Raw genomic sequence first — 144,179 nt, 5'->3', positions numbered from 1 at the left:
TAGAACAGAATTCAGTTGGTGACCGACATCTGATCACAAAAGCTACGCGTGACCACAGGAAATTTTTTTTATTGTCCATTGCCTAGACATTTTGACAAAATTTTTGATAAAATTTGCAATTAGCATTATATATATACATGAATACCGCAACTGGTGTAAATTTTGGTTGGTTTTAGATTTAGTTTAGCCTACATTCTGCAACAAGAAAAAGGCTTTTGAAGAGAATATAACCAGTAAAAATGTTATTTAATCCTCTTGATTCACAAGATGTAATTGAAATTACTACCAGACCATGACTCACTACGATGCAACAATCAGACGCTTTTACAATACGCGATATGTAATGCTTCATTCAGTAGCATGCAAGTACACTCACTTCCATTACTGTGATACAGCTCATCATCCGGCCCTCTGATCCTGAACAAATCATAGTCAGGAGCAATGATCCTGGAAATGTTCAAGTGTGAACGACAAAAACGAAGCGTATTTAAATCTTGGGGAACCAGCTCTTGAAAACTCAGTTCCTATTCATAAGCAAGTCCTGAGCTCTTCGAAGTTTAACCGCAATGTTTCCTTTGAGTGACATGTTTACTTCCAAATACTGTCAATGATTAAACTTCACTTTACGCGGAGACAGACAACGCAGTTGTCCATTATCATTCGATCTCACCCAGAAGTAGTAAGTCACTGCCTTCCTCAAAGCAGACCGCAAACCAGTAGTCAACCTGCCATGCGACTCAGTCTTGATACTGCAAACTCTTGGTTCATTAAGGGCGAAACATTCAGCCACACACAATACGAACTGAAGGGGGGACCGATAACACGCTTGAAAGCCGCTTTGCTTTAAAACTCAGCTATGTTGGTTGGTAGAATGCGTCGATCACCTTTGAAAAGTATTTTGACACGAATATTCTCAGATCGTTCTTGAAATACCCGTAACAGAGGAACGAAATAAAAACACTAGGGTGTTGGGGAGGGGGGGGGGGGTGCCGGCACGACTAAGCTTATGACAAATTTTTCATTCATGATCTAAAAATAATGACAAAGGCTGCTAACTAACTAACACACAGGTAACCATGCAGATAACTATTCAGGAACCTGCCGGTAAGAAATACAGACTGGCGCCCACTTCCTCGGAACCGAAGCCACTGGTGATACACGATCTGTGTCACAATATCACGTGACACAAAAGTTCTAATTGAGAAAGTGCTTCATTCGTTTGTTCCAGCTTAAAATATAATACTACTAATATAATATTGATATTTAAACTAAATCGATCATTTTCATTGCCATCTTCTCTAACTTCCTGTGTTCTATCACCACCTCTTGGCGCAAACTTTATATTCTTATTTTGTGTCCGTTAAGATTTCTTCACATCTTGCATATGGATCTAAGGCTTTGTAGTAACGAGGCTATCCAAAAGCGCGGAGAATTCGACAAGTTAGGAGGGCATTGTGGCTATTACGATTACATACATATCTGGTAAAAAGTTACTTTTTACCAGATACGCATGTAATTGCAGTAGCGCACCTTCGGGTGGGCTTGTCACTACAATATATATATATATATATATATTATATATATATATATATATATATATATGTATGTATGTATGTAGTATGTATGATATATATATATATATATATATAATATATATATATATATATATATATATATATATGTATATATATATATTATATATAATAATATATAGTGTGTGTGTGTGTGTGTGTACGAGAGACAGAGACAGAGAGACCATAACAATCTCGACCTTGTCCTTGATAGCATTAGTTTTAACTTCCGGCTCATGATCTTAAAAACAAAGATTACATTGAAAAAGCGTAGGCATTGAACGCCCTTAGGGAGCGTCAAGATCCCACTTTCCACTTAAGGAAACTGAGTAAATTACCGAGGCGTAATAGTCTTGCGCTCGTTTAGTGACGGTATTATCTCCACCGTCTAAATGAAGACTGACTTTCACCTCTGATACTGATCAGTATCCTTGACTGTAAGCGCTTTTCCATCCAATTACCTTCTCCCTTGCGATGAACTTAATGACTTTCGTGACTGGTGATCAGTCCCCCAGTGATTGGATAGAAACAGTTCTATCAGCAGTTTCGACGGACATCTCAGAGAGAGAAAAAAAGGCGTGGACTCGTATTGCAAAAGAAGCATATGTCTTGAAAATGATAAGTTGTATTGACAATGAAACCTATGATGAGGGAACAAATAGCCTTCAGACGTAACTGTTGCCTCTCTCATTTTTCATGTCTGTTGCTGCTCTTCGTGGGTTACTGATACCTCACTTATTATTGTTATCAATATAAGCAGTGTAGTAGCAGCAGAATGTTGTTATAATATAATATGAAAATGAGTTCTATCATTCTTCTAAAAAATAATTTGATGCTCACTGTAGAGAGTTTAAAAGGCGTCATAGTTGTCAAATTTCTGAGTCCAAATAGTATGTAGCTGTTAGTGGTAGACGTCATACCCTGTGTGCTTTCATTCGTTCATTGACTTTTTTTTTTTTTTTTTTTTTTTTTTTTTTTTTTTTTTTTTTGTTTTTTTTTTGTTTTGTGGTGATTGATGCTGTTCTAAAAATAATCATATTACCAAATATGGAACCCTATTTGAACAAAAATTTGGATTTCGAGCAGAATCCATACAAAACTAAATGACATGTTACCTTGCCTCAACTAAATTATAGTTATCTTCATTCCTAGGATGTCTAGCGAAACCTCCCGTGTCCCCCCCCCCCCCCCCCCCCGCCCCCCCCCCCCCCCAAAACCAAAATCTTCTCTCCCTCTCTTTCTGTGTGTGTGTGTGTGTGTGTGTGTGTGTCAGCATGTGTGTTCAAGCGTAAGTAAGATATTATCGTGAATGAACCCATTTACTTTTCGAATTATCCACATTATGTCGCTGGATCATGGACCGGTCGAAAGAAGAAATTTGGCTTTGTGCTGCGTTCGTGAGAAAATGACTTTCCAGATTAAGATAGATCATTGTGAGAAAGTTCTTAAAGGAAATCAAAAGGAAGGCAGAGAGCTCCAACATTCTATGGGCCGACGGTAGGAAGGAACAATCAGGCCGGCGGTGTCTGGAACACAAAACAACTATGTAGTGTTTTCGGCGCCGGTCCCCTTGTCTGGCAGATTCATTCCCACATACTATGAAACATTATGACGAGATGAAGTAAGGCAATGCAAAAATACGGAGTATTTTGATTCCCAGTCGAAGTGAGGAACAAAGTTACCGAATGTTTTATATTATATGCAAATAAGTAAATACGCAGTACTTTGAAAAGGCATATAATTTTTTTTTTCATTTAACAGAAAATTTAGCTCTTGTATCGTTTAAATTTATGGAAACTATGAGTGGAATAAGTAGAATCTGATAAGCAAAAACAAAAAATGAATAAATAAATAAATAAAGCGTACAGCTGTAAAGGATGGTGAACAGTTTCACAAAAACACGAATTCCTACATCACCCGTGACCCATTGACATGGATTAAGACTCGTTCAACAATCTTTTCCTCACAATTTGCAATTACTGACCACACGCCTCGGCACTTGCTGAATACAGATGGTTGGTTTTACATCCGCTTCGGAAATACTGTTCGAGGTGTCATCCTGGGTTAAAAGAGTCGTCTTCTGACGAACAAAAAATCATTGTGACCACAGGTAACCACGGCTTGCCTCTAAGATATTTAAAGAATACGGCAGTTTTTGCACACACACACACACACACAGAGAGAGAGAGAGAGAGAGAGAGAGAGAGAGAGAGAGAGAGAGAGAGAGAGAGACGTAATAAGCCTAATTTAGTTAGTTCTCTAGCCGAGGCGATAAGGCCGGTTTTTAGCAACATTGGGGTGACAGGAAAGCGATTTATCAAATTGAAAGTTGTAAAGCAATAAGAGATAATTGAAAATTAGTTTAAGACTTTATTTTGAACTGGTAACTTTAGCTTCCCCATCAATTGATGATGATGATAATTATTATTTTTATTATTATTCATTATTATTACTATTATCATTATTATTATTATTATTATTTTATTATATTATTATTATTATTAATGAACATCACAAAGTTATAAAATTTGGAGAGCGGTGTCATTTTTACTGACCCGTTCAACACTGATTATTTCCTGTTCGATCTCTCTCTCTCTCTCTCTCTCTCTCTCTCTCTCTCTCTCTCTCTCTCTCTCCTCCCTCTCTCATACAACAGAAGCGCAATACCATGCTTAATATGCAGCTTGTGAGTCATGTATAAATTGAAGGCTATATACAATGAATGAGAGAGGTTCATTTATATGCATAAAAGCTTCCGTATTGACAAAGCGACTTGTGATCTGATTAGGAACGGGACTGACGATTAGATAAAGCGTCACTGACATGGTTCAGGAATGTAGTTACATTCGTTACAGAACGGAAAACTGACGCCTTTATCTGTTTATCTTTGCTTTATCTGATTGGCTCTGACGGAGGTGGAAAAGTCCACACGACGAAAGTATTCGAAGACCTTATTGCTACTAGATATTTTCACAAAGCCAGAATCGTATTTAACTGATCAACGTCATAGTAAAGAAAATCATCCATCATCAGATCATCATAACCAGTGTTATTCTTATACTATTTGCGAATATCGTCAAAAAATCAGCACAGTGAGAACGATCATCAGAATGTTAAACTGGACGCAGCAAAAACTTCAGACTGGTTTGACGTTTCATCTTGTGTCTTTACAGCTGCTGTGAAGGGAGCCCCCAAGGATGAGGAGGAAGAACAGCAACAGCTGGAAACGGAGACAAAAGATCCTGAAGGTCGAGCCATTCTCATACCGCCATCTCTAGAGCTCCTGACACGTCAAGAGGGGTGAGTAATGGAAATTCAGTATCATAATCTTACACACACACACACACACACACACACGCTCGCGTCCAACACATACACGACCACTCCTCTAGCTATAAGAAATCGAATTTGGCCTTGCCATGTAGTACCGGAATCAATCTGCCACTTAAATCAACCTGTATCGTGCATCATCAGAGTACCAGAAAAAAAAAAAAAAAAAAAAAAAAAAAGCTTCATTATATCATTCCACCGCTGGTTTTTCGGTGTCGTTAGCGTGAAACCAACTGGAACCAGCGCTGAGTGGTTGATGTTTGTTGTCGAAAATATCTTTGTATGAAGCAAATACGCGGAAATGACAAAATACTCTAGTGAAAAGTATTCAATCATTCTCATTTGAACGAGAAACTTAGCGGCGAGGTAACGACGATAAGCATATGGATAATAGATACAGCAAAATTAGTGATAAAAGAGAAGAGCCATGTTTTAGAAGAGGAATGAGCCCTAGATGATCATCGGGTAGATCCGTTCGGAGTCCACAGGAACCTTGACTGTCATCCACACAAGGTCGTGGAGAAAGTTTTGTTATGTGGTTAAGAAGGGAGGGGGTATGTATATGGCAAGGGTCCCTTTGCGGCCTCTCATATCTCGTTTTTTCTCATTTCAACAGCCGAAGTGGCTTATATTCCCGCCCTACTACCCCCAAACCCCACCCGGATCAACCGCAACATGTTCAGCCCCAAAAGGAAGGAGCGATCGAAAGTCTCCTTCTTGTATCGTGGGATAATACAACAATCCCACACAGGGGGATGTGTGCCAAATGTAGGGCATGCCCTGATCTACTGGTTTAGATTAAGCTCGCCTTATCCCAGCATGGACCCATTCTCATGGGTGCATGTCCACGTGGCAGGTGTGATATGATGTGAAATGAACTATGAAGCTTGGTATGGGGACCCCCGGAGGCTCCCAAACCAACAGAGGCGAAGACCCGATACTTTCTGTCGAAATTTGAGACTTCCTGCTGAGGAAAGATAAGATTAAAATCTTTTTCATTCGCGGCTCTCGGTTTGAAACATCGTTTCTAGGTGTAGAAAGTTTAGGCTCATCTTTCGCTTCGTTAGTCGCGCTTATGATCTCGCCTCGACTCTTCCAATTGGTTCCTCAACGAAATACATATTTACTATAGTAGGTTCACATCAACTGTGCATCCGAGGTCTAGGCCAGTCGATAAGCCAATCACATGGCTGTCTTTCAGGAGAGGTGGAACATACATCCTGCCTATGTGAACTCTCTCGAGAGACTGAGAGTTTCCAACCCTGTGACTGGCTTAACAGCCAATCAGGAGCGTCGTAAGGGACTGGCCTAGAGGTCAAATGCACGGTTGATGTGAATCTACTATACAGACACCCACGTTTATATAGTAACACGATATTTATTCCATTTATTTATATCCATAACCACGTTGCAAAATGTTTCCCATAATCTCAAAAACATATCCACTGGCAAAAATAATTTTATATGTATTTGCCGTATGGAAAATAGTGATTTGTAAATATACCAATCTAAACGAGCGATCAAGCCAAAGAGTAAAAGAAATCAACGAGATGACGAAGACTTATCTTACTAAACCCCAGTTTCCAGGTTACATTAAATTATGAAAGACATTATGAAAATATCAGAAATGCACACACCCAAACATACATATACACACACATTTTGAATATATTTGGCTTCACTCAACTGTCTTCCATGTTTGGGGAAAATACCTTTTTTTTTGACGAATGGTTAATTCCCTGACAATATGGCTATGCACACACATAATATATATATATATATATATATATATATATATATATATATATATATATATATATATATATATATTTATATATATATATATATATATATATATAGATAGATTAAAGATACGCGAAAGTCCTTGGCACTCTGTCGCTTCATTTTGAAGTTTCCCAGTCGTTTCAGGTAACAAACAGGATTCCGTGCTTACTTTTGTGATTATATATATATATATATATATATATATTATATATATATATATATATACAATCATATTATTATATATATATATATATATATATATAATAATATATTATAATATATATATAAAGAAATCACAAAAGTAAGCCCGTGATTCTGTTTAATACCTGAAGCCGCTGAGAGACTTCTAAATGAAACGACAGAGTACCAAGTACTTTCGTGTATTTCTAACACATTTAGGATATACTTATTCATATATAATATATAATATATATATATATATATATATATAATATATATATATATATATATAATATGTGTGTATGTGTATTGTCAGAGAATTTACCGACCATCTAAAATAAAATCGAGAAAAACTAATTTTCCGCAAACATGGATGACAGTTGGCGAAACCAAACATATTCAAAATGTTCTGCCGACAGCATCTTCACGGGAAGATATGAACAGTTCGAGAAGGAATAATAAACGACTTATTTACCTTCTGCATCAACCGGGGAAAAACTAATAGACCCGTTAGAACAACCAAAGCCGAGCGGAGGACATTGCCTCTGCTCACTTAAACAAAGATTGTGTTTGTCTTTCTTTTTCTTTACTCTTTTGAGCCGCCATTAGCTTTCTCGTGTACCAATAGACGGTCCGTTTACAATTCGGCGACTTGCTTATGGGTGGAAAATCTTTAGAATTCCGAGGCACTGATTTTTTCCATTTGCTCTATTGTGTGTGTGTGTCTGTTGTATTTTCGTTCTAGACACTGTTACATATTCTGTTCTACTGGCATTAGATAGTGAGAGGAAAGGCATTTACCTACCTGGATTTTAACCATTAAGGGTAAGGTTGTAGATCAGTGGCGAAAGAATTCTGAACATCTGAGCGAAGTAAAGTTTTCTACTTCCATTTGTAAAAATGATAAAAAAAATATATGTTAAAACACAACTATAAAACCATAAACTCTCTCTCTCTGTCGTACACACACATACACATACACATACACATACCCACAACACATACATACACATACACATACACACATATATATATATATATATATATATATATATATATATATATATATATATATATATATATAACAGGTGCGTGTGTTGTAAGCAATCAACTAATGGGAACATTTTTCGTTAGACAAGATCAACGTCGATGACCTTCGTTGTTGGGACGCCAGCCTGACACGAAACCATTCAAATTTTCGTTACGAGGAACCTAAAATGCATAAATATTAAGAAACGAAATACAAAGAAAAGATCAGGAACGCTGTTTGTCATAGTGACTACAACGTTACCCGCTGAAGTGCCTAGAATATTGGCACAGGTGATCCGCCTGACAAATCACCCAGCGTTCCTTACTGGGGTCGCCCCCCCCCCCCCTCTCTCTCTCTCTCTCTCTCTCTCTTTTCTCACTTCTGACTTACTGCTTTTCTTCTTTTCCTCTGTTAGAAAGAGATTTCCTGTTCTTTCTTTTCCTTTATTTTATCTATCTTTCATCGTAATTTCTCAGTTCCCAAACTACTTTTTCCGGTTTTCCTTCTTCGTTGAAGTTCTCCTGGTTCATTTATTTTCTCGTTATGAAGAGGTGAACTAAGTGGGTGTTTTTGGACTGCTACAAAGAACTCTCAGCAGCCCTCTCTCTCTCCTCTCAACCGTAGGGCAAACTGCATAATGCTAAAGAGAAAAGAAAACGCTGAGTCAAGTGCTGAAAACACGAGCGTTGAGAGAGAGAACCTTAATGCGTTGCGGTGACAAGAGAAACAAGCTTTGGGGAAACTGACACGAAGGAGGAGACACTATACATCTATTTCCAGAGAGAAGGGCTATACTACAGCCTCGGGCCAGTCATCCTGTCAGCAAACCAGATGGCAGAAGAAATCTCATAGTAAACAACTGCGAGAAATATTGCTTCAGTGGCGTCTCTGAGGTTACACTGCTTTCTAACTCCCGTATAGTTTTTCGAAAAGTATTTGAACAGGGCGATAAGATCTCTCCTGACCAATTTGATAATTCGTGGAATTTTTTTACTTGCTTTTTCATTACAATTCCACTTTTCAAATAAAATTAGAATGAAAACTTTAAAAAATAATAGTAGATTTTTTTTCTTAATCTGAAATGGATATAAAAACATTTACTTGTAACTTTCACATATATGCCTGGAATTTAATTAGATGATTTATGACTTGTTTATATCCTTCGTTACACTCTCGAGGGTTACGAACTCCAAAATAGTTAGAACTGACAGATGCATCGTGTACACCCGGGGAGAGAGAGAGAGAGAGAGAGAGAGAGAGAAAATAGGCTAATGATATGCAAAATATTATCGCAGTTGTATTCCACCGAAGGATTTAAAGTTCGGGGCGTCTCCGGTCATTATTTTTCCTTTGTTGTATGTTGAGAAATTGTTCATGGTATTGAGTCAATACCATGAACAATTTTTCAACAGATATATTTCCTCATACAACATTTTCACTTATCAGTGGCTCTCTCTCTCTCTCTCTCCTCTCTCTCTCTCTCTCGCTCTCTCTCTCGTCTATCCTTCGCTTATCTCTTCTGTCTCTCCTCATCCTCTCTTCTTCTCTCTCTCTCTCTCTCTCTCATTTACATTGACAACACTACTGTAAATTGTGTTTATTTTTCACGCAGCGAACTACAATTTACACTGGAGAACAATGAATGAGCATATTCGGGTGCAATAGAGTCCAGCGTATAAAAAGTATTCGCTCACAAGCAAAAATGTCACATAAGGAATCTGGCGGGATGGTCTTTCCTTTTCGTATCCGTCCTCGTACTACGACCGTACCCTCAAAGAAATCCCCCCCCCCCCCCCCACCCCCGAATCTGCAATAAAACTCGCGCTGAACCAAACTTTTCAAACTTCGGAACTCTTGCGAATTCGTACATTTTTTTTTTTCGTACATCAAGTTGGTTTTCGGGTTTCTTTCATAGGTATTAATACCATCAGGAGAGATTAGAAACCACCTCAAGACACCGTGACCTGAATCTGAACTCGGGGCATGTGTCACGAGGATGGTTTTCTGGCGGGGAGCGAATGACGTGTCCTTTCAGTAGGCCTCTGTGCGGCAGTGTCAATAATACTTTATATATATATATATATATATATATATATATATATATATATATATATATATATATATAATAAATATTATCTAGTATATTTATATATATATCACCATATGCACACAACATATATGTATAATATATAATATATTATAATATTATATATATATATATATGTATATGTATATATAACTATATATATATATACATAGAGAGAGAGAGAGAGAGAGAGAGATATTATGGTTTGCTTATATTATTTTAGGGCGTTCCTGAAGCTGGCCATAGCCCTGATACTACACGTCTTTGGGCGTTTATCGTACCTTACCAATCGCTAAATGCCATTAAAGGAAGTTCATTATAATAATATATATGATGAAAATTATTATCAGCACTTCGTTTCCTTTTTCGAGAAGCGTTGTATAAGCTTGTCAAAAGTGAGAGAGAGAGAGAGAGAGAGAGAGAGAGAGAGAGAGAGAGAGAGAGAGAATCTTATAACTAGCCCTGTATCTTGGAGATTTTGACCAGTTACTCAGTACTACCTCAAACAATTTCCAGGCGTTTGTTTGGACTCATTAACTCCATGATAGGCGTTAACGTCTCTCTCTCTCTCTCTCTCTCTCTCTCTCTCTCTCTCTCTCTCTCTCTGGATCTGCTCCCCATGCATTCATTCCATCCGCTATTTGGGTCGCGATGGACCGTCATTTTAATTAGCTTTCCTTAGCCCCAAAAAGTAGCAAGTCATTGCTAGAGCTCTCTCAACTCCGTTCTAACGTTCACTTGAAATCACATCCGTACATTTCTCTCTCTCTCTCTCTCTCTCTCTCTCTCTCTCTCTCTCTCTCTCCAGCATAGAACGTAGGATAATAACAATCCATTAAGACTCTGCTTCTGAAATGTAGAGTTGCCGAGTGATTGAAATCTCCCATTTATTTGTGAGTTGCCGTTTAATCATGGATTCCACAGAGGATTATTTCGGTTTTTATGAAGGTGTCACAGAATGTGGATGTGTACTTTTTCTGATAACTAAATGATTAAACTTGTCTTTCGTTCAAATGAAAGTTAGGATTTTAAAAATCTTTCTCTTTGCTCTTTTTTCTTCAGTTAATGGATACCAAATATTTGCTTTCATTCTTAAGCCCTTTGGCAACTCAGCCTGGTTTCACGCGAAAAAATACTTAAACCACATTTGCTTTCTCATCTCTCTCTCTCTCTCTCTCTCTCTCTCTCTCTCTCTCTCTCTCTCTCTCTCTCTCTCTCTCTCTCTCTTCATTAGAAGAATGAGCTTTCACAATTACAATTTGTTCGGAATTTTTAAGAAAGCTTCAACACCCGAGGAAAATATCCCTTAGGAAAAAAAGTTATGTAGGTCGTGTACAAACAAAATGTATTTGCAACACTAAGGTTCTTTTAAGAATTCAGGCTCGCTGCTCGCTCTCTCTCTCTCTCTCTCTCTCTCTTCTCTCTCTCTCTCTCTCTCTCTCTTTGCCATCGCCGAGGCTGCTACGATGCAATAGTGTCGGGAGTCTTACTGACAGCTATAACCATTCTTAAAGGGTCCTACTTCGAGTTGTTATCTACGTGTTACCTATTCCGAGGTGCTAGATGGTGGCATGTTTAATACTGGCCTCTAGGGGATCAAAGTATTATATACACCCATTTCTATATTGTATGGTTGACAGATTATTATAATAATAATGAACGACATTTTCCTGAGGACGTCTACTTTACATTTACCATACGGTAGCTATTAGTACTAGCACCTCGGAGTAGGTGACGCGTAGACAACAATCCAAAGGTTATGGTTACAGGTTCTTTGGGCTTTTATATAAATCTAAAATCAAACTAAAACAGGATTTAAAAAATCACTACCCTTTGCTTCAACTCAACAAAACTAAACAAACAAGCAAGTACGAAGAATAAAATTAAACAAACAACGGGAGGAAATTGGGCAATAGACGGATCGGGCTAATTATAGTGAACGCGGCGCTTACCAAACAAGTACTGCAATAGTCAAGACTGCCTCGCGTCTGTTAATAAACAAATAAGCAAACGCGTTTGTCCAACAGTAAATTTTCTTCCCTAAACCAATGGTGGTTTTCCATGCTTCCTGACCTTAAAACCTTGTAACCGCGAGGTGCACCTACAATAGTGTTCGATGAATGGAAAAGGGCTGCCAGTCTCCTCCCATCTTTAAAAGGGTACACACTCTTTGTTGCTGATACTGCAACACGGTTTCCATGACGTCCAATACTGCTATTTTGAGATTATGCTCTCTCCATATGAATCTCCACTCAGTTTGAAAAAGCTGGCAATTATGATCAGTGCTGACTAGTTCCTTACGAAGGCACCCTCGCGTGAGAGGCTTATTTCTAATAGATTTCATAGACAAAAAAATTCCTGTGGAAAGAAAAACAGGCATGTGAAGGTAAAGTGTTTTTCACCAACTTAATAGTACCATCTGTAAACGATTTAAACAAAAAAACAAAATAACAGAAATTTGTGGCTATACTTATGGCTCCCTCAAACCATAGACTTTTACGAACACTTTATGTGACTTTCATTTTCTATAAAACAGTTGCTCATATTTATGACTCATTTTGAGGTGTTGGTAATTTTCGATGCTGAATATCCGAATATAAAGGTAATATGATAACTTAAACAATAGAAAAAATAACAGAATACAAACGATTTGATGCTATTTTGTTTTCATATAAGTTCTCAGTCATCAGAAGTTAATTAAATATTAGGAAGGTGTCAGTAATAGCTCAAGATATATATATATATATATATATATATATATATATATATATATATATATATATATAGTATATATATATATATATATATATATATATATATAATATATATATAATATATATATATCGTATATATTGTCTATATATGGTATATGTATATAATATATATATATATATATATATATATATATATATATATATATATGTATATATGTGTATGATATGTGTATATATATATATTTTATAGATAGTGATATAATATATATATATATATATATATATATATATATACCTAATATAATATATAACATATATATATATATAATTAACATATATATATACTATATATATATATATATATATATATATATATATATATATAATATGAGACGTTCTATATTCAATCGCCCAAAAAAATTTAAAAATAAGAACTATCCGCAATGGATAATCGAGTAAGTTCTCAGAGTTCGCAACTATTGATGATCAGCACAGGAATTTGAAATGAGAAACATCGATTGTACAAATTACAACATTCAGCAAGGCTAAAAGATATTTTTGAACCATAATGACAGGAAGTGCTATTATCTGATTAATACGATGAGTAAAACAAAACGAAGGAAAAGCATACAAAGTGGTTTTTTTTTTTAACCACGCCAGCTTTTCCAGATATCCTAATGTCTATAATCGACGATGTTTTTGGAGACGAGGCTCGCTGGAGAGGGAGACGAATAATGGCTCGGGACTGGGCTGAGCAAACATTTATCTTCGTACTAATTTAACACTATCTGTTTGTATAAGTTACTGCTAATTTCTCGTTGCTTGTTTTTAAAATGACAAAACGTGTAGTGTAGTTTATTCTTGGGGGCTGAAGTCTACTTGCCATTTCTCTACTTCTCCACGGCCATAGTTCAGTATGTCAAGAATAGATAAGGCTAAGATTTGAAGGAGCTGGAACAGCTGCCCTAGTCAAGATAGACTGCATGATATGGCTTATATCACTCTGCGACCGGTGCATTTTCTATCAATTTACTACAAAGGGTGAGCCCTTTCTGCCGTTCGCATGTTTTGCCAAAACATGATGATCAAATAATCTACTAAAACAGTTTAGGTAGATTATTTGATCATCAAATATACAGCGTCAGGAAAACAACACATCAGGGGAAGATGTTAGTAAAAAGAAAATACTTCCGAGTAATGCGACCAAAATAGATTGCAATTGGATTCATACACTTTGCCTCTCTCTGAACACTCATAAGCGCTTACAATACAACGTCCATAATCGCTACTGATTACAACTTTTGGATTTCCTCCGACTGGCATCAGCCATACCATGACACTGAAGCGCAAATGAAATTCTGGAAAAACGGCGTCGCCAGCAGCAAAAAACTTGGCAAGTGTAGTGAAAGCCGAAATAGGGTTTGTTCGTCTCGTGACCTGTGATAATCAGGTGTGTTATGAAATTTCTCCTGAAGTCCTAAACCTGTTTGCGGTCGAGGAAACTCTGCTGTCCCCCCGTAACTATTGTACGATAAAACGTGCATGATTACTGAAAAGTTTTGGCTGATTGTGTATTAATTTATTTGCCATAACTAAAGAACCACAATTTCTTTCAGTACGTTTCGATTTTCACTAGCAATCACTAAATCACTAACATACAACTCATCGTTCTTAGAATGCCGTAGTTGGTTTTTGGGACGATTGCCTGAATATATGTGATGGTATAAATGTTTTTTTTGTATTATCCTCTTTATTAATGTTTTATAAAAATGTGCATCATTTATCTCTCTCTCTCTCTCTCTCTCTTACGAATTGTATGCAGGCATATTCATGCAAATCAATATATAATAGGGCCTAGTATATGTATATAACATATATGCATATATATGTGTGCGTGTGTTTACAAGAACGTTATAATGAAGTATATATATTATACACACACACACACACACACACATATATATATATATATATATATATATATATATATATTATATATATATGTATATGATATATATTATATATATATATATATATATATATATATATATATATATATATAATATATATACATATATATGTGTATATGTGTGTGGTCACCTACACGATTGCTCAAATGTATACGCGCAGAGAGTATACAGGTGCGCCTCTGGGTGTAAGTGAAGAAAAAAATGATGACTCCTTAATGGTGACAATGTTTTTGTACTTCTAGGACGCTGTCAAATTTCTCTCTACTAAAAAAACTACCATTAAGTCCGGTTTCTGCTCTAAGTACCATCAACCATTCAATTACGTGCGCGCAGCAATTAAATAATTATCACTCGACAGAGAACAATAATGGCTCATGGTTTAACCTGCTAATTCTGGGGGGCCATAATTAAAGCCGGTAAGGCGAAAGGTTCCCGGAACGGCTCAAATTTTCAATCAATTTCTGTGAACTGAAGAAAAAATTATGCTTAGTGCAGACCGTTATGTTATGACCACAAAAACTGGCAAAAGATTATATTGAATCGCCTTATGTAATTTCATCTTATTTCTCTCTCTTTTATTTCGAGTGATATCCTGTTCTGCATTTTGAGGCACATCATTCGTTCTTACTCTTGGCTTTTCAATATCTATGCAACGTGGGACTTGATTTTATCTCATGTTTTTAAGAATTCTTTCGATTTATGCAATATTTTCTAGTGTTAGGAAATTCATTAGTCTCTCAAAGGAAATATAAGTCTTTGTTACGGGTTTCACCTGATGGTGCTTGTCTTTACAACCACCAGGGGAATCAGGGAAGGCGCAACGATTCCTGTTTAGCCGAGAGAATTTCACCGCGTAGTAGAGTTAACTAATAGCGCTTTTCTATAACCTCATCCCAGATAAATATGAATAATTTTGTGCGAACGCAGACTGCACCGGAAAGTATTTAACCGGTTTCTTCTACTATAGGAACTTCTGTAAAGATCAGATGCGAGATTTAGTGGTTTCCTGTATTCGCAAAGAGTAGAAATAACCAAATTCGTCTGGATTGAGTTTAAAGTATATCGAAACAGCTGACAAAATGTAAATTGTTTGAATAATTTAAATTACCAGTGCGAACAGTTCTGAGCAAAAAATAAAAAGAGCGCTTGCACAGACTAAGGCCCCGTCCACACGGTCGAGCTTTGGTCGACGAACTTTGTCCGATGTGACGTCAGAAGCGGAGAAACAGCGAGAAAAGTCAGAACTTTGCTATCGAGGTTCTTCACGCCTTGATGCCAGATGGCGTCATCCGTAGAATTGTTGTTTACGTCTCCAACTTCTGGATGTATCCATATGCAAAATTCACTGTCGTTCTTAGTATTGACTACTAAAATTAACAATGAACAACTGCAAATGATAAATTCCTAATGAATTTTACTTAAGTGTTAATTACGGTAATTTAAGGAAACTTTACCTACAATTAGTTCTCTCTCTCTCTCTCTCTCGCTTTTTAAACTTATCTCAAAAATTCCTAAAATGAGCTAGACCGTAGACGTAAGTGGAAAAAAATTTGTATAGAAGCTGATTCAGGGGTTTTATAAACGGTTTACTCTCTCTCTCTCTCTCTCTCTCTCTCTGTATAACTGTTTTTATTGAAAGGATGATTCCTATAACATTTCTAAGACCTCAAACCTCACTGGCAAACTACCGTGATTCCTAATTAATATTTCACGTGGCTGTGAAAGTTCCGAATCCTGCCATTAACTGCCCAACTTCTTACTTAACGGCATTGCTCTATATGGGGTCTCTGATTATTTCATTTTACATTTCCTCTCGTTCTTGGAGACCTTGATTTTCTAACCCTTGCATTTTGAACAAAATGACTCTTCTGAAGCCTAATCTCTGATCCACTTCTTTTCTTCGTTAAAATAATTACGTTTTATGAAGGGCTCATTTAAATGATAAGTCAAAATAGCAGTGAGCTTCCTAACTACCCTTCGCGCATATACCCCTGTGGGTAAGCCAGGTCTGGGGTACTCGTACCCCATGTTGGAAACGTAGTCAGTTGACTGTATAGGAATTGAAATATAGTGTTTAGGCCAAAGGCCAAGCACTGGTATCTGCGAGGTTATTCAGCCCTGGGAAGGAAATTGAGAGTAAAAGGCTTTACGGGTGTAACAGGAGGAAAACATCGCAGTTGCTCAATGAAATAATTATTAGAAGAGGGTGGAGAACAAGTTGGAAGAAAGATAATAAGAATGGCTGAGAAACGGAAGGGTAACCCCTTATGAAGAACCTCTCTGCCAAAGGAAAAGGTCTTAAAGAGCAAATTAAGAAAACAGAAGTCTGCATGATGTCGAGACAAAACATGATATATTGTCACACATCGAAATTTATTCAGTGTACTAGACCCAAATGGCAACCAACCTTGTTGTTTGAGGAAGGCTAAAACTGAAATTATGATCCATCTTAACCATTACTTTGGCTTAAGTAACAGTAGTCATGAGATGACCCACATTTTTGTTCGTGGGTAGAGTAAATTATTTGAAGTCAGCTCTCCTTGATTCCTCTCAAACTATTCGTATACGTGTAGGAAGAAGAAACTCAAGCTTGTTCTATAAATACCCGGGAAGGGGAATTTTTTTAATGAATCCTAATAAGGGGAAAAATTCCTGTATATGATTTCCAAACTTTTCACATTATTGTGACGCCTAATCTTAACTACAACGAAGTTCGGGCTGCTTTCTTTATTTTTCAAGCAATCGCCTATGTATTATTAGTATATATTATATACTTGTAAGTATGATGCATTACAGAGCCAGGAGTCTGACGCTCATAGTCTAGCCATTGATCACGTATTGTGTTTTAATGAAATAATTGCTTCACTCATACACAACTAATTTCTTTTCCGCAATTCCCTACGTATTGTTTAAGGCTTCCTGATATTGCTGAAAAAAATTATCGCTTTCATGTTTTTAGTATGATCATTCCTCACCCTGTCATTATAATGAGACTTTTTGCTATCTTTAATTGTGTTAAGGTTTATGTACCCTCCATTACGCAATAAGATTGTGCTATTATGTGTTCTAGCGCATCTGGCAGATGCTTTGCTGTGGTTTGCTACCAATCCTTAAAATTAGTACCACAGCGAAAGTGCGGTCAACCAAGACTTTTACGCAGATAAAATGCATTATTCGAGTTTCGCGTCATCACCACACTCGTTGTTATTGCTATTGTAATTACTGTCGTTGCTGGCTCATCTCTCATTATTGTTATTATAAATCAGTACTGCATTCAAGTAGAAAGTCGTAGGAAAATCGAAATGCTTCGTCATAGCTTAACTACCATTCAGAAAGATTATAATAATCAAAGTCGCAGCAACGCCTAGCACGTGAAACGCAGCGTTAATGAATGAAACGTCGGATTACCAGTTGTAAAGTTAATTTGACAGGAACCGAGGAACCAGCATTTGTCAGCTCGCTGTCACCCTCCACATGAGGTCAGCGATTTCTACTCTGACCTCTTTTCGTGTCCGGAATTTCTTGGCGTTTGTTTTTCGTTCCATCTCTCTGGTCGCCTTGTCCTCTCTGGTTCCTGTTCATGGGAGAGTTCGCTTTTGCCTTCTTGTCCGCCGAGATGAGAGGTTTGATTTTACATCATCCACGAATCTTCTTACGCAATCGTCATAAACGCGTCCCATAAATCAAGAGAAAAACCTCAATTTAATGAAACTATATCCCACTGGATAGATTCGAAGATCCAAATTGGCTTGCACTGTACACTAATGGAAGAGGCACTGTCATATGGTTGCAATCTCCCAAATCATTTATCAAGGCAAACCCAAAATAGAAAATAATACCCGATTCTGGGAAACAACAATTACCTTTGTTTACGCTCGGTACCTTTAAACAATGGCTCTTTACGAGATGCACTGGGAAAAGGAAATAGCGAGGAGAAAGCCGGTCATTTCAGCCCCTATGACGCGATGACTGACGGTCTATTTCTGAATCTCTTCTCGAATTCCAGTGTTTCTGTACTTTCTACTGCTCATATGACTTTATTCCCCCGTGTTGTTTGCAAACGTGTCTTGCAACTTCTCCGCCGAGATCGGGACTCTGTGTTTCACACCGGTGATCGCTTCATTACACGAGAGAATTATAGGGCGACAAAAAATATGAAAATAAGCCCCGTCTATTAGATACTGCAAAATAGCTCAGTGAATCTGGTAAATACTAATGCAATCTCTTTTTCTTTCGTAAAAGCAATTTTCTTTCTTAATTCCAAAACTTAAAATATACTGTAAATACTTACTGCCATAATCTTCGTTTTGTATCCATTTCAAAAGATAACTGCTTGTCATACAAGGTGCAAATCATATTTTTTTATTCAAAATTCTAATTACTTTCAGTAATGGGTAGATAAGTAAGATGACCTTGAAAAATAAATAACTGGAAATCATCTTTGAATAAGATTTAGGTGAATAGATAAATAAAATCGCCAAAGTGAAATTCTGAAAGCGCGTAAAATCATAATTGTGAGTGAAACAATAAAATAGATTCTTCTGTGAGTAAACAAATTATATAATGCACGGACACAAAAAGGATATAAGAATTACATTGCACAGCACATTTTTGACGAATAAGCAAATAAACAAAAACCCGTGTTTTTTTAAGTGAACATATGAGTAAACCAAATATTACAAGTGTGACTTTAATTTATGATAAATAAGACCAAGAATACGATAGATAATATTTTCTATTTTCATTTATGAACATTACAACGTTTCGAGAAATGCTGTTATGTAATCATGACGATGGGAAAGAAATCCCATTACTGGAGAACGAAGAGTCTGAACAATGAGAGTAATCCTCGACGCATCAGGGCCGTAAATGTCAAGAGACCATGTACAATAACCGCCAAAGCTTTTCCCAGCCACTAATCAGTCTTGTATCTGCCTTTTCCACAGGTCGCTAGGTGCAGTGGAAAGGAACAGCGAAATCTGTGGAATCCGACGCAACGCAGTACCGGATGCCATCATCAGAATTGTTGGGGGAACTCCGGCAGAGGACCGTAAGTTCAGTTGGACTGACTGGCTACATTCTCTCCAGTTGTTCTTTTTCTCTTCTTCATTCTCCCCTCTTCCCATCCTCTCTACCGTCATTTAAATCCTCATCCTCAAAGAAAGTTATGATGACGAGAAACTTATTCGAGAAATCATGAACGGATATACACACATCTGAAGGCTGATTACGCTTGGAATTATTATACAAGCGAAATAAACTCATTCATACTTACAACTTGACTTATGTGCCTATTATTTATAGTCTGTTACTGTAAATGTATATGAATCCCCCCTTTTAAGTCTCTCAATTTAGCCAGTTTCTTCTTTATTAACAATTTTCTGTAGTCCTTAAACTCGGTATCTACTTTCCCTTCGATGAGGGTAGTTTTTCACTTTGGGTTTTCTCCATTCAGCAATAGTACTAACTATGAAGTTACTGTAGGACTTAACACGCGTGGGTAAGTGAGGATTATAGTAAATTCTAAAATATGGCGCACAGTTACACATGGAATGTGAGCTAGAAGATGAGAAGCCAGCTGTTGTCCTTAAGAGGTTTTTCCGGCCTATCAGTATTTTGTGAAAAAGTAAATTCATGTGATGGGTGAATTAGATATCTCATGGCACCACAATTACAAAACTATGAAAGGCAACGTACTGAACAACAAGTAATAAATACCATCATACAGGTACAAGATGCTGTATGTGCTTGTTACAGAACAAGTTACCTCAAATTGGTAGTTCAAATCCGCTTTGCATGCATCTTCTAAATGGCTGATTACCGTTGCTACTTAGTTGACATACGTATTGAAAAATAATTTAATAATGATGTTCATATCAGCATTATTGAAGTAGATAAAGGATACTTTACGAGTCAAAATTGAATTACAAACATGGATGGGCAACGGAAAACTGCTGGACCAATAATTATAAGGGCATGTGACGTTTGTGGTCGAATTCGAAAACCAAATCTTAATTTCAAGATTTCAGAATCTCAAGTCATTCTTACTTTTTCCACAGATGAATTCCCTTGGCAAGTGTCTCTGCAGTGGCGCTATAATTGGTATACATACCATTTGTGCGGCGCCACCGTCATCGACCAGAACTGGGTGGTAACAGCAGCTCATTGCACCCACCAGTTCACCGCTAAGGACCTCATTGTCGTGGCTGGAGACCACACCCTCAAGCAGAAAGAAGGTAAGATTCCTTGAACATTGGATAGCCATAGTATAGGTTATGATTGCAAATATAATTATTAGAATATTTTCAGCAACCGCATTTGGAGGAACAGTGTAATATAATAAAGATTGAAAATCATTTTTTGGTAGCGGAAGGTTAGGAGACAATTAAATAAACTCTGGAGGATTTAGTAAATGAATCATGTTGTCGGAGGAGGAGCAGGAGAGAATAAGTGAGCAAGGAAATGTGAGGTTAAACATTAAATTTGGTGAAGTGAATGGAGGATTAATTAAAAGACTAAGTTAAGTTCGGTATTTTTGCCGTACTTGCCACATACTGCAGTCAAGAGGTGAAATAATTGGCAAGAACAGTCGCCATTGCACACTTCACTCTATTGTCTCGATCACCATCTTCGCAGGATCGGAGCAGACCCGTTACATCGAGCGCATCATCGAGCACGAGAACTACAACGCCAACACCCAGGAGAACGACATCGCCCTCATCAAACTGACTGTTCCTTTGACGCTGGATGGCATGACAGTCTCTCCTGTGTGCTTGCCCCCACCCTTGAAGAACTTTTCTGGTTAGTAATTATTCATGCTTATTACCTCTCTTCGTGATGAATACGGCCCAAAGGAGGGCTTAGACAAACTTTTTTTTTTTTTTTTTTCTAGGCTAGGAGCTTTGGATCTACTCTCACTCGTCAGGTGTATGCTTCATCGTCGTTGGTTCTCTTCGGTTACATTAAATTTTATCTTTAAAGCAACTAATTAAAATCAATTTCTGTAGTTAATCCTTATTACATTCTAATAATTTCTTAGGATTAAGTTTAATCTCCATTATGCATTTATTACGTCAAAAACACTTATATTTTGATAACTGCAAGCATTATATATAGGTGAACACACTCAAGATGTACATTCACATTTTCTTGTTTGTTTGGAGTTTTTACGTTGCCATGGAACCAGTGGTTATTCAGCAACTGGACCAACGGCTTTCCGTAGCATTCACTTTTTGAACGACTGTTCTTGTAGTTGGCGGTCAGTCAAGCCCTGCAACCCGGAGTACACAAACGCCCGACTTTGGACCTTTCAAACTTTGGCTTGGCTCGAGAGGTTTCCTACTTAGGTCAATAATCATACCAAATTTCATCGAAATCCGTTAAGCCGATCCGGATATCGATTCTTAGCGATCAGGGATAACATAACGCACATTTGACAGGGTTCATGTTAAATAAAATAATTGCCCATATTCATGGATGGCATCACAAAACTATTGCCAGGGTTCATGAGTAACTTCCAAACTAAATTGCTTGTGCACCAGTATCAAAACTTACTGCTTGTGCACCAGTATCAAAACTTACTGCTTGTGCACCAGTATCAAAACTTACTGCTTGTGCACCAGTATCAAAACGTATTGCTTGTGTTTGTAATAAATAATCCTTGTGTATATACACATAGGACAAAACCTCATTACGAGTAACAAACTTTGCCAAGTTCATAGAGTAACATACAATGTTAGCAGATAGTATCAAATAAACTGCATATGCTTTGAGTAGCCCAATACCATTAAAACTAATACCTGGCAAACTTCACTACACAGATATTCCAATTCTATGAAAAAAATATCCATGACTTAAATTTCCATAGTTTCAATTATAAAATTGCTTTCGTGTTAGCCTTAACAGTTCACGAAAAGAATTATATGGTAATGTCAAGGATGTTGAGGATAACTAGGTTGAGAAAAATTAAAGTAAAAATAAAATTTCCTTTATTACAAAAACTATGGTTTTCAGACAATTTTAAGGAGCTATAGCCTTCGATGAGTACAAAGTTTTCAAAACCCAATCTAAGTTACTGAAAATGTCCCGATAATTCCATGATAGCAGCTCAGGACTTCTTCACTCCAAGGTTCACCCATAGATATAGGGTCCCACCCTTACAGCGTAACGTCAACTTAAGGAAAAAGAGCGCTAAACGGAAGCGATCGACGTATTTTAATCTCAAACGATATCACACTCTTCACACTTTCAATAAGTTAATCACTAAACTTAAGGGAGACTTATAAAGGGCGTTGCCTCATCAATCTTCAAGTGATTAACTTTCGCCGACATTGTACAAGTAACACCCTTGGATCTGCATTACATGAACTTACTTTGTTAGGCGGCCAGCATTATGAACTCTTGCAGTCTTCCTCCATTATGAATGTTCCTTTCACCTCTGACCCAAAAAACTATTAGCTCACGCTCAGTTTCGTACACCTTACGAACATCCGCTTGAAAAGACAGGACACCCCATCAGCCGCATTAATTAATCAGTACCCCCGGGTTAACAATCCATCAACAATGTGTAGAAATAAGATACTGATCACCCGACCAGCCAAATGTAATCTCCTGTAAAGTTTCTCGTAACAGTCCCCGTGACCTCATCTCGAGCGACGTTGGTGGCAGTAGTGTGGTACTAGTGATATTTCGGTGCTTTGTTACCAGAGCTGCTTCCACTCCCTTGTCAGGTCTGACATATGGCATCTAATATGTCCAAAGATCGCGGAGACGATCCATGTACATGCAAATTCAAGGGTTAACTAAATTCGAATATTTCACTGAAATTGTGATTAAAATTTTAGAAAAATGATTTGCATAAATATCTGTACAATGAGTAAATAATAAACTTCATAAAAACTAAGTCCATCTGTTAACAGCAGAAAACCAAACATTACTCTGAACAATCTCTGCCTAGGGAAAATTTGGCAATGGTTTTGATTTTCAAGTGATTATGTATTGGGTAAGCAAGCCCTATTATCGCTAATGACCCCACATTTAGGAAAACCCTATAACCAGAAACTATCGGTTACGAGAAAGGAAATACAAAGTCCAAATGCTCAACATTCTATCAAGTCTAACTAAACGCAAAATTTAAGCTAAAGAACAAAATTAGGACAAAACTTATACAAGAAACTATCGGTTGCGAGAAAGGAAATGCAAAGTCCAAATCCTCAACATTCTATCAAGTCTAATGTCAAACTTAAGCTCAAGAACAAATTAGGACCAATCTTATATTAGCAAAAACTTACCTGCCAACCTGACCACAAAAAAAAACCATTTTAGGAAGCTAAAATTCTAAAGTAAACACCTAAGACGCCAGACCTGTACTTAAAATTTGTTTTAATGTCGAATATTCCCATCTAATGGGATAAGCATTCTTAAATTTCCTCAAACCTTAAGGAGCTTCTGCAAACTTAACAGAGTGGGAGGCAGCCAAGCACATTTATTAAAACATCTAACGCCTATCTGAACTGAAAAAACTAAGCAATAGATTTAAACCCATACACAACACATAACCTGAAAGTTCGAGTGGACTTATTTCACCACCACCCAAGAACCTGCATAGTAGGTCATACGACCTACTATGCAGTGCATGGGGCTCCTCCACCCCTCTCGGGGCGCCGCCCCTAAAGGGGTGGAGGTTAAGGTGAAGTTGTCCAAGAACAATAGTTGATCAAGAACAGTATATACAAACTGAAGTAAAATTTTAAACGATTGTACAGTACAAACAAAATAAATCTGATACATTAAATAAATTTACAAAATTAATATTAGTAACTTAAATTTAAAACAAGAAAAATTTTAAAATTTACAATTAAATTACAAAAATAAAAATTTTATAAAATAAGTTTTTCTAAGTTAAGAAAAATAAATTTTTTTAAAAAATATGAATAAATTCTAGTTAATAAACTGGACAAATTTTTGGGGTATAAAAGGACTTAACAAACTTGGAAAAAAAAAAAAACCTCTCGCATACCTGTTCCTAAAGCGCAGCTCTACGATGCTTGAAGCTATACCGTCAGACCAGGAAAGAGAGTAACTCGTACCGGAAACCTGGTAAATACAAAGCTTTAGACTTGTGCTTAAATTTCTCTAAAATCTCGGGTCTGTACTCACACGTCAGATTACGGGTCAAACACCCCACAGAAATAGTTGTAATGACTGGCAAATATCTGTAAGACTAAAAACTGCAAGATTCAAAAATGCCTAGAACAAATAAACAATATTAACAATAATATAATAAAATTCCAGTGTTCCCATTTACCTGGCAGGACCCCGGGATTTGTTATAACTAGGCCAACGAAGTGACAACTGACAACAATGGAAATCTCAAGCGCGTGATAAACGGTTTTTTTCATAAGAACTTCACAACACGACCAATTTCGATACGATGAATGAAAGAGGGATTGACATTGAATACGCCACTCGCGAGGAGAAAAATTATTAACTTAGCAAACTCCTATTGAATTTGAAATTTTGCCGCCTAATACGACCACGGTCCTGACCGTGACTACGACGTACAGACGAAGGTTTTATTGTATTTTGAAATGTCCGAACTGGAACGATGTTTTCATTTGCCAAGGACTCTAAAGTCTTAGTAGTGTCTTGCTTCTTGGAACATGGCCGAATGCAATCTATGGATATCCTTGAAATTGCTAATTTTCCAAGTATTTTCATTTCCTACTCCCTGATTTTACTTGTCTTTTATGGAAGTTTAAAATACAACACATGATGAATAGATTTTCCTGAATGTAGCTCGTAATCTTTTTTAGGGCTCACGAATTAATTTGTGGCATAAGCGTGTCGCATATTTCTTTTCATCACTGTTGATATAGCTTTTAATCCGCGCGGTTGTCATAACGATATATTATGAAATATTCTACAAGCGCACGCACGAGCGTGTTTGTGTGCGTACCGTATAACTGGATACATTACATAAAACTTACTGCACTGGTATTTGATTCGCAACCAAGTACAAATGAATATTAATATAATTAGACGTACTTCGCCCTTGCATTACTGCAGTGAGACTGGTACCGAGGTTTAATGCAGGATAAAATATATATATATAGATATATATATATAGATATATATATATATATCTATATATATATATATATATATGTGTGTGTGTGTGTGTGTGTGTGTGTGTGTGTACATATATATATGTTTTTTATTATTATTATTATATTATTACGGAAATATCCAGGCTGTTATCTATGGCTGTTGTGTTATCTCAGTCTATGGGTTAACAACCTCCTTTGAGTAAGCACTGAAAATCCCCGTTTTGAGCATTTGTTTAAATTACTTCTACTGATTTTTCGTTTTCCTTTTGTTTACGTACAAGCGATTCATTTTGCGATCTACATATCTATAAAGAGTTATGTGCATAAATATGTTCTTTATAGTTTTTCCGGTTTTGGAGGATTGGGAATAATGGTGAGATGTAAAATATCGGAAGAGCGTGAATAAATAACATTACTTCTTTCATAAAGTGTTTGCCATTGTCATAACGCTCATTCAGGTTACTCGTGACAGTCCTCCCTATAGTGCAATTAATCACCTTTTACTAAATTTCAGCGGTCTTGATGTTGAATTTTCTCGACGCATTTGAGTTTCCTTGAGCTCGGCACTACGACAGGAATCGGTGGAGGCGAAAGGAAAACGAGGAAGTTGCAAAGCTTTACTGAATTTATTAGAACCTCAGATAAACTTGCTCATTGTGAATGGACCTGACTCTTGCTTCTCTCTGACTCCAGGGGAATGTGTGGTGACCGGTTGGGGAAAAGTTACTGAAGGCGGAAGCTCTTCAGACGTGCTGCAGAAGGTGATCGTGCCCGTCATCTCGGACCAGAAGTGCCGAAGCAGCTATCGAGCCATCGGCTACACGGGACCTATCGTCGATTCCATGATCTGCGCTGGATACGAATACGGAAACAAGGACGCGTGTCAGGTGAGCGCTATTTTTTCTTTTTTTTTTTTTCTTTTTCCTCTCCCTCCCCAAGAAGTCCTCTCTTAAATAAAACTACGATGTTTTAACTCTTCTATAATAGCAACACTTTTATTCATTCCTTCTAGAATCGTTCAATAGAGGCTCGAGATTTTTTGTTAGTTTGGTTATGAGTGGAAAGTTCGTAGCAGATTTCAACTATCCTGGGGCTTTATTTACTGTACAAGATTAAAAGTATTTTCTATATCTCTTACTCATAACCTAGCAAAAAGGTTCCACCCACCGGTGTATTTCTACATCTGATGTTATTTTTTGCCATTGGCTTCTTTTGACAGGTTTTGCCCTCTTTTTCTGAATATTTCATTAACAAATTTGTGGTTTACCATTACAACAGTGTCGCTTACTGAATGCGCGGCTTTGTCAGCATTATCAGCCTTGCAAGCTACTGACTCATAACCTAATAGTTAAGAATTTCAGTTTTATTTAACAAATCAGCCGTAAATTGTGTAAAGGAACACCAGTAACCTTGATGGATATGTTCTCATTATCATTATTTCACGAAAATCCTTAGTTGCGTCAAGAGCCAACCAGACTCTAGTTGACACTTCATACTAACGATGACTTGACTTTACAGGGAGACTCAGGCGGTCCTTTTGTCTGCAGAGGCTCTGATAACAGATACTACCTGGGTGGCATCGTATCCTGGGGAATAGGCTGTGCCAGACCTAATGTCCCTGGAGTCTACACAGAGGTAAGTTCTGCAGACTGCAGGAGTTAACATGCAATAGCATGAAGAGGAATGCTTGGTGTCTCTGGTGAGGAATTATAGCATGCATGGATCAAAGGATGCTAATAGACTACTGAATTTCTACGTCACTCTCCCTGTTTTCAAAGGCTTTTAGACGAAGAATTTTAAGAATGTATAGGCATACAATGCATATAATTAGATAATAATATATATAGATATAATATATCTATATATATATATATATATTAGATATATACTATAATTACCGTGATTCATATAGTACATACGTCAAGCTACAAATGTGCTTAAATATCCAATTCGCTCTACCTCGGAATTAATATATTTTCATATATGCCAATCGAAGGGGAATTTATTTTTAGTCGATAAGAAATTCGTCGGCTCATGGCGCGTCCTGAATTTGTTGGTTCGATGGTTCTAGCCCTTGAGCCGACGAATTTCTTGTCGACTGAAAAAATAACCAACCACTTCGGTTAACATATATATGTAAATATATTAATTCGAGGTAGAGCGAATTAGATAATAAAGGACATATGTAACTCGGTGTATATATATCAGTTTATATATAATAAAGTAAACTAATAATATATACTCTAAAATTATAATATAGTATATTATAATAAAAAATTATATATATCTATATATATATTGTTACGAAGTGCCAAGTATCTGGTTACCATTTATCAATTATTACCTCACAAAAGCCAGACACCTGAACCCTCATAACACGTTTAAACGTCTGAATACTCTAAAGGCAACAGTGATCCCTTAGCACTTACCAGTATTGCAGAAAATCAGACTAAGTTCATCAAAACAGGTGTGAGGTAATCTTGTAAGTAATTAAATTAATCAAAGGGCATCACTCCATCAACAACTTTAAAAGTCTAAGTATTTCCCTGATTTCAGAAGTCTAAGTACTTCCCTGGTTCTAAGTCACTTCAAATAAATTGAAGGAAAGCAAATCAATTACCACTCTATGTCTCTACCTATCATCAATATAATCAAAATCAAAATATACTGGATAAAAATAAAATACTTATAAATAAAAATTTTAAATACAAAAATTTATTATTAAATTCAAAATTTATAAGTGAAATTCACAATATCAGGGAAAATTACTGTTACTTGAAAACAAAGTAAAGTTTAATTAATTCTTGAATCAAAATTAAGTAAAATTAAATCAAAATTAATTTATCACAAAATTCAAGAAAATTAATTCAATCAAAATTCAAAAGTGTTAGGCAATAATTGAAAATTTGAAATTAATTCACAAGTGCTAAACAACAATAAATCTTGAAAAGAATTCTAAGTAAATGCAAATTAATTCACAAGTGTTAAATTTAATTAAATGTGCAATGATAAAGCAATGAAAATAACTAAGTCAATTAAATTGTGAATGCAAATGAAAATATAAAATAAAAAGACACTTCAATAAGAAAATGAACAAGTGCACAAACAATGGAACAATCACAAACACAAAAATACGCAATGTGTAAAAGTGTAAATCTTTTTCACTCAAAACACTGTAACCAACAGTTTTTACCAAACCTTCACAACCATCTATTATTAGTTAACCACTGTTCCTAACAATTATTAGTTAACCACACTCCCTATCCATTATTAGTTAAACACAATTCCTATCCGTTATTAGTTGCAACTAATAAAAATATAACACTTTACCTTTTTGGTATACCAACTTCTTTCTCTGCTGCAGTCTTGTCTTACACAATTTCACAAAAACCAGGCGCCGTTACGAAATGATGTTTGTTCAGATTCCACAAAAGAAACTAAATAACACTAAATAAACTCTAAGAAATATCAAATATGAAATTCTCACAAGTTACGAGTGACCAATTTACGTTACGTTAATATGATCTCAATGATGTCGAGGGAGAGAGAGAGTGAGAGCAAGAGAGAGATGTTAATGCCTCGAGGTTCTATGATAGAATAAAATCTCTTCCTTTACGGAAAAGCTGGACAGGGCAGATATGATACAAAACGTTCTTGTCACGAATGCTTCCAGTAGCTTTGAAATCTGATGCAATCTTCATAAAGAAATGTGTAACATGCACGTGGTTTTGATCAAAGACATACGCGTACGAGTCCAGTCTGTTAAAAAAAAGAAGACGTACTCTACTCGATCGAAACGGAGGCTGAGCGACAATTAAGAGTGACATGTTTTGATAACAACGCAAGACTCAATTCTCTCGCTATCACATGCGTTGACAGATTTAGGAAAGCAAACGGATCTCGCAGACCCTCTAATCTTACAGTGTTGACATAAAAGTTAAACACTCGTAGTTTCGAACAGACAAAGATCTCTCTCTTTTTACATTCTATATATATTCTTTTACAACATGCAATGCGAAATCTGAACACACATTTTAAAACATCCTATTCTAAGCTATCTAGGAATCTGAAAAAATGTTGCACAATCTTACATGACACTTCAAAGAGGGGAAACATGCATTTTGAAAGTAGCAATATATAATAATATATATATGCGCTAATAATTCCTTTACTGTCTATATGAGCACACAATATAAATCCAGACGTGCACACATACATGCATATATTATATGTATGTTTATATATATTATATATATATATATATATATATATATATATATATATATATATATATATATATATATAAAGAGAAAGAGGAATTGATTGTGTTTGAGTGCGAATAAGTGCAGAGTTTGCCATCTTTATGAAGCACGTAAATGTCTTGGGTAAACAGCTAATATCTTCTTTTTTCCGCACAGGTCAGTCGATACGTACAGTGGATAAACAAAGTTGTCCATGGATTAGTAGATCTGCCCTCCCGGCCAGCAAGTGTCAGAGTAACAACTCTGGATCAGCTGGAAGAGTTGCACGAAGATTAGAGTTCCACTCGCGCTTCCTCTCAAGTGATGGGACACCGCTCTGGGAGCGCCGTTGTAGAGCTTTCTTTTTTGCGTTCCTTCTTAAGTCTTAATTATACTGTTCACTTTAAGTTAATTTATTCAAGTTTTAAAAGCTATTCCAACGCCATAGTTGGATTTGTAGAGCATTTACGTTCATTTTAAAATGAAGTGCCAATATTTATTATTATGATTATATATATGAGACGTTGCATAATGAGATATATCACTCCTTAAAATTGGTCTCGTTACGTTAATCACTAGGATAACATGAAGCTCCTTCCATGTTGAGTTATGTAACCCTGTTAGTGTTAAGTAATGTTAGCAGCCTCAGATAAGGTTGCGCCATATAATTTTTGTTGTAGTACAATGGTTGTTATTTATAATTTTATTATACGTTAATAAAGCACTGTATGGTGGCGAACATATCTTTCATTCTCCTGTAATTCTTTTTTTTTTCCTTTATGCTGTAAGAATATTATCTTGAAAAGTCAATAACCAGAAAGTATGCTTTACAATGTAGGGAAGAAAATAACGTAGAAAGATAAAAGGCTGAAACAAGCGACTGTGATCCTGAAAAAAAAACTACCTATGCCTAAGCCATTCTCTCCTAACCTACTTGTAATATGTAGTTTGCTTATCAACAAATGAAAATTGAAGGGTGACACATATTCCCTCAGGCTAAAATGTCCCAGATGGAATTCTTTTTGTGGGCTGCATTCCAGGGGTGGCGAGTGAAGCACTCGGCGGCCGCCTTGTCGCAGAGGCAGGCTGCTCTTCTGCAGGCGTCGTCGGCCTCTCCTAGAAAAAAGAGAGAAGATAATGACAATCAAAATCATTCGAAATAGAGCAAATTTTGTCTATTTGAACATACAAGTATCAGGAAAATCTTTCAGTTAAAAGGACACTACCAAAAACTGAAATTCTCTGCAATAACTTGACTTTGACATGTCCCTTGTGACCCTAGTCATTTGGACGCCAACATCTGCAAGAGCTATTTTGGTGAGTCTGTCGCTGGCGGAAACTGAGAGCATTCCCCGTTCCAAATGAGAGAACCCTTAACATAGCCACTTTCCCTTCATTAAGCCCCGTATTGTGTTTTAGATCTTTTGCTAATAGTGTGTTTTAAAAGAATGTTTATAAGTAATTACCAACAAAGAATGTATGGTCATATTTAAGACCGTTTCTTAAAGTAGATCTTCCACACAGCTTTATTTGTTATGTTATAAGAATCTAAATGAAAAGATTCCAAAATAAAATGGCTCCTAATGCTAATAGCTTTCTTGAGGAACTTGTTCTTTTGAAAGAGAACGTTTACCTTTTCACTAAAAAACACTGCGAAAGCCTGAACCAAGATTAACTGCTACAAAAAAAAAAAAAAAAAAAAAAAAAAACGACACATCTCAAACCCTGACAACACAAACAAATTCAGAGTAATGGTATACCTACAATGACTAGGTATAAATTTTTGAAATTGTGATATTGCTTACCGCAGCTAACAGTTTGACCGTCCCAGCTCCAGGTGTATCGGATAAAAGATGCCCCGAGCCAGGACGAGGCGCACTCGCCTGCATCGACTGCTATGTAACACCGATCATGGACGTAGCAGCACCTGCCATGAGTAAAGGCGCAGAGATGTGAGATCACTTATTCACCGATCAGTTTGACTGTTCGACAGAGAGGGAATAAATGGGTATATTCATCAATGAATACATATACTACAAGACAACCTTGAATTCTAGGAGTATGGCAAACTTCTCTTTGTTTTCAGCTGAGATGTCAGTATACCAAGACATGAATCCTCTTTTTCACAAATGAATGGGAATTTACTCTTCTCTCTAAAATCAATATTAAATTAACTACTTATAAGTATGTCCTCTAATTCAGCCAAATTCACGCCACTCTTAATCCTTCGATCTCTATTGAGTTCTTACGATGAAGTCATTTGGAAAATATCGGGAATGATACATTACGCATGAACAAAGTCCCTATTCATTTAAAAGCATTTCTTGGGTTTTCTCACTGTTTGGTAAGTTTTCTCGACATTCATCAAGTCAGGTAAATAAACATATATAAAAAATGTTACTTGTTTTAAAGGGAAACTGACGTGAAGTGATAGTTTAACAACATCACTTATTCAGACCATGATTTTTAACAATTGATAGGTAACCATCTTTTGCATTATACATTGTGCGCAGATATATATATATATATATATATATATATATATATATAGATATATATATATATATATATTATATATTTCAGTAAATGAAACCTATTCCCAATGATTATGTGACGACTTGGTTCCATGGCAAGACAAAGGCGATGGCTACTTTATCTCCGACAGGATTTAGGCCAAACAAATAGTAACTCCCCGCATAAATGTTCATTCATCCAAACCCGGTGGTTCATGATGGATCCACTATAATAACATATAGTAATTTAAGGACGTAAATTTTGATTTCTTCAGTAGCATAATATACTGTGATATATTTACAATAGCTTCTGTTCCTCTCTGTTCTCTTATGTTGCTCTTAGCATCTACGGAAGAAACCAGACTATAAGGACAATTATTATAGAGGATATAATGCTATTTACTAAAAGCCCTCTCTATAGTAACCAAAGGAACCAATTTTTTCTGTTCGTGAAGCATAAACGAGAAATTATAAATTTAAAAATCCTGCATAGAAGTATGAGCATACGAGACCAAAGTACTTATACAAAAATGTGGTACGAAGTGATTTTCGGGATTCATTTCTCGTTACTCATGAATCCATGGCTCTTCCTCCAAGAAGCTTCGATACTGAAACACTGTGCAAAAAGAAATTAATGAAATGCATACACAAAACCAAATCCATCTCTTAAATGTGGTGATAGAAAGTTTTCAACTAGTTACCTGTCCACTTCATCGACAACTGGGAGATCGCCGCCCTGAAAACCGCAATGATTGCCGTAGTTGTTGTAGTGGAGAGCCTCCCTCTGCACCACTGCGCGGATCATGTCGCCGAACTGCCCGATGGAGCGTTTCTGTCGAGACGCTCGTCCAGCAGCACCGCTCTCTGGCAAGAGGGAGATAGATTTTACTTAAATAATAATAATCACGCGTAGATATTCCTGTTGATTAATGATGCCGGTCAATTAAATAAACCAAATTCAAAACTGACAGATAATTCCCAACTCATTTTTATTCGAAATAGCTCAAAGGGTGAGATACAGAATTTAAGTGTAGTGAAAGGTGGATGGATATAAGGCACATAGCAGTTTGTCAAATCTCATCCTTTTTATTAGTTTCCTGTAAAAGAAAACTACTGAGATGGCCATTTATCTGTCCGTCCGCACTTTTCTGTCCGTCCTCGGATCTTAAAAACTACTGAGGCTAGAGGGCTGCAAATGCGTATGTTGATCATCCACCCTCCTATTATTCATACTATAGCGAAATCCACATAGCTTTGCAGCTAAACCCCGCCCACTGCACGCAAGTGATTGGCTAGCTCTCGAAAGGGAATGACATCACACTTTAGAGGGATTCCAAACGGAGCGATAAGATATATTGGCCAGAAAATGTAATAAATACTCTTCTCGCGATCTCCCGAATCCCGATAACGGAGCAAACAGCACGGCTCTTTTGATCTGACGATATCGGCCTTTTACGAAGATACTCGATCGAGTGTCTTGATAAGATCGGTGCTTTTTTAGTTATCGAACTCCGATTTGGTTTCGTGTCAGGGAGGATGTTGACGGCAGATCATACCCTTAATATATACATACATACACACTTGATCATAATCTTTCACAAAAGAAAATTATTAACGGTTAACGATGTTTTTAGCGCTGATTGAGTGAATATCTATTGTCTATCCTTCCTCAAGATTTCATTACTCTTTTCGTCAGTGTCGACAGGAAGATTGCACTCTAGAGGCTCAGGTTAATGTTCTCAGCAACAGATTATTCACAGCTACAAGCTGGACCAATCTCTAATTAAGTTCACGGAGTAGATTGCCAAAAGCTTTGTTGTTACGGTTGTCGGGTTGTTGAACATAATTATCCTAAAGAACAGAATGAAAATATATATAGTACATATATTATATGGGTGAAAATATAAATATTTATCTGTATGTGTGTGAACATTGTTGATCTTCTATTGTGATTCCTCTTTGCTGGGAAAGTTTGATGGAAGCCTCACGATTTATAACCATAATTATCCGCCGACAGCAAATTCGAGTTAAATCAAAGTTCAGGCACTACGTCAGAAATTAGTCTATAATAGGGAGTAACAGTACTTGGACGAATTTACTCAGAAAATTAGAAATCATTGTTCCATTTTCCATGGAAAATTTTTCCAAAATTTCTCAGCTATATTTGACAAATGATATACACAACATTGTGGTTTTTGAGACACACGAGAGAGAGAGAGAGAGAGAGAGAGAGAGAGAGAGAGAGAGAGAGAGAGAGAGAGTATCTCCCGTGAGTTGAATCAAATAAGTTAAAAGTAGGATAAAGAGAATTATAAAGGTATATAGATCAAATAATAGATTAGACTAAACACCTTCTAGACTAATAAATTTGACCAGAACACCTTAACAAAGAAAACAGAAGCAAAATCTCAAATTCATAATGGTGCAAGGAGAGCAGGAATATTTCTTGCTAAGATTATTCATTCCAGTGTTATCAAATCCACATGGAAAAATGAGAAACGAGTAGCAAATCAGCAATATAACCTACCTGCGTGAATAACCAGAGAGGTAAGGAAAATGAAGACGAAATCTCCTCTGCAAATTTTCATTTTTTTTTCTTCCACTTCGGCCTTCGCTGGACTTTGATTAAAATGTACCTTCTGAAGACCCTGCATGGGAGTAGCATGAAAAGGATGCAGCGTCCATTAGCTAGAATCTTGAAATTTCAATTGAGATGAAATTGCCAAATGGTAGTTTATGTTAAACGCTTGAGCAAAAATGAGATTTTTTTAAAGAAAATATAATTATGGACTACAATACCCTGAAATAATGAACTTCTGACCAAATATAACCTTCGGTAAAGAAGTTAGGCTGATCGAAAGGAATTCCTGGTGTACTGATCGTACACACACACACACACACACACACACACACACACACACACATACACAGATAATATATATATATATATATATATATATATATATATATATATATATATATATTTATATATATATATAACATATAATTATATATTATCATATATATGTATATATATATATATATAGATATATATAATAACGCGCTGCGCGGCGCGCACACACACACATATATATTTGGGGTATTATATATATATATATACATATATATATATATATATTAATATATATTATATATATATATATCTATATATATATATATATATATATCTATATATATATATATATATAATATATATATATATATTATATATAATTAACCCGGCGTGGCCTTAAGTCCCGAGGTTTAAAATAAGAGACAAAATACACCCGCCTGTATGGATATACATTGCTCTGAAGGCGCTTTTCACACACACACACACACACACACACACACACACACACACACACACACACACACATATATATATATATATATATATATATATATATATATATGTGTGTGTGTGTGTATGTGTGTGTGTGTGTGTATGTATATATATATATATATATATATATATATATATATATATATATATATATATATGTCTGTGTGTGTATGTTACTGATATAAATTTTGTTATTAAAGCTGGTGTTTTGCAACACATCTCAAGTAGCATTTTCAGTGATAGAAAACATGTTGTAAAACATTAGTCTATCACATATTAATAACAAATCAAAATGCTTAGCGTGAGCAAATTTAACCATATTTTTGTTTAGAAGCACAAATACTTAAAACTAAACATTATTCACAGAAACACCAAATAAAAGTTCCTTAAATTCCTAGAAAAATAGAAAAACCGACTGGGTCATGTTCCATACCCAAATGTCCTTAACAAAATACTTTAGTAACAATTGTTTTCTTTCTCAGCCTTTTTCAGATCTGCTAATAAATAATTGTTAACAGGAAAAAGGTTGAGCCTTTGCCTATGCCTACTCCACCCAAATTGAAAATGTACGCAAATTTCCTTTTCTTGTAAGGTGATAATTTTAGGAGAAACGTATTTAAAAGGAATTTCCTGCCATTAATGTGAAAAATATTGTCAAAAATGTATTAGCATTCGGATCCCAGTTCAAAAGCAAAATTTGTATCAATCCTCAACTTTCATGCAACGTCGTGTATAAATATACGTACATTCCCTGGATGTGATCACGGGATATATGCATAGGGCGTCAATCATAATTATATACCCTCTATGGATATGTGAGGTGCACGAAGAGCCTGATGAAAGTCCTTACAGATTCCTACAGGGGCATGTGTCAAAGAACTAGCATCAGCCAATCTAATCCTAGTTAATCGAGTCTCTACAAACATTTGTAAGACGTATGTTGACCTCAAAGATTTGTTATATTATTATTATTATTATTATTATTATTATTATTATTATTATTATTATTATTATTATTATTATTATTATTATTATTATTATTATTATTATGGAACAAGCCCACAGGGGACACTGATTTGAAATTCAAGCTTCTAAAGAGTATGGTGCTCATTGGGAAAAAGGAAGAAGTAAAGAGAATACAGAAAGAAGAAAAGTCATTAACTCGTATTCATAAGAAAAACTTAAAACCTAAAGATTAGAAATAGCACAAACAATAAGTAGTCATAAGCCACGTTCAGAATTTGGAATACTTTACACAACTGAACAATATAATTTCCTATATCTGTCATTAAGTAATAAAAAGGGGTCCGTTCCTTACCTCTCAGTATCACGGAATGACAAAGCACCCGAATGTTAGAGTTTTAATTGACCTGAAGGAACTCAAGTGGTTAGTGCGAAGTCCGAAGTACAATCTCGTCTGCAGCATCTGATAAAAACGGAGACCTTGTGGTTAGAGATCTTCCTAATCTTTTGGTTTAGCCATTAAGATAAGTGACGACACAGACCATCTTTAATATTGCTACATAACTATAACTTATGCAAGTTACATATGATGTACCTTTTTATCATTCTTGTGACAAGCCTAGTTTTTATTCCTCCTATATTTTGCATTACGAAACATACAGGACTAGAAACTTCAGTTTCGTTTCCAAGAAAACTTGTTAAATTTTTGTTGACAAATGAAGTTCAAAATATCTGGGTCCTGGAAAACTAAGTTTTCATTTTCTTTCAAACATTGCTGCAATAGTACACAATAATTTTAATAATGGTGAATGATTACAGAATACTAAACCCTTTTAATTTCTATAATGTAATGGGTTATTCTTCGAATCTTGGAGTAGACATTGTGAAGAATGGGTGAAACTGATCAGGAAACGTGAGTGGTCAAAGGAAGAAGAAAATGGATTATGCGTTGAATTAAGCGATATATACGACTTTGTAAAATAACATTTATGCGCGGGAAGTGATATGTTTCTTCAACTTTAAAAACTCATCAGGTAAGCTACGATAAAGTTCAACACGTTTTCCTTCTCTGTACTTCTCTTTCAACAAGTCATTTTCTTTCAGATCATCGAGCTCCAAATACAGTTCGACTGACACGTTGTCAAGGTTACAATCAAACAGATTCTGAAACAGCAGAATGACACTCTCAGCTCTGTCGATATCTGAAAATCTCTTCTAAAAACTTTGATTTAAATCACGAATAATCTTCTTCGGAAACTCGGGGTTGACATCTGCGATCCCAGCGGAAACTCTATGAAACACTGAAAATGAGAGAAGTTTCTGCTTTCCTGTTGTGTTTCAAACAATGATAGCTTTCTCCGAAATCCTTTGATGAAATCAATCAAAAGAAATGATAAAGATCAGGAGAAAAGGCATGGGAATGAAAAATATAAATCAACATTGAAAATCTATAGGAAATATAAGGAAAAATGGTCAGATCAAACTGAATAACTACTCTAGTGAGAAAAACTACATTAAACACGCTGGAGCTAATGACAAGAACAGGGTAAAGGGGAATGCACTAGACGTTCATGTTGTGATGAAGTAATAGAAAACCTTACTAATCACAGATCTGTTTAAAGAAGAAACTAAAAATAAGAAAGAATTTATCCAAAACATTGTAACATAGAAAATGTACTTAAGCACAAGCAAGACCAAAATAAATACGACGAACTGTGAGCCGTTTCAAAATAGTACCCAACTACTACTACTGCTAGGCTGAGTTGATGAGTTACTGAATTTCAAATGTTACAGTTAGGACTTGGTGACCGCCAGTTTATTTGAAGCTGCACTTTGTTCTCAATTTTCAATCGTCATGGCCAACAAAGGACTGAAGATTGATCCATCAGAAGGAACAAGATTACGAACCCTCAAGGAATCCATCAATAACAGTGTCGAGAAAATCTTAGGAGGATATAAAGCATCCGTTTATGCTAAGTAAGAGTTGCTACTTTTAGACTACAATCTCATGTCAAGTCAAGCCAATTTGCTGTTTCAACGTACAACACCATACAAACAAACACAAGTTAGACCAATTTGTTGTTTCAGTGTAAGCTGGATACCACTTTTTATTGGAATGCGACTCTAATAGGTAGTGTAGTAGGGTAAACAGCCTAGTGGACTGGCCAACTCATCGACTTATCGCGGTTTTGGCCACCCTCCGAAAAAGTACTTTAACACGTCCTGACACCGGAGATGGTCATCAGTCTCAGTAAAAGAGAGAGAGAGAATGTACATGATCCTTAGATGGCAACACACACTCCCCCTCTGGATTTGACAGTTGTTGGACCCCAGCCAACTCAGCTGGCTACTGTCCAAAAACAAGACGCAGGGTAAAATGCATTTTCTTTCATTCTTACATAATTCTTTTTATTTATAAACTAAAATCTTGCTAATTCACTTTAGTATTTTCTTTAATGAATTTATATTATTGCTGTTTACATTAATATTGATATTTGAAAATTGGTAAGTCATCATCCAAAAAACATACATCTCTTTAACCCTCTTACGCCGATTGGACGTATTAAACGTCGAGTCAAAATGTCTCCCGTATGCCGATTGGACGTATCATACGTCGGCTCAAAAAAGTTTTTTTAAAAATTCGCGGAAAAATACTTATAGGCCTACCAGCCGAAAACTTTTGTATCACGCGCCTTGGGGGATGCTGGGAGTTCACGGATCAAGGCGTTGTTTTGTTTACAATCGCTACGCAGGCGCGCAAGCGCGAATTTCTTTCTTATCGCACTAAAAAGTATCAGTGACACATCTCGGAAATTATTTCGTCACTTTGACATAATTATTGCACCATTTTAAATTATCCTTTACATGAAGGATTATATATGAAAATGTGCGCAATTTTATGCACAATACAACTAAAAAATACTCATGATTGTAGCTTTTATCAATTTTGAAATATTTTCATATAAATAACGATAAGTGCAAAAATTTCAACCTTCGGTCAACTTTGACTCTACAGAAAAGGTCGAGAAACGCAATTGTAAGCTAAAATTCTTATATTATAGTAATATTCAATCATTTGCCTTCATTTTGCAACAAATTGGACGTCTCTAGCACAATATTTCGATTTATGGTGAATTTATGAAAAAACTTTTTCCTTACGTTCGTGCGATAACTCTTCCGATAAATTTTTTCGTGCGATTGTCCTAATGTTTGCACCCTTTTAAATTTGCCGTTACATAAAGTTTTATATATGGAAATGTGCGCAATTCTATGCACAATACAACAAAAAACAACCCATGGTTGTAGCTTTTATCAGTTTTGAAATATTTTCATATAAATAACGTTAAGTGCAAAAATTTCAACTTTCGGTCAACTTTGACTCTACCGAAATGGTCGAAAAACGCAATTGTAAGCTAAAACTCTTATATTCTAGTAATATTCAATCATTTACCTTCATTTTGCAACGACTTGGAAGTCTCTAGCACAATATTTCGATTTATGGTGAATTTATGAAAAAAAAAATTACGTTCGCGCGGTAACTCCTCCGAAAAAATCATAATTTTTTTGTGCGATTGTTGAAATGTTTGTACCATTTAAAATTAGCTGTTACATAAAGTTTTATATATGAAAATGTGCGCAATTTCATGTAGAATACAACTAAAAATGATTGAAGGTTGTAGCTTTTCTCTTTTTTCGAAATATTTGCATATAAATCACGATAAATTGAAAAAAAACCACGTTCGGTCAAATTTGACTCTACCGAAATAGTTGAAAAACGCAATTGTAAGCTAAAACTCTTACGGCCTAGTAATATTCCGTCATTTTTGTTCATTTTGAAACAAATTTGAAGTCTCTAAAACAATATTGTGATTTATGGTGAATTTTTGAAAAATATATTTACCTTCACTCCGCGCGCCGATTCGGGGCCGCAAGTCTCCGAAATACGTACATGGCATTATCCTAATATTTGCTCCTTTTCATATTAGCCTTTTTATAGAGTTTCATATATCAAAATGTGCGCAAATTCATGAAGAATACAATAAAAAATAATTGAAGGTTGTAGCTTTTTCAATCTTCGAAATATGTGCATATGAAAAAATATATATATTAAAATTTCGACATTCGGTCAAATTTAACTCGTCCGAAATGGTCGAAATCTGCAATTCTAATCTAAAACTCTTACAGTATCGTAATATTCAATCATTTGTCTTAATTTTGAAACAAATTGGAAGTCTCTAGAACAATATTGTGATTTACGGTGAATTTTTGAAAAAAATATTTTTTTGCGTCCGCGCGTTACGAATTCGTACATCATTTTGTGATAATATTTTTCCGGTGTTGCTTTTATTGTTTTACAATGTATTATATATCAAAATGATTGCAATTTAGTGTACAATACAACGCAAAAAAAAGTAACTGGTTAGCTTTGACCGTTTTCTGCACAGCGTGATTTGAATACAATTATGTATGAATTTTTTTTTTTCGCTACCATATATCGCATTATTTACATATGATAATGATATTACTTTTCATTTCTGATGGTTGCATTCTAAACTTCAGGCAATGACAAAAAAAGGAGCCAAAAATGAACTCTTAATCTTCAAAAGTACGCGCGCTATAATTTTTTGAAAAAATTATTTTTTCCACTTCCGCGCTCACTCCAAACCAGGCCCGGCATACGGGAGACGTTTTGATTTTTAGGGCTCCGGCGTAAGAGGGTTAAGAGAGAGAGATTATCATAGTATTTGTAAAATACTTTCACATATGATTTTTGTAATTACAGTTATTACCTATTATTATTATTAGGGTAAAATATCACAGCAGGCCAAGCAGGCCACCTACAATCAACGCTAGCCACCCTCCGAAAAAGTACATTATAACACGTCCTGACACCGGAGATGGGCATCAGTCGCGACTTCTTGTTGGTGAAAAACGGAGCTAAAGACCTCTACTCTCCTTTCGAAGTAAGTATTTTCTCCAAAGTTAGAAATTAAGGCCAAATTTTAAGATTTAAACAGAGGGTACTGAAAAGGGTGGCTACGGCAGTGGAAATCTCACCAAAACGCTTTAGAAATTTTTACTTACAACTAAAAATGTTTCGAAGATTGACGCTATCTTGATGTTTATGGAGTCGCTTGTGTCAACAAACTTCCCATTTCATGTACTAAATCTGCACACCACTTGTACCCATAGACGCTGGGGCACTTTCATCACAACAATCGTAAACCCACCTCTTACCAGCACTTATTCGTACTTATTCAAGGGGACTACGGCATTCTTTGCGGCGTTTTGCGCTCTTCAATTGTTTATCAGTGTTGTCAATTGGTATGTGTTTACCCTCCAAACTAGGTATAAGACTTACACAAAACCGGGGAAATAAGTGAAATATATCACAATATGTTGACGAAACTTCAGTCTTTTAAATGGTATGCTTAGAGTTGCAATTGTATTCATGTTTCACCAATTAAATATCGAGTGAATAAGACCCGTCCACCGTGATGAGGGTTGGCCTTTCGTGATATTCTACCCTATTATTATTATTATTATTATTATCATATGAAAATATTAATAAACATATATTATACATACATGTACCATAAAAATCTCTCATCTCAGTAAGAGAGAGAGAGAGAGACGTGGAGTTCGAAAGAACTAAAATCTTACTAATTCACTGCAGTATTTTCTTTATTGAAGTGATTGCTCTTTACATTAATATTAATATTTGAAAATTAGTAAATCATTTATCATACAAAAAGCATACATCTCTGTAAGAGAGAGAGAGAGAATTATTAATTATTACATGATATCATTTAATCTTATTAAACTTACTAATACAGTATTGATCAATATTAATATTTTAAAATTAGTAAATCATTTTTGTATCATATAAATGTATTTAGGCATGAAAAGAACATCAAAATACACTAATTAGTGATTATTTATCGTCTGAAAATCCCGCGAATAGGCGAATTCGCCGCAAATAATGGGTAGATATGGTCCAGAGAAAAATCCGCAAATCCGGAGAACGCGATAATAGGGGGGCCAACTGTATACTACAAATAGATACGCTAATTTCACTTATTTCCCCGGTTTTGTGTAAGTCTCATACTCAGTTTGGAGGGTAAACATATACCAATTGACAACACTGATAAACAATTGAAGAGCACAAATTGCCGCAAAGAATGCTGTAGTCCCCTTGAATAAGTGCTGGTTAGAGGTCAGGGTTTCAATTGTTGTGATGAAAGTGCCCCAGCGTCTATGGGTATAAGTGGTGTGCGGATTTAGCACAGGAAATGGGAAGTTTATTGACACAAGCGACTCCGCAAACATCGAGATGGCGTCAATCTTCTAAATATTTCAAGTTGTAAGTAAAAATTTTGAAAGTGTTTTGGTGAAATTTGCACTGCTTGGCCACCCTTTTCACTACCCTCTGTTTAAAGCTTTAAATTTGGCCTTAATTTCTAACTTTGGAGAAAATACTTACAGTGGAACCTTGACATACGAATTTAATTTGTTCCGTTACCATCGTTGTCTATCAAAACAGTTGTATCTCAAAGCATTTTTTCCCATTTAAAATAATGTAATATGTATTAATCCGTTCTAGCGCTATGAAACCACACCAAAACACAGCTAAATTACATATAATATATACAATTTATACACAAATAAACGAGTAATAACACACATAATGATAAAATATCATAGTAATGTGATAAAGGATAATAAATGTTAATAAAATCAGCCAATTCCTTCTCCTTAATCCATAGTAAAAGTATTGTCTGTGGTTAGACCGGCCAGCCACACGATTGCCGCCATATTGGATTTCAAAACTGCCTTGAAAACATATTTTACGTTCGTATGGGGTTTTCATATATCACAATATGTTAACGAAACTTCAATCTTTTGAATGGTATGCTTAAAGTTGTAATTGTATTCTTGTTTCACCAATTAAATGTCGAGTGAATAAGGCCTGGCCATCATGATGACGATGGATCGTCCGTGATTGTTTACCCTATTTTCTCCAAAGTTAGAAATTAAGGCCATATTTTAAGATTTAAACAGAGAGTAATGAAAAGTGTGGCCAATGCAGTGCACACTACTCCAAAACGCTTTGAAAGTTTTTACATACAACTCCAAATATTTCGAAGATTGACGCCATCTCGATGTTTGCAGAGTAGCTTGTCAACAAACTTCCCATCTCCAGTGCTAAATCCGCACACCACTTGTACCCATAGATGCTGGGGCACTTTCATCACAACAATCTTAAACCCGACCTCTAACCAGTATTTATTCGTACTTATTCAAGGGGACTATGGCATTCTTTGCGGCGTTTTGCGCTCTTAAATTGTTTATCAGTGTTGTCAATTGGTAGTGTTTACCCTCCAAACTGGGTATAAGACTTACACAAAACCAGGGAAATAGCAAAGTGAAATTAGCGTTTCTATTTGTAGTATATATACATATTACAGCAATTTTATCATTACTGCATTACTATGACAACTAGAATTCATGGAAACTTTGTAAATGCATCGGCGTATATGTGAAGCTCCACTACATTGGCAACGATGAGCCTTTTTGCCGTTGTCTACTCGTACTTCAGAAATATTTGTAATTTTTCGGGGCTAATTTAGTTGCAAAAAAGGGGGAATAAACATGAATTAAATAAACATTTTGAAGTAAAGTTAAACTAAATAATGGGTAAAGTAAACAATTAAGGGAATAAAGCTTTGCACCTCATGAAGAGTGTAGTCGTCTGCTGCTCGTAACTGTGTTTGTGGAGTGAGTGCTCCGGAACCAGGAACAGCAGGTTTAGGTGCAATTTGGAGTGAATTAAGACCAAAATGTGTATAATTACAATCAAATAAGCACTGTGGAGTTTCAGTTGTGATAAAAGTAAGGATAAAACCACTGATTATAAGGTAAAAATGAATTCAGTTCAAACCGTGACCCCTGGAATAAAAAGTTTCATACTTTCACTAATATAGGCAACAAAATGTTGTTTTATTGTGCTGATTACAACTGCAATCTTGATTAAGATCAATAAACGTTACATATACGCTAACATTGTTCAAATGAGTGCTGAGAAGGCTGGGAAAGATGCTGGATTGTTTGTGGTTAGAAAGGCCAGCCACACGATTGCCGCCATATTGGATTTCAAAACCCCCTTGGAAACATATTTTACGAAGAGCTCACATCTTATTTTAGTACGTATGGGGCTTTCATATATCACATTATGTTGACGAAACTTCAATCTTTTGAATGATATGCTTAAAGTTGTAATTGTATTCTTGTTTCATCAATTAAATATCGGGTGAATAGGGCCTGGCCAGAGCAATGACGATGGATCGTCTGTGGTTGTTTACCCTAGCACCTATTTAGCTACCTAGTATATGACATTTAAGGAAGTGTTCTTGTTATTGCGCTGACAGTTTTTTATGCCCATGTGTGTGTTTTGTGTTGGATCTGATAGTAGCTGCTACTAACAGAAAAAGATTAGGTTAATCAGATTAAGACTTCTAAGGTAACAATACCAGCCCCCACCCCCATAGCTAATACGGCAAAATTATGACCAGTAAACACCCCTAGGCTAATATGTTACATAACACAAGTTCTCGCAACAACACTATCTGTCGGATACATAACTGGAAAATTGAAAACCGGCTTTCGGTTCCATAGCCACAGCGTACTACCTGTATTTTTAGGTAGCTACCTAATTATCTTTTAGTAGTGATTTCTAGTCAGTATCATAGCCCCTGCAGAGTAGGAGTCTAGTTCTTTTTTAAATGTACATTCTTCTTGTTTGGTCTTCATTTCAAGCAGTATTTTTTGTACCTGTAGTCGTGGTACACAATGTTTAAATGCTTTCTCACTTGACTTCAATTTGTTCTAGTTTTAAATAATAGTAGGTAGCCTAGCTATGTGCTTCACTTGTATGTCTGATCATAATATTCATTTCAGGTCTAAAGAAGCTTAAGCAGTTTCTCAGATATGTTGGTTCACCATATTATAGTGCTTTAAAGACTAAGAAGTATTTTGTATTCTATTCTTGCTTTTACAGGGAGCCAGTATAAACTTCATTTCATACATTCAACTTACCTGTCAGATATATACATAGCTATCGACTCCGTCGTTCCCGACAGAATTTCAAATTTCGCGGCACTCGCTACAGGTAGGTCAGGTGATCTACCGCCCTGCTCTGGGTGGCAGGGCTAGGAACTATTCCCGTTTTCTAATCATAATCTCTCTGTCGCGGCTGTATCAACATTGTGTTACTTCCTCCTGACTAGAATTCGTTTTTTTCGCAAAGCTTTTGATCATCTCTCGCTGATATTTGGTGACGTACTTGGATCGTGTTTGGCATTCGCTATCGTGGACTGTTTTTTTGGACTTGGTTTTTGGATTTGTGAATATGTCTGATTCTAGTGTTAGTTTCAGAGTGTGTGTGAATGAGGGCTGTAAGGTGAGGATTCCGAAAGCTTCGGTAGATCCTCACACTAGTTGTAGGGGTAGAATGGTTGAATGTTCGATTGAGAATACGTGTAATGAGTGTGAGAATCTGAATGCACAAGAGTGGAAGAATCTAACTTCTTACTTGAAGAAGTTAGAGAGAGATAGAGAGAGGAAGGCGGCTTATAAAACCCGCAGTATGACTGCCTCTCATGATTTACTGTCTAGCTCTGTAGCTTCTTCTATGATGATAATAACCATTCTGTTTCAGCCCGTTCACATCTTGCTAATCCCTCTAGTTCTGCTTCGGAAATAGCAGAACTTAGAGCTTCCCTTCAGAAAATGCAGGAAAAAGTCGCAGCATTGGAAGGTAAGGAAAAGTGAATGTGGCAGTGATATTAGTGTCCCCAGTGTAGTGGAGGGGGCGTCTGGTCGTCTCTGCGACGCTCCCAGGCCTAGACCTCTTCCAAGCTCCCTGGCCCGGAGGAGAAGGAAAGTCGAAAGCAGTACGGGGGTTGTGGAGAATCCCCAACGATCAGGTCGTCCCTTCGGCAGAATCGATCGTATCGACTGCCAAAGACCGCTATAGGAAAAGCATCCTTCGAGAGTGCTTTTCGTCGTCGAGTTCGCCTTCGCCGAGAAGAGGATGGAAGGAGTCGAATCTTTCCCGTCCTTTGAAGAGGAGTAAGAAAGAGCACGAGCTCAATTCGAGTCCCGAGCGCTTCTCAGAAGGAGGAGCACCTTCGGTAATAAAGAGGGCGAGAATACAGTCAGGACTCTGGGTCTGGAAGAGATCCTAGAGCGCATTCCAGATCTCCCTCTCTAATGCGGAAGATTCCTCAACCGGAAAATTTTGAAAATTTTGAAGAATATGCAAGAGCAATTAGCCTTGTTAGTAGGAACTACGTTATAAGGAGCCTACTCGTAAGAAGGATGATAGGCTTCCTATTAAAAGATCTAAATACCTATCTCCTGCCAGGGCGCGACGCATCCTTCAGGGGAGTTGTCGCACAGGCGGCCATCTCTGGGGGGGGCGGTGCGCTAGACAGGAGAGAGGTAAGAAAGGAAGCTACTCCTGTCAAAGAGTAGGGCGCCAACCAGAAGCCAGACTCCGAGTAGGCGCCAACGAGCCAGACTACAAGATTCACGATCTTCAATCAAGCGCCAAGAGTTACCTGAAGAGGAAGATCCTGTTAAGGAGTTAAGAGCACTTGTGAGACGGAAAGCGCCTACTAAACATCAGACGCATGCTAAGGATCAAGAGTATTCGGAACGGCGTACTCCTACAAGACACCAGGAGTCGTCGGGCCTAGATACTCCTCCCAGGGTGCCCAGGAGTAATTCTGAACTGAAATACTCCTCTCAGGGACCGCCAGGAGTATTCGGAAGCTTATACTCCCTCTCAGGGCGCCAAGGAGTTACTCTGCCACCTTAATACTTCCTACCCAGGCGCCAGGAGTATTTCGGAACCTTCAAATACTACTAGCCACCATAGCCAGGAGTATTCTGAACAAAATGCGCCTTCTAAAATACCATGGAGTTATTCGAGGCGCCGTTGACCTGCCAGGTCTGCCAGGAGTATTCCAGGCGCGTTCTCTCCTCCCAGGCGCCAGGAAGTTATTCCGAAGCTTATACTCCTCCCAAGGCGCCAGGAGTATTCGGAACTTAATACTCCTACCCACGGTGCCAGGATATTTCTGAACAAAAGCGCCTGATAAAAGCCAAGGAGTATTCGAGGCGCTTTTACAGCGCCTGCCAGGCGCCAGGAGTATTCAGGCTGCTCGTTACTTCCTCCGCCATGGCCTCCATGGAGTAGTTTCGAAGCTAATACTCCTCCCAGGCGCCAGGAGTACTCGGAACTTAATACTCCTACAACGCGCCAGGAGGATTCTAAACAAAATGCGCCACTACTGAAAGCCAGGAGTATCGAGGCGCTTTGCGCCTGCCAGGCGCCAGGAGTATTCCAAGCACGTTACTCCTCCCAGGCGAGATACTCCTACTGTACACCAGGCGCATTCCTCGGAAGAACCTGACACTCGTAAGAGAGTAAGAGAAGAGTCAGAGAAAGAAGAGAACCTTCTCCTTCCGAGCCTATCAACCCAGAAGATGCCTCGGAGGACGAAATGAAGGAAGGATCTTCTAATTTATAAAGTTCTTTCGTCCCTTTTGTTGGAGGAATATGGAGACTCTTTGACGCCAGCTGCTCCCCCTTCGCCACGCTCGCAGTTTTCAAGCACGAAAACACTCAAGTCTTCCTCTTTCCTTAAAATGAAGCCTGCCATTTCTATGAGGAGAGCTCTACAATCTCTTGACTCCTGGTTCAAGAAGAAGAAGGAGTTAGGAAGGACGGTCTTTTGTATGCCTCCCGCTAAACTTACAGGGAGGAGAGGAATTTGGTATGAAACGGGAGAGGATATGGGACTATCTCTGTCCGTGTCAGCTGAGTCAGACTTCTCGAGTTTGTGGATTCGTCGAGAAGGCACGCCTTGAATGCAGCGAAGGTTACATGGGGGCTTTCGGAAACGGATCACCTCATCAAGGGACTTTTTCATACTTTAGAAGTTTTTAACTTCTTAGATTGGTCCCTTGGGGTTCTGGCCAAGAAATCTCAAGAAAATGAACAACTCGACCCAGAAACCCTGAATTGCATCCTCGCCTGTATTGATAAGGCTGTTCAGGATGGATCGGCTGAGGTATGCTCCCTATATGGTGCAGGAGTTTTAAAGAAAAGGGCGGTGCACAGTGCTTTCCTCACGAAGGCCGTCTCTCATTCACAGAGAGCCGCATTATTGTTTGCGCCTCTCTCTGAAAACCTTTTTCCCTCACAGTTGGTGAAGGACATCGCGCATTCTCTGACGGAAAAGGCCACCCAGGATCTCCTTAGACAATCCTCAAGGAAGAATAGGCCTGTGGCTAGTGAGGAAAAGAAAGTGGCTCGCCCAGCTCAGAAACAGCCCTTTCGAGGAGGTCTTCCAACTAGACCGATCGCCAGAAGGAAGTCAACCGATAAGAGGGGCAGGTCTTCCTTCCGTTCCTTTAAGAAAGGGAAGTGAAAATTCTGTCCTCCAGACACCCGTAGGAGCCAGGCTACATTATTTTGCGAAAGCCTGGGAAGACATAGGAGCCAACACTTGGACGATGTCGATTATCAAGAAGGGGTATCGCATCCCTATTCAAGGACATTCCTCCCTTGACAACATCTCCGAGGGAATTGTCCGCCAGATACAGGGACCCTATTCTGAGGGATACTCTTCGTCAGATGGTGGAACAGATGTGGAACAAAAGAGCAATAGAACTTGTGCTGGATTGCAACTCCCCGGGGTTTTGGGGTTTTTACCAATCGCTTTGTTTCTTTGTAACAAAAGCCTCGGGGGGATGGAGACCGGTACTGGACGTAAGTGCGCTGAACAAATTCGTCGAACAACAGAAGTTCAGCATGGAAACGTCTGCCTCAGTCCTTGCAGCACTGCGGCAAGGGGATTGGATGGTGTCCTTAGACCTTCAGGACGCATACTTCCACATCCCGATCCACCATTCGTCGAGGTAAAGTACCTTCGATTTATGTTCGAAGGACGAAATTATCAGTTCAGGGCCCTGTGTTTCGGCCTGTCCACGGCTCCTCAAGTCTTCACAGACGTGATGAAAAATGTAGCAAGGCACTTACATTTGAAAGGGATAAATGTCTCCCTGTACCTGGACGACTGGCTCATCAGAGCCAGGTCTCAAAAGCAGTGTTTGGAGGACCTGCGAACAACACTGGAATTGACAAAGTCTTTGGGATTGATCGTGAACCTCGAGAAGTCTCAGATGATCCCCAGCCAGAACGTGGTTTATCTGGGGATTCAGATGGATTCTCGGGGTTTTCGAGTTTTTCCATCTCAAGAGAGAATAAAGAAAGGCTGTGCCACAGTATCGAACTTTCTAGGGAAGGAGCGCACTTCAGCGAGGGAATGGCTGAGCCTTCTGGGAACCCTTTCCTCGCTCGACCAGTTCTTTCTCCTAGGAAATTAGTACATCTTCGAACCGCTTCAGTTCTTCTAAGAAGTTGGAGTTGGAAGACAGGTCAGCTCTCGGACACGTTTCCAATCTCGGAAGAGATAAAACATCATTTGAAGTGGTGGTTGGTTCCATTAAAGGAAAACAAAGGAGTGTCCCTGCAAGTACGGAACCCAAGCCTGACATTGTTTTCAGACGCCTCGGAGGCGGGCTGGGGTGCAACATTGGGACCCAGAGAAGTGTCAGGCACCTGGTCGGCAGAACAGGTGTCATGGCACATAAATTGCAAAGAGCTCTTAGCGATTCACCTAGCACTAAAGAGCTTCGAACACTTAGTCAGAGGAAAAGTCGTGCAGATAAATTCAGACAATACGACAGCTCTGGCTTATGTCAAGAAGCAAGGAGGGACGCACTCTTTTGCTCTGTACGAGCTGGCACGGGATCACTGATTTGGGCGAACCAAAGGAAGGTAATTCTCCTAACAAGGTTGTTCAAGGGGAGGGAGAATGTGAGAGCGGACAGATTGAGCAGGAGATTCCAGGTCCTTCCCACAGAGTGGACCTCCACTCAGAAGTCTGTCAGAGCCTTGGCTCCTTTGGGGGAAGCCTCAAATAGATCTTTTCGCCACGTTCCTCTCAAACGGATAAATACATTTTGTGCCCTGGTGGAGGATCCCCGGGCTTATGCACAGACGCCTTTCTCCTGGACTGGTCAGAATAGACCCGTTTACGCTTTTCCCCCGTTCAAGATACTGGGGGAAGTAGTCAGAAAATTCGTGGCATCCGAAGGAACCAAGATGACTCTGATCGCTCCGTATTGGCCAGCTCAAATTTGGTTCACAGAGGTGATGGAATGGACAGTGGACTTCCCAGATCTCTTCCAAACAGAATAGATCTGCTCAAACAACCCCACTTCGAGAGGTACCATCAAATCTACCCTCTCTTGCTCTGACTGCCTTTCGACTATCGAAAGACTTGTCAGAGCGAGAGGGTTTTCTCGCCAGGCAGCAAACGCAATTGCTAGAGCCCGCAGATCATCTACGAGGCGAGTGTACCAATCGAAGTGGGAAGTTTTCAGAAACTGGTGTAGGTCGAAGAAGCTGTCCTCTTCCAGTACCTCTGGTGACCGAAATTGCAGATTTCCTTCGTTTCTTAGACAAAAGTCGCATCTCTCAGTACCAACTATTAAGGGGTACAGGAGTATGCTCTCAGCAGTCTTTAGAAACAGGATTAGATCTAACGAATGATAAGGATTTGCACGACCTCATTCGTTCATTCGAAACATCTAAATCACTTGTGACCTAAGGTTCCAAGCTGGAACTTAGATGTGGTTCTTAAATTTCTTTCATCAGATGAATTCGAACCACTTCACACTGCTTCGTTCCGTAATATCACTAGAAAATGTTGTTTCTGATCTCTCTTGCAACGGCAAAAAGAATCAGTGAGTTGCACGCCTTGAATCAAGAGTTGGCTTCAAAGGAGACTCCGCAATTTGTTCATTTCAGTCCCTTTTTCTGGCCAAAAATGAAAACCCTTCAAATCCCTGGCCCAGGAGCTTCGAAGTGAAAGGACTTTCTAGTTTGGTGGGCAGAGAGGCAGAAAGATCCCTTTGCCCAGTTAGAGCTCTAAAATTTTATCTGGACAGGAAGAAGCAGTTGGGGGGTTCGCAGAAAGGTCTTTGGTGCTCAGTGAAAGACCCCAAGAGAGCAATGTCCAAGAACGCTTTAGCCTCTTTGTTAGAAGTGTTAATCACGGAAGCTCATAAGAAGTGTCCAGATTGATTCTTTTAATCTTCTAAGAGTGGGAGCCCACGAAGTTAGAGCATCGCAACTTCGGTGGCGTTCCAAAGAAATATGTCACTAAAGAACATTTTGGACACAACTTATTGGAGATGCAACTCTGTGTTTGCATCCCATTATTTAAAAGACGTGCGAGTTACGTATGATAAATGTTTTTCGTTAGGTCCGTTTGTGTCAGCACAAACGGTTCTGGGTAAAGGAGAAAAGCACCAATCCTTAAAATTATGTACGTAACCCTCTTGTTCGGATGTGTTCTCGGGTTTCGGTGTATGGGAGTGTCAGTTGTCGCACAGGCGGCCTTCACTTCTCTTCATTTGAAAATCGAGTGACATCTGACTATTAGAGGGGTACAAAAATTTTGTTATTTTTGTATGTTTGAGTTTCGAGTTTGTGGTTGTTTGCAAAGAGTTTTGGGGATAACTCTAGGCAAAATCTTAGAACATAACACGGGTTAGGATCGGGTGATCGGGATTGGTTGTGTGCTCCTTAAATTAGTGCGTGTTGTCATATAAGCGGATGTGCTCCCCATTGACAAACGCCAGTTAGGATTCTGTCGAGTAAGTGGAAGAGACCCCATCGACAGATCCACAAGAACTCTTGGCCACAGATCACTATCTCGCTAAGGCTCTTGAGATGAAGCAGACTCCTGGGCAGTAGCCACGAAGTCTTCCATCTAAAAAGGTAGGAACTAAGGTTTATTAATACCTACAACATATGTTGTTTACCTGTCTAGTCAGTTAGTTAGCTGTCTCTTGCCCTCCACCAAAGGGTGTCAATCAGCTATGTATATATCTGACAGGTAAGTTGAATGTATGAAAATGACATTGTTATAGATACAATAAAGTTTCATACATACTTACCTGGCAGATATATACAAGGTTGAATCACCCACCCAGCCTCCCCGCAGGAGACAGGTGGAAGAGAGATTATGATTAGAAAACGGGAATAGTTCCTAGCCCTGCCACCCAGAGCAGGGCGGTAGATCACCTGACCTACCTGTAGCGAGTGCCGCGAAATTTGAAATTCTGTCGGGAACGACGGAGTCGATAGCTATGTATATATCTGCCAGGTAGGTATTGTATGAAACTTTATTTGTTATCATAAAATTAACAATTTTTGTCATTTTGAAAAAAATAACGAACTGCATATTGGTAAGGCAGCCGTATCCCTGATTGCGATAGATATTGGTACAGCTGTGAATTGCGCATGCGCAAACCCTTGTTTACTGCCTCAGGCATATCAGTGACATCAAGGAATGACGACCTAGCAACGTGAACCGTGTAATAAAGGGATTTTGACGAAGGAAAAATCTATTTCTGGGGAAAGACCTGTGTTGCCCGGTGAAAAGTTTCCTGCTTTGCCTTTTCTAGTATAAATATGTTCTAAATATACTAGAGAAAAAGCTAGCATGGTATGCTGAGGTTACTACCCTCGCGCGAGCACCCTAAGGATGTCGTGTATAAAGTACAAGGTGAGTGGAAGCCACTATTCACAGGTCTTCTGCTAATTAGAGATTCCCTTTCCAAAATCCCCCTCTAAAGGTGGGCCTTTACATCGGCAACACTTCCTCTCTCGCCGCCGCTACCCCGCTTTGCCACGACCCGAGCGCTTCTTCCATTCCTGTTTTTAGACTACGTAATGCGTGATAGTGTGATAATTTCGCTCAGTTTAATCAGTGATTTTTGGTACAATCCTACAATGGCCATGTCGGATATTGCTTCTGCATCAAAGTTGAGTACCCCAATTACGTTTTCCTTAAGCCATAAGCTTGGATATTTCCGATTTTAGCCGTTCTGGCCTGTAAATACAAGTACGGGTACGGGCAAATCACCGCCATTTCATAAACATGAGCGAATATGCACATAGTCTTAGGTACACATTTTAACTTTTGAAATGGATTACAGATGTAATTTTATAATAATAAAAGTACTTAATTGCATTCATATTATTATTTTATAGCATGACCAGTCCGATCGCGCTCATGACATGCACGGGGGGTGAGCGGAAGGCTATGCGAGTTCTCTTGCCTTGTGCGGCTCCCCTTACGTGGATACTACCCCCCCCCCCCCCCCCACATCTCTGGGGCGCGTTTGTGCTCGTCTTGTTATATATACAATATTTTAGTAGATGATGTGCATAGGCTTTCAGTAGCTTAGTTTGTGGGTCAGAGAGAGTAGGTTTATTAAACACTGCCTCTCTTCCCAATGTAAGTAGCACGAATTATTTCCCTTTTGAAAATAAATAGTTTCATTTATATCAGTTAATTCACTAAGAAGGTAGATGAGTTGCCCATCAGTTCATCTAGAAAACTAAGAGGTAGTTAACTGCCATTATCAATTACCGGTATACCTCATTAAAGGAATCACATTGTAAGTTTTTTCCTCCTGGCCAGTCTGAATCGAATAAGTTCGAGTTTTCTGCAGCAGTCAGTAGTGCATCCAATATGCGAAACATGCTGAATTGGATGATTACGTACGATTGATTAGGCCGTTTACCAGAGGATCGACTTTGGTAGTTTTCCTTATTACCATGAATACAGCAGAGCATGATTTCTGTGTACTTCAAGTCTTTGCATCTCCTCTTCGGAGCTCTTTTCAGGACTGATTCGAACGTTTGTGACCAGATTACGATTTCTGGAAGTTTGACTCTTCGTAGATGTCTATTGCTTTTTTCAGCTCGTTGAAACCTGAAAACATCTGTTTTTCGGCGAAAACTGATGTATTATTACATGGTTCATAGGAGATTCAAAGAAGATTTGAAGTACATAGATAGATTGGTTTAGTTTTATTTTTCATGTTTATAGTCAAAATCTAAGTATATGTTTAAGCATTACAGGCAGTCCCCGGGTTACGACGGGGGTTCCATTCTTGAGATGCGTCGTAAGCCAGAACATCATAAAAAATCCTAAGAAAACCTTACTTTTAATGCTTTGGGTGCTTTGAAAACTCTGTAAATTGCATTCTTATTGCATTTTTCATCCCAAAAACCTTCAAAAATTTATTATTTTGCATTTTTGGTGTCATATTTCTTGTGCCAGATGAGCATTGTAGGCGTCATAACCCTGGAAATAATGTCTGATGAATATAATTGAGAAGCGCCTTAACCTCGGAACGTCGCAAGCCAAAACCGTCGTAACCCGGGGACTGCCTATATTATGGTTTTTTTATTTTCATTTACTGTCAAAATATTTGTTTTGGTGCTTTGTTGATGACAGTATGGTGCTTCACTTTGACATTTTGAATTGAACATGTTCAGCGAAACAATTCAGTTCGACTATTATTACTACCGTTGCTGATCTTCTAGTGCCGTACCTATAGCTCTTAGCAACAGTGTACGGCAACTGCTGCATGATTAGCAAACTGCCGTACCTACAGCAAGTCAATAATGCAATACGGCAACACTACAGAATCTGACGCACCCCCACTACACTATGGTATTTGTATGGCAGGAGGTGTGAAATAGACGTATGTGCAATTCTCTCCCATACCAATATCTATCGCAATCAGGGATACGGCTGCCGTACCAATATCCTGTGCCAAAAAAGGGATTTTGACGTAAGGAAAAATCTATTTCTGGGCGATTGGCTCGTGTCGCCAGCGAAATATCCTTTAATCTATTATTTCTAGGGTAAATGTACTAACACATACCAGAGAATAAATAAATAAAGAAAAAAGGTCAGTATAACTGACTCGCTCACTCTCCCAGAGAGTGTCGGTATGAACACTATGGCGAGTGAGACCACTACCACGAGCCAAATGCCAATAGAATTCTCCCACTACAAAATCCCCCAAGAGGAGAGCCGACCCACAGAGTGGGCAGCACCTACTACTACTACTCCATCCCATGCTGCCGACTGCTGCGCCTCTGGTGGCCATCCTGAAGTTAGCAGACAATCTTGGCGATGGGATGGGTAGGGCGGGATTTCGCTGGCGACACGAGCCAATCGCCCAGAAATAGATTTTTCCTTACGTCAAAATCCCTTTTCTGGGCTCAGCTCGTGTCGCTGCGCGAAATCGTACCAGAGAAATAGCACAAGATTGTAGAGAAATTTAACAAAACATAAAAGGTCTCAAATAAAACAAGAAAAATAAAAATAAAAATAAATCAATATAATTGCTAATAAAGATACATATACACAGGTTGATACAAAAAATAGAAATATTACTTAATTTAGACTTAATTCTAATAATATTTCTTAACTTAAGGTAATATACATATATACAGGAGAAATGTATCATATATGTACAAAAATGGTATCTGTGTAAAGCAATGTATCAAAACATTCTAAAGCAATTAACATAAAAGTTGAATAAAACAAATTCAACAATAATAAAATATAAAGGAATGTATATGACTTAATATACAAAACCCGTAATCATTATAATAAGATGTATCTCCTAGCATATAATGGAGATGACATCCACGAGATCAATAACCATCATCAAATGTGAGTGTCCCTAGCAAAAAAATAAGGGACACCCACTACATCATCATAAAAGCAGCTAAGACACAAGGTGACCGTAAATGACAAGGCAGGAATAGACGAAACTGTTAGGTGAGGCAGGTAGAAAGGATGGACTGGATCTCCTATTAAGGATTAGTCAGAGTCAGGGAAACTATGTTCCCCGCTGCAACTGCTGAAAATTTTAGAGCTTCCAAGGACTTTAAGTAATGACGTTTGAACACTGTCGGCGATTTCCATCCAGTATACTTTTTCAACTCATCGAAGTTCATATGTTGGAAATAGTTAATTGAGGTGGCTACTGCCCTGACATCATGTGCTTTTGGGAAAGAGTCAGGATTGGCTTGTTTAATGAAGTACAGGATTTGTTGCCTGATGCCTTTAATAGATAAAGTGCCACCTTTTCTCTCTTAAAGAGAGGACCCGATGAGGATGAGGAGGTCCTAGATAGAAAGGCTCGTAAGGCTGAAACTGGGCAAAGAGATACATCTTGTGGAAGGGGTAGTACCTTCCATGGTTCCCACCTCATCAAAGGATCTTCATTCTTAGCTATCAAAAGCTACGTTCCGGAGAAAGTAGCACTTCCCCTGTGGGAAGGAACTGAATATGATCCGGATCCCTGGATAAAGCCGACAGTTCTGAAATTCTAGCTCTTGAGGCCAAGCTTAATAAAAATAGGGTTTTTCTTAAGAGCATTATAAACGAGCATGTGTCATTATTGGTTTCTGAAGCCAGCTTTAGAACATCGTTTAAGAACCATGATACTGACGTAGGCCTTAACTCAGAAGGTCTAAGTCTAGCACACGCCTTAGGAATAGACGAGAAGTAGGAATCTGTCAAGTCTATGTTGAACCCAAATTGAAAAATCTTTTTCAAGGCTGACTTGTTTGTCGTTATTGTGCTAGCTGCTAAGCCTTTTTCAAATAAGGATCTGAAAAAGGATATAGCTGAATTGATTGTCATGATCCTAAATATCTGATTCTTTCAGGAAGGGTTTGCTAACTTTTTGACAGCAGCATCATACCTGTCTCAAAGTTGAATCTCTTTATCGGATTCAAGAAGAGAATATTCTGAGGGTCAATATTCGCATCCCTTTTCGCTGCAAACTTCATGAAATCCATAAAGTTAGGGTTTTGAGAATCCCTGAGGAAGCGAACACAGTCTTCGTTTGTACTGACTGGGAGAGCCTGGGATTGGGGATTCGAAGAGGGCGAAGACCCAGTTCCAGAATGAGAGGGTACCAATTGCTCTTCGGCCAGTCTGGGGCTACTAGAGCCACTTGACCCTTGAATGTCCTGAGTTTGTTTAACACTTTCATGAGAAGATTCACTGGAGGAAAGACATAAATCTTCTCCCAGTTGTTCCAGTCTAGAGCCAGGGCGTCCGTGGCATAGGCCAGAGGGTCCAGGTTGGGGGCCACATAACACGGGAGTTTGTGGTTCGCTTGAGATGCGAAGAGATCCACCTGTAGACCTGGCACTCTCTGAAGAATCCATTGGAACGAACTGTTGTCCAGTGACCATTCCGACTAGAGGTACTGATCGGGATAGAGCATCTGCTATGACGTTTCTCACTCCAGCTATATGAGTGGAGGAGAGATGCCAACTGAACTTGTCCGCCAGGGAGAAGATGGCTACCATGACATGATTTAGATGACGTGACTTGGAGCCTCCTCTGTTTACACAATGTACTACCACTGCGCTGTCCAGGACTAGCTTTATGTGGGAGTACTTTGGCGGACGTAACCTTTTTAGAGTCAGAACACTGCCATTGCCTCCAGTACGTTTATATGGAACTGACGGAACTGAGGTGACCACGTTCCTTGAACCTTCTTGAACTGGGAATATCCTCCCCAACCGCTTAATGAAGCGTCTGTGTGGATGGTGAACCTGGAGGAGGAAACTGAAGGGCACTGACACCGACAAGTTCTTGACTTTCGCCCACGGCCGGAGTCGATTCTTTAGATCAGAGGGACTGAGGACAATTTGTCCCTGGACCTGACATTTGCTCGTGAGCGCCAGATTCTGGTTAGGTCTTTCAGTTTGGCTTTCATTAGGATGTTCGTCACTGATGCAAACTGGAGAGAACCCAGGATCCTTTCCTGAGATCTTCTTGACGCCAGTTTGTGACTCAGAAATTGCTTGACTGACTTCGCTATTTCCTTCCTCTTGGATGATGGAATCGACAGAGTATGGGAGGATAGATTCCATTGAATGCCTAGCCACTGAAAGTTTGACTCTGGAGTGGAGTCTTGACTTGGTCCTGTTTATCTGAAGCCTAGATATTCCAGGAACTGAATCACTTTCAGTGTTGCTCTGTTGCATTCCTCGACTGTTGAAGCCCAGATCAACCAATCGTCGAGATACGCTACTACCATAATCCCTTGCGACGAGTTGTTGAACTATACTTCCCGCCAGCTTCGTAAACACCCTGGGGATGCTTACGTTGAGCCCGAAAGGAACTACCTTGAAGGAGAATGTCTGGTCTCCTATCTTGAAGCCAGATACGGACGGAAGTGTCTTGCAATAGGGATATGATAGTAAGCGTCTGTAAGATCGATAGAGGTGGTGACGGCCCCACGGGGAAGTAAGGTCCGTACCTGCGAGATCGTGAGCATCTTGAACTTGTCGCAGCGAATGGTTAAAGGTTTAAGCGGGACAAGTCTAAAGATTACCCCTTCCTTTTTTGTGAGCCCTTTACTTTGGCTCGCTGAACAAGCCGTCCTTGAAATTTTGTTCAACCTTTTGACTCTCGCTATAGCTCCTTTCTGAAGGAGATCCTCCGCATACTCCGTCAGTTCCTTGGAAGGAAGTTGGCGGAAAGGTCTGGATGGGGGTGGGTTCGTTAACCAGCTCCAAACCCAGGCCTTTTGACACAATGCTGTGAGCCCACTTGCTGAAGTTCCACCGGTGGCGAAAGTGAAACAGCCTCCCTCCTACCTGAAATTCCTCATTGGTTCTGGTAGCCTCCCGGCCTCCTCTGAAATGTTTTCCCCTATTAAAGGGACCTCCCGATCCTCTCCCACGAAAGGATCGCTTACCTCTGCCTCCCTTACCCGAGCGGTCATACTTCTGTGAAGCTTGACTCTCGAAGGATTGATTGTAAGCTGGAGAGAGGGCGTAAGAGGTGGAGGGCTGAGGCTGAGGGAGATAACATAAATAGGCTGTGATTGAGCCTTTGAGGTGGAAGGTTGGGCTGTTTGCACTAAGGGAACAGTCGGAACTTGCTGAGAAAAGCGTGGCTGCTTTTTCTGATAGGGCTGGAAACATCTGGGTTTCCTTTGACCCTTACCTCTAGCTGCTAGATCTTGCCGCCTCTTGGCCGTAGACCCCAACGGTCCTTAAGGCTCTGGTTCAACCTCGTAGCCTCTGATTGGACCTCCTTCACCATCGCTTCTGGGAAGAGGTCTGCTCCCCAGATGCTCGACGCAAGTAACCTATTCGGCTCGTGCCGAATAGTTGCTTCTTGTAGGACATGCTTCCTACAATTCGTCCTAGCAGTGGCAAACTCAAACATATCTGACTGTACCGTTTGAGTCAGAGATTTGGTCATAAGTTTGAAGAGCGGTTCTGAGCCATAGGCTATGGTAGCCACCTCGGTCATAGCCATGGAATTAATAGATCTGGCTAACCGCGATTTGGCGTCAAATTCAGCCTGAATAAGGCTATCTGGAAGCCTAGGTAACTTTTCACCAAACTGCTCCATAGCACAGTCCGGTTTGAGTTTGCCAGCTGAGAAGGTGTTAGGTAAGTCTTCCCACAATTCTCCGGCTGAAGGAAGTAACGGAGATGTAGGATCTGCTTCCTTCAGTTGAGGCATGGGGTCCCCCTTCTGGGCCGCTGGAATGGTAGACGTCGCGATCTTTGTCAGGAAAGGGAGCGGGGTACTCTCATCCATCGTAAAGATCGTAAACGGACTCTTGAAAGGTTGGATTTTCGTATTGGAACAATCCATGTCCTCTAGACACCTGAGCCATTCTCTCTGAGCCTGGTCACGTGAATAGAGGACTGTCTCCTTTGGAACTTTATCATCCCGAGTCATGGCTTGAGGCGGTGAGCCTTGCGTAGCCTATGAACGGAGGCTGAAGGTCTTCCGGTAGAACTCGAAGTCCTCGATCCTCCGAGTTCCACATTCCGGGATAGAAATGAGTCCGTCTTGGAAGGGGGCGTATGACGCTTACTCCTCCAAGGGTTGTTCATCGAGAACGGAGGTAGAGAGTCATACGGGGGAAGCTGGGCTCCACCTGTATTGAAAGGTGGAGGAGAGGCTAGAGGAGCTTGGCTCAGTCCGGCTATAATGCTGTCTTGGGAAGTAATCCTATCCGACAACCGAGAGATCATCTGTTCCATGCTACTTTTCAGAGACCCAACCAGGTCGCCCACCTGTTGTAACAGACCAGCATGGAGTCCAAAGCCGGAGCTGCTGCGGGGAGGGGAGGGGTGGCTCTGAATTGGAACCAAGGGTAGCGGAACTGACGACTCTGCCGGAGTGTGAGATCTCTCTCTGGAGGATTTACTCCTCGAGGACTTAGAGCCGGACCCAAATAAGCTTTATATCTCTCTGCTCCGGGATTCCTAGCCGGAGACTTACGAGAGGAAGATGACGCCGAAGCGTCTTCTTAGACGACGACGACGTCTTTGTCAAGGATTTCACTGCTTGAGACCCTTGACCTTGGGTCTAACTGAAGCGTCAGGAGGAGTATATAATTCGTCACCCGTAAAGCCTTGGAAGGATGGAGAGGTTGCAGGAGTAGAAGAAACAGTTTCACCCAAGGGTATCCCTTGGGTGTCCACCTTACCTACCTCGACCAACAGGTCGTCTACACCTACCATAGGTTCTACATTAATATCCAACATCGCGACTTCCGAGGAGATGTCCTGGCCTTGGTCAGTCAATGAGGCAGCCAGCTGTTGCTGGATGAAGGCGATAGTCGGGGCCGCCTCTACTGGATCGACGTATCCTGTCGCCTTGCCTCCGGGGAAGATTAGTACCGCCAACCTTTTCTCCAGGATGTAGGGCATACCCTTGGCGGCGTTCTTCCCGAAACCGCCGACCCAGGCCCGCAGGGTTGCCAGTGCGGTATCCCTCACGGCCGGCGCCTGGAAGAGAGGGTATTGATTAGATTTAAGAATAACTTAAAACTAAAACTAAAACTAACTTAAAGCATAACTTAAAATTATAGGGGCTATAAGGCCCCTTGAATTTACCTTAAGTTAGAGAGATGATGTAAAACTTAAGCACTAAAACAGATGAGACCAGCTACCGGAGATGGTATACTTACCCCGTTCCTAAAAGCTGGCTCACCAGATCGTAACATGTGGTACACGTCTCATGGTACCAGACCTGGATGTCCCCGTGCGGAGTCACGCAGGAAGCATGGACCAGGCAAACTTCGTGTCCCACATGGGTCCTGAAGTGTGGCGGCGCATCCCGGATGCTCACAGTTGGTGGTCTGTAAGTGGAAAGACACATGAGTATCTTAAAGAATATCACTTACAGGCTAAAGGACAGAAGAACTCCGTTGCATGCCGGAGCTCGGAAAAAATTCGGGCATAGCCCCTCCCTTAATCGCCTGAATAGGCTATAAACCCCGGAGGTATCCGGTGAAACATGAAGGGAGGGGGAATGGTTTAAGGTACTTAAGATAAACTTAATAGTTTAACATAATAGATCTTAAACCTAAAAGCTCGAACGTACCGGACTAAGTCCAGTTGCGTGGCGAGTGTATAACTCAGTGAAACGGAGAGGTTAGAAGTGACCGACTGTATGTTCCGGTCCACCCCGTGGGGTAGACTAGCCCAACCTTTCCGCTGGATGCCAGGTCTCCGGTGGTAAAGGAGCCCTAGTAAGGTGGGAAAGAGCAAGGGGCATACAGACTCGGGCTAGTAACGGAGCGACGGAGTAGTAACGGAGGGGGGGAAAGGCCAGTCCCCCCCCTCCCCCCATTACAACCGACCGGACCGAGACGCCGGAGAGGTCGAGTCCAGTCTGGGTCTGTCCCGTCCCTCTACCCCTCCGCCTGGGGGGAGAGAGGGAGGCAGGCTCGGGTATGCGGAGCGAGCATGGGCAGGCCTAGCCACCCCCCCCGACCCTATGGAAGAGCGGGAGGGGGGCAAGGTGACTGGACAGGCGTCTGGCCTGCCTCGTGATCACATAGTGACCACGGGGCGATAAGAACAACAACTAAGGCCTAGAACATAACCAACTGATCAGAGAGATGCTATCGGGAAGCACGAGCTGAAAAGCGGTAACATAAAGGCCCAATGGGCCATGACCTAGGCTAAGCGAGCCAGACGCCTAACAAACCTAACAATATCACATAAATATACAATATGAATAACAAAATGAAAGAAAGAAAACAAAATAGTAGGAGAAAAAATCCAGGAGTGTACGACTAACCCGAAGGCAAGTCTACCACTCAAAGCTAGCCGAGGCCGATACTAAGAGCCGTTGGCTAGGGTCTGGATGGAAGAGCCTACATAAGGTAAAAGACATGCATGCATGACAAAACCGTGTAGACCTTACCCTAAACAAAGCGGATAATAAAAATAGAGCGTACCAAAGCCAGGGGAAGTTCTAGGTATGGGCGACCCAGAACGGACCCACCACGAGGCAGAACCATGCTGCCATGCTTCCGACCTGGAGACCGTATTTATACCTAAAAAACGGCAAATACGTGCTCAGGGCCGGAAAAAACCAAATAGCAATAAACATTGAGTACTTAACTTAGCTGCTGCGATGGCTGCACGCTCCATGGTAATAAAATCCAAAGGAAAGGGCACAAAAACACAGAGAAGAAAATGGCACGTGTGTCTCGTGTGCGCTAACCTGAAAAGGATGACCCCAGAGGCCCAGCAGTCCGGCAGATGGGATGGAGTAGTAGTAGTAGGTGCTGCCCACTCTGTGGGTCGGCTCTCCTCTTGGGGATTTTGTAGTGGGAGAATTCTATTGGCATTTGGCTCGTGGTAGTGGTCTCACTCGCCATAGTGTTCATACCGACACTCTCTGGGAGAGTGAGCGAGTCAGTTATACTGACCTTTTTTCTTTATTTATTTATTCTCTGGTATGTGTTAGTACATTTACCCTAGAAATAATAGATTAAAGGATATTTCGCGCAGCGACACGAGCTGAGCCCAGAAAATAAATAATAATATGTACAGTTTTTCATTTACAATACTAAACTAGTGGGATCCATGGCACCATTAGGTAAGTGGGACCCAGGAGGAGGGAGGATGAACATACATTACATAAGTAATTTGTGGTTAAAAGAAGAATTCAATTAATTAATTCAAATACTCTGAAAGCCTGATAATTTTCCTGTGTCCCTGCAACCCATCAAAATTGATCTCACGACTCATAGTTTGAGAACCACTGATCTAGGGCACTCTTAATCCATGACCGGAGGGGTTTGGCTTTCAGTTTTATGATACTTGGCGTTTGAATCTCAAATAAGACCTACTAAAGGTATATTGATTATAATTTCCTGCATAAAACTTTAATAGTATGGGGTGAATGTAGAACAAAGGGACAAGTTATGCAAATATAAACAAACCTAACCTTTCCTAGAATGCCAGGTCTTGACCTAACCAGAACTTACCTGCGTAACCTCACTCAGGGCACCATCCTCTGACCTGGCTGGGGCTTTGCCCCCCTCTGGACCCCCTAAGTAACACTACTACTAAACATCTGATACAATGGACTTAGTTTCCATTTGAAGGTTTTCCCATTATTCTACAGACTAATATACTTCAAATTAAGACGCTTTCCAAAATCATCAAGGACTCAGGTTTTTAAGGATGGTTTATTGAATGAAAAACAGGCTTGTCTCTGTCTTTAGCTTCTCAATGCAACTGATAAATAGCTCTTGTCAGTTAAATGTTTACTGTTTCCTGCTGAAACTATCCAGATGCATTCCTTCACCTGGGTGCCTAAAAATGCATTAAAGGGACTTTCCATTGTCTTGCAGCTTTGGGTTTAGGTCATTAAATGAGACTGTTTACAATAAATAATTACAAGGTTTTGTATCTTCTGGTAATGAAAATGGAATGGACATTTTAGTGGAAAAATAATAAATTTTAGGGCAAATCTATATAGGAATTCTTTAAGAATTATAATTCAATACAATTTAAATACCTTGAATTACAGTATGTAGATTTGACATTACAGTATTAGTCTGCTGTAGCTCTGCTCAGCCACCTGATTTTGGTTTTCCTGTACTACCAGCCACATTAGCATGAAAATTGAAAGTGAAACAAAGATGGTAGACTTTTGGGTAAAAATAGATTTGTGATAGATTTTAAGTATGATTTACATATTAAGCATATTGATGAGACTTGAGGGCAGAACAGAACACTCGCCCTTTACAAACTGAGCAAAAATGCCTAGCAATGGTTTTCTTTGCTCGATATGACATTTTTTTTTGGTAACATCAAGTATTTAGCATATATTTATACCTAGAAATGAGTGCTATGGGGACATTTCACTGGGCGACACAGGTCTTCCCCTAGAAATAGATTTTTCCTTCGTCAAAATCCCTTTTTAAGATAAAGAGTTGATTTTTATCATATGTTTAGAAATACAAAGAAATAAAAAACAAACATTGATATCATGAGTAAAAGTCAGCAGTATGGAATTACAAAATGTTTTTACTTTTAATTATAAAAAAACAACTTAAATCAGATAAGAGAGCTATCCATTTTCTGTTTACAGTGTAAAAGTAGGAAAAATTACTATTCCATTGATATGAAGTTCGTTACTAGGCTTTTAGTTCCTGCAATAATAGACTTTCACTTATCCCTTTCTAAGGTAATCTGGCTAAAGTCTGGGCTTTCTCTTCCCTTATAGGTATTTCCAAGTTCTTCAGGAACTTGGTCTGAGCTCCTAGGGGAGTATACAATCAAGAGACATGTTGCTCAAGATTGTTTTCTTGCTAGAACCTCAGTACTGGAGGAGATCCCACTCATTCTTGTCCATTCCTTAGTTCACAATGAACACTGAGAACCTGTCAGTACCTAACAAGGTAAATATTTTTCAAACCCATATCTTAGTGTCTTTTTAGGTGAAGACCAAATGATACGTTACATTATGTCCAGTAACACTTGTATTTGGGCTTTGTGAAGTCACCAAGCAGGCATACGAGTCATCAGGCAAGGGGTATACGTAGCTCTGTACCTTGGGTGAGGGCTCACAAAGTAAAGGGCATTATTAAATTTTTAGCACTCAGGAAGAACTTTTTGGTGTCAAAAATACTGAGACCAAATGTTTGGCATCTCCAAGCCACCTTTACCTCCTTCTATCAGAAGGACATTACCCATAAATACAGTATACGTACTCAGATTTTTTCGCCATAGGACTTGTAGTGGCTGTCCAGCATGTTTAGCTGCCAGAATTCTATTGAGGTTAATGATTGTGAAAGGCTGAAGGAAAGAAAGATGACTGGTATTTACTCTTCTTCTACCAGCAACCAACAACTGCTATCTTAATGGGTGGGCCAGATGCAAGTTAGCTACTTAGTAGTGCTCCCAATCTCAGACTTTAGGTAGATATGACTGCTTCTATCCATCTTTTAACAGGGAGTGAGGGAGGCCGGTAGAGCATAACTGTGTGGGACTCCATGATAATGTGCTACATTCCGAACTGATCTTCTCATCCCATATGGGAAACCAAAGCTCTCCCAAATTCCTAGTGTAAGGTAACTAACAAGCCATACTCTCACACTTTGTAGAGGAAGCCAAAGTTGCAGTCATATAGAGATTTGTTTATCCAGTAAAAATGCATATCTTAAACATTTTCAGTCTTGCCGGTAATTTTTATCTGTGGAACATGATAGTTATTCTAAGAATTATTATTTTTTTATTTATTTTTTTTATTTTTTATTTAGTTATTTATTTATTTATTTGCAGGTGTTTCCCATCTTTAATTCCAAAGAATGAAGCAGCTCTTGAAACAGTTAGGGTAACTCTGGTTGATAAAGTTCGAGATGCAATGTATGAAGACCTCCAGCAATTGATTGATAATAGTGTAGCTGAACCTCTAGAGCAGTTGAGAATTTTGGTCAAGAACCATTCAGGACCAAAGGACGTACAAGCGTGGAGACCATCAGGTGATCCTGTGTCAGATATTCGTGCCCATGATGCAAAGGTTAGCATACATCAGTTGTTAATAGTGTAAAGCTAGCAGTGCTATTAGTTTTGTTTACTTCTCCAATCCCCTTGATTTGGTGATGCTGAATTGCAATTGTCTAATTGAATTTGTTTATTTTTTTAAATATTCTCATTTTGTACATGAACTTTCCTGTCAGATATATACTTAGCTTTACGTCTCTGACGTCACGACAGAATTCAAAACTCGCGGCACACGCGACAGGTAGGTCAGGTGATCTACCTTACCCGCCGCTGGGTGGCGGCTGTAAGAACCAATCTCCCTTTCCAGCCAGAATTTTTCTGTCGCCGGTGACGACTACACCTGTGGTTGTTACCTCCTGACAGCTTTATTCGATTCTCGTTGCCGTGGATTTATTTGGACTGACTTTCGGTGAAGTACCTGATCTTTTTGGCTTGGCATACGCATTTGTGGATTGTTTTTGGATATTGATTTGGATTTTTCTTTGATTACAAGATGTCTGATTTAGAGGTTAAGAAATCTTCTATGTTTAGGGTGTGCTCTATGGATGAATGTAAGGTGAGACTACCGAAAGCTACGGTAGATCCTCACACAGTTTGCTTTAAATGTAGAGGGAAAGAATGTTCTTTTGTTAACCCGTGTAATGAGTGTGAGAAGTTGGATGAGGGTGAATGGAAGGCTCTTTCTTCCTACTTGAGGAAGTTAGAGAAAGACAGGGTGAGAAAGGCTTCATCTAGAAGTTCTAGTAAGTCTCGTATTAGCGAGGTAGAAGAAAATCCTGTTGTAGCATTAGAACCTTCTCCAGTTTCAGCTCCTGCGCCCTGCATCGAACCTAAGGATACGACTACGGAAGTGGCAACCATGAGAGCCACGATCCTTAGCATGGAAAAGAAGATTCGTTCGTTGCAGTGCAGTGGAGGGTGCGTCTGATCGGCTCCTTAATGCTTCCAGGCCTAGACCTCTTCCAGACTCCCAGTCCCAGTGGAGGAGGAAAGTCAACAGCCGCAGGAAGGTTAGGGAGAACTCCCACCGATCAGGCGTCCCCTCGGTAGATCCTGATGTTCGTACCCAGGCTGCCCTTGTTCGCGAGAAGAAGGAAGTATTGCGCCAATGCTTCTCTTCTTCTTCCTCACCTTCGCCTAGAAGAGGATGGAGCGCCTCGGATTCTTCGCGACCGCTGAAGAGAGCCTGGAAGGCTCCTGGCGCCTTTCCTTCCAGCCCGGAAGTTTTTCCAGAAGAGCCGGAAGTAGAGATTAAGAAACCCAGGAGGGAGCAGGAGTTCTCGCCTCATAGTAGGCTTCGAGCCTCTTCTCCGATGGAGGATTTTGCAAGATCTCCAGCTCGAATTCTTGCGGGGCTGCAAGCGCAGATTTCGGCGCTGGCGGGCTCCTTGGCAGGAGGAACGCGTCGGAAAGACGTCTCTCTCCCTGTCAAGAAGGTCTAGGATTTTCCTTCACCTGTGTTACCTTCTCAGTCAGAGTCGGTTCTCTCTCCTGTATCAGCGGATGGAAGGAGGCGCTCTTCCCTCGGCAGACGCTTGTCGTCTTCCAGGCGTCAATCGCCCAAGAAGCTTTCTCCTGGGGACTACAGTTCTCCAGTAGAAAGGGATCTAGCGCCTAGTAGGCGCTCGTCTAAAGACAGGCGTACAGCCTCGTCTTCTCGCTCCTTTCCGAAGATCCTTCATTCTCCGGATAAGAGAGCCTACTCTTTAATGGATTCGTCAAGAGACAGGATCTCGCCTTTTGTTAGGCGCCTTGAGCCTAGTAGGCGCTACTCCCCAAGTAGGCGCTCTCCCGCTCCCAAGCGCGGTGCGGAAGATAGGCGCTTTTCTCCTGATAGGCGCGGCTCTCCTATTAGCCGCTCTGTTCGGGACAGGCGTGTAGAGCCTGAAAGATATGTCTCTTCTGGGAGACTACCTTTTGAAGAGACACACAAGTCTAGATCGAAGTTTGTGGAGCATGGTAGACGCCGGTCACCTAGTAGGCGACCTTCTCCAGGGCTTCGCTCTCCTGTAAGTAGGCGCCAAGAGCCTAGTAGGCGTTCGCCTCATGGTAGGCGCAGCTCGCCTGGCAGCCGCTCTCCTTTGGACAGGCGCATGGATCCTGTTAAGCGCCTTGAGCATAGTAGGCTCTCCTCTCCTAGCAGGCGCTCCCCTTTGGAAGCCCGGGATTCTAGGAGTAGTCTTAAGGATCGAAGAGTACGCACTCATCAGAGTAGGAAGGACTCATTTGAGAGGAGTTCTCCAGAAGCTTTGGCTTCCCCTGATAGGCGCCAGACTGCTACTAGACACTCTCTAGACAGACGCGCTTCTTTAGAGAAGTCTGACTGCCCTCGTAAAGGAGCGGAGGGTTCTTCAGTGGATGAAGTTGAACCTTCAGAAGAGGATTTGGTGAAGGACTCTTCAGTTTCGTCCTATAAGATCCTTACAGATCTCCTTCTTCAAGAGTTTGGAGACTCCCTTACTCCCGTCGCTCCTCCGTCTCCTCTCTCTTTATTCTCGACTTCGAAGAAGACGAAAGTTTCCTCTTGTGTGAGGATGAAGCCAACCATCTCAATGAAGAAGGCTTTGAGAGGTTTTGGTGATTGGCTGCTTTCTAAGGAGGAGAAAGGGAAGACTGTGTTTTCTTTCCCTCCTTCCAAGCTTACGGGCAGACTAGGGTTTTTGGTACGAGTCTGGCGAACCCCTAGGCCCTGGGTCTTCCTTCATCGGCGGATGCGGACGTTCTCTTCACTGGTGGATGCAGCACGACGCTCGGCTCTTTTGTCTGCTAAGACTACCTGGGCTATGAACGAGCTCGACCACCTGTTGAAGGGAATGTTCAGAGTCTTGGAAGTCTTCAACTTCCTTGACTGGTCTTTGGGGGTCTTGGCTAAGAAGACTCAGAACCCGGATGCTATTTCGCCAGAAGATCTCAACAGTGTTCTAACGTGCATTGATAAAGCAGTTAGAGATGGATCGAGCGAAATAGCCTCCCTGTTTGGAGCAGGGATCCTTAAGAAGAGATCAGTCTTCTGCTCTTTTCTGACTAAGTCTGTATCGCATGCCCAAAGAGCCTCGCTTCTGTATTCGCAGCTCTCGCCTCTGCTATTTCCGAAGAAGATAATCCAGGACATCTCAGGATCTATCTCTGCGAAGGCGACGCAGGACATGCTCGCGCAGTCGGCACGGAAGCCTAGGACCTCCTTCCAGACGAAGACGAAGAAGGAGACTCCAGCTAGACAGGAGCCCTTTCGAGGGGGCCCTCCTTCTAGAGCCTCTACCTCGAGAGGTAATAGACCTTTCAAGAGAGGTAGATCCTTCTCACGCTCTTCCAGAGCTAAGAAGTAGGGAAGTAGTCCTCCAAACACCAGTAGGTGCCAGCCTGGGCAAAGAGAGGAGCGGACAACTGGTCCCTCTCGATTATCCGGAAAGGATACCTGATTCCCTTTACGGAAAGACCACCGTTGACGACGACTCCGAGGGAGTTGGTGGCCAGGTACAGGGATCCCATCATGAGCCTTGCTTTAACACAAGCAGTGGAACAAATGTTCGAGAAAGAGGCTATAGAGCTAGTGAGCGACCCTTGCTCAGCGGGCTTTTACAACCGCCTTTTTCTAGTTCCAAAAGCCTCAGGAGGATGGAGACCGGTTCTGGATGTAAGCGCCCTGAATTTCTTTGTAGAAAAGAGGAAGTTCGCCATGGAGACGACATCCTCAGTGTTGGCGGCCCTTCGTCCAGGGGATTGGATGGTGTCCCTAGATCTTCAGGACGCTTACTTACCATGTGCCTATCCATCCTTCTTCAAGGAATACCTCAGGTTCATGATGGGAGGAAGGATATTCCAGTTCAGGGCCTTGTGCTTCGGCCTTTCAACAGCCCCTCAGGTCTTCACAGGCCTAATGAAAAATGTAGCAAGATGGCTACACTTGGAGGGAGTCAGAGTGTCCCTTTACTTGGACGACTGGCTAATCAGAGCCAAGTCGCAGAAAAGATGTTTGGAGGACCTACAAAAGACCCTTTTCATGGCAAGTTCTCTGGGACTTTTGGTGAACTTTCAAAAGTCTCAGTTGATCCCCAGTCAAGATCGTATCTATCTGGGGATTCGGATGGCTTCTCTGGATTTTCGGGCTTTTCCGTCTCCAGAAAGGATAGCCCGAGGGTCAGAGAAAGTCAAAGCCTTCCTAGAGAAAGACGTATGCACAGCGAGGGAGTGGATGAGTTTGTTGGGGGGACACTCCTCGTTGGAGCAATTCCTTTCTCTAGGAAGGTTGCACCTCAGACCTCTCCAGTTCTTTCTACATCGAAACTGGAGGTGTCGTTCGCAAAACCTAGAGTTCTCCTTCGAAATCTCAAGGGAAATCAAGAAGGACCTCTCTTGGTGGGCCAACCCTCTCAGGTTTGCAGAAGGGATGTCCCTTCACATTCCGAACCCCAACCAAGTGTTGTATTCCGACGCCTCGGAAACAGGTTGGGGAGCAACGCTCGGCTCAAGAGAAGTGTCAGGCACCTGGAAGAAGGAACAGGTGACCTGGCACATCAACAAGAAGGAGCTGATGGCTGTTTGGCTAGCTTTGAAAGCTTTCGAGCCCCACGTCCTAGCTTCAGCAGTACAGATCAACTCGGACAACACCACGGCCCTGGCTTACATCGGGAAGCAGGGGGGGACTCACTCTTTCTCCCTGTACGAGACAGCAAAAGAGCTTCTGCTGTGGGCAGAGGAAAGGAAGATCTGTCTCCTTACCAGGTTCGTACAGGGAGAAAAGAACGTCAGAGCAGACCTCCTCAGCAGGAAAGATCAAGTCCTGCCTGCAGAGTGGACTCTTCACGAGGATGTTTGCCAGGACCTGTGGAAGCTTTGGGGCAAGCCTCATATAGACCTCTTCGCCACAGCCATGAATGCGAGGATAGCTAACTACTGCTCTCCGATATCGGACCCGAGGGCAGTGTCGATAGACGCTTTTCTACTAGATTGGAAGGGTCTAGACATGTATGCTTTTCCTCCATTCAAGATACTGGGAGAGACTCTAAAGAAATTTGCAGAATCGGAGGCAGCAAGGATGACGCTGGTAGCCCCGTTCTGGCCCGCACAAGTATGGTTCACAGAGGTACTGGAATGGTTAGTAGATCTTCCGAGAACATTACCACAGAGGATCGATCTGCTCAGGACAACCCCACTTCGAGAGGTATCACAAAACCTCCCCGCTCTAGATCTGACTGGCTTCAGACTGTCAAAGTTTGGTCAGAACGAGAGGCTTTTCTGCAAGAGTTGCAACGGCTATCGCAGCAGCAAGAAGGCCTTCTACACTTAGAGTCTACCAATCGAAGTGGGACGTCTTTCGGCGATGGTGTAGAAACCATCACTTTTCCTCTTCCAGTACCTCTGTGACCCAAATAGCAGACTTCTTACTTTTCCTTAGGGAAGAAAGTGGATTGGCGGTATCAACCATTAAAGGCTATCGTAGCATGCTGTCTGCAGTGTTTAGGCACAGAAACTTAAACATTTCAGAAGATAAGGACCTTCATGATCTAATAAGATCGTTTGAAACATCCAAGAAGGTTTCTCCAGGGATTCCGAGCTGGAATCTGGATGTAGTGCTACGTTACCTGAGGTCCACTAAGTTCGAACCGCCTCAGTCTGCCTCGTTTAGAGACCTCACGAGGAAGACAATTTTTCTCATGGCTTTGGCTTCCGCAAAGAGGGTTAGTGAACTCCATGCACTAGAAGGAAATGTGGGATTCAGAGGAGATGCAGCTATCTGTTCGAGAACCCCTCAAATCCTTGGCCTAGGAGCTTTGCAGTCCAAGGCTTGTCTGCATTAGTAGGCGAGGAAGCAGAGAGGTCGCTTTGCCCAGTACAAAGTTTAAAGTTTTATCTACAGAGAAAGAAAAAACTTAAGGGCAATGATGTCAACCTTTGGTGCTCTGTAAGAGATCCAAGGAGGACTCTTTCGAAGAATGCGCTTTCTTTCTTTATCAGAAGCCTGGTGAAAGAAGCGCATGCGATATGTGATGAAAGTCAATTCAAAGTTCTTAAGGTCAAAGCTCATGAGGTAAGAGCTATTGCCACGTCATTGACTTTCAACAAAAACATATCCCTGAGTAATATTATGAAGGCAACATTCTGGCGTTGCAACTCAGTCTTTGCAAACCACTATCTGAGAGACGTCAAAATTACGTATGAAAAGTGCTTCGGGTTAGGCCCGTACGTATCGGCGGATTCGGTGCTGGGGCAGGGAGCTGAGACATATCCTTTGTAGATATATTTTCCCCCTTGTTAGGTTGTAAGTTTTTGGTTGTTTGAAAGAACATGCGGGTAGGCATGTTTTTCATTTCGTAGTTCTAACAATGATTAGATTGGTTAGGTGATCGGTTTATGTTTGAGCTCCTTGCAATGATAGTGGTTAGGTTCTGTCATATAAGTGGGCGAATCCCCGTTGACAGATCCTGCTCGGATTCTATCAAGTAAGCGGATAACCAAATCCCTTTGATAGACCCAAAGAGTCTGTCAGCTGTAGGTCACGCCCTCGCTGAAGCTCTTAAGGCAACGCAGACTCATAGACAGTGACTACGAAGTCTTCTGCCTAAACAGGTAAGAACCAAGGTTGTATTTACATCCTACAACTAGTGTTGTTTTCCCCTTTTTTCCATATTTATATTGCTGTCTCTTTCCCTCCACCAAGGGTGTCAATCAGCTAAGTATATATCTGACAGGAAAGTTCATGTACAAAAATGTTATTGTTAGTATACAATAAGGTTTTGTACATACTTACCTGGCAGATATATACGATTGATGGCCCGCCCAGCCTCCCCTCAGGAGACAGGTGGAAGGAAAAATTCTGGCTGGAAAGGGAGATTGTTCTTACAGCCGCCACCCAGCGGCGGGTAAGGTAGATCACCTGACCTACCTGTCGCGTGTGCCGCGAGTTTTGAATTCTGTCGTGACGTCAGAGACGTAAAGCTAAGTATATATCTGCCAGGTAAGTATGTACAAAACCTTATTGTATACTAACAATAACATTTCTTGGATTTCATAATACATACAGTACTTTATGGTAACATTACAGTTTGAGGTTTGGGTTAAGAGAGAACTCGTAAGGTTTACGTGAACTATCCTGTGCTGTCATAACTTACAGACATGCTGTAGACTTAGGAACACTTCACTCAAGCCAGCCTTGCACCCTAACGCCAGTACCCAAGTGGTGGTGGTAAGGCTGTCCCCCTTGTATATCTCCAGACAGAGTACATCTGTGGTTTTGCAGCTCCCAGAATTTTACAAACTACTCCATATTTTGCTCGGATCTTCCTTTTAATTTATTAAATAAAGTCAGACTTACAAATTTAGCACGCTTTTCAATTATTTAGTCCTTGGTGAGTGCATTCTGTATGAGCTGATGTAATGTTAGTGCTGGGGTACCTTCATATGTAAGTCCTCATGTCTTCTCTGAGCAGCCACTGTTCATTGTTTATGTTTTATCTATGGTTAGGCTTTTTCCATTAGCATGATGGTACGTATTTATTATGAGCTGTTAAGTCTTAATGGGTTGGTTTTATTTTTGCATGAATTTTGCTACTTATGGGTCTGTTCATTTAGCTTGTTTAAACACTGTTCAATGGATCATTCTGGCTAGTGCATGCTAATTTAATTTTACACTCTTGGGTAGTTTGCCCTAAACAGAAGGCTGAACTTTTGTCTCAAGTCTTTGTGAGCAAACAGTGTGATGTATCCTTGGGGTTGCCTCATCCATGCTTTCAAGTCTCAAGGTGTATTCAATGGCTTTCAGGTCTAGAAAAGTAAAAACTTTGCTTCGGGGTCTTTCAGTTATGGTGGCATAGACCCTAACAGTATCTTTCCCTTCTTTTTTAAAAAGAAACTTAATTTCATGTCCTATGATTACAACTGTTTTCAGAAGATTAGTTGTATTACCTCAAAGCCAGGTGGCAAAAGAAACTTCATCTGGACTTTTGTTTTCCCAATCACTCCCGAGATCAAAGAGGCCATCAAGTGGTGGCTTGTAGAAGGAAGATTTCCAGAAGAAAAGTCCCTATTTCCTCTGAGCCCCAACAGTGCACTATACTCAAAAAGCATTATATCTGGGTTTGGTGTGCATCTGGAAAATATATAAGTATCATGGACGTGGTCCTGAACAGAAAGGAATCTACATATAAATGTGAAAGAGCTCAAGGCGATCCACCAGCATTTTGCCACAGCGACTTACAACAGCACAGTTATTATTTACACAGATAATACAATGGCCCTTGCTTACATAAGAAATCAGGGAGGGACACACTCCTCCCTCTACGAGATGGCCAGGGATCTTCTCCTTTGGGCTCAAGACAATCACACAAAGATTGTCACAAGATTTATTCAAGGGAAGTTAAACGTCCTGGTGGATGATTTAAGTCGCTGCAAATAGGTTTTACCGACGGAGTTGATACTGAATCCAGTTGTGCACTGACCTGTGGAGATGGTTGGGGAAGCCATCAATAGACCCGTTCGCAACGATGAGGTATCACAGACTGGTGAGCAATAAGTTCGCCAGTCCTGGATCCTCTAGCATTGGTAATAGAATTGGTCGAACCTCAGTGTTTAAGCATTTCCACTGTTCATTATGGTGAGGGGTGTTATAAACAAGTTAAAGTCGCACAGCAATATGTCGATGACTGGTAGCCCCCTTTTGGCCACCGAAGGAATGGTTCCCGGACTTCCTCAACCTGCTTGTGGATTTCCCAAGACTTCTGCCACAGCAACAAAATCTACTCAAGCAACTGCACTGTCATCGGTTCCACCAAGGACTATCCATTCTTGCTCTGACAGGCTTCAGAGTGTCAGGAAGCTTGTTAGAGCAAAGGGCATTTCAAGACCAGCTGTGGAGGCAATTGCAAGATGCAGACGCCAGTCTTCTTCTCATGTCTATCAGTCTAAGTGGGCAGTCTTCTGCAGCTGGTGTAGAAGACACAACATCTCATTTACTTCCTCTATAGCTCAAATAGCCGATTTTTTATTTTTTAGGACATCATGTTAAACTACTTGCACCATCAAAGGCTACAGGGCCATTCTAAACTGTTTTTGCTCAGGAAACTAGACTTATCCTCCAATAAAGATATTGCAATACACTCCCTGAACACCTGAATTAGCCCTGGTCACTGACCAGCCCGAACTATATCCCCACATATTTACCCACTAAGTGGGTAATTTTAACTGTCAGCGTTACCAACGCTGCAGGTAAAATCTAGTCAAATGAGTTACCTGTGTCACCATTGGCAACGCTGCCGCAAATACCGGCCACCAGTGGCCTTCCTCCTCAATTGTTTTTTGTTCGCCTTGCTGTGCGGATCAGTCCCACATCAGGCGAACTTTTGGTCATTTAGCCCGACCCCACTCAAAGAGTTTTCGCATCTTGGTTACAAACAACGAATTTTCCCGTTTCACTTTGGATAGCTACTTTGTACTCGCTATGGATAAGTTAGGAAATAAACGTCATCGCCTTCTACAAACGCCTCGACGATCGAGCCTTCTACTGCTGGATATATTGGTGCTCATCGGCTCTAAAATAACGTTGTCGCCGACTGCAAACGCCTCTGCTTCTACTTCATCTACAGTTCGACGATCGAGCCTTCTACCAAGGCCATCTAGAGGATGGCCTTGCTTCTACTGCTGGATATGTTGGTGCTCATCGGCTCTGCACGCCTTTCAAGCGTAGGATGAGTACCCGCATTCATGATCGACGTTCTTTTTCGTTATTTCGTGTAGGAAGGTTTAGTGCAATACTAGTCAGAGATGTTGGTCTTGGTCAGGAGACAACGAAACATTAGTTAGTTCTTCCAGAATTAGTGGACAGGTCATCATCTAGTATGTTAAGCATATTTCTAGCCTGACGAATAATTTAACCAAAATAGAGATAGTGGTACTAGTAGTATAGTGAATTCTAATCGTTCTTTTTCAGCCCCCCTGCCTGTTCCAGAACCAGCCCTAACGGGTGCTGGGGGTAATGGAGAACCGCAAGCCTCCGAGTGGGTAGGTTCTGCCGGCCCCCCCGGCGCGGAGCAGGCAGTGTTGGCAGCAGATTTCCCCTCCCCTTCGATTTGTAAGTTCTCAGGATGATGAAAATTTAGGTCAGATACAGACGAGTAGGGATAATAGGCTAAATAGTGTTTAGGAAGAGAAGTGCAGGCTTCTTCCGGTCGGTTTTCTATTATAAGTAGTAGTTTATAGAGGGACAGTGTCCTTAGAGCCTCTTGGGTGTTTCTTGCTTCGAGTTCCTTGCGTCAGAATCTTTTAGGCCATTGTTGGCCGTTCAGATCTGGTTTCGGGTCTGTCGGGTTCTGAAGGGTTGAATACTTATCCTTCGTCTTTAAGGTTACTTTCCTCTACTTATACGATAGCGTAACTTTTAATATCAACTAATTCTCTGTTCAACGCATATCGACGTACGATAATTCGTTATGTAAAGAAATCGAATAAAATTAACTACGGCTAGCCTAGTGTTCACGATGATGTATCGTATGAATGTACAGTATCCTAGCCTAGCCAAAAGTATTCGCTGTACTACATAACGGTAGAGTGATTTTTATAGTGGCTAACGCTTTGGGCTCAGGCATTCTGACTACGGATAATTCAGTACAGGTGTAATTGAAACGAACGAGAATCCGATCTTAGTATAATTCAATATGAATGTAATCGAACAGAATGAAGATCAGATTCTGTCCGACTAAAGCATTAATTGTATTGTATGTATCATCATATTAGCGTAGTATAAATACTAACTCGGCAGTCATTCACGCTCTGGAATCAGCTGATGGTGAATACGGGTTTGCGTCGCCGTATCCACCTCATTCTTGTCCTGATTGGCTTGCGTAACTAACGTAACAACTCTTCAGGTTTGTCGTCTTGAAGGAGACGTTGTTTCTTGATGGAAACGTGTTTTCAACTATTGTTGGACATATAACGTAGTCAATACTGGTATCTTGTGGGATATTATTAGATGTCAGATACTATAAGGGGAATCTTGTATGATGTCTTCATACGTTTAACAGACAATGGCCGTCAGTAATTACATTGTGCTTATGTCAATTACAGTTACAAAAGAATTACAGTTGTATTATCAAATTACGTGACAAACTTAAATTAATTTTTTGGCTTAAAGTTAATTTAATTACCTTAAAATATGTAATTTATTAATTTTCAATTAAATTGAAATATGTAATTTATTACTTTTCAATTAAATTACAATTACACAAGCTTGTCAAACAGCACTGTTGTAAGGGGAGGCGTGGCTTAGAAACCCAGACAATGATGCCGGCTAGTCTATTTCCTTGGCTCCAGATTCAACCATATCACTTGGTCTCGGCTAATGTTTTGTTCCTAGTTACCATAATGAGTATCTGGATACTTCTGAACAAAGTCATGCTGTTCGTCTTACGATGTAATTTAAGGCCAAAATTTGACTAATACGTCTCATTGGAAGCTAGTTTTTTCCCTCAGCTTAGACGCGTAAATTTAGCGATTCCGTTCGTTTTTCACTCTTCTTCATAGGTATTACGAACCTTACACTTGATTAATCTCTATCGGTGTGAAACAACAGTAAACGAGCTCTTTCATGCCATTACTTTCTTTTACCACGGCTGCATTTGAATTCATACAAAAGCTTGGGACCTCCTCTATCTAGGTTGCTGATACACGTAATAAAATAAACAGACGTTGTTATCGGATTCGATTACTTTCGCACGCCGATCAATACAATAAAGTGATGTTGCTATAGGATTCGATCGTATTAGCAACAAGTTCTCGTTCGGTTGTTCATAGCTGTATGCAGTTATATCGCGTGTATATTATCATTAATACCTTTTAACTTGGAAGAGGGTGCAAATTTATGGAGGTGGAGATGTTAGACAGTTTGTAATCTCTCTCTCTCTCTCTCTCTCTCTCTCTCTCTCTCTCTCTCTCTCTCTCTCTCTCTCTCTCTCTCTCTCTCTCTCTCTCTCTCACTTTCCTGATTTCATTTTTTTTCTCTACTCATGCTGTTTTTCCACCCTCTCCTAACAATTGACTCATTGTGCAACAGAGAGGTTTTTCTTCTTGTTACACCTTTTCAAATTTTTTTCCGTCAATTTCCCTTCAGCGCTGAATGACCTCATAGTTCCTAATATTCGTCCTTTGGCCTAAATTCTATTTTAAACCTTACAATCTCGCTGTCTGATGCACGATGCTGCCTACGCCAGCTGCGCGAGAGATATAGGAAGACTTATTTGCAATGTAGTTCCGATTTTAAATACTAACCCCATCGTAAAATCGAATTAACGCAAGTCAATTACGGTAGCTTCGATACGGACTGTATTCACGACCACGTCTTGAATAATTTCCTGATTTTCTAATGTTTCTCAGATTATCATGGGGAACAGAGTCGATCTAGTCTTCTCTCGCCCAGTTTTTCTGTTAAAACTTATAATGTCTCTACACAACCTTCTTCAGCTGCTCATTCTTCGGATGTCGCTTCGGAGTCTTCTCGCTCATCCTGTTTTTTTATTTACCAATATCACAGTAGAGCCAGTTTCATTGTTTCATCCTGAAATTTGGAGATTATTTCAATCTCTCTCTCTCTCTCTCTCTCTCTCTCTCTCTCTCTCTCTCTCTCTCTCTCTCTCTCTCTCTCTCTCTCTCTCTCTCCGGGTTAAAGGAAATAATTTGGAGGGGTTGCCTTCGTAGCACCTTCCACGGGTCCTGTAGTTCTCAGGCTGCTGATGTTGATGCTTCAAGGCGGTTCCGCAACTCCGTATTTTCATCCTTACTTGTTTTGAGACGTAATGTGTCCTCCGTAGTTCTTGAGGAGGCTACGGCAGTTGGAGATTCACCTGCGCCATCGTTGACTGTATCGATACCGGTTGTCACCACCCACTCCTTTCTTAGGGTAGTTAGTAATCTTCCTTCTTCGTTCCCATTTATATACCTTAGGAGTGTGAGACGTAACGTGCTTACCGCGGTAATTGCTGGGGGGGCTACGGCCGTTCGCAGTTGTCTGCATCGTAATTAGCACCTTTTGTGCCCTCGGCCCCCTTTCTTAGGGTAGCTGGTAATTCCTTCTGCGGCTCCCATTGGTTCCGCAGTTCATAACCCGTTATTAAAGCACTGTACCGCACAGTTGGTTCTCCAACTGCACAATGTCGGCGCTAGGTGTTCCTGTGGGTTACTCGTAGTGACTTTTCTCTCTCCTTATTTTCTCAACCTTTTCCTGCTGTTTTTCGGTTCCGCCTTAAAGGGTTTTCAAGGTGGGTTCGACTTTGATTCCGTGTCTATTGGGGGTACTTCTTTCCCTCACTTGCTCCGGACTCCAGTCTAGGTTTAGTATTGGTAACGGGGATTAGTTGGATCGTGTTTTGCGACCTCTTCGCTCTTAGGTGTGTGGCTCGCCTATTGTCGTCCCGGTCTCTTGTCATTGTCACTGGTGAGTGCAGAGTTTCACAGTTAAGTGAGACTGGTTCAAGGTTAGGTCATCGTCTTGGTTGATACACGTTTGGCGCAACAGTATGGGAGTGACTTGCATGGGTGGGCGTTCATCGCCAAGCCCAAGGTATATTCGGTTCAGGTGTAACGTTTTCGTCACTTAGTGAGGGTATGCGCAGTCGAGTGACTAACTCTTACAGGTTTTGCGAAACTGATGACAGACAGTTCGCTCTTGTGAGTGGGTGGACAGCGGTCGGACAGCACGGGCTACATCATGATGTCTGGGGGGAGTGCGGGTTGCGCAGTCGAGTACGACTTGCACAGGAGTTTATTATCTTGTTGGTATATTGTTGAGCAATCGGATCGGTAGGCTCAGATATGATGGGATCTTGTATGTCGTTTGGTATCGAGCAGCCAGGCGTAGTAGGTTCCGGGTTCTTGGGTGCTGCTCTTGTCGGGGTTCGGCTTTTCTCCTTTTTTTCCTGTTCCGGTGTGTCCGAACAGAGCTGACAGAGGATAGATACCTTTGAATTGAGACTCGTTTGCTAGTTGTGGGTTTTTGTTTCTCCGGCGAAGGAAGCGAGTATAACTGATTGTGGACTTTGTCCATTCTCTCTTTCCGCATTCCAGGCTCCGGAGGGATCTCAGTTATTCAAGTAATGTTTGATAGTGTATTCAACCAAGCCAGCAGGCTCTCAAACATCAAGTAGGGTAGTCTGGTTTCGGCGAGTCGGGCAGTTTTTGGGGAAAGACTTAAGCTAGCATCATTTTTCTGTATGAGGTAGGAGGTCCTCTGCCGGAGTCCGACTTCTGGTTTACGAGTCAGTTGAGGTTTTTCTATATTGTGTTCCTTCATTGATTCGTGTGGTAAGGGTTACGTATCATGAGGCTCGTATTTGGAGGACACCTTTCACAGCCACTCTGTGTGGATGTGGTGAGAGTTGATGGGTGTTTCACTGAGCCTGGACTGTTTGATAACCTCTTCACTTTGGTTTCGAGGGGGTTTGCATACCAGACTAACATTTCTGAGGGTTATGCTATGTTCTTGGCAAGGAGAGGAGGGACTATTGTTAAATCATTGCCTCAGCGCTATCCGGACACTCATAAGAATGGGTTCTTAGTCAATCCAAGGGTGCAAGTATGCGGAGGGGTACCCTTTGGCTTCCAGAGGAATGTTTCGCTGTCGGCGCTTGTGTAGGTGGTTTTTTGAGAGGAGTTGTGGTTTTTCACAACACCGTACCTTAAGGAATTTCAGTTTCCTCAGAGAGGTTACTCTCGGGGTCCTGTCGTTGCGGTAACTCAGTTTTATAGTTTGCTTGGTAGAGTTAGGGTGTTAGAAGTTTAGGGAAGCAGTGATAGTCTAAATGAACTTCAGGGTGATAGAAGTTTAAGGAGGCAGTGATAGTCTAAATGAACTTTATGGTGTTAGAAGTTTAGGAAGGCAGTGATAGTCTAATGAACTCTAGTGTTTCTGTTGGTCAATCTTAGAGTGTATTGTCCCTTAAGCCCTTGAGGTTAGGCAGATCCCGATGGTCATGTTGGAATAACTACTACTTCTTCAGCACAAGTCATCTACATCAGTGAGCAGTAGAGAACTGAAGGTCCTGCACACTCAACTTCTCCTCCATACATGAGAGGCTACATAGCCACATGGGAGGTTCACCATTTCCCCTCCATACATGAGAGGTATAGAATACCACATGGGAGGTTCTTCAGACTCAGGCAGTACCTAGGACTCGACACCAACGGTATGGTACTTCCTATGCAAGCATCCTCACTTACTGAGCTGGACAACCAGGTGAGGAGATTTTTGTTTTGTTTTTGCCTCCATGAATAAGAAGTATAGCCTATCACATGGGAGGTACTTCTGACTCAGATAGTACCTTAGACTCAACACTGACGTTGAAGTACTTTCTTTGCAAACATCCTCACCTACTGAGCTGGACAACTAGGTGAGGAGATTTGTTTCTACCTCCATGAATAAGAAGTATAGCTTATCACATGGGAGGTACTTCTGACTTAGACAGTTCCTTAGACTCAACACTGATGTTGAAGTACACTTTCTTTGCAAACATCCTCACCTCCGAGTTAGATAACTAGGTGAGGATACATGCTTTTATACATGCTAGGTTGCTTATGAGTTACCTGCGTATGTTCTGTGGACAGGTCGGGCTGAATGAGATTGACCCCGCCTCCGAGTAAATGTTGTTAATCGGGCTAATTCAGGTGTTCAGGGAGTGTATTGCAATATGAAGTTTTCATAATAAAACTAATATTGTAATACTTACCTGAACACCTGAATTAGCCCTGGTCACTGACCAGCCCGAACTATATCCCCACATATTTACCCACTAAGTGGGTAATTTTAACTGTCAGCGTTACCAACGCTGCAGGTAAAATCTAGTCAAATGAGTTACCTGTGTTACCATTGGCAACGCTGCCGCAAATACCGGCCACCAGTGGCCTTCCTCCTCAATTGAATCATTCACTATCAAATTGAAGTGGGGAGGAGGGTGGGAATCATTCAGGTGTTCAGGTAAGTATTACAATATTAGTTTTATTATGAAAACTTCATATCAGTGATCTGATTAAGTCTTTTGAGATGTCCAAACTAGAGGGGACAGCTGTGCTTTCTTGGAATCTAGATATTGTTCTAAAATGGATCTCGGGGCCCTCCATTCAAACCTCTTCAATCCTCATCTTTTAGAGATTTAAACGGAAAGGTACTTCTTAGTAGCCTTAGCTATGGGTAAAAGAGTGAGCAAAGTGGAATTGCGTTAATTCTTTGTTTTTGTTTACATTTGCATTCTTGTTCTGACACCTTCAATATGGCCAGTTCCCTCTTAAGCATGTCCAAAACTGGCTCCTTCATTTGTAGGACCGGCAGGATAATCCAACATTTGACTATCCCCATGACGAGTGCTACATCTCGTCACATGGCAACAGCACCTGGACAAGTAGCCCTTCCCCAATGACTTATGCTTCCTACACTGATGCAACCTGCAGCAGCAGATACTAATCTTTCACCAACTCTGCTGGAGTCATTCCTGCTGCATCACCTATCCCCAAAGGTCCTGAAAATCTAATCAAAACTGTTTCTGCACATTTCTAGTGGACCTCTGTAGCCATGATACTTTTGGCTAATTCACAAGTCTCTTCTTCACTAATTGTGACCAAATGGGTATAACCTCATCAGTTACCCTTTTGTACAGGGGACAAAAAGTCCCAAGAGCGTTGCCATGCTGAGGTAATCAGGACCTATTATCAATATGGAAAGGAGGCAGGCCAAAGCCAAAACATCCAGGTGGTCTGATCTAGTTCACTTGCTTGCACATGTATTCCTCTGTTCAGACCATTGTGGATACACGTCATCAAGCCATCCCACTTGGAGCTCAACAAAATAAATACTCTAGACATCCAGCTTAACCATACTCTAAGCCAGATAAAGAATTTGTGTAACAAAGACAGTATTCCTAATAACTTCAAGGAAATACATGAGAGAAAATGAAAATAAAGCTAACATCCAAAGTAAAAGCTTTTAGGTCTAATTTTGTGCTGATTATTATGAGAACATGACCCCAGTAACAAATCCTATTAAACATCCTTAATAATGTTAACATGTTTATGTGAAATGTTTTTTTAACAACCTGTAACTGTAATGAGACATGTCATTCAGATAATAACAGCTTGGTATAAAATAAAAAACAGAAGAAATGGTTACATAAAAAGCTACGAAAAGATGTATGATAAACAGTGAACAACCAAGATCTTCATAAGAGAGAAATATACCTAGTAGTGATAGTTCCTCCTATTTACCTAATTATAAACACTTCTTGACAGCTTCCACTCCTAAGCCAATTCTAACAAACTGCCAATTGTCTCTGTCTGTTAGTTTAGCGCCTCAGTTGCGTGGTTGGTATGGTGTTGGCGTCCCAGCTCGGTGGTCGCGGGTTCGATTCTTGGCCATTCCATTGAGGAGTGAGAGATGTGTATTTCTGGTGGTAGAAGTTCACTCTCGACGTGGTTCGGAAGTCTCGTAAAGCCGTTGGTCCCGTCGCTGAATAACCACTGGTTCCATGCAGCGTAAAAGCACCATACAAACAAACAAAGCAAAAACTGACTGTTAGTTTGAACTTTTCACTATGTTGGAAAGAAAAAACTGGTAACAATAATTTCTTACTGAAAGGTATTATAGTGTAATACAATCAAGTGCAAAACCTGCTTCGTGATGACATTTCACTAAAGTATTACACAATGCAGTACAACACCTTCAGGGAAAGCCAAAGAACTTCGACATATTCTAAGCAAATTAATGTATCAAAGTAGAAACAGAACAGAAAGAAGGAAAAAGAAAAAGAAAGTACTATATGACACTAATCAGATACAAATGCACAAAAGAGCATGAAAATATATACCACTCAGCTCTGTATGAGGAGTTCCTCCTAGCGCAGAAACACCGTTCACTTACATTCAGTCAGGGCATTTTGCTGTTGTCAGTGGTTGTGACCCCGCAATTACCCACAATTAGATAATAAGACACTTGAGGCTCCCTTGTGAACAAGGCTGACAAAAGTGAAGAAGAAAAAGTAGGCCAGTATGCATGATACTCTGAACACATCCTCAATGTGCAAGAGAGAGAGATTGCAGTGAAAGAAATGATTGACAAGTGAAAAAGTGAGCTGCTCCCACCAACAGAGGAGAGCCAATCCTTTTGCTAACCACAATATTTTCATGTGTCTGGCTTCTTGTGTGCTTAAAAGAGAAGGAATGCCATAGATGAAAATGAGTAGGTTCACAACTACCCATGAGAGCATGTTCCAGTAGTTACATAAAAGCAGGAGCATCAGACTTACTAGTATATCAGAGGAGACTCCTTTTAAAAACAAAAAGATTAACTACTTCTAGTCCATAATTGAAATTGTCTGGGTTGTGATCCTCTTCCGATTCTCAGATAGTAGTCAATCTGGTCCAAATTGAGAGAGATGTTTACAACATGACCTGAAATGAAGAGTAGGGTTTAGTATCAAGAGCAAATCTGTCATGTATAAACACTTGCACAAAAGAATCCTGGCTTCATAAGTTTTTTCAAAACGAAACTAGCTAAATAGAGTAAATACTCAAAATTCAAACCTGATATGGAATTAAAACCAAATAAAAAAAATGACTACAATAACTACAGATTCTCATGCTGGAGTGTATGTAGACTAGGTACTCCTAATTCTCACAAATAAAATGTCACAAAATGAAAATCAAATGAGCACTTCAAATCATGAATTGATAATGTTGAAAATCAGCCATTCTTCATGTTTTCTAGCATCCAATTTGGAAAAATGTAAGTTCTTATCAACAAATACTCCATTGGATCTCCTTACCTCAACATCTACGCTGTATTTATCTTGAGGTTTCACCACTTCTTTAACCCTATGAATTTGGTAACTACCATTTTAAATGCAGTCAACACTAGTTACAATGCCCAATCCGGAAAGAGAACTTTAGTTTTTGACGATAGTTTCTTTTTGAACATTACACAATCAAGTACCTAAACCAAACCTAAAGTCTGGATTCCCTCTTCACCACCTACCCATAACAGGTTCCACCCAAGCCCCCTTTACGCCTTCCACCTCCCTCAATTGTACCTCATACTCATATCATCCAAATCTTGTCCATTGCATCATATTAGTAACCCCTACCATCCCAGCACTTCTACTTTCTTCATTTTCCACCTTCCACCCTCTGAAGCAGCAAGATCCTCAAAATCTATACTTTAGCTTGCTCCAGCATTTGTTCCTCCTTCCATCTTCAAGCCCCTGTTTCTCAACCATTCATTATCACTAGTCTGATTGCAGTTCAACACTGTACATCTTAATTCTCACTGAACTTTGAATTCTTTTGTCGCAGTTAACACTTCCACCTCTCTCCACTTCCCCCAAGTTGCTTCCATCTTGCTTTCAATCTAAGATTCATATCCTCCCTCTAGGCCTACAGTGTTATCTCAAGTATGCAAAATTCACTACCTATGCACTACTTTCATTCCAACCTGTTCTATTTTATATTAATGACCAATCCGACTCCCAGTTGACTAGACAACAAACCTAAGCTTTACCCATGTGTACCTCCTTACCACCCAATTCTAGATTCTTTCAACTCCCTTACTTCTCATTGCAATTATATGCTCTCGGCCATAATCATTAGATCACCTGCGTATGGTAACAATTTTCAAAGTGCTATACGTGTAGTACGCACTGTATTTCCTTCTGAATCCCTTCATTCTATACATCGATAGCCAGTGCAGATGCTCCTCTACTTCCGAACTTTCAGGATATGAACAACCGTGATTGTAAATTAAAACTACTCGACTGTTACCATCAATTTGCTTCATGTATTTAGGCTTTATCCTAAACCCACAGTAGAATTTAAGGATATTCTCAATTATGTACATGTTCCTTCATGCTACATTGGATTTAGGTTTTATGTATCATTTATATTTATAAAATACCCAATAAAATGCAGTAAAGAACTAGTATATTGGGTTTTGGTATGAAAAACCAAATAATACTGTTATGCATTGTCTCCGAGCATATCAAGTTAGACTTACGAATAAATCAAGATATGGACAGCCATTAGGAACGTCACCCATTCAAAAGTAGAGGGGAGTCTGTTTAACCAGAAAAGATCATTCCAGGGAGATGATACTCAATTGCTTCTTTGAAGTTCTGTAACTGCTTTGCTGTTTTACATGGATCTAGTATATATTCTTTCAAAAGTGCGATTAAACTTACCTTCAGTGCATCCAAGCAATGGAATCAGAGGGCCAAAACTCATCTCTTCCAGGGAAATAGGATGAGGCAAACTTAAGGGCAGACATAACACCACAAGATGGAACATTGCTTGCAAATCCCTACTGTGCTGTTTTGCTTGGTTCCCAAAAACAGGAGCTGCTGAAAATAAGACAAACTGAATTGGTTATTGTGCCACAAGATATTGGTGGTTGTTCATCTCACCTACCCATACAGTTTCACATCCAGTCATTTTTATAAATTCAAACTTTCAAGAGTTAATATTTAGTGCAATTTACATTATTCAAAACATGGAAAACAGGCAAAAACCCCCCACTGACTACTGGGACTGCCTGTGTAATATATATAGTATATATATATGTGTGTGTATATATTGCTTTCTATGTAAAAAGCCACTGAGTATCTGATCTTTCAGGTTTTGCAGCATGAAAAGCAGCGACTAGTAGAAGCAGTTACCCAGGAACAAAAGAAATCTGAAGAGTTGTTAATGAAGGTCAAAGCAGGTCGAGAGCAGTGTCACAAAAATAGCCAGTAAGTTTCTATTATCTGAGATGAATCATACATACTGTTAAAGATAGCTATATATTCATGCCAGCAGGCAGTAGGTATTCAAAACTAAAAAAGATTGCTTGGCTGACCTTGATGACTAGTTCACCTGTTCTCCACTAGATGTGTCTTGAATGTTTTAGCTCATGTCACAATTCCTTTCTTGTCATTGTGTGGTCATCAATATTTTCACTGGTTTGGTTGTTGCTTTTTCATGATATTGTAACTTGACTTTTGCTCAAATGGATATATGTATCCCACTGGACAAAATCAGGAACATGAGATGATGTAGAAATGATTTTTGTGTAAGCAGAATGGTTTCTTAGCTAAAGATTCACACTTTGGGCTGCCATAGACCTTACAGACCTTACATCTTGTTCGGGTTGCCCCAGGTCCCTCAGTGTGAGGCACCTCTAGCCTCAGTGCAGGGACTGGTTAAAGGATTCTAGCTTGAATTCTTTAAACAGAAGAAAAGGATGCCCCCCATAGTGTTCAGTCATTTTCAAGGCCCCATTGAGAGATAAGGTGTTAGTACCCCTGCCCATCAATAGCCTGAGCTCAGGACTGCCCTGCAATAGCTGGTAGTCCGCTGCCAGGGATCCAAGTTGGTTCTTAGGGCGAGGTTCATCTGTGCTCTCCAACATCTTCCTCTGATTTATCATGTTTATCAAGCTTTTGGCTTGATTTGAGGAACCATTTTGTCAAGTACAATTCTTCGATTGTAGCAGTAGCAAGATTAGTGCTGCTATAGCTACTAGGAGTAGACCATATCTTTTCAGCAAGAATTCTGGTGTTAATTTACAGTATTGCCAGTTAAGACATTACTTTTTTTCTGAAATGTTATGGAAACATACAATGCATCCAAGAAGCCAAAGGTTAAGTTTTTCTTAGGCCTATTGTAACCCCACAGGAGGGATATCATTTGTTAAACAGTATTCAGAATTAATGCATATGACCTCTGAGTGAAGTGTGTGTGTGTGTGTTTTTTTTTTTTTTTTTTTTTTTTTTTGCAGACCTGCAGAATTTCTACAGAATTTTTACTAATTTGGATTTCCATTTCCTTTTTGTTTCATTCTGACTAAATTTCCATCATCAGAGTATGTAAAACAGACTAATCTCTAATTAAAATTCGAACAGTAAAATTTGACACTAGTATTTATACACACAGACCTGCTGAATTTTCGTAACATTTTTGGTAATTTTGATTTCCTCCAATTACTTTATTTCACTCTATGACTTAATCTCCATACTAAGAATACATAAAGAAGACTAATCTTCAATTTAGGGCCACAGAGAACTAAAATTGAAATGTTGAAAAATTTTATATTTTTGGCTAGCTTTGATTTCCTCCAATTCTCTTTATTTTATTCTACAACTAAATCTCTTATCATCAAAGTTTATAGAAAATACTAATCTTTAATTTGGAGCCAAAGAGAACTAAAATTGAAAAGTTGAAAATGTTGACATTTTTTTTTCAATACGCAATCTGTGGAATTTCTACAGAATTATTTTATAATTTCGATTTTCTTCCAATTTCTTTTTATTTCATTCTATGACCAAATCCCCATCATCAGAGTAGTACACAAAGTCGAATAATCTTTAATTTAGAACCAAAGAGAACCAAAATTGAAACATTGAAAATTTTAACATTTTTTGCTTGCTTAGGACCTGCTGAATTTTTGCAAAATTTATTTGCTAATTTTAATATCCTTTCTATTTCATTCTATGACTAAATCTCCATCATATTAGTACATAAAGAACACTAATCTTTAGTTTTGGTCTGTAGTGACCTAAAACTGGAATGTTTAAAAATGGTTAATTTTTTACATATGCAGACCTGAATTTTAGCAAAAATTTTAGCTATTTTTTATTTTCTTCAATTGATTTTATTTTATTCCATGACTAGATCATCAGACTACTTAAAGAAGACTAATCTTTATTTTGGGACCATAAAGAACTCAAGCGGGAACTTTTAAAACATTTGACATTTTTATAATACGTAGACCTAAATATTTTTTTTTAGTCTTAATTCCTCCAGTTCCTTATTACTTCAGTTTATGACTAAATCTCTAACCTCATAGTACATAATGAAGACTCATCTTTAATTTATGGGCATATATTATGAAAATTGAGATGTATGGAAAAATTTTTACATTTTTTAAATATGTGGGCCTGCTGAATTTTTGCTAAATTTTTAGCTGATTTTGATTACCTCCAATTCTTTCCATTTCATTCCATGACTAAATCTTCGTTGTCAGAATACATATAGGGCTGGATTAGTGATGGAACCTGATTAATGACGGCCAACCTGTAAATCAAAAGGATCTCTAAAATCTATTTGAATTACTCTACCCTTAAAGCCCTTATCAGGGTTCTCTTGCAAAATGGCATGGCAAGTCTAAAAAAGTGCAGGTACCTACCTGCTTCCTATATGCATATTGACTATTAGCTAACAATCCTCTGGACTGCACATACTTGTATAGGGGCACCTGCTGTCACTGTAATCTGCAGATATACCACTCTTTGAAACATGCACTGTACAGTGGACCCCCCGTATTCGCGTTCTCCAGATTCGCGGACTCACACATTCGCGGATTTCTCTGGGGAACGTTTCCCTGCATTATTCGCGGTATTTTTCTATGATAAATATCCACAAATTCCTGGTTTTGTACATGAACTTCCCTGACAGATATATACTTAGCTATAGTCTCCGACGTTCCCGACAGAATTTCAAATCTCGCGGCACACGCGACAGGTAGGTCAGGTGGTCTACCTTACCCGCCGCTGGGTGGCGGATGTACGAACCACTCCCGTTTGCTTGTCAGATTTTTCTCTGTTGCGGGAACGATAACAACTGTTGTCGGTTCCTCTCGATAGTTTTTCGATTCTCGCTTGCCTGGAGTTAATTTGGACTTCTTTTGGTGACGTATTCGCTTTGTTTGGCTTGGCATACGCTGATTGTGAACCGGTTTGATTTTGATTTGGATTTACTTTAACGATGTCTGACCTAGATTCAGTAGTTAAAACTTCGGTTTTGTTTAGGGTTTGCGTGAATGAAGGATGTAAGGTGAGGTTCCCGAAAGCTTCGGTAGACCCTCACACGGTTTGCATGAAATGCAGGGGGAATGAATGTTCTTTTGCTAACCCTTGTAGTGAATGTAAGGGATTGAATGAAGAAGAATATAAGGCTCTCTCTTCTTATGTTAGGAAGTTGGAACGTGATAGAGTGCGTAAGCTTCCTCTAGAAGTTCTAGTAGATCTAGAATGAGTGAGTTGGATGTGGATCCTAATACTAACGTAGAATTAGAACCTTCTTCCCAAGTTGCAGCCCCTGCTCCCCGCACCGAAGCCGAAGATTCGCCTTCGGAGGCGGCAGCTCTGAGAGCCACGATTCTTTCTATGGATCAGAAGATTCGTCAGTTGGAAGGTAAGGAGAGTGTTAGTGATCAGTGCAGTGTCCCCAGTGTTGTGGAGGGTGCGTCTGACCGGCTCCTTAGTGCCTCTAGGCCTAGACCTCTTCCAGACTCCCAGTTCCAGTGGAGTAGGAAAGTCGAAAGCCTCAAGAGGGCTAGGGAGAACCCCCACCGGTCAGGCGTCCCCTCAGCAGATCCTGAAGTACGCTCACAGGCTGCCTCGGATCGCTACAAGAAGGAGCTCCTACGCCAATGCTTCTCCTCTTCGTCTTCTCCCTCTCCGAAGAGAGGTTGGAACTCCCCGGATGCGTCGCGCCCGTTGAAGAGGGCTTGGAAGGCTCCCTGCAGTCCTTTGGCTTCTAGTCCGGAGGTTTTCCGGAAGAATCGTCGGTGGAGGCGGAGAAACCCAAGAAATCCTGTGATCATTCTTCTTCTGGCGCTCCTCGCTCGGCGCCTGCTTCCGAGGAAGAACAACAAGATTCTCCTACGAGAGTACTCGCGGGACTTCAAGCTCAGATCACGGTGCTAGCAGACTCTCTAGCAGTTAGATCACGTAGGAAGAAGGACGTTTCTCTTCCGATCAAGAGATCTAGGCGCCGCTCTTCAGAGGATCGTTCTCCTCTTTTTAGGCGTTCTCCTTCATATGGGGAGGTTTCGTATGAAGGTAGGGGCTCACGTGAGCGCGCCCTCGCTCTCCGGGCTCTCTTTCGACTTCAAGGCGCCAAACATCGGTAGGACGCTCTATGGAGAAAAGTTTTTTTCTCCAGATTGGATTCCCGCTTCCAGTAAGCGCACTGCACCTGCTCATCACGCTATTTCTTCAACTCCCTCACGTGAGACTTCTCCTCAGCAGCCTCAAGATCCTAGAAGGCGCCCTTATACAAGTAGGCGTTCTTCTTCCAGATGTCACTCTCCTCGAGTGTCGGATCGTGACTTCTCTCCTGACAGGCGTCAAGAGTCTGGTAGGAGTCGTGTGCATGATAGACGGCCTGCTGTTAGCCGCTCCCCGCAAGGTAGGCGCCAAAAGCCTACTGCACATCGATCTCCTAGTAGGCGCTCGTCTCTTTTAAGGCGTCATACTCCTGATTATTCTCCTCGGGGCAGACAACAAGAGTCTTTCAAGCGCCCTTCTCCGTGTAGGCGCTCTCCCGCTTCTAGGCGCACTACTCCTGGCCGTTTGTCTCTTGGTAGGCACCAGGAATCTCGGAAGCGCCCTTCTCCAGGTAGGCGCTCGTTAGCTTTGAAGCGCCCTTCTCCTGAATGTTACCCTCTTGTTAGACGTCAAGAGTCTCGCAAGCAGCCTTCTCCTAGTAGGCGCATTTCGCCTTCCAGTCGAACTTCCGTTGATCGTACTCAACTGGACAGGTATGGAGAGCCGCGCAAGCGCTCTGCTCCCGATAGGCGCTCTTCTCCTGGCAGCCGCTCGCTTCAGGATAGGCGCAAAGAGTCTAGTAGGCGCTCGCCTCCTCGTAAGCGCCCTGTGGATGTTTCCGAGGATTCTCGGAGTAGGAGCCCTACCTCTCCTTCAGCTGAGATTCCGTCTACCTCGAAGAGGGAGTCTCATCGTAGACAACCCAGATCTTCTCATCGTTCTCCAGTGGATGTGGACTCTTCTAAGAGAGGGCGTTCTCCAACCTCTCGCTCAACTCCTACTAGGATCCCTTCGTCACCTAAGGATCTTCCGCGCTCGCCTCGACAAGACGTCCTAGAAGGATGAAGCCAACTCTTTCAATGAAGAAGGCACTGAGGAGTTTTGGTTCCTGGATGGCTTCCAAAGAAGAAGCGGGGAAAACGATGTTCGCTTTTCCTCCTTCGAAGTTATCAGGACGCGCTGGTTTCTGGTACGAAACAGGAGAGTCCTTAGGATTGGGTCTACCGTCTTCGGCTGATTCGGATTTTTCGGCGCTGGTAGATTCGACAAGGAGAACTGCCCTTAACTCTGCTAAGACGACTTGGGCAATGAATGAATTGGATCACATGCTAAAAGGCATGTTTAGAGTACTAGAAGTATTTAACTTCCTTGATTGGTCGTTGGGGGTCCTAGCCAAGAAAATTGAAGTGCCAGAGTCATTTTCGCCAGAAGATCTCATGTGTGTTTTGTCTTGTATGGACAAGTCGGTAAGAGACGGAGCGAGTGAAATCACCTCCCTGTATGGGGCCGGGATCGTGAAGAAGAGGTCTGTTTATTGTTCCTTCTTAACGAAGTCTGTCTCCCATGCCCAGAGGTCTTCTTTGCTGTTTGCTCCTGTCTGCTCAGTTGTTCCCTAAACATCTAGTGCAGGACATTTCGAGATCACTTTTGGCTAAAGCCACCCAGGACCTTTTGGCACAGTCGGCAAGAAAACCTCGCCCTTCCTTCCCTACCAAGGCTAAGAAGGAAAAGGCAAGTGTTCGAGAACCCTTTCGAGGGGCGTCTTCATCAAGAACCTCTACGTTTAGAGGTCGTAGACCTTCAAGAAGGGGTAAGACTTTCGCCAAGTCTGTTAAAGCCCCCAAATAACTTGCAAGTCCTTCAAACAACGGTGGGCGCCAGACTCTTAGAGTTTGCAGAAGTCTGGGCCCAAAAAGGGGCGGATCCTTGGACCCTTTCTATTTTGAGGAGAGGTTACCTCATCCCTTTCGTCGAAAGACCTCCCTTGACGACCATCCCAAGGGAACTGACGGCCAGGTACAGAGACCCCATCATGAATCAAGCTCTCCATCTAGCAGTAGATCAGATGCTGGAGAAGGGGGCTATCGAACTAGTGACAGACCATCATTCATCGGGCTTCTACAACCGCCTTTTCCTAGTTCCGAAGTCCTCAGGGGGATGGAGACCGGTGTTGGACGTAAGCGCCCTGAACTTCTTCGTAGAAAAGAAGAAGTTCACGATGGAAACACCTTCATCAGTGCTGGCAGCACTTCGTCCAGGGGACTGGATGGTTTCCTTGGATTTACAGGACGCTTACTTCCACGTACCGATCCATCCTTCCTCGAGGAAGTTTCTCAGATTCATAATGGGGGGGAAAATTTTTCAGTTCAGGGCTCTGTGTTTCGGCCTCTCGACGGCCCCTCAAGTGTTCACAGGGATTTTGAGGAATGTGGCTCAATGGCTTCATTTGAAAGGGGTGAGGATATCCATGTACCTCGACGATTGGCTAATAAGGGCCAATTCAGAAGATCGTTGTTTGAAGGACTTACAAGTAACTCTAGAATTGACGAAGGCGTTGGGACTTCTCGTCAATTTCAAGAAGTCGTCACTAATTCCCGAGCAAGAGTGTGTGTATCTCGGGATACAGATGAACTCTGAGTTTTCGGGCTTTTCCCTCTCAGGAAAGGATAGCCCGAGGATTCGAGAGAGTAACAACCTTCTTAGGGAAAGAAGTATGCACAGTGAGGGAGTGGATGAGTCTGCTGGGGACGCTCTCCTCGCTGGAGCAATTCGTTTCCCTAGGAAGGTTGCACCTGAGACCGCTCTAATTCTTTCTTCATCGGAATTGGAGTCGTCGTTCTCAGGATTTGACGTTCTCCCTGTCGTTATCCCAGGACGTCAAGAAACATCTCTTATGGTGGACAGATCCCAACCTCTTTGCGAAGGGACTGTCTCTTCAATCCAGAGCCCCCAACCTGGTGTTGTTCTCCGACGCGTCGGACACGGGGTGGGGTGGGGGGCAACTCTGGGAACCAGCGAAGTGTCAGGTACCTGGGTGGGGGACCAGGTAGCCTGGCACATCAACAGAAAGGAGTTGATGGCTGTGTGGTTGGCTCTGAAGGCTTTCGAGCCCAAAGTCAGAAGATCGGTAGTGCAAGTCAACGCGGACAACACTACAGCTCTGGCATATATCAGGAAACAGGGGGGGACGCATACCTTCTCCCTGTACGAGACAGCAAGAGACCTTCTTCTGTGGGCAGAAGAAAGAGGAATCAAGCTTCTCACCAGGTTCGTGCAGGGAGAAAGGAATGTAAGAGCAGATCTCCTCAGCAGGAAAGATCAGGTCCTTCCCACAGAGTGGACCCTTCATCTGGATGTATGCCAGAGCCTGTGGAAGTTATGGGGCAGGCCACACATAGACCTCTTTGCCACGTCAAAGAACAAGAGGCTGGATCCTTACTGCTCTCCGATATCGGATCCAGAGGCATTAGCAATAGATGCTCTTCTTCTAGACTGGAGCGGACTCGACGTCTACCCGTTTCCCCCCTTCAAGATCCTGGGGCTAACCATCAAGAAGTTCGTAGAGTCCGATTCAACGAGAATGACCTTAATCGCTCCCTTTTGGCCGGCCCAAGAATGGTTCACAGAGGTACTGGAATGGTTGGTGGACCTTCCAAGATCGCTCCCGCTAAGGAGCGATCTACTCAGACAACCCCACTTCGACAGGTACCACAAAAATCTCCTCGCTCTCAGTCTGACTGGCTTCAGACTGTCCAAAGTTTGGTCAGAGCGAAAGGCTTTTCAGCAACAGCTGCTAAAGCAATCACAAGAGCGAGGAGACCTTCCACCTTGCGTGTATACCAGTCAAAGTGGGATGTCTTCAGACGTTGGTGCAAGAGGAAGAACATTTCCTCTTCCAGTACCTCTGTGACCCAAATTGCGGATTTCCTTATTTTCCTCAAAGAAGAATGTCATCTTGTTGTGTCAACTATTAAGGGATACCGAAGTATGTTGGCTGCGGTATTTCGGCATAGAGGCTTAAATATATCCAATGATAAGGACCTGCATGATCTTATTAGATCATTTGAAACCATTAAGCGTCCTCATGTAGTACTGAACTGGAATCTAGACGTAGTTCTACAATTCCTTGGATCGTCTAGATTCGAACCTCCTGGCTTAGCCTCTTTCAAGGATCTGACGAAGAAGGCTATCTTCCTTTTGGCCCTAGCTACAGCTAAGAGAGTGAGTGAGCTCCAAGCTATTGAGGGCAATGTAGGGTTGAAGGAAGATTCTATGGTGTGTTCGTTTCTTCCAAGTTTCCTTGCAAAGAATGAAAACCCATCATGCCCTTGGCCCAGGAGCTTTGAAGTTCGTAGTTTATCTTTTTCTAGTAGGGAAGAGCCTGAAAGAACTCTTTGCCCTATGAGAATTATGAAGTATTTCCTTAAGAGGAAGGAACAACTTAAGGCTAATCAAGATGTGCTTTGGTGCTCCGTAAAGGACCCCACTCGGCCCATGTCGAAGAATGCTCTTTCCTTTTTTCTGAGAAGCCTTATTACAGAGGCACATGTTGCCTGTAAGGAAGAACATTTTAGACTACTGAAAGTGAAAGCTCACGAGGTGAGAGCCATTGCAACTTCGCTTGCATTCAGAAAAAATATGTCTGTGCGGAACTTGATGGAGGCGGCTTTTTGGAGATGCCAATCGGTTTTCGCAAACCACTACCTACGTGATGTAAAAATCACATATGATAAATGCTTCGCCTTGGGTCCTTTCGTATCGGCGGATTCGGTGCTGGGGCAGGGAGCTGAAACTTATCCTGTGTAAATTTTTTATATGTTACCCTATATTTTATATTGGTGTTTTTTGGTTGTCCGAAAGAGGTTGCAGGAGGCACCTCTTTTTGTCGTAATATTAACCCTTTGTATTTTGGTTAGGTGGTCTGGTGGGTTTTGGCTCCTTGCAGAGGTACTGGTAAGGATCTGTTAGGTAAGCGGACAAGGTCCCTCTAACAGGATCCGACTTGGATTCTACCACAATATGGGATCACATATCCCAGTGGTAGATCCGAGAGTCTTTCAGCATCAGGTCACGTCCTAGCTGTAGCTCTCCAGGCAATGCAGACTCAGAGACAGTATCTATGAAGTCTTCATCCTGAAAAGGTGAGAACCAAGGTTTTTATATCCTACAACATTAGTTGTTTCCCGTCTTACCTGTATTATTTAGCTGTCTCTTACCCTCCACCAAGGGTGCCAATCAGCTAAGTATATATCTGTCAGGGAAGTTCATGTACAAAAATGATATTGTTAAACTACAATAAAGTTTTGTACATACTTACCTGGCAGATATATACGATTAATGGCCCACCCAGCCTCCCCTCAGGAGACAGGTGGAAGAGAAAAATCTGACAAGCAAACGGGAGTGGTTCGTACATCCGCCACCCAGCGGCGGGTAAGGTAGACCACCTGACCTACCTGTCGCGTGTGCCGCGAGATTTGAAATTCTGTCGGGAACGTCGGAGACTATAGCTAAGTATATATCTGCCAGGTAAGTATGTACAAAACTTTATTGTAGTTTAACAATATCATTTTTTTTGATGAATTTCATCATAAAATGCACTTTTTGTGATAAAACTATTAAAAAAACCAAGTATGAACATTTTTAGTGGGTTTTTCTTGAGTTTTAACTAACAAAATAGGCTGTTTTTAGCATTTTCATAGGGGTTCCAAACATTCACGGGTTCTAACTATTCACGGGGGGGTCTGGTACGCATCCCCCGCGAATACGGGGGACCACTGTATTACTAACCTTGAACTCATCTGCAAAGATGCTACTTCAACATTAAAACCTGTAGAGTTTGTTAATCTTAGGAGAGAGCACACTAGAAACCTTTTTAAAAAATAAAGGGAAGAAACCATCAGGATCTCCATCCATCTATCAAGATTATCAAGAATTTTCTTACATCCACAGAGCAAAATGCAAATTTTGTAAGAATAGGTTTATGATAAGTATCATCTCAGCAGATTGCTTAGGTTCAAAAGTTCAATGAAGCAGTTCAGCCTTTTCTTTAGGCTCGGTAACCAATCCCATCATATGTTAGTTATGGTGTAATGGAAGATGAGTATGAACAAAAGATAGATGATGCCAGGTAGGTCAACCACAGGTGAGGCTAAGTCCTTCAAGTTTCCTCTCTAAGGAATTAATGTAATTTCTTTCAGTAGTATGCTAAATTTTAGTTTCAGCACAGCAAGAGCCTACAAAAGTTGTGTAATTTTCGTGCTAACTATTTTGTCACTGTTGAAATTGGTTTGTTTGTCGTGGTAAGCTCAATTGCATGTACCACTAAACCTTGGCTGGTCATTTGTCCTATTCTTTGTGACTTTTCTAGGGATATGCTTTGCTAAAATAGCCAATGGCACTTCATTTAACTTCTTGAGCTCTGGATCTGTTGTAGCACCTGAAATATTAAGTACCTGATGAGTTTCAATAATGCAATCCCAATTGGCTCTAGATTTCAGTCGGACCATTCTTCCGATTGTGTCATTAAGAATATGTATACCCATTGACAGATATCCATCTCAATGGCACTGTGGTCAGAGTGTCTATACTTTACTCACAGACCTTGGACTTGACGATACCTGGAACATCTGTGAATATGAGGTCTAATCGTCACCTAAATTGTATGTGGGTTCCTCATCTAGCTGGACAAAATCAGTATGCACAGACAGATCACATGTCCCTTCTTTATTTTGTAAATGTTATTCCAGTAATAGCTTTTGATTTTCACTTGAATTTTTTATCTTATCTGACCTAATGCATTACCATTTTTCCCTACTTGTTTATCATGCATTATACTTTGAAGTCAGATAAGATAAGTTTATTATGTACTGATCTGTATTAGTCGTTTAAAGGAATCCTATATCATTGACTGTTAACCTTGGCTTGATTCAAAATATATTTTAGTGTTAGTAAGGAGTTATTATTTATTGTGAATATGAATAATGGTACTGTTTTTTTATATTTTTTTCCAACAGGGAAATCCAGAATTGTCTGTCAGAACTATCAGAGGTCCAAGACTTGTGCAACTCCTTATCTAAAAACTATATGGTATCATCTTGTGAAGAGGCTGTTACAGATTTTGTGCAATAAACTTTTTTCAGGTTTAAGGCTTGGTATGGTTTTAAAAAAGAAGAGATCAGATCAGGTTGTTAGAGCCCTCACTCTCAAATAAAAAGTACCTAAATAGCTAGCTATACTAAATACTATGTACAGAGAATTTCATTTCATATGTTGATGTGGTTATCTATGTATATTAGTGATCAAAATTTCAGTTTAGAATATGTTTAAGCTACTAATGTACAGTTATCATGGCTTTTCTGTTTGGTTTTTGGAATGTCACTGTTGTGGTGTACAGCAGGCATCTTTTTTTTTTTTTTTTTTTTTTTTTTTTTTTTTTTTTAACAGTCCATCTATGTTTTAGTAGTTCCTGATTAAATGGTAATATAAGTTGTTTTCTCTACTAAGTAAACAAAAACAAAATTCCCAGGTAATACCTTATGTTGTTGATTTCCTTAGTAATAATTACTTTGAGGCATATCAGTTGCTTAGATTTATACAATGAATATATTTGGTGTTAAATAAAATCTTTTATAAAACTGGTTTAATTGTGTATTAATGAATTTACTCGCAATATAAGAAAATATAAGTTTGTTCCTCGAGAAATAAAAACCTTCACCTTTTAAATACAGTAGTATCCTACAGCACTTACTGGAATCAGTCATTGGAGCTTGGTAACAAGGTAGTTAATTGGTGGAGATGGGGGTGATTGCGGGAGTGTCCTTCACTCACCTTCAATGACCACTCACTTCCTCAACTGCTATGAGATCAAGACACTATACCCATCCTGAGTGTTGTTAAGAAACTTGTTTGAGAGGCCTGGTCACTTTGATTGTTGTTTTATTTGTTGCCTTGACAGTTGTTTTTTCACCATAGAGAAAAAACACCAGCAGAGCCATTGTAAGGGGCTTGGCTGCTCTTGTGGGTAGTTTATGACCCCCTGAACCATAGACCCAGATAATGCTGTGCTTCTCGTAAGGGGAAATCCTGTACTAGGGCTTCTACATGTAGAGAATGTGATGGTTGGGATTTGCTGCAGTGGGTGCAGTTTGGCCAGGAGCATTCACTAGTTTCACTGAGGATTGGGAGGGATGCTTCCCAAAATCCCTCTAGCTCCTTTCTACCTCCTTCCTTTTCCATTACACTGCTTAGTATGGCATCCTTTCTAGGAGTGACTACTAGAACTATTAGACCTGCACACACCCTTTTGACTGTGAAGTAGCTGCTGAAGGAGATTCTTCAGTAACCCCTCCCTCCAGTTAATCTGATTATGATGTTTTAGATACCTGCAGGACGTTGTCATTGGAGTACCTCTGAAAGATGTGCCGTTTGGTAAATATTCCAAGTATTCCTTCTTTTGGTGCCCTCTTCAGCAACCTGGCAGAGGATAAGGACCACCTGACACCTAACCTTCACCCTTGGTTTCAACTAAGGCTGTCTGCAGCTGTCCTGCAAAGGAGGTGCAGCTCATACCCTAGGGGATCTGATGGGGCCTGAGGGTCTTGCTCTCCAGGACCCTTGCAGCAGAGCTGGAGTGGCATTTTTGAGAGATTGTTTTACTCATCTGTGAGCAGAATAGCCTCAGGGAGGCAACCATGGTTTTGCCTTGCTTTGAAGTCTTGTCTGTAAAGCTAATCTTAGTGAAAACTTCTGAGGCATAGCCCTCAGTCAGGTTGCCCTGGTCAAAGGTAGCTCAAGGTATTTTGGAGGTGATCATCCTGACCTGTGGATCAAAGTGCCCTCTCCTCCAGGTGATCGACCATTCCTCTTCCTAACTGCTTTCATGTTAGAGGAGGTACTATACTATGTGCATTGACTACTGTTCAGTCTGTAGTGAAAGGCTGTTCCTCAGCCTTGTTGCAGGTTTTCAAGTTGTAAGCTAGTGATATCCCCAAATCTTTTTTGGCAGCTGAGAAGCAACAACACAGTGTTTAGCTTTATTAGACATCAGAACCCAGCATTTTTTTTTTTTTTTACAAGGAAGATTCAGGAATTATTTAGAATATGAACAAATCTGCTCTCGAAACTTTGAAGAAAGGTGAAGTCGGACAGCATGCCTTACCACTAGAGTACCTGATGTGGCCAAGTGAGGGGAAACTAATGTCAGATTTCACTACCTTTGAAGTATGGAGGGTAATGTGTATAATCAGGTAGGTTTCTGAGGGCAACTATCATTTTAAAGGTAACAATATTCCATCTCCCTGGACACAAGGAACCCAACCAGGATGAATTTTATATTTTCCCAATTAAAGGTATAAATCCTCAACTTTGTACGTTTGGTACACACTAGATTCTCGTTTTGTATTCTTCCTACCAAGTAAAAATAAATAAGAAAAATTAAAGCTAATTAAGAATATTTAATATAACAAAAAGGAAAACCAAATATGTACAGGCATGATCTAACCTTGAAATACAATAACTTTCAAGAATGCAAAATCTGATATCCCATGTAGGAAAAGTAAAGAAACATCTTTAATGCGGGAAAGGATTCTCCTTCAGAAATTGGAATTTTGAGTCAAGTATAATGTTTAATAGAAAATAATTTCACTGGATAAAACTTCTTTTAATCAATGTTCTAGACCTGAAGAGAGACTGGTTTCACATCAAACTTATTTCTTAAACGTGAATTTATTGATAGTACTTACACATTTCTGATAACCCCATTCTTTTACAACAAATTTCATACCATGATTATATTTATGAAAAAAATATTTTTATATGATGGATTCATGAGAAAAACCTTAGGTACTTTCAACAATTCCACATTTACAATTATTTTACCATCATGCATCCACAGAGGGCCTGATCCCAATTCCATGTCAAGGAACCAGCTGCTGAGGCTGAATGCGCTATTGTACTTACCATCACTCCAGAGGGTTCAACTAAAAATTAAGATTTTATTCTTTCTCTCAAAATTTCTGCGCCATTTCTTTTTTTGACAACCTATTCGTGGCATTGAAAATGATAATGGCTGTAATTTGAGTTTTAATGTTACAGCCAGATAACAAGCATGGAAATTTCCACATTCGTCAAAATTCCCTGCGTAGTTCAAGATACAAATGAGGAAAATAAATGAGTAAATAGGGTATACTTAGTTATGGAAAAAAAATAAAGATGCAATAACTTGCGAATATGAATAATGAGCAGGAGAATACAGTTTGTGAGGAATGTTGAAGAGAAGGAAAAGTGATTTACTGAAAGGAGTAAAAGATAAGGGGAACAATAAGTGGATGGAATTACATGGAAGTGATGGGAATAGATGAAAGAATACTCAGGGGGATGAAGAAAATATGAGATACAAAGTGAAAACTGTTAGGGGAGTGGGGAAACAGAAATAAGATAAATATTAAAGAGGGTAGGTCATCAGCAGAGCAGATTGCCTTCTCCTAAATGATAATAAAAAGCGTAGATGGGGACATATTGTATGCACGTTTTGGAGCAGCAGATTTTTACCCCTTCACACTGAAATGCAAGTAGCTGAAGAACTATAACAGCCATATCAAGAAAGTGAAAAAAAAATGTATTAGTAAGCGTCCTGTTCCCAGAAGAACGACATTGCACAGAATGTTAATTAAGGAGGCAAGAAACTGAAGAGCTCAATAACGAGGACAAAGGAGCATATAGTGTGCCGATGCAAAGGCAATACTTAACCAAATATCTACTTTAGATTTTCTAGTTATTGTGAAATGTTTGGTTGAATGGAATAATTGTTTATGCTTTTATTTGTAGTCATTGGGAATTGCCTTAATTTAGTTTTGGCATGAGCTGAAAATAGTTCAGCTTTTTGTACCTACAGATTTTTTAATGCATGTATTCTGAATTTGTTTACAATTCTGGCAGAATGGAAAAAATGCATAAATGATAGGAAATAAGGAAATTCTCTCTCTCTCTCTCTCTCTCTCTCTCTCTCTCTCTCTCTCTCTCTCTCTCTCTCGCTGTGCTATTTGAGTGCGTAACACGGTGCTCTACTGTGCTCGCCATGATGAGTTCAATAACTTTAAAATATATGCCTACTACATTGAGCTTGTAGCTCACGTTATCTCAGGTTCTGACTCTGGTATATGTTTTACCAATAGTTTCGAGAATTGACAAATGAACTAAAAAGAATAATTTTCAGTGGTAAAAAAAAAGAAAAAAAATGTGTGAACTATATTTGCAACTGACAGGGCTCGGGGTGAACCCCACCAAAGCCTTGGGAGGACCTTCGTCAGCTGAATAAAGGGTTTATTTTCTCTTCACATGAATGATTGGGTTCAATTAATTTCTGAAGCTGTAGTGAATGTCACTTTTCTTTCGGTCTTATTGATATAGATCTATTGGTAAATAGCCCAAGTAATAATTTTGCCTGACATAAGGAAATAGGAGGTATCTGGCACAGACTTACCCCAATCCGCTCTCTCAAATGACAGAAAAGGAGAAAAGGTAGATGTTAAGTAAGGAAACTGACATGAGCAGAATATTATTTGTTTAACCTTTGATAAATATTCGTACAGACCAGTCTATATTAGTTGAATAAATTAATCTGTGGTGAAAACTGTACAATAATTATACATGTAAACACGCCATTTTACTCTGGTACAATATTTTCCGGTAACTATCTTGCATCGTTTTTTTCACCCCCATGCCTGCTTGAGTGGTATGTGATAAGAAAATGCCAATCAAGCAAAAGTCAAGATATATAAGACAGTGATAAGACCAGTGTTAATGTATGGAGCAGAAACATGGGCTCTGAGAAGAGGAAGTAAAGCTAGAGAGAACTGAGATGAGAATGCTGAGGTGGATTATGGGAATATCGCTGCTTGAGAGATTGGAAAATGATGGAATAAGGACATACTTAGTAAAGATTACAGAGGTGATAAGAGAGTCACGATTGAGATGGTATGGGCATGTGTTGAGAATGGATGACGAGGAGAGAGTGAAATGAGCTTGGGGGAGGAACCTGTTAGAGAAACTGAGGAAGAAGATCGAGAGGGAGATAGAAAATTAGATGGCGAGACAAAGTGAAGGAAGATATGGAGAGAAGAGGTTTGGTGGAAGATGATGCCTTTGATAGAAGGCGCATCAGGTAACCGACCCCTTAATGTAGGGATAACGATGGGAAAGAAGACCCAGGGCCAAGTTCCAAGCCTCCAACCAGTTCTTAACCTGGAAAGCGATGGACGTCAAAGCTAAGTAGCACGGCTCTGCCTCAGTTATAAAGATCAAGAAATGAAAGTGAGTTGGTTAAAAGTGGAAATATTGTATTAGCTATATCTAATTTAGAAATATCTGTAATTTTTCGGAGTTATACTTTTGTTGCAGAAAAGGGATAATAGACATGAATTAAAATAAACATTTATTTCGAAGTAACTTAAAGTAAATTTAAACTAAATAATGAGTAAAGTGAGCAATTAAGGGAATAAGGCGTTGCAAACAGTGCTATGTGCCCGCAACTGTGTGTGTGGCGTGAACGCTTACTTGAAAACACCCGCCAGTATCCCGACGTAAGCGACGATCCGTTCCAAATTTCCGATCATTTCGTTAAGAGCGCCGACCGGTAAACCACGAAACCCTGCGGCGTGCGTCCGTAAAGGTAATGTTATTCGTTTACATTTGCGCGCCCACAGTGTTTGGTAAGAATTGCACGTGTGTAATGTAACTATGAGTTATAATTACCCTAAAAAGTTGTGTATGACGCCTTAGGTTCTAACTGTTTAGATCTTTTTCAGGCTGAAGGAAAGTTTAGGAAACGTGGTTCGAGGCGCCACACCGGAGTGGTTGCCTATACTCTGTTTTTTTTTCATCTGTCCATCTGCCTGTGGTGTTTTTGTATGGCAACACTGCGTCCCGGGCTTTAGATAGTTACGCTGTGTGTAAGTTTTAGGTAAATAAAAGGATATCTGGGTGTACATTGCAACTGAAAAGTGTTTTAATAATATACTGTCTGCGAATTACACCGTTATTATTCGAAATAGGATATTATTATAATCGTTGAATGTAAGCTGAATGTGACTATCTAAAGCCCGGGACGCAGTGTTGCCATACAAAAACACCAAAGGCGGGTGGACAGATGAAAAAAAACAGAGTATAGGTACTAATAGGCTACCTATAATTTTACCAAAGTTTTTTGGCGGTCGACTGTAGGTAATTAACCCCTGAACTGATACCTTCTAAAGTTTTTTTTTTTTTATAGTATCTATGTTATTGTATGCTGGCCGTCCTGGAATCTTATCGCACATGCACAGTGTTCCTAAGGGTAACTATCCTATTACCTACTTAATGGTAGAAACTTCAGAGGCGGAACCCCCCGCCACCCGGCTAAGTAGCACTGCCTACTACCTTGGTGAGGTTAAGTTCTGCCACTTGAACACAGGTACCTAGCTTGTCCCTCCCAAATGCCTTGAGTATAGCCTAGGTAGTGCCTACTACCTACATGGAACCATTCCAGGGTGGTCATCGTAACAATAATGTGCCCATTCTCTCTTCCTGTGACTTTAATCATACCTAATTGACACCCAATGCCGAGTTGTTCTAGGTAGTATATAGGTATTAGGTAGGTACTAGCAGTAGTAGTTTTGGTTAATCTAATTAATAGAGACACGGCAGGTATTTCTTAGGAAGTGTATTTGAGGCCCCAATCCTTAGTGGCTTTTGTATTCACGGGACTCTTCCTTGTGGTCTGTGCAGTTATTGTGTAAAATTACCAAGGTAATTTAAGATTTGTATAAACAATTTTGTTTGGTGATGTTTTGTGTCTTGATTTCCCTGCGATCGGATTACATTCTAAGTCCTGAGATGATATGGGACTGGGATGATGAGGTCTGAAGGGCGAAACCTACAAACATCAGGATGTTGAATGTTAGGTCTAGCAAAAGAAGATGAGGGTAGATCTAGTGTACTTAACTGCGGCGACCTAGGCTATGGCAGTTGCAGTTTTACCTACTGAACAAGAATTTTAAGTAGTAATATTTATTCGGACTACTGTAATTAACCCTCCAGGGGCCAGTACTGAACACGGCGAAATACATTAGACAGCCCCCAATCCCTAGTGGATGTCGTATCCGCTGTTACGTTCCTTGCAGTCTGTGCGGACTGCTTCTGTAGAAATACCAAGATGAGAATTTACAAATTAATACAAAAATAGACTATTTGAAATTTAATATGATAGACTGAATTGACTGTGCTTGTCAGCCATAAGGCAAAAATTCCCCCAAGCACCCAAAAATTAGGTACTATGCAATGAGTAAACTAGCCAATGTTGAAGTTTAACCGACATAGACCATAGATCATAGGATGTTAAAACTACTTACAGATAAATTTTACACCACGGAATAGACTCTTAGTAAACTAGGTATACACGAAGCTTGGGTAACAGATCTTGACTATGAAAGAGATGACTCGAACCGTTACCTACCTTGGTTAAGGCACCTTGAGAAAGAAGGCAGAGGACAATGTGCAACCTGGAGAGTCAGCTCCGTTTCTTAAAAGTTCGACTTTGGATAATTTGGCAGTGCATTAGCTGTATGGTTAATGACCGAGCGGAGACATATTGGCCACCTCTCTAGGAACATGGCCACTCCCCGAAAAAGCGCTTGAATCATGCCATTACATAGGGTAAAAAACCACATGGTACAGGGGTGGACCATGTACGATCAATGTGTACAACTCCAAAAAAAAGTACATTATAACGCGTCCTGACATCGGAGATGGGCATCAGACGCGACTTGTTGTTGGTGAGAAACAGAGCTGAAGACCTCTACTCCGGTGTCAGGACGCATTATAATGTACTTTTCTTGGGGTTTTACACATTGATCGTACATGGTCCACCCCTGTACCATGCGGTTTTTTACCCTATTTTGTAATTTAGGAGAAAACACTTACTTTGAGAGGAGAATAGAGTTCTCAGTGTGCTGCCTGGATGGGCCACAACACTTGACTGGTGCTCATGGCAGCAAATTCAAATGCTTTTTCAGGAAGGTAGCTGCTTTGATGCCACTCTGTCATTTACCCTATAGATTTACAAAAAATACAGAATCTCGATTCAGGACTAATCCATAAAGTTGACTGGTTCATCAGTAATACTCTTTCCCCATACTCTCATATTGTAGTAGAACTACCAGCTTGACCACCTGTCTCCTTGTGCTCACTAATCTGGAGCGTAGTGAAAGATTTGTCTCTGAAAAGGAGGATCCAGTCCTTTTTTGCTACATTTCCCATGTACCCTTCTCTTACTAAGCTAGACTGCAGGTCCCAGTCTATTGTCTTCAGATCTCATGTTGTCATAAGGTTTGCTAAAGCTAAAGCAAACTGAAGAGTATTGTCAAAATATTTAATCACATGCACTCTATGGCATGGTTTTGTTTCCTACGTCATGGATTTGACTGTTTACAGGGACATTAGGTCTTTGGCTTTCCTTCATCACTTGACCACACACGGAGCAAAAGGGGCTATGCTACCGCAAAATACATTTGTTATACAGTGGTACCTCGACATACGAAAGGCTCAACTTACGAAAAACTCGAGATATGAAAGCAAATACGAAAAATTTTACGGCTCTACATATGATAATTGCTCAAGTTACAAAAGGTTGTTGCTGTAAAGTCCCAAGATTCGCCCAGACCACCGAGAACAATTTTAAAACTCCCGCGCCGCCAACTGAGTAAACTCGCCACCATCCTCCCGCTCTGCCATTGGTTCCTGATGCTAGTCACCCCATAAGATCCTGGTCTCCTATTGGTCAGTATCTACCCCTTGTGCTTTTAAGTATTCTATTGGTAAAAGGATGCTGTAAATTGAAAACCTTATTCATGCAATTCATTTAATAAAAAAAAAACATTAGGTAAAGAATAGAATAAAGAATAGAAATGAATGGTTATTAGTACTATACTGTTTGGTAGTTTTGGTAGTTGAAGAAAGATAATGAAAATTTATGGCTTACTGTGTACTAGGAAAAGTGATTGCTTGGCGATCATTGGATACTCATAAGTGCTGAATGTAAACAGAAGTTTGGAAGTTAGTTAATGGTTACTTAATAATCATTTGAAATGAGTACATGCAATACATATAATAAAAAAATTGTGAATTAGATATCATAATATATAAAATAAATCACTGCTATCATCGAAGCCAACAAATACATATTTTTTTAGAATTCTTCTTCTGTTTTAATATTACGTTACGTATATGTTTCATTACTATAGATGTCAGTAACTCGGTATCTCCATTAGGTAAAGATAGAATAAAGAGTATAAATGAATGGTTCTTAGACTGTTTGGTAGTTTCATTAGTTGAAGAGAGATAATGAAAATTTATGGCTTACTGTGTCCTAGGAAAAGTGATTGCTTGGCGTTCGTTTGGTACTCGTAAAAGGCTAAGAGCTGAATGTAAACAAACGATTGGAAGGGCTTTTTTTTGTTTGTTTGTGTATTATAGTTAATGATTAATTAATAATTATTTGAAATGAGTACATAGTGATTATTTATACATTTTATTGGCATTCTAAGCTTTTAGCTTCTTAGGTTTAGATGTCAGAATCGTAGACTAGGCTACAGTAGCAACTGCTAACATAGGCTAGGCTTATTGCTAAGGGACATATGCTAAAGTCCTAATATATGCAGTAAAAATGGGGTTGAACATTACATGCAGTTGAATATTACTCAACTATGTACAGTATTTTGCCTTCTTGGAGTCATATTTCTTCCGTCGGATCGGCGTCTTAACCCTAGAACATGTGTTGTAGGCCTGGAAATATAATTTACTGGGGTGTTTTTGTAGGGCTTGGAACGGATTAGGCATTTTACATGTAAAATGCGGTTCAAGATACAAAAAACTCATGATACGAAGGGCGCCTCGGAACGGATTAATTTCGTATCTCGAGGTACCACTGTACATCATACACAAATACTAGAATCAGGGAGTGATTTTGAAAAATGACACAACAGAGTAAATGGTATATATTATATTTGTTTTTAATTTAACAAGTTTAAATAAAATTTTGAATGATGTGTTCAGACTTTGCGATCTCAGATAGACATTTTTGAGTATGATGGATGACGTAAGCCCATTTGTAACATTTCTGTAAATATGCAAATGTCACAATATGTATGGAGATACTTTGCCTATTCAGCCTACACAGGGTAATCAGTAACTTTGTGATGAAAGTAAAATTAGTCAAATTTAAGAAGGCTTAGTTCTGCTAACCCTGTAAAAACTGGCCCTTTCAAGTATTCCATATTTCCCAATCTATTCAAACAGTTTACAAATACTATCGTGTAGATTCCAGTTTATTAGTTTCCTAAAACATGGGGAAAATAAGTTGTTAACGGTTTACTCCCTGCCTTGTCCATGATTAATTATTGAAAAACAGTAAATTTAAAGGAGATAGTCCCACAAACATATCAGTTGATATAATCCCTTGGCTGAAAAAAAAATGGAAAAAGGGTGTATGTAATGCAGTACAGATGAGATGATTTGAGAAATGAACTGAGACAACTCCATTTACTTGCCAAACCTGCAGGAGTTTGTATGTCTTGCCTGGTGAAAGGCTTTTCTGGTACAGGATGAGATCAAGAGCAAAAGAGGGAGGATGGTATTGTGTGGTGGATTCTATTCCAGTCAGTTGCTAAGATGACCTCCCCACTTAAGGAGCTAGTCTGGCCATGTAGCTATAAGGCAATTGTTTATATTTCCAAAGTAAGAAATATATATTTAAAAGTAATTTGTATTTTTCCCTGGCTACAAAAGTTAAAGTCTTCTAACTTATAGTATAACCTAACCACCCTGCCTTGTTCCATAATCCTCACTAAGGAAGTGAATGGTGACCTTAAGGAGAGTGAGGGATCTTCTCTCCAGTTGATGACCTTGTTATCAGTTTCAATGACCACTTGAGCTTTCATGTATAAAGTGTTTTTGTATATAAAGGTTCATTCTATATACGTACCTATGAAAAATACAAATTATGTATATAGAAAATTGCTCATGCCTGTAGTTTAGCACTTTTCTGGGAGTAATGAATTTTCAAGTAGGCTTATTTTATTTTATTTTTATTTTTATTCATTTATTTTTTTTATCTCACTTGTTATGATGTATCACCCATGTGAATGAATTCCATGAATTATAAATTACTTCATCACTACCGCTGAACATAATGCTTGTACAATCTATTGTATTTGATTGTGTAAGTACTGTAAATTGATTTTTTTTCTTCTATTTTTCCCCCCAGATTTGTTTTGACAGTTTTTAAGGCTATAATGTTGGACAACAAAAGGATTACAATTCATTCCTGTACCATGGTGAATTATTGCTGTAAGAAAGATGGATGGAATTGGAGAATAGAGCCAGAATTTTGCACCAGGAAAAGCCAACTAGTTGTAAGTTACAGATATACTTAAGGGAAAACCAGAGTATCTTTGAATTGTGAAGTATGACCTTGTTGCCATTTTCAATGACCACTTGAGCTTTCATGTATAAAGTGTTTTTATATAAATAGTGGTTTTATATACCTATGAAAAATACAAATTATATAGAAAATTGTTCATGCCTGAAGTTTAGCACTTTTCTGGTAATGATTTTTCAAGTAGGCTTATTTTATTTTATTTTTATTCATTTATTTTTGTTTTAGCTCACTTGTTATGATGTATCACCCATGTGAATGAATTCCATGAATTATAAATTATTTCGTCACTACCGCTGAACGTAATGCATGTACATTCTATTGAATTTGATCTTTTATTGTAAATTGATTTTTTTTCTTCGTATTTTTCCCCCCCAGATCTGTTATGACAGTTTTTGAGGGAATAATGTTGCACAACAAAAGGATTACAATTCATTCTTGTATCATAGTGAATTATTGCTGTCAGAGAGATGGATGGAATTGGAGAATAGAGCCAGAATTTTACACAAAGAAAAGCCAACTAAGTTGTAAGTTACAGATATACTTAAGGGAAAAGCAGATTATCTTTGAATTGTGAAGTATGACCTTGTTACCATTTTCAATGACCACTTGAGCTTTCATGTATAAAGTGGTTTCACATAAGTGACTTACCAAACAATTACATTAGCTCTACTCTTTCTACCTGGCAGTCGAAAATTCAAATTCCTGGTGGCGGTAGCAGCGCTGCCATCGTTTGTGTAGGTGATACAGATCCCGCCCACTTTCGGGAATACCTGGTACTGCTGAGCTTTAGACTTCAATTCTTTTTCTGCCGGCCACGGGGTAACACCGGTGGTTTGTTGTTGCAGTCGACTTTCGTCGCCATTGTGGATTTTTTCTTTTTGGTGATGCACAGTTTCTTGGTTGGCTTTTTTACTTCATCAGTTAGCTGCCTAGTTATTAACAAGTTATTACGAAGATGTCTGATGCTAGTTCTTCTTCAGTTAGGTTTTGCAGCAGTGGCTGCAAAACTAGATTAGCTAAACTATGTTACGATCCGCACTCCAAATGTGTTAATGTAGGGGTCAGTGCTGTAGCAAGGAATTAACTAGTGATGAGTGCCGTAGTTTAGATGAACAAGGTTGGAAGACTTTTCAAGTCCAATTGGATAAAATGGACAAAGATAGGACAAGGAAGCAGCGCTTAGAGCGTGTAGTAAAACTAGAGTAGAGGTAACTTCCGTGCCTTTAGAGGCGAGCAAACCGTCACTATCTTCTCCACTTTTATCTAATACTATTTCACTTTTTGATAGTCCTCCAATTTCGGTACCATTTACTCCAGACCAGGTATCCCATGTTTCCGATCCCAACACCATTTTCATGTTAGAGGTGCGTTTGTAAAGAGTCAACCGATAAGGCCAGTGTTAGGCCAAGTGTCTGTGTCAGTGTTGTGTCTGAGGAGGTGGCTGTCCGTTACCCCTGTTCTCCTAGATGAAGGTCACTGTCATACTCCCCAGCTCCCGGGAGAAGACATATCGGAGGTCGAAGGGAGACTATGGGAGTTTTCCCACGGTCAGTCGCCAACTCCATCAACGTAGTCGACTCGCGAGTGCCCAGGAAACGCTGCTGGAAAGGCATAGATATCAGTGACACGCAGTTGTCGTCCGACTCGGAAGTGCAGTCGCCTGTGTCAAGGCGAAAAGTGTGGAGTGATTTAGTGTCGCGTCCTTTGAAGAGACATGCCCAGCGTACGAGAGGGATGTCGCCGCCTGTTAAGAGCGCTCGCACACTTGCGAGACTGACTCGCCTCGTTGTGTATCGGTAGGAGTTTCAACTCGTTCGCCTCATTCGCCTCGAGCTGCTTCGATTCATTCGCCTTCCCTCAGTCGAAGTGTTGTTTCGACTCCAGTCGTTCGTTTTCGAAGAAGAACCTTATGACAGCCACGACTCCGGACCAGATTTTCTGGGAGGATCGTCAGTCCTCTTCGGATAGCGTATCTTCGGACGGAGTCAGACATTCAGGTGCGTTACATTCGCACACTTGTGAGACTGACTCGCATCGTTGGGTTTGTGGTGTGCAGTGGTACAGTTTTTTCTACATAGAGGCAAATGAAGAATTTCATTATTCAGTGCCATAGCCTGTGGTCGGAAAGCCACGAGGAGTTGCCAGATATCGCCAGAAAGCCACACTTAAAGACGAAATTCCTCAAAACGGCAACCCTGATCGTGTGTCGATGGGAATTTCGACTCGTTCGTCTCATTCGTCTCTAGCTGTTTCGACTCTTTTGCCTCATTCACCTCGAGCTGCTTCGACTTGTTCGCATCATTTGCCTCGAGCTGCTTCGACTCGTTCGCCTCATACGTCTCAAGCTGCTTCGACTCGTTCCTCATACGTCTCGTGTTGTTTCGACTCCCAGTCGTTCGTTTTCGAAGAAGAGCCATACGACAGCCACGACTTTGTCTTCGCCTAAGGATGATGCGAAGGACAAACCCTTGCTAGAGAATTCCGCTTTGGGTTCCTTTAAACATCAACTTCAAAAATTGATGTTTTTTTTTTTAAGAAGACAACGAGCCAAACGGAAGAGGAAGACGGGGTATCGGCCGTCCTGTCGGAAGAGAAAACTCAAGACCAAGATTCAAAGCCCTCTTCTGCTTATTCTAGTCTGTTAAGGTTCCTGTTGCAGATGTATACGGACTTTGTTTTTTTAATCAGCTTTGCCTTATTCCCCTCCGTCGATGTTTGTAAAGGATAAGAGATCAAGGCCTTCGGGATTACCGAAACTAGTCCTTGAGGAAAGCACTGAAAGAAGAGAAGAGTGGCTTTCTAAGAAGAGGGAGTCAGGCAAGGCTTTGTTCGCCTTCCCTCAGTCGAAGTTGCAAATAAAGACTACAGATTTTATGCGACAGGAGGAGTTCCTTCTTTGGGAGTTTCTGCCTCTTCCTAAGGAGACTTCTCCAGCCTTGTGGACTCTCACTTACTCTGCCCGCTGTGGCTAAGGCGACTAGGAATAATGTCTTCCTAGTTAAGTCTCTCATGGTTGACGAATTCAATGGTTCGAATTGGGGACCGTTGAGCCACCCTAAACTACATCCAATTCCATTCCACTTCTTCATGTTTGGAATCTTGGAGGAACTAAAGATAAATATCGAGGCCTCTATGCTTGGAAACTGATGTAACTTCTTGGTGTCCCTCAGAAATAACAAAATTCTGCAATTTCTGTTAAAGATGTTTCAGAAGAAGAGATGCTAGGTCATCTGCACCATGACCTAAAACTCTCCACTGGGACTGGTAGAGCTCGGCAGAAGAGCTTCTTCTGCAGCTAGCAATAGCTTCTGACGCCCTTCGCGGAAACCCTTTTGCTCGGACCAGGTTCCTTACAGTCTGAATCCTGTCAGGGCCAGAGCAGACAACCTTTGTGGTATTGGTTGTAATGGGGTTATCTGAGAAGCGATGGATTTTGTGGAAGTAGTCTGGTAAATCCACCAGTAGATTGAGAAGGCCCGGGAACTGCTCTTTCCTGGGCCAGAATGGCGCTACTAGGGTCATTGTCACATTCTGGTGCAATTGAAGCTTGTTTAAGATCTCTCTTATCATTCCGAAGGGAGGAAAAGCGCAATCGTCCAGTCCTGCCCAATCTAGCAGCATCACATCTGTTCTCCACGCTAGTGGTTCTGGAATAGGAGAACAGGAAGGGGAAGGCAATTGTCCCTCGATGTGGCGAATAGGTCTACTGATGGTCTTCCCCAAAGCTTCCAGAGGTCCTGACACACACTCTTGTTCAGAGTCTTTTCTGTTGGTAACACCTGATTTACCCAACTCAGTTCGTCTGCAATCACGTTCATTCTCCCTTATGCAATCTTGGAAGAAGGGTGATCCTCTTCTCGTTCGTCCAGGTGAGGAGAACTTCGGCTGTCTTGCTGGAAGAGAACGAGTGGGTCCCTCCCTGCTTCCGCACATATGACTATGCTGTGGTGTTGGCCGAGTAGTCTGCTATGTTTCCTCCGGTGACTAAAGGTCAAACGCTTGTACTCCTAAAAGGATGGCCTTCAATTCCCTCCCATTGATGTACAAGGTCTTTATTATTCTGTCCACAGACCTGATACTCTCTTGGCTCCTAGGAGGGCTCCCCATCTGCTGCTGAGGCATCTGAGAACTGCAGTTCGGGGTTCGACACGACTAGGGAAATTCCTTCTTGTAATCTTTCCCTTGAAAGCACCAACGAAGATCACCTGTTATCTCTTCCATCAGATGGAAAACTAGTGAGTCCGACTGTGTTTTCCGAGACCAATTTGTTTTCAAGAAGAACTGAAGCGGCCTCATGTGTAGGCGTCCTGACTTAACAAAACTCTACAGTGAAGCCAGGGTCCTGACTAGGCTCATCCATTCGAGACCTGAGCAGGATGGGTGAACCAGAAACTGTTGGACTGATGACAGGCAGGATTCTATCTTCTTCAGGGAGAGGAAAACCCAAAAAGCTAGAGAGAATCATCCTTAATAGAGAATCCTCTGAGTAGGAATCAATTGGGACTTCTCAGTGGTTATCAAGATACCCAATTGTGGTGTCTTAAGTAAGCGTCTTCTCCAAGTCCTTCACACACGGACGACTGGATCCGGCTCTCACGAGCCAGTCGTCTAAGTAAAAGGCTGTGTTGATCATCATCAAGTGCATCCATTTTCCCAGAGGAGCGAGAATCCGAGTAAATACTTGAGGAGTGTGGCAGACCGAAGCAGGGGGCTCTGGACTGGAAGACTCCTCTTGAAGACGAATCTCAGGAACTTTCTGGAGTTCTGATGAATGGAAGTATGCATCCTTCAGGTCGAGAGATACCATCCAGTCGCCCAGTTGGATGGCGGACATTACTGATCGACTGGTTTCCATTCGGAATTTCATCTTCCGGACGAGGATGTTCAAAGCTCTTATGTCCAAAACAGGTCTCCATCCCCCTGATACCTTGGGAACTACAAAGAGCCGGTTGTAAAACCCTGGGGAGTTCGTGTCTGTTACCTCCTCCATGACCTCTTGGCTGATGAGCTCTTCTATGTCTTTGGCTAAAGCCAAAGCTCTTATTGATCCTGTAGAGTATGCTGTCAAACAGACAGGTGTATTGGACAGTGGTGGATCCGGTGAAAGGGATCACATATCCCTCTCGAAGCACCTGTATGACCCACTGTTCTGCTCCTCTTCGACCCCAATGCCTCCCAGTAGCTGTGGAGTTTTGCCCCCACGGGTGTGTGAAGGACCTTTCAATCATTTATCTGTCGTAAAGAGAGGTCTCTTGGTAGACTTGGAGGTGGTTCGTAGGTTAGTCTTTGGTCTCTGCTACCACCTCGACTTACCTCCTCGAAAGGTGTGCTTTTGGAAAGGTAAAGCTTTTGGCTCCTGTCGCCCGAGGTTTCTTAGGTCTTCTCACTGATTGAGACAGAAGATCATTGGTGGACTTGTTCTCGAGGTTCGACAGTACATGCTGGATGGTTTCTTCTGGAAACAGGTGAGGTGTACTCAGGCGGAGAACAACAAAGCCGGTATTTGGTTCGTGGTTACTCCTAGAGATGTGAAGGAGCACCACCGTTCTCCCTTCTTGAGTACTCCCATAGTGAATAAAGCAGCCAATTCCACTGAACCGTGTCTCGCTACCCTATCCGTACAGGACAACAGATTGAGCCAGTCCGCAGAAAAATCCTCATCCAGAGACTGGCAATCTTCAAGTTTCTGGCTAACGCTGTAATCGTCCTATCCAGAAAACTGAAGACTTCTATCACCTTGTATAAGTTCTTCACCAGGTGTCAGTAGCGGAAATGGTGTTGGGAGAGGAAACATAGGGGGACCCGGTGTTTACCCTCTACTGTCTCCTCGCCTTGAGTTTGAGGTGTTTTTTGTTTATGGGAAGCCTGGGGGTACATGTACCTGAAGTACCCACCAGTTCTTATATCTGGTTTAGGGTATCATAAGGTTTTTAGTGTAGGTGATGGTGTTGTGTAGTGTTATCTGGTCTTTTCACCCAGGGCAAGGGCAAACTATTATTGTTTTGGTCAATCATAGGTGAACTTCCATGATTGCAAAAATCCCACCATTAGTAGGGACGACCCTGGCCTTTACTGCCACGTCTCCTACATGTGATGAGAGCGCCGACCAGAGGCAGTATCTACCTGTAGCTGCTCTCTCACAAGGTAAGGTACTGCCAGACAAATTATCATAATTTTGATCACATGACTTGTTTTTGTTCATAAAGCTGTCCATATACCCACCTTCCGGGTAATGTGGAGTCAGCTAATGTAATTGTTTGGTAAGTCACTTATGTGAAAATGATATTTTAATGATAAAATAAGGTTTCAGATATTCTTACCAAACAATTACATATCAGAACCCTCCCTCCTCCCCACAGATGGACGTTGCGGCTCAACGAATTGAAGTCTAAAGCTAAGCAGTACTAGGTGCTCCTGAAAGTGGGCGGGATCTGTATCAGATCTGTTGTGACAGTTTTTGAGGGAATAATGTTGCACAACAAAAGGATTACAATTCATTCTTGTACCATAGTGATTATTGCTGTCAGAGAGATGGATGGAATTGGAGAATAGAGCCAGAATTTTGCACCAAGAAAAGCCAACTAAGTTGTAAGTTACAGATGTACTAAAGGGAAAAGCAGATTATCTTTGAATTGTGAAGTATGACCTTGTTACCATTTTCAATGACCACTTGAGCTTTCATGTATAAAGTGTTTTTATATAAAAAGGTTTGGTTTTAATACCTATGAAAAATACAAATTACATACATATATGTATAGAAAATTGTTCATGCCTGCTGTAGTTTAGCACTTTTCTGGAAGTAATGATTTTTCAAGTAGGCTTATTTATTTATTTTTTTTTCTTTTCTTTATCTCACTTGTTATGATGTATCACCCATGTGAATGAATTCCATGAATTATAAATTACCTCGTCACTACCGCTGAACATAATGCTTGTACATTCTATTGTATTTGATCGTGTACGTACTGTAAATTGATTTTTTTTTTTCTTCTGTTTTTCCCCCCAGATCTGTTTTGACAGTTTTTAAGGGAATAATGTTGCACTACAAAATGATTACAATTCATTCCTGTACCATGGTGAATTATTGCTGTCAGAGAGATGGATGGAATTGGACAATAGAGCCAGAATTTTGCACCAGGAAAAGCCAACTAAGTTGTAAGTTGCAGATATACTTAATGAGCTTTCATGTATAAAGTGTTTTTATATATAAAGTTTTGGTTTATATACCTATGAAAAATACAAATTATATAGAAAATTGTTCATGCCTGTAGTTTAGCACTTTTCTGGAAGTAATGATTTTTCAAGTAGGCTTATTTATTTATTTTTTTTAGCTCACTTGTTATGATGTATCACCCATGCGAATGAATTCCATGAATTATAAATTACTTCATCACTACCGCTGAACATAATGCATGTACATTCTAAATTATTGTGACCATTTGTGTACTGTAAATTGATATTTTTTATTCCCAGATCTGTTGTAGTCACAGTTTTTAATGGAATAGTGTTGCACTATGAAATAATTATATTCCATTCCTGTACCATGGTGAATTATTGCTGTAAGAGAGATGGATGGAATTGGAGAATAGAGCCAGAATTTGTATTAAGAAAAGCCAAGTAAGTCTCACTCTTAAGAGAAAAGCTGAGTATCTTTGCATTGTGAAGAGTATTTTAAACAGACTACAGAGTATATTTAAACCTAAATTTTGGGCCAAGTTAAATTAATCGTTGTATCTACCGTACACAATATTGTACCCTTCTGCTCCTTGAACTTAAGATCATTAAAAAAAAATAACATCACAGAAATTTTTTTTTTCCTGTGTTTTGAGAATTGCTGCTCTAGCCTTTCAGAATGATTGTCCTAAAAATGATCTTATAGCATCTTGGCAAGTAGGTCATTAAATTGCAGACTATGGAATGATTTTATGCATGACACTTACCTGGCAGGTATATATATAGCTGTATTTTCTGAAGTCCGACAGAATTTAAAAAACTTCCGACACACGCAGTGGTCGGCCAGGTGGTTAGTACCCATTCCCGCCGCTGGGAGGCGGGTATCAGGAACCATTCCCATTTTCTATTCATAAATTTTCTGTCGCCGGTACTGAAAACACCTGTTTTCAGTACCTCCGGCTTAGGATTTTGGAAACTTCATTTGCCGCTAAGTATCCTAATTGTCTTTTAATTTATTTACTTGGATTTGTGGCTAGGCATACGCTATCTTGAATTGATTTGAATTTGATTCATTTTTGCATAAGATATCTGAATCTAGTTAGGCTAGTTTCAGAGGGTGTTGTCTGCAAAGATAGGGTGTGGCTACCGAAAGCTTCGGTAGTTCCGCACTTGGGGGGCGCAATTAATCAGTAAACATGTCTATTTCCGTAAGGAAAAAGTATGATTCGTATGTACGCAATTAATCAGTAAACGTGTCTAATTCCGTAAGGAAAAAGTTTGTTTAGTTTGTACGCAATTAATCAATTACGAAAGTCAGGGTAGTGATACTGCTAACCTTCCGGTAGACTTTATTTTGCCTAACGCTGTAGTATGGCCTACGGGTTATGACTATGTCTGCGAGAGGTGATCGCTCTCCTTCATTGTTGTGAAGAGTTCTACTTCTGTTTTTGTTACGCCTAACCCTGTAATGTTGCCTTCGGGCCCTAAAACAGTGTCTGTAGAGGTTATTGCCCTTTCTCTTATACTATTTCGATTCGTAACTCAGAATCGAAAGTGCTTGCTTTAGAGAGCAATAGTGAAGTGGCTAAGTGTAGTGACAGTGCCCCTTGTGTAGTGGAGGTGCGTCAGATCGGCCTTATAACGCCTCTAGGTCTAGACCTCTGTCGAACTCCCAGAACCAAGGGATGAGGGCATGTCGAAAGCCGAAGGAGGGTTACAGGGAACCCCACCGATCTGGCGTGCCTTCGGCAGTTTCTGATGAAAATCCCCAGGACTGCCAAAGTGCGTGCACATGCACGAATCCTGAAGGATTGCTTCTCGTCCTCCGAGGCGTCCTCCCCGCACAAGGGTTGGAGCTCTCGGAAGGACTCGCGCCCTCTAAGAAGCTTTATAGAGAGGACGCTTCCACGTCCCTTCTCCCTCGTTATGTGTTTCAGTGAGAAGTAAGAAGGCGAAAGTTGCCTGATCACGTGTACTTCTTTCCCCACAAGAAATAGGAAAAAAAAGAAGGCAGTTTCTCTCGCTTGTTTTGACGCCTGTCAGGAGCGTGACGCTTTTCTGCACGCTTATTTGGACGATCGGCTTGAACAGGACGCACTCACCAGTGGACGCCGAGCGTCCTCGCCAGTGGACGCTGAGCGCGCACCAGAATGTTTCTGTTGAACTCTTCAAGCTCTTGTTTAAGATTTGAGCCTCAAGAAAGTGAACAGAACTTCGTCTTCGAAACCCAGCAAGACCTCGGGTTTCGTGAATTCAAGAGGTCTCTGTCAATATATTGCTTTTCGCAAAGGTGGATGGAGTTAAGGAAAGCTCAAGGGAAGATCTCGTTTTCTCTACCTCAGTCAAGACTTTGAGATAAGACAGTTACGGGTTATGTAAAGGCTCGACGTCCTGAACGTCAGGATTTTCGGCAAACGTTCAGTAGGATTCTTGCAAAGGCACTCATCAAAAGGACGCTCTTCAGGAAAGGCAAGACAGGACTTCCTTTGCCATACTGCCAATAAATTTAAAGCTTTTTAGACCATCTGAAAGGGTTTTTCAGATGATAGATTTTGTTAGTTTCTAGTCGAGACTTCCATGCCGATTGAGCATCGTCGTTCTACCTACCGTAAGCCCAGTCTCTTAACAGGATTCTTGTCCCTTCCTTGTTTGAGACGGGAATCGAAAAAATAAAAGGCTCGACTTCCTGGATTACGTTTTTGTCAATTCAGTGACTTTCCCCCATTGACAATATACTATCGTTTTGTCAAGTAAGTGGGTCTCCCCTCATTGACAAAATATCTCTCTCTACCGTTAATGGGTTAGTTCTCATTGACAAACATCTCATTAACTTGATATTGCGTAAGCGAATAAGGACAAGGTTCGGAAGAGCTCTCCTTCCTCATTCGCAGACTCGTACAAGAAATAGACTGGTAGACTACGTCAATGAACGCTTATGTCCAGTATCTTAAGAAGCTTGAGCTGTCTGCTTCGATTCTCTAAGTTTTGTTCATGAAACTTGCCTGTCAGATATGTATGTAGCTGTATTTCCGAATTCAGCTATATATATCTGGCGCCAGGTAAGTATGAACAAACTTTATTGTGATATAATAAAATTTTTTTGCCTTGCGTTATTTTACTACTGGTTGGTTCAAGTCATACACGCTTGCTGTAGTTACCTCTTCGGATGGCAACCGAGAGGTCTATTGTCTACTATTTTAAGGACATTTAATCGTCACTCCCTGCAGCCTTCCTGGAGTTTCCGATTTATCTTTTACCGTTGTATGGTAGTGTTCTGACGACACAAACGCATCTATATATTTAGCGTTTTCTGTTTCGCTTAAATATACCAGCTTGAGAGTCTTTTTGTTCAAAAAATAACGGACCTATTTCTTCGTAGAATAGGGTAGCTGGCAACCCAGACATAAAGTTAAGAGACGACGTTCGTAAGCTGCTGGCTGCTGCTGTGTCTGACTGTCCAAGTTCCAACCGAGCCAGTAACAGATCGTGCGCTGTCATGCGCGCTAGGTTACGTCTCTCTCTCCTGCGGGGTTGACTGACTAACCGTATCTCTGTGCTGGCGGTTACGTCTCTCCTGCGGGATTGACTGACTAACTGTATCTCTGTCCTACAATCACGGACTTTAGCCTAAGATTGAGGGGATTTCTTACGTGAATGAATAAACGTTGCATTAGTTTTGCCTTACTATAGTTCAACAGAGTTTATCTCTTAATCCTTTCGGTGCTCGTTACCGCACGGTATAGAACTACGAGTCTACCGCAACATTGCACTTTTATATGCTCTCCTGCTTAGGCAAAGCGCAGCCTTATAGGGAAGTAAGCATACTCGGGGAGGGAATGGATGAGCTTGCTGGGGACCATTTCCTTCCTGAAGAAGTTTGTTTCCCCGAATAGACTGCAATTCAGACCACAGTTTTTTACTACCGGGAAACTGAAATATTATTCAAGATCTAGGAATTATTCTGAACATCTCTCAGTGCGTCATGATAGAAGGAGGTGCCGGACATCTGGATAGTGTTTCAGATGTCCTGGATCTTAATCTGAAAGAAGTAAATGCAATTCGGTCGTCCCTCCAGTCCTCGAAACGAGTTTTTTGGAACCAGTGGTCCACATCAACTCTGATATTCCACAGCGCTCTCATATCTTAAGAAGTATCTCTCGGTCCCTGCTCGAGTTTACGAGAAAGAGCCTATTATAACAAGGCGTAGAATGTAACGATCATCTAGAGGTTCGTTACAGGATTGCAAAAGTCCGTACGAATCGTCTCGATAGATTACTAACATGCTAGGTATTTTAATTAAGTGGTGTTCTTTTTATGGTTGTCTGAGAGGGTTATTTCCTCTTCAGTATGTGAAGTGTAATGTGTTACGTTAGCTTTGTGTGTGGTTCAGGTGGTCTAACTTATCCTAGCATGAATGCCCGTGGTAAGAGAGGGCTAGGGTTTCCTGTCAACAAATTGGTCACGTCCATTTGTCAGACCCTTGTTGTTAGCTTTCTCAACAAACAGGTCACATCCTAGTTGAGAGCTACTAAGGTTTAGCAGGCTAAGAGGCAGGACCTACGAAGTCAGCTACCTTAGCAGGTAAGGAACTTAATAAATAATTTAAAAAATTAGTTAATTTTTGAATTATGACGATATTGCTGTCTGTGACCCACCTCCAAATGTGTCAATCAGCTATATATATACCTGCCAGGTAAGTGTCATGCATAAAAATGATATTATGATACAATAAAACGTTTTATGCATACTTACCTGGCAGGTATATATAATTAAATTCCCAACCCTCCTCCCCCTTAGGAGACAGGGTTCAGAGAAAAATCTGAGGAAAACGGGAATACTAGTTCCAAGTACCAGCGCCACGGGAACGTGGGGGAGATCACCTGAACTACCAGTGGTCTAGCGGTTGCCGAGAGTTTTGAAAATTCTGCCAGTGCGAACAGACAACAGAGAATGTTGTTTGACAGATTTGCATCTGTCAAACAACAAAGACCTTCACGATCATTGAGGTCTGTGGAATCTCGATTCTAGCTCACCATCTACTTTTTGTCTCGCCTGTTTTCTCGGAGTCAGACACTCGTGCGAGATCAGGCGACGTATAGTAGCCTGAGTTTCTTATTGACGAAGTCGATTGCGGACGACGTTGGGTTGCGTTGATACACCCCAAGGTTTGCTTAGATTGAATCGCCCAGGCAGTCCAGACACTCATCCTTCAGCTAAGAATAGTGCCTTTTGGTCTTCAGGGTACAGCCTTGCTGTCCTTGATTCGTCTGACTGGTCAACTGGTCGTTCACCTGACTTTAGTACAGACGTAGTCTGAAGTTCTTGATGTCAAAGCATTCGAACCTCTCCTGCCTGTTAACTTCTTGTATGTGATCAGGAAGGCCTTCTTCTAACCACCCTAGATACGACAAAGAGGGTTAGTGAGATTTTAAGCCATCGTCACAAAGTTTTGGCTTTAGAGAAACAACAAGGAGGTGTGCTCTCTAAGCCTTTCGTTATGGCCTAAGAATGGAAACCCTTTTTGTCCTTGGGCCAGGATCTTGGAAGCAAGGATGGCACAAGTTAGTGGGGAGGAGCCAGAGAGAGTCCTGTGCCCTGTCAGGTCTCTCAAGTTTTATCTACTTAAAATCAAGAAAGTCGAAGTCAGTCGGGCAATCTGCAATGTTCCGAAAAAGACCAGACTTGCCCATATCGAAGTACACCCTGGTTTTAGGGTTAAGGAGTTCTTTCAAAAAAAAAAAAAAAATTAATGCTCCTTCATTGTGTTTGCACAAAGATTTGAAATCTTTTTATCTGAATGCTCACGAGGTGAGGGCGCGGCCTCGGAAGCATTTCAACAGAGCATGGCACTCAGCAACATCCTGAGTACCATATTTTAGCAAAGCAACTCTGGGTTCACTTCACACTCCCTGCGAGATGTGAAGATGGCATATGAGATCTGCTGCTCGCTAGGGCCATACGTGTCTGCAGACACAATCTTGGGGGCAAGAAGTACTACTCATCCTATCCTGTAGAAAATGGTTAGGAAGAGCTCTTAATTTAGTTGTGGAGTCGCTGACAACGGCGACTTCTTAACTCTGAAGCCTTAGTTAACACACATTAACTTTGGCTAGGTTGGTCAGGTGGTGATATATAATAATTATATATATATTTATTTTACTTCTTAGCCCTCATGGTATGGTCAATATGGTCTAGTCACATTGTGGTCACGCCCCCGTTGACAGATCATCTGGAGTGCACCAGCTTTATAGGTCTCTACCTCGCTGGCAACTCTAGTAAAGCAGAAGCAGACTTGGGTGACAGTAATCACGAAGTCGGCTATGCTAACAGGTGGAACCAAGATGTAAATCATCTGCATGCATTTGTGTCCCAAAATCCTTCTATTCTGTCCCTTCCCACCTCCAACGGTGGGGTTCAACTATATATATATATCTGACAGGTAAGTTCATGAGCAAAATGATATTGTTATGATACAATAAAGTTTGTTCATACTTAACTGGCAGATATATATATATTCAAGTACCCACCCACCTCCCCTCAGGGGACAGTGGAAATAAAAATTATGAATAGAAAATGGGAATGGTTCCTGATACCCGCCTCCCAGCGGCGGGAATGGGCCGACCACTGCGTGTGTCGGAAGTTTTTTAAATTCTGTCGGACTTCAGAAAATACAGCTATATATATACCTGCCAGGTAAGTATGCATAAAACTTTATTGTATCATAACAATATCATTTTGTATGGTAACAAAATTAAGATGTCAAACCTTGGTTGACTGGTTCTTTTTTAACCAGTAGTTTAGCTGCTTTAAGGAGTAACTTTAAATTTTCATAGTATTTTTACAGCCATAATCTTTTTGTAATTTATGTACTTATGATGCATCACCCAAGTGATTGAATTCTATGAATTTTAAATTACTTCGTCACTACCTCTGTACATAATGCATTCACTTTGTACTGTATTTAGATCATGTGAGTTGTAAATTTATACCAATTTGTGTTTCAGATCCATTTGTGATGATGTTGCAAGAGAAATGGCTGTCAAGGAAGAAGAATCAAGTCTGAGCATTCATCAAAAAAGGCAGTAAATGGTGTTTTGGAATGTGTTAAGCTAAGGTTGCCCATTGATGTTGGGAGAAGTATTATAGTTTATTACAAAACTATAAAAGAGGGATGCCTGTTCTCCCTCCACCTCAACCTGTAAAGGAGTATATATTGTACTGTTGTTGGTTGCAATCAAGCAAATCCAATCTAGTTTAGTTTTCCTCGTTCTTATTTGACATTTATATTGTAAAGAACTCTTTGAGTACTACCTTGAAATAGAGCCTTATGTACTAGTAAACATTCATGTATGTCAGTTTTTACTTTGACAATTTGTTGCCTTATAAATATATTGACTTTATGACATGATTTAAAACACTGTCATGTGAAAAATATTGACAGACTTTTCCCAAATATACATCCACATAAGAAGTGGCCAGATATATATATGTATATTTAATGTCACCTTATACTAAATGTTAGTAGTTATACTATACTGTAATTGTTTAGCCTTTGATTCACATATTGCAATACGCTACCTGAATTAGCCCTGGTCACTGACCAGCCCGAATATATCCCCATAGACTTACCCATAATTGGGTAAATTTTAGCTGCCAGAGTTACCAACGCTGCAGGTAAACCCAGTCTACTGACTTACCTGCACTACCGCCGGCTGGCAGAGTGCTCTCCCTTTAATTGCTTGTTCGCTCGAGCGTTAGGACACGTCCTAGCTTAAGTGAAATTTTGGTCTGTTAGCCCGAACCTTACAGATATGGTCTATGTTATCCGTTGATGAATCTTAGATTACGATTTGGACCTCTCTTTGGAGTTTGGCTCGACTAAAGTCGTTGCTAGACTTTGCCAATCATACACCCCAGCTGTATACCTTCAAAGACTTCATTTGCTAGGCCCCCAGAACAACCCTGCAGCAGCAATGGGGGAACACATCGGTATTTTATTGCTTGCAAGAAGTGGATGAGTACCCTAAAACATAACAGACATTCACATTGCATTAGTTGTAAGGAGGTACAGGAGTGTAAGGACTGGTCGTTGGACCAGATGGAGTGCTATTTAAAGAATAGAAAGTCTCTAGCCTCGAAGAACAAACATAGGGAATCAAAACCTATGAAAGTAGAGGAGGAGAATCTAGAGTCAGTGTTATTTTAGAAATTAGAAGATAGGTTGTCATCAATCATGACTAGTCTTTTTGCTGATCTAATGATAAAATTAAGCCAAGCTGGAGATACCTTTAGGATTATAGCTCCCCTGCCTGTTCCAGAACCAGCCCTAACGGGTGGCGGGGTTCATGGGAAACCGCAAGCCCAGAGGGTAGGATCTGCTGCAGAGCAGGTAGTGTCAGCAGCAGATTCCCCCCCACTTTTCCCCTAAAATGTAAGTATAAATGGTTATTTAGTAATAGGTGAGACCAAGACTGTCAATGATCTGGGCTTAAATATTCAGGATGAGCAGTTGGCTTCGGGTTCAGGTTTGGTTGCCCTTTCAGGACTGCCCTTAGATTCTGTGGAAGTTTCGTTTCGGTCCTCGAGTGTTCCTAAGGGCACGTACCTTAAGTCGTCCAGTAAGTTAGTGGTTGAAGCAGTTTTTGTTGGGAAAGGATTAGATTCCATTTCTTCATCTAAGGTTTCTTTTTCAGCTTGGTGTAATGCAGATTCAGGTGCTAGTGGTAAGTCTTTTTGATGAGTTGACATTTTATCTGGCATAATATAACACGAACATCTTAGGATTATCACAAACTTATAGATTACTGATTAGACAGTGTTATCACTTGGGTTTCCCTGCCTTTCGGGATCATGTCATCAAGAATTTCTCAGAGTTTTCGAGTAATATGCGTCAAGATTGTCAGGGGTGAGGTGAATCTGTATTTTTTCCACTTCATCTCTTACATCTGTTTTTCCTTCCATCCATAATGTTTCCTTTCGTTCCTTGCCAACAAAATCTAATTCTCAAATCTTTCTCAATCTCCTCTTTCGGGGCATACCTTGGTTACTTCGCAGCCTGTCAGCAGGCCACCGCCTAGTTTGCCTCCTGCTGTTTCCCGCGTTCAGAAACGGAGGTTTCTGCAAGGGTGCAGTCAGGCAACATGTCAGAATTGAGTCCTGCGATGTTGGAATTAGGGAGGATTCATGTCTTAGAGTTAGGTGAAGCGATCGCTACGTCTGAAGTCCTTTCAGGTCCGCAATCTGCGGAGTTTCCTTTTTCCTCTTGTCCGGAGAGTATTAGGCATGTGGGAAGCGCATCGGATCCGGTACATAGAACCCTATCCCTCTTCCCATTTCTCTTCTCCTTCAGTGTCTCAAATCTTCCTGAGGGTGCAGTGGTTTCTTTCACTAAGGGTTATGGTATTTCTACTGGTTTGGTAGTGGGAGTTTCGGGGAGAAGGGCTCCCTCTTCTAGCTTGTACGTGACCGCCACAGCAGGTTCCTCTTTCAGTTTTGTTATTGCCGTTTCAGCGGTTTTCCGTCCGAATGGGATGTTGGGGTCATTTGACTGGTTTAGGTGTTGCGGCTTCTCAGCTCGTAGGTGCTGGTATAGTTTACCTAGGTACTAGCAATCTTGCTCCGGTGTTGGTTTTTTCCGCTTTGGCAGGCTCCCTTTCAGATAGAATGATGGGGAATTCAAATGTTTGAGTAGGTTAGATTTAGGTACTTCAACCTCAGCTTCGTTGGAACCAAGTTTAGCTAGGTTGGCTGCGTTTTACACAGATTACGTCATCGTCGGTCATTGATGGTAAGGTGGTGCAACCAAGTGTTTTCCAACCAGGTAGGCTTGTTTCAGATTTGGTGCACCCGGTTGTCGGCACTGCGACAACCCTAGGAGTTTTATCTATACTCCTAGGAGAAAGAGTTCTTTCACAACCGGTTGCAGTTGGTACAAGGATTCTTCAAGGCGTGATCGGTATGGTCTTGACCCGGGGGGGCGTCCAGGGGTGGGTCTGTTCGCCACCCGCCACAACAGAAAACATCCGGTTATCTTCTCCATCATGCCAGACCCATGGGTAGCTGCAGAGGACGCATTCCAACACCTGTGGGGCAACCTCGAAATGTACCCCTTTCCCCTGTTCTCTGATTTGCAAGATGATCAGCAGGGCGCTGGTCACCAGCAACCTTTGGATGATTCTGGTGACACCCAAATGGCCTTAGGCTGTTTGGTATCCGGACCTGTTGGCTCTCTTCCCGGAGGAACTGGAGGAGATTCCCCCATGGCACAACCTGCTGTGTCATCCACTTGTGGAATGGTACCACCAGGCAGTACATTCCATCTCTTCACGGCTGGCAGTCATCCACCATCTCTTGCAAGCGAGAGGCCTTTCTCGCTGAGCAGCAACACAGATGGTTGGTGTCGTAGATGGGGTCTCCGCTCGGTGCCACTCTTCAGCAGGTAGCGGATTTCCTAGTCTTTCTTGGCCGAGAGAAGCTCCTCTCCGTATCTGCAGTTAAAGTATATAGAGCTGCATTGGCTTTAGTCCTTAAGCTGCGAGGGGTGCATATTTCCTCTTCCATGGAAATAACCCTTATGAGGAGCTTTGAGATGTCTTTCTCACCCAAGGAACTCAGGCCCCCCCGAGTAGGACGTGACTCTCATCTTAAGGAGTATGACACATAGACCCTACGAGCCTCTCCTGGAGTCGTCAGACAGGGATCATCTGACACTCAAGACCGTCTCAATTTCTGTTGGCCCTGGCATCGGCGAAGAGAGTAGGGGAACTTCATGGACTTTCGTTTAATGTTAAGCACACGAGGGGATGGGGATCAGTTATGCTATATTTCGTAGCGAAGACTCGGAACTTCTCCGTCCCTGATGATAGGTTTGAGTCCTTCACGATCCCCTCCCCAGAGGACTTCACTGGTAACGATGCAGGAGAGGTGCTACTTTGTCCTGTTAGAGTGCTACAGCACTATCTGAAGAGAACTCTCCATCTCGGGCCTGAGTGTCGACGCCTCTTCGTTAGCACCGGGGTAACCAAGAAAGAAGTGTCCAAGAACACTATTTCTTTCTGGCTTCGTGGGGTATTCAGGAAAGCGTGCGACTCCAAAAAGAGTTTCGACACTAGTACCTTTCGCCCGAGAGCCCATGCCTTGCATTCCGCAAGAACTTGTCGGTTGCATCTTGTCCTTGTGGTAACCATATGAATAGAGACCGAATGAGTGTGTGACTGGCTTCTCTTCCTTCCTCCTTTCTTTTTCCTCTGCGGACAGAGGGTATCGGTCGTCGTATGCTGGAGAGGGCGATGAAGCAGGTAAGCCATGTGACTGAGCTCCATTTTGTCTCTAATTAGGGATTTAAACTTAAAAAAAAAAATTAGGGATAGAAGCAGTTATCTGCCTCACTCCCTTCCCTAACAAGAGGCGAAGTGGACAGCATTAAGAGACAAACCCAATGCTATATATTTGGCCTCTTACGACTTTAAGGTCTTGCTTGCTATTCATAAGAGGTACGCATGCCTCCCTCTTATGAATTGGTCCAGAGGTCTGCCAAATGGTCTTGCAGGGATCTCACTCCGATCATTTGGACAGAGGCAAGGATCCCCCCTTTGCTCTTAAACGACCAGGGGGGGGGGAACTTTAGTTGGGCGAACACCAATATGTTAACGACTCGGATTCCTCCCACAAGCAGTGAGTATTCCTTATGTAAAGGACCGTGGTTTGTAAAACGTAGGAACAAATCACAATTTTTGAACAATAAACAAATTTTGAAAGTAAGTTGTATTTTTCCTAACTATACAAACCCGAGGTCCTTTACATATAGCTTTTACAACTTCGCCTGTTGAAAGAATATATGTTGATACTAACCAACTTCCCCTTGATCTGAGAAGGCAAGAACTAGGATTAAGGTACATGGCTAGAATTAAACGTGCTCCCAAAAATCCCTCCTTCCAGGTACTGAGGGAAGCAGACTCACGGGTCTTTTCTGGTATAAGAGCCTCTAGACCATTCAAAGTTAGACTAAATGAAGATGTTGTGGGTAATTATCTTAACCCAGAAAGTCATGGAAGTAAAACATCTTGTGTGTCCTCCATGGCTTATTCCAGAAGCATCCGTGTACAAAAAATCACATAACAAAAAAAGACTGTCCTGAGGAAGAGATTAAGGGAAAATTCTTGGAGCACCAAACTGTCCATACTAATGAGAGAAAAATAGATACGGATGGATCAAAGCCAGATAGTGGTGTTGGCTGCGCAGTTATTCTTAGTGATACAGCATGTACAGCTAAACTGCCTGGCTTTGCATCCATATCCACAGCAGATTTAACAGCCATAGTCTCTGGCCTGGATATAGTTTTTCAAAGTAGCGACACTAATTTTGTCAATTACGCGGATTCCAAAAGCACTTTAGAAGCTATTAAAAAATTCAATAGCTTCCATCCGTTAGTTCAAAAAGTTCAGGAATCGCTCCTCCATTTGTATTATTTGCGTAAATCTCTCTCTTTCTGTTGGGTCCCATCACGTGGGTATTTCCGTAAACGAGATTGGAGATAGGGAAGCAAAAGCTGCTAGTGTCTCATCAGAAACAGCCTTTAGTAAAGTGCCTCTACAGATCTAAAAGGTCCTTTTAAGTCTTATATTTTAAGCAAATGGCAAGAACGTGGACTTCTCATCTTGCCAATAATAGAAAGTATAGAAATATTAGAAATAATATATTGCCGTGGGCTTCGTCTTTCCAGTCTGATAGACAACAGAAATAGTTTTAAGCAGACTGAGGACTGGGCACTTGTTTAACCCATCAGTTTATTTTAGAAGGGGGCAGCCTCCCAGAGTGTGTTTGCGGTGGTGAGATGCTAACAGTGGAGCACATTCTGGTTGTTTGGCCCAGATATTTTAACCAGTGTAGGGGTAAATCCCATTGTGATATTTTGGGAGATGAAGCAGATATTTCTGCTCTCATGTCCTTTCTAAAGTCTATAAACATATTTAATAACTTTTAATTATTTTATATCTATCACATCATATTTATATATATATATAATTTATTGAGCATTTTCTTCATTAATTCATTCAGTTGTCATATGGTAATTTATCTATGAAACATTTTCTTCATACACTTATTAACTCATTTACAATGTAATTTATTTACTTTCCAATACGGCGCTGAATGGCTTCTTCGGCCCCAGTGCCTGGGCTTTTGCCCTAAAACTCATACATCCATCCATCCATTTTCCGGACAACCAGTTACTACTGCCTAACTACCTTGTTATTGAATCTTACGACCGAGTTCCAGCTGATGCTGAAAGTAATTCATTATGTAAAGGACCTCAGGTTTGTATTAGTTAGGAAAAATACAATACACTTTCAAGAATTCCAATATTGAAATTGGGAAAGAATTTATAAAAGAATTATCTAGACAAAAAAAAGATAAGGAATAAAATGAGCAAGCTAGGAAGTCTGTTTCAAAGGTAAATCCCACATATTATTATTAACAACCTTCAAAATCTACAGAAAACAAGATAAATGGCATATGCTGATCAGTAGGGCTAGACTAGACACAACGAGAATTAAACGATATAAATAGGTTGAGAGGGGAAGGTACAAAATTTTTGTGCTGTGAAGAAAAAACTAAAACAACATTTCTTACTGACATATACGAAAAATAGAAATATATAGAATTTTGCAGTAGCAATATCAACAAAATAAAGATAAAGCGAGAAGAAACAGATTAGTGTAGGGAAGGATTTAGAAAAGATTTGTGGTACTACAGAGAAAAATAAATTAACACAGAAAAGAGGTGAGTAGAACGAGAACCGTTTCAAAGGCACATCTCACTGCTACTACTACTGCTGTAGGTAGGCGTACCCGTCATCATATACTAGTAGTAGTACTACTATGAGCAGTATAAATGTTTAAGCCTAGTTTTGTGTATGAATATAAGTGACTGTTACGTAATGAGACTGATAATTATGAAAATTTAGGTAAGCAGATAAATGAAAATTGAAGCACCTCTCGTAAGATGGTTAGGGTAACTACCTAAGATATCTTAGGCTAAGTAGATAGTACTAGGTAACTAGGTAATTTAGCTAGCTACTACTAGGCTACTACCTAGTATAGTAGCTACTACTACCTAGTACCTACCTACTAGCTAGTATAGGCTAAATTGAATTTTTGGGACACCTTCAAAGAAGTGACTGCAGCCTAAAACTAAGTTTTGGTTAGTGTAGAACAACGGGGTAGAACTTAGGTATAATACCTAGCCTATAGCCTAGGTAGTAGTAGTTTAAACTCCGCAGGGTTTAGGTATTAGCCTACCTTGGAAATTGAACTTTTCTATTTTACTAGGCTAGTACTAGGCTACCTAGGTAGGTTAGGCTATACCTACCTAGCAGTATATTGTTGCCTATCAAAAATTCACAGTTACTACCTTGCCTATTTTTAGGCTTTCACTTGTAATTAACCTCAGAGCTGATATTTTATTGTAGCTGGCCATCCTGGAATGCTAGCGTCCATGCACAGTGTTACACAGCCAATTATACTACTTGGTTTTTTCCATCTGTCCACCCGCCTTTGGTACTCGCACGTGGTAACACTGCGTCCCAGGCTTTAAATAATTACGTTATGTGTAAGTTTTAGGAAAATAAAAGGATATCTAGGTGCACATTTGCAACTGAAAAGAATTTTAATAATTTACTGTATGCAAATTACACCATTTATATTCTATTAAAACACTTTTTAGTTGCAAATGTACGCCCAGATATCCTTTTATTTACTTAAAACTTACACAGCATAACTATTTAAAGCCCAGGACGCAGTGTTACCATGCGCAAGCACCACAGGCGGGTGGACAGATGGAAAAAACAGAGTGTAGTAGGTTAGGTTAGGTTTCTAGGTACCTAAGCTATAGTAGTTCTTTTAGTAATAGGTAGGTTTAGGTAGATCTATGCCGGTATTCCGCGGTGAGACTATGGCAGTTGACGTTTTTCTACAGAATTTTACCTCATGAACAAGAATTTAAAGTAATATTTTTTTCCCGGCTGTAATTAACCAGTAATTTACCTTTGAACTCTATCCTACAGTAAGTGGGACCTGTTGGGAATGTGGGGTTTTGGGTGGGGTACACCACTGGGAGAATTATGCCGTACAACTCTATCCTACAGTAATGGGGGCCGATGGGAAGGGTGGGTTATGGGTGGGGTAAATTACTTGGGAGAAGGTTTGGCTGAGTTATTGTTTTATTTCCTCTTAATTATGACATTTGGAATGTGAAATACAAGCGGGAATCAGTCCATGCAATTAAAGTAAAGTTTTACCAAACTCAGTTTCCAAGGTAATAAGCCATGTGGAGTTCTAATAAAGTTTTTCCTAGAATGCCATGTCCTGACCTAGCCAGAACTTACCTTCCTAACCTCACTTAGAGCCCCACTCCCTAACCTGGGGCTGGGGACGCATTTTTCCTCCTTGGGATTATCCCCCCCCCCCCCCCCCACCAACCAAGTAACTCTAAACATTAGAGACATGGACAGAGCTGTTTGTAGGTAGTGTTGGAGCCAGATCCTATTGTGCTGCAAACTACCCCTAGTTTGGCTACTGCCTAATCTCTGTTGGATAGAAAAGCATCTCGTTTAAGGTTTACGTTCCCGTGTTTTGAGTTTTTCTTCCTTCATATTCATGTTGTGGAGGCTTTTCAAATTATACAAATGGAGCAGGATGCTAATGGGAACAGATTTGAAAGGATTATTAAATAAAACTCTGATTCTCTTTAACTTAATTTATTAATACCAATTTTACAGTACACAACTTAATCTAATCTTATCCTCTAATACATAACTAAGCCTAACTTAACATTTCCCTGACCACCTAAAATCCCTAAACTTAATATCCTTAATCCTAATATTGCAACATTACTGCATAAACTTTATTTTCCTTTTGTCAGCAGCCCCTCCTGCAGAGAGCCTTTGGTTGCTCTTTTCTAGTTCCTGAATCGATATTTCCAGTTGCTCATAGGTGCGTAGCCTGAAATCATTGACCTCCCTCAACACTGCTGTCTGCTTGCTCCTGTACTCAATTTCTTGAGGTTGGTCCTCGATGACAGCCTGTTGTTGCTGGAGGTTTGAATCCTGTTCCCAATTGTGCTTCATGAAAGTCTTCCCCAACTACAATCAACTGTAGGTCAGATTTGCAAGTTGGAAAAACGGCCACAAAATCTGTAGCCAGCATACTACCATTTTGCTTGTTGGGCTCAGAAAAGTCTAGTACATGTGAAGGGGAGCCTCGGCTCAAACTCATTCCCATCTACCAAACTCCAATGAAAAAGAAAAGAAAGACAACCATTAATCAAATAAAAATTCTCTCACTCACAAGAAAAATATAATAAAATTATTAAATCCTAAAAACGACAGTTTAAAAATTGCCAAACCTAATCAACCTAACAACTACAAACAAAATAATATATAGAAAGAATCAAATATTAATTCACACAAACCAACTTTTTTTTCTCCACCACAATGTTTGTGAGATTATTTGTTTGATATGAGCTGGATCATCAAACTCATAAATAATTTCAGTCTCCTACCTCCTCTACACTGAGGAAACCTTTTACTAGCAGGCAATGTCTTGGGAAAGACAGACATCTAAGTGTTTTCTCTCTAGCATGTTCAATGTCTGCCACACTACTGTTGGTAATATTAGTGAAAATTTTGAACTCAAGTGTGGTAGCATTCTGGGGAGCCCTGCTGTGAGTCCATATGGGGCAGAGTAAGGCCTTTGAATGTCCTTCAACAATAAACAGTAAATAGACTCATGAACACATTTTGTATGTATTTCAAAAAGCATCTCTGTAATCGGGAGGATCGTTGTTGTGAGTGTCAGGAATGGCCGTCAGAACAGTGGGTAAAGTTTGCAGCTAAGAAGAAGGCTAGGAACATCTTCCCTGTGTCATTAGAGGGAAGGATTTGTCAATGACACTGAACATCTCCAGCACCTGCCAACCTTCCACCCACTGTTTCGACTCCGAAGGGAGCTGCCTCCCCTTCTTTGCTTCATGCTGATCGCTTGGTGGAGAGTTAGTGAGAGGGAGAGGATATTTACTTTGGCAAATTGTTTAAGACTTCATTCACCCGTAGGGGGAGTCATCAGGTGGAAGACACTCTCAGGGCAAAAGGGAGACCTCGCTATTAACATGTCATTTTTCGTACACAAATAGAAACCTAAAGGTCTTTACACAGAATTTAGCTGCACTGCACTCCACTTTGCTTTAGGCCGCTGTCATGTGAAGAAATCTTTTTATGCCCTCTACCTGACTACCATTTGCTTGCTTTCTTTATTCTGTCTATGAAGTGCATGATTGATTGGTTTGTGCTGATTGTATAATGATACAAACCCCTAATTTGCAACTGCTTGGGAAGAGAAAATCTTTAATTGTCCATAGGCAGAACAAACCTTTGGTTTTAACAGCAGGATAAATCTTTTGGCGCCAGCTGGAAACTGGTTAAAAACAATAAAGAATTGTCAATACAAGGAATCTGTGGCATCTGCCATCCAATACGTAGTACTGTATACTGTAGGTCAATGCTAAGCTCCGTTTTTAAACAGAGGTTTAGATCTTCATTCTAACTAGCACATTAGCGATCTGATTAGATTATGGGAGACATCCAAACCGGAGAAAAGGGAATAGTACTCTCAAGGAATTTGGACGTGTTACTGAAGTGGCTCTCAGGCACCACCTTCAAACCCCTCCGCTCATTATCTCTCAAGATTCTTACAAAGACACTTCCTGGTAGCGCTGCCTACGGCCACAAGGGTCAGCAAACTGCAAGCAATAAATAAGAGAAAAGGGTTCTCCCGGGGAGATGCTGTTTGTTCCTTTTCTCTAGGATTTCTCGCTAAAAACAAGGATATGTATTAACAAGCCTTGGCCTCACTTGGTTACTATCAAGAACTTGATGGACATCCTTGGCCCTAAAGAGGAAGAGAGACTCTTATGTCCAGTCTGGGCATTAAGGTACTATCTGTAGATAACTGAAAAGATCAAAGGACCTGCAAATAATATCTGGTATTCTGTGAAATCTCCTTTTCATTTAATGTCGAAGAATGCCATTTCCTTCTTGTTGAGAAGTTTCATAGTGGCGGTATACTCTCAGATTCAGGAAGATGTTCTGCCCTCCATTATTTAAGAGCATGAAGTCAGAGCAATCGCCACTTCTCTGGCCATTAGACATAATTTGTCATTACAGACAGTATGCAGTCTACATTCTGGAAATGTAGGTCGGTGTTTGCGGTACCACATTACTTGAAAGAAATTGAGACAGTTTAGAAAATTGTTGTACATTGGGTCCTTTATTGGTGGCTGGCATGGTGTTGGGAGAGGAAGCATTGGGGTCACATCTGTTCCTCTACTGTCCTCTAGCCTTGGTTGAAGGTATCAAGTTTTTGGGAAGCCTGGGGGTACTGGTTACCCAGAGTACCCTCCAGCTTTTTAGTGGTAGGGTGGTATTGGGTTGGTGTACATAGGTGACAGCATTGCTTTATTTCTGGTCTATGCCCAGGGCAAGGGCACCTCTTTTCAACATTTCTCCGTCATCCAGAGAACCTGCATGGCTGCAAAACTCCCACTGAGTAGGGGTGATCACGGGCCAAAATGGCCACGCCTTCTACAGGTTAAGGGAGCGCCGACCAGAGGCATTAATTATCTGCAGCATTCTCTTACCAGGTAAGGTACAATAAGTATTGCGTCAATACAGTGGAATCTCAACATACGAAAATCCCTACTTACTAAAAATCCAAGTTACGAAAGCAAAGACGAAGATTATTTGCTTCTGTATACAAAAATAATTCAGGTTGCGAAAGGGTAAAGTCCGAGATTCGCCTGGGCCACCGAGAACAATTTTAAAACTCGCGCCGCCAACTGAGTAGACTCGCTACCATCCTCCCGCTCTCCCGTTGGTTCCTGATGCTAGTCACTGCCGTAAGATCCTGCTCTCCTATTGGTCAGCATCATGCCTCTATGTAAAGGCGTTCCTTGACCATTTTTTGGGGCAGCATTATCGTAAACACTGGAATTCATTTGTTCACATATATTTTGTTTTCATGCATGACACTTACCTGGCAGGTATATATATAGCTATATTCTCTGTTCGCACTGGCAGAATTTTTAAAACTCGCGGCAACCGCTAGATCACTGGTAGTTCAGGTGATCGCCACCCCGCTCCCGTGGCGCTGGTGCTCGGAATCATTCCCATTTTCGTCAGATTTTTTTCTGCCACTGAACCGGCAACATCGTTGTTGGTTCCCTGCTAGAATTCGAAACTCGTTAGCTGACTTTCGCTGTACTTGGTTGGTTTATTGGGTATCGTATTGGAAAGTTGGATTGGCAATCGCGATTGGAAGTTCTTATAATGTCTGATTCTGGTGTAGTATTTCGAGGTTAGTGTGTAATGAAAAGGGAAGGGTTGCAAGGTGAGACTGCCGAAAGCCTCGGTAGACCCTCACACAGTATGTAAGAAGTGTAGAGAGGTTTTGTGTACTTGGGATAATAGATGTAATGAGTGTGAAAGTTTAAATGAGAAGGAGTGGAAGACTTTCACAAAATATGTTGAGAGACTAGAAAAGGATAGAGTAAGAAGATCGGTGTCTCGGAGTGAGAGGTCAGGATCTTCTAGTAAGGCCTTGAATACTTCTGTTATTTCTCCCCCTTCTTCCCAAGTAGAAGTTGTTATTCCTTCTCCTCAGGTATCTCCTGCGCCTGCTGCTGTTTCTGAGGATACTAATTATGTGAAAGTGTTTGCCGCCCTTGCGTCTATGGGCGATCAGATTCAGCGTCTTACAGACAAAGTGGGTACGTTTGAAAGTGTCAGTGTAGTGGAGGGGGCGGCTGATCGTCTCACTCGTGCTCCTAGACCTAGGCCTCTGCCAAGCTCCCAGACCCAAGGGAGAAGGCATGTCGACAGTCGAAGGGAGGCGAGAGGGGTTCCCTTACGATCAGTCGTCCCTTCAGGCAGTCCTGTTGCGTCCCAGGCTGCAGCAGTGCGTCATAGAAAAGGCGACACTGGGAAGTGTTTTTCCTCTACAGATAGTGCTGCGTCAGGCAAGTATGGATGTTATGCGGAAGTTTCGCGTCCTCTGAAGAGGACGCATAGACCTACGTCTTCTCAAGATGAGCGTGACCCTCAAGAGCGGTGGAGTAGTCCCGAGATTTTCTCTTCTAGTGATGAGGAAGAGGTGGTTCCGTTTAAAACAGGAGGAGAATCCTTTAAAGTCAAGACCAAGACGCAAGACCTCATGTATACGACGGTTCTCTGGATAGGAGCCCTCCTTCTGAATACGGAGCAGTCTCTCCGATATCTTCTCCTTATCGTAGAGCTCAGGATCGAATTTCTCGTTTTGATGATCCTTCTCGTCGTCGTTCTCCGCTTGCTCAGACTTCCCGCCAGGAAACAGAGACTAGGAACTTCCTTGAAGAGATGCAAGGAAGGTTAGCCGATTTAGTTAAATCGTGGGAACATCGGAACATCCTCCTACGAGGCGTAAGTACGCATCTCTCCCCGTCAAGTCATCTAAAAGGACGCATGATGGTTTGCCTCCTTATCATCACGCTTCGGAGTCTCGGGTAGTACGCAAGTTACGGGAGCAGGACGCAGGACGCAAGTTACGAGAACAGGAAGCAGGACGCAAGTTTCCGGAGCAGGACGCAGGACGCAAGCTTCCGGAACAGGACGCAGGACGCAACCTCGGAGCTCAGAAGGACGCAGGACGCAGGCGGCAGGAGCCGGCTTCTTCCCGCGAGGTTGGAGAAGATTTTCTGCAGCAAGACCTTGGTTTACAGGATGTGTCTTCGGCAGAAGAGGAGATAGAAGACTTAGAATCTGAGGAAGAAAAGATGGTAAAGCACCTTCTTCAGACTATAAGAAATTAACGAATTGCCTTCTTTCATTTCTTTTTGAAGGGGATTTTCAGCCTGTAGCTCCGACATCACCCCTTTCTCAATTCTCCAAGAATAAAACTCCGAAGAAGTCCTCGTTTTGAAGATGAAGTTTTCGATTACGGCTAAGAAGGCTCTTCAAAGAATTGATACGTGGTTGAAGGAAAAGAGGGAAGCGGGCAAGACTGTGTTCTCTTTCCCTCCAGCCAAATTGGCATCGAAGTCCGAAATTTGGTATGCGGGGGACCGGGGGAAAATCTCGGCCTGGGAGTTCATGCCTCCTCCCAGGGGATTTTTCCAATATTGTTGACAGTTCCCGCAGACATGCCTTGAATTCGGCTAAAGTGTGGTGGTCTCCATCAGAGTTAGATCATCTCTTGAAAGGGATTTTCCGGACCTTCGAGGTTTTCAATTTTCTTGATTGGTCCTTGGGGGTGGGCTCCTGGGACGTAACAGTAATAAAAAATAATGAATCAACGGCTTCTCAACTCCCAAGCAGTATTATGTCCTGCATGGACAAAGCCTTAAGGGATGGCGCGAATGAATTAGCATCTCTTTTCACCGCAGGAGTTTTAAAGAAAAGGTCACTCCTATGCTCTTTTGCTGCTAAGGGCGTTTCTAACGCCAGAAATCCGAATTGGTTTATTCCCCACTTTCGGATCAGTTATTTCCTGCGGATATTATCAAGGATATTTCGCTTTCCCTAACTCAGAAGGCGACGCAGGATCTGTTAACTTCTTCGGTAAGAAAATTTTTACCCAACAAGGTGGTTAAGAAGACGCCTAAGGAATCAAGACAAGCTAGTCAGCCCTTTCGAGGCAAGTCCTTTTCTCGTCCTGCTTCAGAGCAAGAAGAGCTCCGTCCAAGAGGGGTTCGAAACCCACCCCAGTAGGTAAACAATGAACACAAGTCCTTCAGACATCAGTTAGGTGCCAAGACTCCAGAAGTTTTTGGGAGATTTGGCAAGAAAAGGGAGCAGATCCTTGGTCGTCAAGGTAGCCAAAGAAGGTTACAAGATCCCTTTTCTGAAGAGACACCTCTTGCGACATCGCCAAGAGAGCTTGGAGCTCACTACAGCGATCCCAGGGAAACAAGAAGCACTACAAGAACAAGTTCTTTCTATGCTCAAGAAAGGAGCAATAGAACCTGTTTTCTGGATCACGTTATCTCCGGGTGATTTTAACCAACCCTGCTTTTTTAGTAGCGAAATCCTCGGGGGGTATGGAGAACCAGTACTGGACGTAAGTCAACTCAACTTATTTGTGGAGAAGACAAAATTTACGATGGAGACGACCGATTCAGTACTGGCAGCGTAGTCCAGGGGGACTGGGATGGTTACCCTGGACCTTCAAGACGCCATATTTTTGTTCATATCCCAATTCATGCAAGGATCCAGGAAGGTTACCTGGAGATTTGTGATCCAGAACAGGGTCTTTCAGTTCAAAGCCCTCTGCTTGGACTGTGCACAGCCCCACAAGTTTTTTACAAGAGTGATGGCGAGCGTGGCGAAGTGGCTACACATTCTAGGAATAAGAGTGTCTCTATACCTGGACGATTGGCTCATAAGAGCCCAATCAAGAAAGCAAGTGTTGGAGGACTTAGAAATGACGTTAACATTAATTGAAAGAGTTAGGGTGATGGTGAACTTAGAAAAGTCGAATATGACCCCCAGTCAGGAGCTAGTTTATTTGGGGAGGATTCTGATCTCCTCAGTGACTTTTCGGGCTTTTCCGTCTCCCAACAGACAAGAGCAGTGCATCCGGAAAGTTCAAGCCTTTCTAGAGAAAGAACAATGTTCAGCACGAGAGTGGATGAGCTTACTGGGGACTCTCTCGTCCCTGGAACGGTTCGTTTCTCTAGGAAGGCTTCACATGAGACCCCTACAAATATTTTTGAACCAAGTCTGGCCAAGAAAATCGCAACCAGATTCCTTCCTGTTTCGAATTCCTCGCAAGATCAAAGAGGAATTGCGGTGGTGGCTAACTTCTGGGGAAGTTAGCGAAGGGCGCGTCTCTCCAGCAAAAGAACCCAGACATGTAAACGTTCTCAGAGCGGTCGGACGCAGGCTGGGGAGCGACTCTAGGAACATCAAGAAGTTCAGGGTCGTTGGAGCAAGGAGGAAGCGGCTTGGCATATAACAGGAAGGAACTGATGGCGATTTTCTTGGCTTTGAAAGAGTTCAACGCGTGATTCGCAACAAGGTGGTGCAAGTCAACGCGGACAATACCACAGCTCTGGCGTACATCGCAAAACAAGGAGGGACACATTCAATCTCTCTTTGCAAGTTGGCGGAGGAGATCCTTCTTTGGGCAGAGAAGGAAAACGTAACCCTTCTCACCAGATTCATTCAAGGGTGAGAAGAATGTGAGAGCGGACCTGTTGAGCAGGGGCTGGAACGGCTCAACTTCGTATCAACAGAATGGGAACTCTAAACATTCTAGAAGTATGCCAGAGTCTGTGGAAATTATGGGGTCGCCCAGTGTGGTGACTTGTTTGCGACAGCAATGACAAAGAGATTGACGACTTATTGCTCTCCAGTCCCAGACCGTCAAGCAGTCGCAGTAGACGCCTTTCTTCTAGATTGGACGAGGCTAGACGTCTACGCCTTTCCCCCGTTCAAGATATTAGGAAAGGTTTTGAAGAAATTCAGGAGAGTCAAGGGACAAGAATGACTCTCATAGATCCATACTGGCCGGCCCGAGATTTGGTTTCACAGAGGTATACTGGAATGGACAATAGATGTACCAAGGACACTTCCAGCAAGAGTAGATCTACTCAAACAGCCTCACTTCAACAGGTACCACAAGAACACCCTCGCTCTGGGTCTGACTGCGTTCAGACTATCGAAAGACTTGTCAGAGCGATGGGTTTTTCTAGAGAGGCGGCCAGAGCGGTGGCTGGAGCTAGAAGAGCCTCTACTATTGAAGGCGTTGTACCAGGCGAAGTGGGAACTCTTTCCGCAAGTGGTGCCAAGAGTCGGAAGATTTCTTCATCCAGTACCTCTGTGACCCCAAATTGCCGACTATCCTTTTATACTTAAGACGGACATAAAATTGTCAACTCAGACGATTAAAGGGTATCGAGTATGTTGGCCTCAGTATTTAGACATAGAGGTTTAGATATTACAAATAATCTAGATCTGAGAGACCTCATAAGGTCCTTTGGAACAAGGAAGGAGCTCCAATACAGAGCGCCTTCCTGGAATCTCGATGTGGTCCTGAATTCTTAGGACTAGTAAGTTCGAACCGATGGATCAAGCCTCGTTGAGAGATATCTCGAAAAAGACCATCTTTTTGGTGGCCTTGGCCACAGCTAAAAGGGTGAGTGAGCTGCAAGCAATTAGCAAACATATTGGCAGGAAACATGACAAAGCGGTTTGCTCATTTCAGGAGGGGTTCTTGGCCAAGAACGAGAATCCAGCTCATCCATGGCCAAGGTCTTTTGAAATTATGGGTCTTTCAGATTTAGTAGGACAGGAACAAGAGAGAGTTCTTTGTCCAGTAAGGGCATTGCGCTATTATATGGAGAAAACCAGTAAGATTAGAGGAACTTCAGAATCACTGTGGTGCTCTGTGAAGAATCCTAGCAGAGCAATGACCAAAAATGCTATTGCTTTTTCCTTAGGGAACTAATTAAAGAATCTCATATGTTATGCCAAGAAGAAAATTTCGGCATCCTTAAGGTTAAGGCGCACGAAGTGAGAGCAGTAGCTACTTCCTTGGACTTTTTAAATGAATATGGCCTTCTTAGATATCATTGAAACGACGTTTTTGGGAGGACTAATTCAGTGTTTGCAAGTCATTACCTTAGAAACGTCAAAACAACGTTTGACAATTGTCAAACGTTGGGTCCATATGTATCCTCAGGAGCAGTATTGGGCAAAGGAATTTCCACCCCATAACTTACTAACATGCTAGGTATTTTAATGAAGTGGTGTTGTTTTTATGGTTGTCTGAGAGGGTTATTTTCCTCTTCTTCAGTCTGTGAAGTGTAGTGTGTTAGGTTAGTTTTGTGTGTGGTTCAGGTGGTCTAACTTATCCTAGCATGAATGCCCGTGGTAAGAGAGGGCTAGGTTTCCTGTCAACAAATTGTCCCAGGGACCCTTGTATTTAGCTTCATCAAACTAATAGGTCACGTCCTAGTTGGAAGCTACTAAGGTTTAGCAGGCTAAGAGGCAGGAATGCTGAAGTCAGCTACCTTAGCAGGTAAGGAATCTAAGAGTATTTTGAATTTTAAATTTTAAAACTTACAATGTTGCTGTCTTTGACCCACCTCCAAATGTGTCAATCAGCTATATATATACCTGCCAGGTAAGTGTCATGCATGAAAATGATGTTATTATGATATAACAAAGTTTCATGCTTATACTTACCTTGGCAGGTATATATAATTAAATTCCCACCCACCCTTCCCCTACTCAGGAAGACAGGGTTCTCAGAGAAAAATCTGACGAAAAATGGGAATGATTCCGAGCACCAGCGCCACGGGAGCGGGTGGCGATCACCTGAACTACCAGTGATCTAGCGGTTGCCGCGAGTTTTGAAAATTCTGCCAGTGCGAACAGAGAATATAGCTATATATATACCTGCCAGGTAAGTATACATGAAACTTTGTTATATCATAATAACATCATTTTTTAACATAAATTTGTGTTAGTGATTTGCTTTCGTTGTACTGTAAGTTACTTTATCGTGTTGTGTGTGAACTTAATTACTTACGTTATTAGCCATGGGTCCTGAGAATGTTGCTGAAGTTCACTGAAAGAAGAGGATGCTTTCTATGGAGAACGAAGATGGAGATAATCAAGAAGTGTTAATGTTCTCTGCCATTTGTTAATGTGTTTCATAAAGTTTAGTGTTAATTTTTTCTGCAATTTTTTAATGTGTTTCGTAAAGTTAAGTGTTCATGTTTTCTGCCATTTGTCCTCCTCCTCTGTCGCCACTTTCGGAGATCGCCTCACTCAGAAGGTAAGGTTCCACATTTTACTACATATGTACGTACATGTACATAAAGTATTTCTTGTACCGTGTACACTAATACACTTTATTTACAGGTACGTACTACAATAAAGGTTATGTTAAGTATTGAATTGTCCAAATTGTTGTATTTCATTGTTTATTGGTCAATTTAGTGGTGTTTTTGTAGGGCTTGGAACGAATTAGGCAATTTACATGTAAAACGTAGTTCAAGATACGAAAAAATCAGGTTGCGAAGGCCGCTTCGGAATGGATTAATTTTGTATCCTGAGGCACTACTGTACTTGCAGAATCTCTAAATTGAGTCATTACTTATCTCCTTTAATATCTATAATATAGAGCATGTTCATGATTCCCACCTCCTTTATATGTAATTTCTTGGTTAATATCTATAATATAGAGTATGTCCATGATTCCCACCTCCTTTAAATATAATTTCTTGGTAAGTTATATATGTAAAAATAACATTTTTATTGTAGTGTCTTACCGAACAATTATAGAGCCGTGATTTCCACGAGCGGCAGGATACTAAATTCAAATTAGCGCGTCGGCGTTCGCCAACACTGGTGTGATGACGTCATCTCCCTCCACTCGCGGGAGAACCAGGTACAAACTGCCCAGGTGAATCCAATTCTTTTCCTGCCGGCGTCGTGTGAACATCGGTGGTCGGTGCGGTTGGATAACTTTGCTTCGCTTTTTCTTGTGGATTTGATCTTCGGAATTGTGAAGTACTCTTTTTTGGCGTTGTTGTTATTTTGCTTTTATTTAGGCGTTGCCATGTCGGATTCTAGTCCGTCGGGAGTTAGGTTTTGCATCTCAGGATGTAAAAACTAGATTATCCAAGCTAGAGTATGATTCTCACACAAATGTTGTTAAGTGTAGGGGACAAGGTTTGTTCAGCAGATCGAACATGTAACGAGTGTAGTGATTGGACTGATTCTCAATGGAAGTTTTTTAGTTCATACTCGGAGAAAATTAGCTAAAGACAGAATTAGAAAAGCAGCGCTTAGGGAAAGTAGACTTAGCTCTGCTTCGTCTTGCGATGCATCTGTTCCTTCTGTTTCTCCTCAAATTGTTATGTCTCCTTAACTACACCTCCTATTCCTCCTACTAATCCCACTTCTCCGGCTTCCCGTGTAGTTTCTTCCGACACCATTGCCAGTCTGGAATTC

General features: G+C 40.8%; 2 protein-coding genes and 1 long non-coding RNA gene across 3 annotated transcripts in view; 2 read left to right on the top strand and 1 right to left on the bottom strand.

The window, feature by feature from the left end:
- The window catches only part of LOC135217441 (trypsin-1-like), a 37,623-nt gene extending 6,869 nt beyond the window's left edge, over window positions 1-30,754 (top strand). The window contains exons 2-8 of the mRNA XM_064253311.1: window positions 4,745-4,871; window positions 19,613-19,716; window positions 20,726-20,902; window positions 21,303-21,467; window positions 26,468-26,661; window positions 27,293-27,409; window positions 30,193-30,754. Of these exons, the coding sequence (XP_064109381.1) occupies window positions 4,745-4,871; window positions 19,613-19,716; window positions 20,726-20,902; window positions 21,303-21,467; window positions 26,468-26,661; window positions 27,293-27,409; window positions 30,193-30,312 (1,004 nt within the window). The 3' untranslated portion in view covers window positions 30,313-30,754. The remainder of the gene's footprint in view (window positions 1-4,744; window positions 4,872-19,612; window positions 19,717-20,725; window positions 20,903-21,302; window positions 21,468-26,467; window positions 26,662-27,292; window positions 27,410-30,192) is intronic.
- On the bottom strand, window positions 22,638-25,755 carry LOC135217442 (uncharacterized). Its single transcript, XR_010315131.1, has 3 exons — window positions 24,973-25,755; window positions 24,685-24,761; window positions 22,638-23,411 (listed from the first exon to the last, which is right to left on the bottom strand). It is a non-coding gene; the product is annotated as an uncharacterized LOC135217442 (long non-coding RNA).
- A 7,830-nt stretch (window positions 30,755-38,584) lies between the features above and the next one.
- LOC135217450 (uncharacterized) lies at window positions 38,585-98,690 on the top strand. Its single transcript, XM_064253321.1, has 4 exons — window positions 38,585-38,814; window positions 66,443-66,680; window positions 87,293-87,408; window positions 98,502-98,690. The coding sequence occupies exons 1-4, from the start codon at window positions 38,693-38,695 to the stop codon at window positions 98,614-98,616; spliced, it is 591 nt and encodes a 196-aa protein (XP_064109391.1). The 5' UTR covers window positions 38,585-38,692; the 3' UTR covers window positions 98,617-98,690.
- Window positions 98,691-144,179: the final 45,489 nt, after the last annotated feature.

The sequence above is a fragment of the Macrobrachium nipponense genome, chromosome 7 (genome assembly GCF_015104395.2).
Source record: "Macrobrachium nipponense isolate FS-2020 chromosome 7, ASM1510439v2, whole genome shotgun sequence".
In the NCBI taxonomy this organism is placed as follows: Eukaryota; Metazoa; Arthropoda; class Malacostraca; order Decapoda; family Palaemonidae; genus Macrobrachium; species Macrobrachium nipponense.
This window is presented reverse-complemented; position numbering and strand designations above follow the sequence as displayed.

Coding starts and splice junctions, on each gene's coding strand:
- LOC135217450 (XM_064253321.1), top strand. CDS start 38,693: ATGGCCAACAAAGGACTGAAGATTGATCCATCAGAAGGAACAAGATTA. Junction 66,681..87,292: donor TTCGTGCCCATGATGCAAAG/GTTAGCATACAT, acceptor CTGATCTTTCAG/GTTTTGCAGCATGAAAAGCA. Junction 87,409..98,501: donor CAGTGTCACAAAAATAGCCA/GTAAGTTTCTAT, acceptor TTTTTCCAACAG/GGAAATCCAGAATTGTCTGT.